We start from the raw sequence: 144,179 nt of genomic DNA on the forward strand, positions 1-144,179 counted from the left end.
CGCAGCCAATGCAAGTTTTACTGAGGACAGGGGAGCCTTGAGTGCCTAGAACAAGAGAGCGAATCAATTCACACTGTGAAACGTGTCTATCCTTTTGAGAAGGATTTAGAAAAAATGCAGGACTTTTCCCACTCTGTGTGTGTGTGTGTGTGTGTGTGTGTGTGTGTGTGTGTGTGGGTGTGTGTGTGTGTGTCTGTGTGTGAAAGAGAGAGAGAGAGAGGGCATGTAAATGTCCATTGACCAGTTTAGAGAGTTAGAACTCATACTTCTTTTTCCCTGCTGCTGCTCCTCTGCATTTTTACTCCACGTCAAAATTAGTCAATAAAATACATTTTTATGTAGTTAAAGTTCCTCCTCAACCTGCTACGACATCACAATGATGTCAACATGTTAATGCATCAGTAATTATAATCTAGAAATATATTTCATAATACAAAGCTCCTCAAAGGGTCACTCTGTATAATGAGAACTTTTGCATAAAGTGGATATAATCAGTATTTTTATACAATAATGAATCACATGACTACATGTGTGTGAAAGGGGTCACTCATAGTGATGGATCTTGTTCCAAGGAACCTTTATACTTCAAAGACAAACAACAGAGAAGAAAGGTTTTGCTTTCTGCATAAGATGAAACCACAAGACTGATTCAAACAAGTTTGCGGATAATAGAGAGCATTTATTTCTATTTTTTCTGGATAATCAGGTGGTTAAGAAAAGTTGAAAGAACCTGAGAGAGACACACTGAACTTGGAGGTCAGAAAGTGGATATAAATTTGCCTAGGTGCGTTTAAATTATGATCAAACACCAACCAGTCATCTTATAATGCATTAAAATCCAACTGCATGCCTAACTAACCAAAACAACACTGAATGTCGGGCAGAAACTCAGCTCCATACGAATGCTAATGTTGTTCCAGGTTTGTTGGACGTGTAAATAGGCAACCGTTTGTTAAAAAATTTGCATTCTATCAACTTAAAAGGTGATAATATGTCAATGTTGTGTTATAGCTTGTTTTCGCTACCCCCAGCAGGACAAAAAAAACAGTTATAGCAGGTTCAAGTATATTTTGCAAATTGTACTTCAAGCACAGTTTTGAATGCAGGATTTTTAGTTGTAATTGAGTATTTTTGAGTGTCTGTATTGCTACTTTAATTTAAGTGAAGGATCTGACTGTCTTTCACCGCTTCTCAATAGTAGTTAGTTGGGGGAAAGCTGCAGTGTTGGTGAGGCAAGATATATGCAGTGAGGTGCAGACGTCTTCCACAATGACTCTCAGTGTACATTCTGTAGCTACTGTTGACAGCACTCTATTCTAATATTAAACAGCCCTCCAAATGTTTTTTTTGTTTTTTTAAATCCCCAGATTAGCTATATTATTCTGTTTCCAGCTACTTTGCATAGAAATGATTCAGGACACAGAAACTTTGAGTCATGTTCAACAAAAGAACTTATGCCATTTTATCTCCTGTCAAAGTTTGTGTGCTGACAATAAATAAATAAAGAAATGTTCGTTTTGTTCATCCTTTTCCTTTCATCCCACTCGGTGTGTCAGAGCAGGCAGGCAGTAGACCTGAGCCAGATAAAAAGGAAAGAGCTGCCATGAGAAAGCGAGAAAGCTTAGCAAAAAAAAAAAAAAAAAAAAAAAAAACTACAACCTTTGATGGGGGATGCACTTTTTAATCTTTCAACAACATAGGGGAAAAGGGGAAGGGCAGCACAGCCACCCTGCCCCCTGAGGTAAGAAGGCAGTAGAGGAGAGTGGTGTGTGTGCGTGTGTTTGTGTGTATGTGTGTGTGTGTGTGTGTGTGTGTGTGTGTCTGTGTGTGTGTGTGTGTGTGTGTGTGTGTGTGTATTACCAGTAAGAGGGGATATGCTGATGCCAAAGTTAGATGAACTCTTCACAGCATGAGCTTTTGTCTGCTAACTTCTATTTCAGCAGAAATATGAATGCAAGATAAAGATGCCTCAGTCTCCAGTGTGACCATTTCCTATCTCGCCAAAGCAATCACATGGTTCACCATGCTGTGAACAAAGACATACAGACTCGGTTCATATGACCAGACCAACCCAGTAACTTCACAGGATCAGTAATTCTGACTACTCAACATAGCAACGGAGCCCAGCCATTTAATTTAGCACAGTACTAGCTTAAATGTTATGACAACTTCATAATATATCCCACAAAACATTAAAACCAGGATAACTGACTAATACAAATTTGTTTAGGTAATTAAGAACATAATTCTAACATATTTACTTGCAGTGGAAGTGAGTGCTATAATTTATAAATGGCTTGAACTACTACAAATGTAAGCTGGAAACTTGTGTGATGCTGACAAACTCAAGTTAATACACTCAACATTGCTGCATGAAATACGTTTTCCTCAACACTGCTTATTAAAAGGTGAAGATTTACCTTTTGAATAAAGAATACCAACATTGTCATCACAACCTGTTTTAGATTTCCATCAACTGAATGACTGAGAGTGAATGTGAAGTTTGATCCGACCTAATCAAATGTAAAGCGTTGTACATTAAGACTAAGAATAAGCTGTGTGTAATAACATTAATCGCCATGTCAAGACCGATAATGCATTTAGAGTGAGAAGTGGCATCTGCAATGAAGTACAGGAAATGACCTTGGTAGTCACAGTCCCTTGTGTGACACTCTGCTCTGGTATTCATGCGAAACATTAAGGCAGCGGGCTCAATTTGGAATTGTTCCTCTTCCCAGCATGACATGTAAACAGTAAAGCAGAAAGGTTTGAATAACAAAGATTTTCTGACTTTGAAAGAGAGCAACAACCAGTCTGCTTTCATAAATGATGTATGATTGTGCATCTCTGGTACATGAAACAAGCAAACTCCATTTTATATTTTTATATTGACTCATATCTGCCTTACTTATTCCATTTTTTCCCCTCTTTGTGCAGAGGTTTGTTATATGTATATTCACAAAAAGCTCTTGTTTGGCGTGTAGCACCGAGTCTAAAGATGTTTAGATGATTGTAATTAATACAGTAAATTTAAGTGCTGATTACTTATAAGATTTAAATTAGACTAAATATGAAATCATTTACAGTCAGTGTATAAACAAACCTGAACAGCTTGTTGTAAATTAGTGGGGACCAATCTGGGGTGACTGTATTATTACTGTGAGGTACCGCAGAGGCAGCCATCAATATGCGATTATAAATGTGGTGCAGAGATGACAAGAAGAGGAAATGAGATGGGATATGGAGTGGGAAGAGAAGACACACAGAGGAGAGAGGGCAAGCACACTATGGTACGAGGGGATTTGAAAAAAATTGTATTGGAGAAAAACTGTGGAAAAGAATAAAAGATGCAAGACGGAAGGAAAAGGATGGGGATCGATACTAAAACATAGTGTAAATATCTTCAGACAAAGAGGAGAAAGAAAAAAGGGTGAAGCATGGAGAATTGATGTAGGGTGAAAAAAAAACATGCACTCTGCCTTACCTCTCAAAGCCACAACAGATAGCAACACATCAGGCCTTTTGTTTGGGGAAGGGTCACAGTAATGTGCGATCACTGTCAAAACTCATACAATCACAACACCAGAGAACCATAAATATTTCAGGGCCACTCGGCTCTTTCCATGTTTCCTCTCCACCTCCACTGTGGCTGCTGACCCGTTGTCAGGGCTCTGGGGGAGAAATAAGCTCTCCAGAATAAACAGGGGAGACCCAGAGAGACAGAATGGCAGCCGCCGGTGTCGAAGCGATGGAAAGTCATAAAACACAGTGTGAGGAAATTGTGCATTCTCTGCAGAAGCAAAGTTGAGACTACCTGTTGGCCGCAGAGAGACACAGCTCAGTTATTTGTTGTTTTTGTTTCATTTTGTATGTTGCATGCAGTGACCTGACATTTCCCATGTTCTGTGACTGTTGCTACAAATCTTTTAGATGATTTGTTTTTAAGGTCTGCAGGAGGTTCCCCACAAATCATTTTTCCAATATCCTTTAAGCCGAAGGCACAACAGTCATAAAACGTCTGTAGCCAGTTAAGTTTTCCTTGCAGGGCAATTTTACAGAAAAGATTAAAGACTGTTACTCTTGCAAAAAGTTTAATGCATAAAGTTTATGACTTTTATTACTTTTATGAGCTTTCATTTTCAGCTTCCACTTTCTTGCAATGTTCCATTCATAAACTCTGCTGTACGTAATTAGTACAGTGACTTTGTGTATTTTTGCTTTTCAGAATAGGCATAAGACCAAATACTCTACCTAGAGAGCAATAACTGTTCCATTAGTGTTCAAGCTGATCAGATTCAGTCGAGAACATTAATAGATATTTACTAATTGACTCGAAAACAATTACATATAGCATGACTCCATATTACTTGGTTTCTGATCATGATATTCTGATCAATTTGTCCCATAAGAAAGAATATCAATAATGAATAATGTGCTTACCAGCATTTGACTCAAGGTCAACCTCCTGTCTCTTTATTATTTCAACATGATGGATGGACTAGTTCTCACATACAACCAGTGTATTATCCTGGCCTTGGTTATGCCTTATTAATATGCTATTGGGCAGAATATAGTAAGGGCAAAGGTTCATATCAAGTTTCAACCTGGAGATGATTTGTAGCTATGTTGTATGTTACTGATACCTCGTGTTGCAAGCCTCCGGAAATTTGTTTCAGGATGTTGGAAATAAGATTCCCATCAATGGCTTTACGTAGATGAAACCAAGCAGAGCTGGTCAGCTGTTAACGGGCAGAGGGCTAATTTCTACAGTTTCGAGGCTGCTGACAATGAAGAGCAGAAGGTGAAAGCGGACGGGAAATGAACGCTGAGCCAAAAGAAATATTTGTGATGTGATCTCTCCGCAGTACACCTGAGACTTGTGGTGTAGTAAACATGAAACAGAGCAAATGGATTTCATTACAGTATAATTGTGCTGCTCCATTCATTGCTTACCAAAGACTATGTCCTTGCAAAAGTGCTCTTTGATGATGATGGATATCTTATTGAAACAATTAATCTACCAGAGCAAACACTTCAAAGACCCAAAAACGCACCTGGGACTTGAACATCTTAAAGCTTTTATAGAGTTCCCTTTGGGATAGTTTGCTCAATTTCAAGTGGCTCTTGATTATTTGTTAGTTTGTTTTCATTGGGGGATATTAATAATGTAAATATCCAAACTGCATTGCATATGTTGTCCAATCTAGGATATTGCATTCACTCCTTTGCACTATTATTCATGGTACCATTTGTTGCAATGTGTTAAAGCAGCTTCTGTCTATCTTTTCCATTATGGCCAAATGATCTGAAAGTAGGAATTCTATTTACTGTGTGAAAAGCCAATAATATCTTAAAAATAAATCTATATAAATAAGATTTGTGGGTTCTGCTCTCACATCCATGAAAATCCGGTCAAATTGCCAATTTATTGCTCTTATCTTGAAAGGTATGTCTTCAGGCAGGGAAAAAGAGAAAGAGAGGGGGAGCAGAGTGATCATTTTACTCTGAGGGATGAGTGATTTTCCTGTTATCTACTAATCTTCAATTACTCAATATCCAGAACAATTTTGGCCTCAATCAACTGATCCAGCGAAGCAGAATTAAGAGTTAAGCAGGAGCAGATGAGAGCCTTCAGGGCACATGTTGCTAACTCACTTGCACGGGAGAGTGGCACTGTGGTGCGTGAATGTGTGTAGTGTTTCCATTAAAAGCGCATAATGCAGAGGTTGAAACTGCTTGGTCATTTATAAAAATATCAGACAAAAAGACTGAAAGGAGCCACACAATTGTAGTCAGTTGTTTTCCATCTCACGCAATTTTCTCTGTGTGTACTCTGTGGCCTCGACCAGGTGTAATAACCTAAACTGATACCAGCGCTGCCTTGGTTTTAAACCAAAACAAAGCTACAATGGGTCTTGTTCAATGTATTTCTGATAGCAACATTAGAGGTAATCAGTTTCCTTTCTCTGGAGCCTGGTGCAGGCGTTTGGGAAAACACAAAGGGACACATAATGAAAACTGTAATGGCTTGAATAATGAAAATCCTTTCTAAATGAAAAGGGAAAAGTTAATAGAGTTCTAGGGATGGTGATACACAGCATCCAGCAAAGGAAGTCACTGTACTGGCTTTACAATGATGAAGTACATCTTAGTATGTGAAATGTTATGTGAAAGACACATCCCAGACTATGTTATATGCAATTATTGTCACAGTCTGTTCTCCTTTACAATCCGTGCCCTATTTTTCCTGGAGACTTTTTAAATATTTTATTCTGTAATATTCAACACAAACTGGGCTCTCTGCTCTGGAGTTGTGGTGCATCTGCATGAAAACATCTTAAGGATGTAAATGTGAATGAGTTTAGCTCTGTGTGGGATTAGGCTCCAGGAAAAAGTCGAAGTTGACTTAATGGGTAAAGACTGCCCTCTCAGGGTTTACTACATCAATTGCAGTTAACACGGTTGCCTGACTTTCAGCACAGCTCAGTCAGCCGGCTGTGTACACAGTATGAGGAGGGGAAATGTACACATCAGCATAAGCCCTGCATATAATTGACCAGGAGTAAGTATTTAATTGTTGTTTTCTATGCACACTGTGTAGTTTTTAGCTGTTGAAAAATTGATCATAACCACATTATTGAATAAACAACATTACAGCAAAAAATATGCATATTTGACTTATTCAACTGTGAACTGTATACATAATACAGTTATGAGTTGTTTTTAACACATTGTAATGAAGCTGTAAGCAGATATGAGTGTTTATTAATACATTTATTAAAAACTATAACTTCTATGAGGCAACTGGTATACGGACAGTTATTGAATAATTGATGACCCAGTATACCATAGCTGTGAACACATTTAATTATATATGATTATAGACATGAAAGACTTAGTGTTTTATAAAACATTTATTAAGTGTTTATACACATGTATAAATCATTCACAGGAATGTAAATTAGTGTTTGACCAAAAAGTTCACTCACTAGATTTTTTCTAGAGCATCTGGTAGCCTTCATCAGTAGATGAAATCTGCTCATTATCATGGAGAGTGAAGACGTATCTAAAACAAACTGGTTATGAATGCCTCAAAGGAAGAGTTATAGTTGTTGAAGAATATCTAAAAATGTCCTTATATCTGCTTATGACTACATTGTAGTTTGTTATAAAGCATTTATTAGGTGTTTATTTACTGTTAATAAATGCTGTATTAAAATAAAGTGTTACCCATATTTTGTGAATCAAAAGGAATCATTCATTATTAACTGTGGAAAGAGCAGTTTTCACAAAAAAAGGACAAATAGCACTGTGACCAAAACCAAAACCACCTCTCTGACAACTAGCAAAGTCCATCCGCTGATGAAGGCCACTAGGTGTGGCTGAAAGCTCTGGAAAATGTCCTGTGAGTGGACCTTGTGTTAAGAAAGTATTTCTATAAGCTTTTTGTTTTTTTGTTTGGTTTTTTTAATCTTACACAATAAATTAACTTGTAGGCCAGGTGTGGACTGATATATTCTGGCTACATGAACATGAATTTGCCAAATAAAGGTGATGGAAAAAGTCATTTAGTAGCAATGTAATAAAAGCAGCAATATCATACTATAAAAATATTCAGTCCTGCATTCAAAATGTTACTTCAGTAAAAGTGCACAAGTATTAGCAACAAAATGGAGGCCTGCAATTCTCAAGCCGTTATAATAATAATAACTTTATTTATAGAGCACTTTTCAAGCAATAAGAACAAAGTGCTTTCCAAAGGAGAGGAAATTCAAAACATAACAATGTTATCGACAATTGCAAGAGGTAAAATAATGAAACACAAACATACATACACACATATATGTATATATCTACACAAATAAAAAAATCTCTCAGTGAAGGAAGAAAAAGATAAAAACTCAATAAAAGAAAAAATCAAACAGGTCATGATCACAGAAATCGAGGCTATCAGCTGTTGGGAAAAGCCATTCGATAAAAATATGTTTTAAGACTGATGTGGGAGGTTGTTCCAGAGCTGAGGAGCCAGTACTGAAAAGGTTCAATCGCCTGACCCGGACTGGCAGACCTGAGGGGCTTGTTTGGACAGTACAGTGTGAGGAGCTCAGTTATATACTCCGGCATCAGATCATTCAGAGCCTTGTATGAGATTAGGAGCACTTTAAAATGGATTCTGAAAGAGACTGGAAGCCAGTGCAGTGAAGCCAAGATAGGCCTGATGAGAGAGAATCACTTTGTTGTGGTCAATAGTCTTGCTGCTGAATTTTGAACAATTTGGAGCTGCTCCATAGTTCGATTGGTCAGGCAGGTAAACAAGGCATTACAGTAATCAAGGGGAGAGGATATCAGATTATGTATAATTCTTTCTGTGTTCCCCAGTTGATAAAAAACACGACTGGACTACTTTCTGTACATATTGACTATCCAGAATAACAAGTAGATTTTTTGTAGCTGACTTTATGTTGGGAGTGAGAGAGCCAAGGAGTGGCTGTATTTGTTTTGTGATATGTTCAGGGCCAATGATGAGAACTTCCGTCTTGTGAAAGTTAAATTTTTAAGACATTTTGGGACATCCAGCTTTTTATATCACATAGACAGCTATGTAATGAGGCTAATTTACTAGTGTCAGAAGGTTTAAATGGCAGGTACAGCTATGTATCATATGCGTAGCTATGGAAGGAGATGCTGTGATGACGGATTATCTGTCCCAGGGGTAACATGTACAGGGTAAACAGAATAGGTCTCAAGATTGATCCTTGTGGTATTCCATGATTAGTCAGAACTGTTCATGAGGTAAGTTCCCCAACAGAAATGAAAATTTTCCTGTTGGCTAAGTATGAGGAAAACCAGTCCAGAGCATTACACTGACTGCTTTATATAGGACTACTGCTGGATAGTTTAATATATAATAATCCATCATATTTTCTGAGCCAATCATATGTCACATCATTCTAAAAAGTAACTAAACTATAAATTGCAATATTTGCCTCTGAAATGTGGCAGTAGAATAATCATATATAAGCTATAATTATAAATCAGCATAAAATAAAAACTACTCAAGCGAAGTACCTCAAAACTTGTACTTAACTACTGTAAGTAGGATAAAGACAGTGCTCACCATACACATTAAATGTATTCATCTTTATATAATCACATTATCATTGAGTTTATCGAACTGAGAATCCAAAATTAGACAGTTCTCTAAAATAGAGACTAATCTACAAGGCAAGATGCAAGATGATCCAAACGTCAGCTGAGTGAGTACAACAATAGAAACATAAGAAGCAAATGTCTCATGTGTCCCAATGTCATTTATTTCTAACCAGATAATGACAGTAGCAGTCCGCACTGACCTCTGAGTGCTGTGATTTAATTGGTTAAAAGTTTATATGACAATCCCTCCCTCACTCCGCCTTTCTGGCCGGACTGAAGACAGTTCAGCTCTGCCGTGTGATTAGACACAGGGCCTTATTGTAGGCTGGACCGGATCATTGACCAGCATTACACTGCAGGTCACGGCAGGACAACGGAGCAACAGGCTGCCAGTGAGGTCAGTGTGAGATTTGACAGCTCTGTTTTGCTTTTAAACCAGTACTCAACCTGACGACGGCGTGTTGCTAAGATACAGCTCACGAAACTAACTTGTTACTTCCTTTTTAACTATTGAGGAAATAACTGTTTACACTCAGTTTGCTTGTTATCGCCGACGAGTGTTGCACCGACCAGAGATTATGATGAATTAGGGAGAACCGATGAAAAGAAAGTGGCTGTTTGCTGAAGTGACGCTGGCAGATCGTTTATTTCCTCATTTGGGGTAAAGTTCATCAGCTTTAAACTAGAAGGAAATGACAGCTGCGTAGTGAACAGTGCGCCCTCTTGAGAAGGACATCATTTTATGTCAAAAAGCAGACAAAAGGGAGAATTTATGGGCTGAGCAATGAATGAATAATGGAAATCCTCCTCCTAGCAGCGTTGTCACAGTTTACAGTTTTACATTTGCATTGTAAGCTGCTGCTGTGGTTAAATCTGTGGTTAGAACCCACCCTTCTGACCAAATGACCCTTTACTGAAGCAACTTGTGGGCCCAAGTGCCAACCAGTGACTGATTTTTGTTTGATATTGAGGTATTTTTGATGCCTAATGAAATGAAAGTATACAATATTTCACAAGAAAAAGCAGAAAAATGGAGAAAAGATTTAGAGACATAATTCTGTGTAACAGATTTTTATTTTCCTTCATATCCCTTTAATCATATTTTGACCTAATAGATTTGTTTGGGGCCCCCGACCCCGAGGCTAGCCTCTGACTAAATGCTCTTCACCTCATGCAAATTCATTTCACTGATGCCAGTCTACACTATTATAGAAAAAACTGATTACGTAAGACCGTTCCACATTTAAGAACCAAGCTCTTCCCTTCTTTGGATAATTTACTTCCTTTACTGTTTTTACCATGTTTCTCTCTTCTATCTGTTTCTTTCTTCCTCCTGTCAGATCAGGGACAGCTGCAGTCTCTTTAACCCACTGACTAATAGTGATTTCTCCTTTGTTTCAACTCCAACAACGTTTCCTATGGCAAGTATCTCAATAGTTTCCTGGTGAGATATACCAGCCTGCCCGGTAATATCAAAGGTCACATCGCCTCCAGAGGGAGCATAGCAGCTTCCATTTTTCTGGACTTAAAGAAAAAGATGTTGCTGCTCAACATTGCGAGGATGTGACAAATAGTCTTATGATGCCATAGACAGAGCACAGACAGTCTTTTTGTAGGTGCTTTGGTGGAATCGCTTCAGTGATACGATTATTTCCGAATGTCTTCCATTGTGTTGCATAATAGCCTTCTGTGTATCTGAAAATTATCTTGAGTTTATCTCACTCTTGATATCACGGAGCATAGTGTCAGACTTTGCTTTGTAATAAAGCTAGTGAAGATCTCATCAACTGCCTCTCAGAAAGAAAAAAAAAAAACATGTTGCTCAACCAGGCTGTTGCAACAAAATGCAATTTGCAATCATTCAGAGCCTGGAGAGACTGTCTGCAGCAGCAGAGGTCATGAAAATATCAGAGAGAGTATTTTTATTCAGACTGACATCCAAAAGAACGTCTGAAATGAATAAACAGTCGTTCCATATGAAGGTCATCAGTGGTTGAAACTGCTTTTCTTCAGCGTAGTTTGTCGGATGTGTGAGGCACGTCTTTCTGTCAGCGTTACCTCCTGTCAGGTGGATGTTTAGCCTAATCTACCTGAGCATTTGCTGCAGGCTGGCACCAGGTTGCTACAGCTGTATGATCACAAGGGTCACATCCCCCTTTGACTCCTCTGCCTTTATACACGGGGTCAAGCATGCGAAGCGCTCGTTAACAGTGTTCACGTAAAGACAGGTGGAGTCGACTGCTGTCTCACTGCGCCATCTGGTAGAGCGCAGACAGATGCCATCCACATGTTGTGAGCACAAGAAGGAGAAGGGAAAGATCTTGCTGCTGAGGGTTCTGTCCAATCAGCTAATGTGCCTCTTCGCTTCCTTCACTGTATCTCTTCTTTATTGTCTCACGTCCTCCCACTTATACCTTTACTCACTCACTTACAAGAGATTACAGTAGCTGTTGTTGTTATGGCGATGTGCAGCTTGGGACTAGGGCTGCATCATTTGGTCTACAACATGAACAGAAAATAATGAAAAATCACAACTGTTCCCATTATAATTTATCAGAATCCAAGTTGACATCCTCATATTGCTTACTTTTTGACCAACAAGTCAAAACCCAAAGATATTCATTTCATGATGCGTAGTTCTTACATCCAGATGTTTTGTGCCATCACCTTTTCTTTTTTTTTGTCTTTTCATGAGACAAAAAAAGCAGCAAATCCCCAGGAACAAGAGAATAATAGACATTTTTTCTTGAAAAATCACTTTTAACCATTTAATACATTGTCAAAATCCTTTTTTTTCTTTGTTTTAGTTGATTGACTAATTGAGTAGTCATTTCAGCTCTACATGAGACATTACACATTTATTTGTTTATGGTCATAAATGTTGCCATACTGTTTATACTGTGGTAGCTTTAATATATAATATCTTGTGGTATTAGACCATTGTAAGCAATATTCCAAAAAATGAGCAGGACTGTTTTATGGTAATATTGGATTTTTTGTATGATCTTTTTTTTTTTAATTCAGTGTTATGACACATTTTTACTTGTGATTCAGTTAACTGTATTAGACAAAAACAGACACTCCCATCTGGTTGTTCTTATCCATAAACCTTAATCAATTACTATATTTATCAATATTGTGATATATAATAACATAAAGTATGTTATGTGTGTGGTAGTGATCGAGGACTTGATCTATGGTGTGTCACCCATCTTGTGCAAAGTTGAGCCTAAGTTGATTTGAAAATGACGTACTGTACAGTTTCTGCTCCTTAGTTCAAGAAGAATAGAAACTGGATCGATAATAGGACCATTGGTTTAATTAATTGTGGCTTTATTTTACCCTGTGCAATTTAGTTTTCATTTAAGGCATTTGTTCATTGTAGTAATGCAATAGGGTAGTTTTCACTTGAAGCAGCATTTCACTTGAGTGATTCTTATGGCCTAGTTTTCATTTAAAGCAATATGTTATATTAGTAGAAGTGCCGTATTGCCCAATATTTCACTGAAGAACTTTCACTTGATATAAATGATACCAGAGGTCCATTTTGCCCACATGCCTTCATGTGAGTTTGTGAATAATCAGTCTTCAGCATTGATGCCCTACAGGGCCCTAGTTCTTACCATTTATTCATGGCTTTTCTCTGACTCAAAGCAATCATTTCAAATTAGACAAACTTTTGCATCCCTGTAATTCTTTTCCATAATTTATCATCTCTGTATTTCTTCATGTTGTGTTCATACTTTTTTTAAAAAATATGAAAGCGAACAGCATCTCAGGGACCAGTTTTTTTTTTAACCTTTTTAGTCCTCCTGTGTGGCCACCAAGAATTACTTTAAAAACTGACTTCAGTCATGATTAAATGTGCTATTAAAATGTCAGGCTGATATTCTTTAATGTGTTCAAGTTGAAATAACGTCACACAGATAATCATGAAACTGTTTTCCTCCTCAGTGGTGATATTATTAGATCTAGAAGTAAAAATAGTTATTATATTTACACACATACTTACTGTATATATGTCTATATCCTGTTCTGCAAAACATTTGTTCCTATTTTCATTAGCAAATTCTAGATTTTACCCAGCATCCGATATTAAGACTTTATTATATCAGGATGCTATTACGCAGCATCGTCAGACTTTTAAAAATGTAAAAATATAGCTGTGGGATATCAACAAGAAAAACAAAACTCCAAATATATCATTAACTGATTTTTGACTTTCAACTGAACACATAGTGTAGAGTCAGTGTTTGCTTGGCTGCACCATTTTCTGTCTTTCTACATGCAGCAGTTACATCCTCATTGCATCATAGTGTTGACAAATTAATTTATTATGGTTGAATTGCCTCTCTGCCCATATTAAGCCATCCGACAGGACTGTGATTCCATTCCCTAATTCATTAGACACTATTTCTCTGTGAGATAAAATATATCAGCCACTTAAAGAATATCAGAGAGGAGCAAGTGTTTCATCATGAATACTAAGCAATGTGAGGTGAATCTCCGTTTCTGACACTATATTCCATGTCAGAGATTGAATCCAGCAGTCACAATGGCAGACAGTGGGAAGACTAATGAGACTGGAGCTGCAGCAGCAGAACCAGCTAATGGAGACCAGCAGGTGAGGAGCACTGTGACCCAAAATGACACCTATTACAAAACTGGAGCATATGATGAACTCATTTGACGCTCAGAATTCCCCCATTTTGATAAGCCACTGTGGGAAATCAATCATTATCCCTAACAGAATACTTAAAACCTGCACTGAAAATAGCTTTATAGAAACTGGATTGTATTTCACAATTTTTAAGCCTTTTCGATGTCAATAATGGTTGTTTTTTGTTTGTTTTTTTTAATTTCCTAGACTGTTGTTTCTCGAGTGAGCAACTTGCCACTGGTCAGTTCAGCTTGTGAGGCTGTTTCCAGCGCCTACAGTACCACCAAAGACAATGTGCCCTTGCTAAAGGGAGTGATTGATGTAGCAGAGACTGGGGTCCGAACCCTGGGAGCAGCTGCCACCACCGGGTCCAAGCCTCTTCTGGACATCATAGAGCCGCAGCGTAGGTTCTGCTCTCCGTGTAAAAAAAATATGATGTAATATATGTGCAATGAAAGCATGTAAATTTACAATGTTAAAATGTACATATATACATAATATTGCAGGCTTGCTGCACATCGCGGGTGTGAAACCGATGTCAGATCCGCTTGTTTCTTCTTCTAACAATATAATATGCATATCTTTATCTAGAGGTCTCTCAACTCTTTTACTTGATACGTTTAGGATTCTTGTCATTATCAAAACATTTTATTCCTCAAAAAAAAAAAAAAAAAAATGCTGTTGTGCACTTTTTTCAGTTGCTACAGTAAATGAATATGCCATGAAAGGACTGGATAAAATGGAAGAGAAGCTGCCTATTCTTCAACAACCAGCAGACAAGGTCAGACCATTCTACTATAATGTAGGCAACAAAACAACAAAAAAACAACATCTCCACTTTTACTTTTTCATTTTGTCCTTGGTGATGCTCCTTTTCTCCTCACCTGTTTAACTGTGTGATTGTATTGATTCATAATATTACCATTTATCACACTGAAAGTCTTCTTACAGAATAGCAGCCCTTGTAATAATGTGTGATAATCATTCCCATGGGCATGAAAAATACTTTTTTTTCTTTATTTGTTACTGATTCACGTATCAAGACACATCAAACATACAGTAATTCAGGTCAATAGTTTATCCAGCTTTCTAAATCGTTGCACACATTATATTAAACTACAGGTAACCATAGCAACAATGCTTACATCTCAGAATATCTAAGCAGTTACTGTAACTGTAAAAATAACTTGGCCATGGGTTGAAATTACCACAAACAAGCAAAATATAAAAGGTGACTTGTCCACAGCCTCTCTTTTTTTCCTCTCTTCACCCTGTACCTTATTTTCTCATACGGGTGCACCCTGCATTATCAGCTGATCCTTCTAGCTATTGTCAGGATAAGAGCTATGTACCAAATACATAATAACAACACCTAGTACTCGCAGAGTGCCTCATTACCTCCTCTTTCTTCCACAGGTGGTGTCGGACACAGTGGGCATGGTGTACCAGTCAGTGACAGGGGCCAAAGACGCTGTGGTGGGGGCTGTGATGGGTGGCGTTGAACTGACCCGGGCAGCAGTCAGCGGAGGCATCAGCACCGTCATGGGCACCAGGATGGGCCAGATGGTCAGCAGTGGGATGGGCATGGCCCTTAGCCGATCTGAGGACTGGGTTGACCAGAACCTACCACTCACTGAGAGGGAGCTGGGTCAGTAGCTATCCTAAATGTGGCAAGCACGATCAGTCCGTAAAAACCAATATGTCTACTGCTGAAGTATAGACAGGTGTGTTTTGACAGTTGGATCAAATGAAGCTGAAACAAATTTCAAAGCCAGTTTGTCAAATTTTTATCACAGATGTTAAGTAAATATGTGAAGTGGCTTATCCCCAACTTTTCGTGTAAAGCTGATAAGATAAGTAAGGAACTAAGGGTTGAATTGAGGTATATGCACATGTGATAATGCAAAGTTTATGAAATACTTATCAACAACAAAGCACTCATAATTTAGATTTAATTGTTGTCTAGAGTTAGTCTTTGGATGAACACACCAGTCGATCAAAGTGAGAGTGATGACAGGCTCCAATCCTGTGTTTCGAGTTTTGATTATACTTTTGTTTACATTTGGACCATATATTATAACTTTAACATATGTCATGCAAACAAGACTGATGGCCTTTTGAGACCTGCTACATCATCTCAATCAGATATTTGGCATTTTTTGTTCTATTCATTTTCATCTCCAACTTAAAGATACATATAAAGAAATTGTATTTAGTTCCACATTGGAAAATGAAAAGTATGTGCAGCGACATCCATTTTCTGTTAAGCGTTAGTAATGCTACAGATTTACTTTAGGAGGAAAATGTTAAAGTTTAATGATTAGACTACGTTTTACTTAAATTTAATTTATTCACATAATTAATATGTGTGAACAGTAGGTCTTGTAGCTGTTGCCATTTACTGTGTAAGTCAGCAGCTTGCAGTCTACACTTGCGTCATTGATTTGTTGATCAAACAGCAATTTTTATGAAACTGTCCACTGTCATTATAAAGGCAAGATGGGGGTGATCGTCACAAAAAAATAGTCCCTTCTGTCTGGTGTTGAGCACATGAATGGCTGATGCTATTCATAGCGAGGGGGGCAGGACATTACAATGAACTTACCTTCTGTTAACTTGGCCGGTAAACCACCTACAGTTTCCAGCACTCACAGCTTTGACACCTGCTACTGTGATGTCATGTTATGACAACCTGCCACACGCCAGTATAGTACAAATACTACAAGAGGTTGTCCTCTTCTCTGATTATGGATATGAAAAAGATGCAGTTGCAACTCTAATTAGCTGCATCAGCAAAGTACCCATGATGGTAGTACTTTGGGGATTTTGGATTTCAATGGTTACAGTGGCAAAGGCTCACAGACGCACCTGGCTTTTAAGACAGACAAAAGGAAATATTGTTACTGTGTATGAACCTTAGCCTTCACAGAAGCTAAATACTTAAACCCATTTTTAACAGATAAACCTGCAATATAAAGCTACTCTTTTGAGAATATATGAAATTAACTCTTTTCTATTTCAGCCGCTGTAGCTGAACCTGCCACAAGTGAGATGGCTACCCCATCAGCCAGCCCCAGCTACTTTGTCCGTCTTGGGAAACTCTCTGCCAAGGTACAGGAGAGAGCCCTACAGCAGTCTCTGCTCCGTGCACGGCATGCCAGGGATACTACCCATGCTGCCGTGTCTCAGATTACCAGTACTCTGGACCTGCTAGAGAGTGCACGTACCAGTCTGGGTTCTGCCAGCAACCAAATAGGAGGAGCCTCAGAACAGCTGCTGCAGCGCTGGACAGAGTGGAAGCAGAAGCAAGCTGGAGCTGGACAGACTGAGTCAGAGCCAGATGGGACCAAAGATGAGACTGAGGTCAGGCCTGTAGCATTTGGGAACTGACTATGGTATCGACTAATGGTTTCTAACCAGATTATTCTTGCATTTCACAGCCTCTAAAGTGCATGTGCTGTACATGTGCAGCATGTATGCTCCAAAGTGACAAGAATACTGCTTGAACAAATGAAATAAAAAGAGCAAAAGCACATTTCTCTGATAGTTACTAGAACAAAACAAGAGCCCTGAAATTCAGCAATAAATCAGAGTGGCATTTTAGAGGCTGACAATTTTTAATGCCATCACAGATTTCGGGACAGGAGTGATATTACATTGTGTCACCAAAATTCAGATGCCTCAGTAATGGAAGGGAATTGGGATGAATTTATATGTTAAAGCTATATTGTCATATTTCATAAAATATGTCAATGTTTATCATTCACTGTCTGTTCACAGCAGCTGGAAGGGCGGGTTCTCTCCATGGTGCACAGTCTAAGTGACCAGCTGCGGTCAGCGTGCTCCAATGTGGTGTCAAGTGCTCAGGGTCTGCCAGGAGCAGTCCAGGAGCAGCTGACCAATGCCAGACGATCAGCCGAAGATCTGCACTCCTCTTTCGGGAACACCAGCACCCTCACACCCCTCCTGCTGGAGCGGAGCCGTTACCACTTGACCCAAGTACTGATTGCTCTACACAGTCTTTACCTCAGTGTATTATTTGCTGCATCAGCTAAGCTAAATATAGTTTCTTGCTTGAATTTGTATTTCCTTTTTATTCTATGTCGTCACTTAACACAATTAGTTCTTCCATTAACTTTTCATTGGTACTTAAATAATACCCCTGGGAAACACAGTAATGCATATTGTACATAAACAAACATCCATTCTGAGGATCTCCTCATTCATATGCATTTATGAAACTAGGACAGTTGAGTTTATGTTGTATTTAGTAATGTACACTTGTAACCTCATTGTTCCCTAACAATAATAAAGCTTAAGCATATTTCTGAGGTAAAGTATTTGTTAACCACAGAAATATTTGATAAAGTATTTGAGTATTTATGATAAAGTTATTGTGTTGAAAGTAATACTGATATGTTGCTATTCCTAGGTTCAGCAGTCTCTGGATGGTGTCATGGAGTACTTGCTAAACAACACACCGCTCAACTGGCTGGTGGGGCCTTTCGCACCTCAGATCACTGAGAGGGCAGAGAAAGATGTGCCGATGGAGCAGGCCGGACCACAGAAATAGACTTGAAGACTTTGTTGTGTTTCTTCATGAGTTAATTTAGTGTGGTGACAGAAGACTAATGTTTACTGTAGATGGACCATTTGAAAAAAAATACTGCATATCAGCTTTAATGAATGAGGCCTGAAATTCATGTGATCATTACTCTTTATGATGCACTTATTAGTGAATGACACTACATTTGTGATGTGAAAGTGAATGCTATTTAATCATAACCAAGCACACTGATCTGTGGCCTGAGAGAATGTATGAATTTGTGCACTTTTATCTTTTCCAGGATAAATAACATTTGTACATCTGCTCAAAGATTATCTATGTCTGTGCCCATACTGGTGTTTGAAAGACTTTTTGATAGAGGATAAAAAATAATTTAAAGCATTCCCAGAACTAAGCCAAATTTCTGTTGTCAAAACACCAAGATCATTTCAGGGGCCCTAAGCTCCCCTCGTGATAATAAAGCAGTCACGAGCGAACATCTTGACATTTGACACTTTAACAGTTCATAATGCATTTCATTTGTTTTTAAATCACCCATTTTAATTTCAGTATTCTGTGTCTGAACCTTGATGAGTTTATGGAAGCAGTTAATGAACTGTCAGTGAGCTTGACATGTTAATAAATATTTTTGGACACAGCACAGCCTCAGTGTCGCATGTGAGCATTGTCTTCAGAGTGTCATGTTTGAGTGTTTTGCTGTTATTGTGAACTTTTGTGAGCGGGGTGGTGGACTTTGCTATGCTGGGCCGTTTGACTGAAGGCTGAATCGATGCTGGGTATGACGTCATGGTCGTTGTTTCGAATGTCGGGAGCTGGCGCTGGGTAGGAGGCCGCGCGCTCTGCTGGGGACACAACTTGTACAAATCTGAAGCCCAAGGTCGTCGACAGCCGCCGGTACCTTGAATTTCAGGTACTGTCGTCACCCTAGACCGCTATGGTAGAGTCCCGCTGCGTGTAACCGATTTTAAACCAGCCGGGACACTGTCAGGGAGCCCACTGCTTTTTCGGGCTGCCTGATTATGCTAGCAGTCCAGCTAACGTTAGCCTGCTAACACGAGCCGTTTATTCGATTTAAAACAGAAGGTTTGTTTACAGTTTGTCGCTAAGGACGCCGTAGTGCTTATTTTATTGATTTCCATCATGATGGGAGGCTACCAAGCGAGATTTGTCCTTTCTTTTTGCATTGGTATGTAGTGTCAGACAGACAAAACGTCCAGCGAAGCTGTTTGCTAATGTTACAGTGTTTGCTTTGAGCTATGCAAGCATAGGACGCCAATTGTTTTCTGCTGCGGACAAACTCAAACTGGGGGCAGTCAGCTGTAAGTTGTTTAGCTTCATTGTAGTTTTAACGTTTGCCAGATCATCGGTTAATTTTAGGGTTCCGTTGAAGTTTTCAGGGTAGTTTTGTGCAGACGTGTCTTAGCTTTTGTTCCTTTTTAGTTAACTTTGTTCTGACCAAAACATCTTGCTGTGCGGCGGAAGAAACCATGACCTAGCTGAGCTAGCGTATGTTTTCGCAGACTGTAATTTGCCTTTTGCAATGGAATTGTGCACGTCTCTTTGTACCTTTTGTTTTCATTGCTGTGCTCAGCTCTCCACCTAGTTTGAGTGGTAATGCTATAGCTTAACGTTACTACTTGTAAAACACTCCTGGTGCATTCAGCTAATGTTGAAATCAAGAGGATCATTACATTATTATGTAGCTATGTCATATTATGCCATGAATGTCAGAGATTGCTTTTACCTTATGCATTAATTTAGCTATATAATTTAAACAGTATTTTCAGTTAAGTGTGACAAAGTCCAGTTCTGCTTTACTAGAACTGGACTTTGTCACTCTGTTGGTGTTGGACTTAATTTTTAATGATGTAGATGTGATCCTTCATTACAGCTACAATTAGCTGGTCATAACCCTTAGTTTACAAATAAACTCACAGTTTGCTCCAACTCTACTCTCATGCTCCAATGCCAGTCTCCAAGCTCTTTTAGCTTAAACATAAATAACCATGTAATCAAACAGGGACTGTTAATCATTTTGACTAACTTCTGCAACCCCATTTTCAGGAATATCCTCTCCCATCCCCCTTACCCCCTCTGTCAGAGTATGGCTCAGGAGACCAATCAGACGCAGGTGCCAATGCTTTGCACTATGGGATGCGGTTTCTATGGTAACCCCCGCACCAACGGCATGTGCTCGGTCTGCTACAAGGAACACCTGCAGAGACAACAGGGAGGGGGGCGATCCAGCCCCCCGGGAGAGAAAGGTAGGAAGATGGGAGAGACATGACCTATAAAAAGCAGGGGGTGCTGGATATCGGTCAGTTAGGTGGAAAGGACATGAACCTGGAGCAGGGGGTCACTCAAACATTGCACAGACATGATGGGCACTTGAATTTGCTAAAAGGGGTTGGAGAACAGAGGTAGCAGTAGCTGCCTGCACTGTGGCATCAGAAAGCAAGAGAGTGACATCTCCATCTGTTGTCTCACATTAACTCAAAATACATGTGATCATTGTAGACAAGTACTGGCAATAAATAGCACAAAATAAGATACTTAGAAACGAATGGAAAGTCATCCATGTTTAGGGCCAAAACCTCAGGTTCTGTTTTGTTCGAGCTGTCAGACTGTTCTGTCCCCACACAGCTGCTACATCACCGGCAGGATCACCCGGATCAGCTGGTGTGACTGTGGAGAACACAACCTCAGAGCCCAGCACAGAGGTGGCAGGAACCCCGCCTGAGGAACAAACAACCAGGTAAGTTGACTGAATGTTTGGAAATTTGCTCATACCTGTATTGTTTCAAAGATTGCTAAACCAGTAAATCAGTGAATCAGATATAATCTTTCTGATAAGTCATTCATCAAGTAAAAATCAACACACAGTCGTCTGTGTTTGTTTTCAAATGTTTTTTTAGAATTGTTAGAATTTGAGCATTGTATAATTGTCATTTGGAGGTTTCTCTGGACTCAATTTGCTGAAATTTCTGGTCTTAAAAACAGCTGTTTGAGCATCTCTTTGCGCTTCTGTTTTGTCCGCACAGATTCACCTTTAAACTTATGGAGATATTGTGACTTATTGTGGGGGTTTGAAACAAAACTGCATTCTCATTTTGTGAAAAAATAAGTTTTTATTGTGGATGGTGTTGTCATCGGCTAGTATGGATCAGTGTTTTTTCATTCACATAGTTGTTTTGCTGATATTTTTAGAGGATTTTAGGTATAAGCATTGTTTTCTAGTGATAAACAAATGCAGCTTCAGTTTCATAGAGCTCTGTTGTTTAAAGTTGACACGGAAAGAAGAACTGAAGAGAAATGTACTTGCTTGAGGGCTTGTTCTTAAAACTGCTGCATAATGATGTTGAATACTTGTTGCAGGCCTAGTTCATTTTTTGTAATAAGGCATTTTGTGAGAGCTGTTGTATGATTTGCTTTAGTTACGCCAATAAATCAATATTTTTGGATTTTAAAATTTAAAAGAAGGGGGATGGATGAGAAAGGAATTTGAAGATGATGGTGTTTTTTAGTTTTATGAGGCTGTTTTTAATAGATTAAAAGCAAATGTTTGTATTATTATGTGTTTTTGCTTCAGACTTTGTTATAGAGATAACTGTCCTTTTGTTGGAAAGAGACCAAACAAGATGACAGTAGACCAGGATAGTATTTAAAGTAGGAATATAAGATAGGTTTTTAGTGGATTTATTATTTGAGCAGTAACTGTACTGTAGTTTAATATAAGACCCATGATTGCATTTATGAGTTTCCTGGGAAATGCACATTACCAACATTACAGTGCACCCAGTTATCAAAGATGTTTCACTAATGGGTTTATTTTTCCCAGAATGTCTACAGATAAGTCCAAACAAGCATTTGTTCCTAGTATGATGAAATTTTGGAATTATCAGAAGGGTTTTTGGCCTGATATGTCTGGTTTGTGTAGTCGTGGATAACTGTGCGCCGTATATATGTATGTGCTGTCTTGTTTCTGTATGCCCTGTCTGTTAGTGGGTGCGTCTGTCTCATTAATATGATTGTGATAGAAACAGATCCAAATAATTAGTAGTCAGCCACCAGACAAAGTGATGGGATGCAATGATTATATAGCAAAGTAAAACAAGGAAAAATGCAATATAGCAAAATGTCTTGAGCTATTTTTGGTGTTCTGTGGTTGAAGAGATGTGTGGGGTTACTACAGCTATGTTGTGTGGATTGTGATTACTCCATTTTCACATAGAAGTCATTCTGGAGGGCATCAAGAGCGTCTACGTTGTGAATGAAGTTAAGAAGGCCATTACTTACATTTGCCATCTAACAAAATATACATAGATCTTTCTTCCATACATTTATTGCCAAATTAATTTGAAAAAAAATAGTTATGAATATTAACTATATTTTTGAATTGGCATACATTTTCTTATATGGTCTAAAATTGTATTTTATGTTCTTGTAATGTCAGTCCCAGCTCTCCCAGCCCTGTAACTCAACAGATGACAGCTATGAGCATCTCCCAGGATTCAGGAGCTGTAGACTCTGATCGAGCAGAGGCTGAGGAGGGAGAAGAGGAGGGTACTTCCAGCAGCACAGGTAATAGAAAACTGTGGTTCTTTGACAAACCAATCAGCCCAAGTGTCACTCCACTTACAGCAAGTCAGGCTCACCGCAGGGGACAGCAGGTTATCAATAAACAGCTAGACTGGGGGTATATCAGGTATCGGCTAGACGTGACTGATCTACTTTGAATACAGTTTCTAAATGTCATTAGTTAGTAAGTTAGTAATGTCATCAGCTGTGTTCTTTAAGTTACCAGAGTCTACTGACTCAGTTTTTAATGCCTCAGCAATCCCTTACCTTATGTTACCTTACATAAGAATGATTCAAATGAGGTCCCCACAGTGTGGTGTACAGATCTTGAATATGGAAAAAAAAGAAAGTGCTGGTATCAGATCAGGAATCTGTATCAAATACCCTGAGTTGAGATATCAGAAATGTGCAAGAAATTTTCTGATCGGTGCTATCCTCCACCGCAGACCCTGAAAAACGCTTCTGGTTCAGCAGTAGAATTATAGCATACCAAATTGGTAAAATGATTAGTTTCCCCTTTATTTATTTCATTTGCACTACATATTCTGTGACTTTTCTAAATCCACCAAGAAATTACAGTATAATGAAATTGTAGTTATGGCAAAGCCTCCATTCAAATGTGTAAGCTGAGGCAGAGTATAATGGTCTAGTGGCCAGAATTGGCTCCCAAAGAGAAAGAAACTGCAGGCAGAATGTACAGTACCATCTCTGTCATACTTGGCCTAAAACCTTTTTCTTTAGAATCTGTCTTAGCTCTAATGTACATCTCCCCCCGTCTTGATCAATGCCTTTTTAACTTTTTGATTTTACAATGCATCTTTTGAACGTTTTACTAGGGGTCGGGGTTATCTATAGTATTTGACCTGTTAGTGTTGAACATACTTTGATCCTTTGTGCTACTATTGAATCATCCATTTCAGCATGTAAAGAATGAACTGTTTTGCACTCATTGTGCTTTGTTTCAACAGAGCCAGTGGGGGAGGCAGCACAGGCTTCTGATGGTGACCAAACCCCTGACAAAAACAAGAAAAAGAATCGTTGCTTTTCTTGCCGGAAGAAAGTGGGCCTTACTGGTAAGGAAGAATTCCATAATGCATATACACATACACACAGAGCAGTGAGCTCCTGAACTACTGACATGGTTCAAAGGTTTATGAATCATGCACCGGCATTGTTGGGATTCTCCACCTCTCACCCAACAATCATAACCTGACAGCGTCTGAAATTCAGAACAATTTGTTTACAGCACCAAAGATCTTGTCATTGCATCATTTTTCATGTCATTGATATATCTTGTGGAATCAAAAAGCACAGCACAAAAATCATTTTTGAATTCACACCACTGTCAGAAGTCCGGTGTAAATTGAAAGTAAGAATCAGCCTATCAAAATGAAAATTGTCTTTAAGTCAACTGACAGAGATTTGATCAGAGTCCCTTAACTGTTACACAACAGTGAACTGTCTTGGTTTCATTATGAATATGGAGATAATATTCATTGGTTTCTGAAATAGAAGCGATATCTTACTGCTGACTCTGATATCACTGATCAGAGCTCGCTGCTCAGTCGCTTAGAGCATCGGGCCAAGCTCACTTACAATGCTCTCAATCTTTCCTTACATCTCAGTTGTGGTGTTCCTGTAGGATTGACTGACAGCTCCTTGTTGTTTTACATTCACCACATTCCTCCTCTGACACCATTTCAAACACAATGAATAACAGTTGCACACAAATCATTTTAATACCGTTTTGGAAGTATCAATCACATGTAATCTAAGCTTTGGCTCCCCTAAAAACCATCTCTTGAATTCACTCTAAGTGAATGTACACAGGTTGCAGTAAATGCCTCAACTTTAGCTGCTTACAACTGGCGCAAAAAAACTACCAAAACTAAGAGACTCCTAGTTTAGTATATTCCTCCCATTCAAGCTTCCATGCACTTACTGTTACATTTTGAAATAAGTCATTGCTAGTTTCAAGGGCTCAGAAAGATCAAGTACCTGTAACCTACATATGCAAAATCCAACCCCCAGTCTGTGGTTTGTGTCATGATTTTTCCACTTTGGTACAGAGAGCTACATACTGCAGGTTGGTGGTGCATTTCACAGTCAAAGGCATTTCACAGTGTACAGTTGGTCTACACCTTTTTCCAAAGTGGATTGCCTTAAAAACAGGCTCCAGGGGCCATTTAAAGTTCAACTGTAATATTTGTATATTAAACCTGACCCAGACCCTCTGTATGCAGTGGGCACACAATGGGCTTGTATGCAGCTTGATAGAGGCAGCACCCTCAAGGGTCTGTCGAACTCTCCGTTTCTGCCCTTTCTTACTCTTAAAGGGATGTTTTATTGCACACTGTTAGCACAATTTTAGATATGCCCAGTTTAATTACTAAACCCAGACTGTGATGCTCAGAGCTGCAATAGATTTGAACCTTTCGACCCATAGAGGTCAGTGCTGCAATACATGTCTTCCATATAAGAATTAGTGTGCAATTGCTCTTTTAATATGTGATAATGTTTGCAATACAGACTTTAGACTGATTGTGTTTACTTCTCTTTATTGAAGGTTTTGACTGTCGCTGTGGCAACCTGTTCTGTGCCATTCACCGTTACTCTGACAAACACGACTGTCCCTATGATTACCGGAGTGCAGCTGCAGCCCGCATACGTAAGGAGAACCCCATCGTGGTGGCTGAGAAAATTCAGAAGTTATGAGGACTGAGTGCAAAAAAAAAAAAAAGTCTCTCTGACTTTGTGAATTTGAACAATGGCGACTTGGCTGAAAAACACCTGATATCATGGCTTCATTTGTTCATGGTAGTCTAAGACGGGCAGGGTGGGGTGGTGCGGTCACAGCCACTGTCCAGACGCTTCCCTTACTAGCATCTCCCTCTCTCTCCACTAGTGACTGTTTGCGGCTGAACCTAAGTGTTTCTGTTTGTGTGTGTGTTTGTATGAAAGTGTGTGTGTGTGTGTGCACATTTGCTTGAGAGTTGGGGAGAGAGCGGTAGGGGCTTGGTGGACATGTTGCTCTGGGGAGGGAAGGCATTTGATTTTACCCCTTTTTTGTTTCTCAACTCGGGGGATCGTGTGGGTTTATTTTTGTACAATCCCTGTAAGGTAGTTGAAATGAGACAGGGGTAAGCTGTTAAGGAATGTGTCACAGCCTGGATAACGACACTGAGGTCAATTAAGAAGGTCTAGCAAGTTTTGAAAAAAGAAAAAAAAAACTAGCTGGGAGATTTCATCCATCAGCAAGACCTTTTAAGGGCTTTGGAATATAAATTTTTCTCCCAGAGTAAAAATGATGTCAACTTCTTGTCAAATTGGCAGATTTTTTTTTTTTTTTTTTTTTTTTATCCTTCTCATCTCCTCGTACCCTTATTCTATGGGTCACCACACGTTGGACTCCCAAGTCTCAGCATTTTCCAGAAATGTTTCTCTTTGATATATTGACTTATCATACTGATATTGGGTGCATGAACATTGGAGGGGTGGGTTGGGGGGGTGGGTTAGGGGAAGGGTAACTGAGAACCTTGACTTACCTGAGTGATTGAATTCTGTGTTTTGTTTTTTGTTTTTTGTTTTTTTGTTTTTTTTTTTCTTTCTGTTTTAATGAGCGTATGACATCAGAAGATCTATATTAATATATTGTAGTTAGCTTGAATTGTGTGATTGCATTCTATTTATTTTTTATCGTTTGGTTGGTCTGTGCTGGAGGATTGGCAGCATGTGTCAGCAAATCAGTACGATTTGCATTTAACCTTTTCACTTATATTTAAGTAATTCCATCTTGATTATATAACCATTGAAGAAAAAAATACACAAGCTCTGACACGATGGAGTAGAGTCCAGTTAAGCTGTTAGTTACAATTGTGCAGTAAAACGTTATTTTGGATTTGGAAACAAAGCACAACAAAGTGTGTCAAACTGCAGAGCACAAAATAACGTGCCACACCTACTCAGTTTTGTTCAGCATCTGGGTCATTTGCAGTTTATACTTGATCAGTATAGCAGGCTAACTGAAAAAAAAAAGGCCTGCATGATTGACCGATGAGATGTTAGTAAGACAGTTTGTTCCTCTTGAATGCCCTTTTTCGTTCTGTGGAGTCACAGAGTGGAGCTCCATGTTTCTCTAACCACCAGCAGACCACTGACACATGCTGAATGAAAACTGACTCGGGTTGCAGTTAGTCTACACATCGACACACCTTCTTTCTGCTCAGCTAAAGTAAAGATTGCCGCGATGCTACAGAGCTGCGCGCTGTGCTTTTACGATGTGCTCGGATTCAGACGAGTCTTTTACCAAGAAGACCGCTTCTAGCTAGCTTCTTCTAGGAAGATCAACTTAAAATGCATGTGTGCAGTCAGAACATATGAGTTACTGTTTGGTAACTGACTGCACAGTTAGAAATGAAGCTGGAATGTTTAAAAAGCCACACAGCAGTAGCACAATGCATGGCTGGTTCAAGTTAACAGGACTCTACTGTTTTGTTTTGTTTTTCCAAATGTAAATACCATATGGCTCCTATTCATATAGTATAATCTTAATGTAGATTTTTGCCAGGTAATAAAGGTGGGGGACTATGGTGAAGAATAGTACAATGTGTATAAAAGTGCTTTTCATAATTATCCAAACAAAAAAAAAAGAAGAATGTGCCGCAAATGGCACTGATTTTATTCCCCCATCTTGGTTCCCCCTTTTGTTTACAAGATATTTGCCACATCATCTGCCCATGTAATGTCCAAAGTATTTTCAAACACTGGCTCCACCATGAGTATCTCCTGTAGGCCACATGGCTTCTATTTTACAATAGTCAGATTGTTAACAAGCCCCTGTAAGCTGTATTAACCTCGCTGAATTACACAGTATTCCAATCCTTGCTTTTTATCCTGTTACTGATTCTATTCATAGCATAGTGATATTACAGAGAGTTTAAAAGGCCCCTTGTGAGATGTAAGGGGTGGGGGGGGGTCATCTTTTCATTATCAAAAGCTTTCCTTGTAAATGTTGCTTGATCTTGATCATTAAATATTTATGAAAAAAGCTGTAGAAAAGTTGCAAGGAATTGGCAGAGAATGCATTTTCTAAATAAGCCAGCGCAGAATGTGTTGGACATTAATGACTCTTTTCCTTGTATACATCGAATATCATAACAGGACCTGGTCGAATTTAGCTCTGGCTACTATGATTGGAAAATTTGCCTTTATCAGAACTCCCATTAAAGTCTTAGTGTTTATAATGGACATGTGGCTTTGTGACTTAATATGCCGACACTGAGACTGTTTACCTGAGATAAGTTGGTCATCTAAAGCCCTTGACTGTGGTCTGATTTCTTCCTCCATCTCATCACTTGTGGAAAATTGAAATTCAGAAGGAGTTTATGGGGGTTCTTGAGTGATGATTATATACAAGGAAAATAATTGTCATATTAAGGGGAACCTGTGGTTGAAGCAGTTTGATGTTTCTTATGTAATCTGAATATTGAAGCTTGCCTGCTGGGTTGATAACCATAACAAAATATTGTCTCCCACAAAACGATGGTCATCTTTCCTTTACAGATTGATCGTTCTTTCAGAGTCATTCCCTTTCTTGGAATGATTGTTCAGCCGATGTAAATCGTGTGGATTTCATGGTTTACACTTTCTGTTTTCTATTGACTGCTCATATCACACCCTCTTTTTTTGAATAAATGTGAGCAGTTTGAATGTAAACCACCATAATTCATACAATAAGCTGTAATGTCATTTATCAAATTATACTTAGCCCTGATATTGACTATGACTTTGGGCAGAGGATGGAGGCCCATTTTTCCTAACATGCGATTTGAGACAGTTGGATCACTAAAACTGTTTTTGTTTTTGATGAAGGACTCGGCACCAGCAATTAGGGCAACAATACTTAAATAATCTAGATATTATCAGTACATATTGTTTTCTTCCTTCTGTTCTGTTGCTTTGATAGAGTTTTGATGTCTTCAATCCTGTCTTTAGCACAATGTTTTATAATCAATGTCTTCATCATGCAAGGGTTTTGATTGATGATAATAATGATAAACCTGCCAGTTATGATGAATCTGGTTAGAATTCTGTTTCACTGCAGAACCGAAGACAAATGAAGATGAGTTGATTCATTTTTGTCTTTCAAGATGAGCTTGAGGGACATCACATGAAATCTGCAATGTTCACAGAGCTGTAGTTCCTGTCCCTTGGCACTCCAGTCCCCCAGAAACACCACCAGATATCTTTTTATTTTGTTTTTCTTTAAAGATTTAGGATTGTATGATGTGTAAGAGTAAGTACAAAACAATAAAATCGCAAAGTTTATTTTAAATTATACTTGTCTTTTGTATTTTTTTTATGCATTTTAATGTGCTAGATGCTCATGGAAATGCAGTCTTCTGGTAAATAAACAGTGATTTTGTTCTTTGTGTATGTAGTGGTTTAGTCACAAGCACTCATAGAGTAGGTTCTGTGCTGCTCCAGTGCATCTACATACAGTGGCCCCTCTGCTTTGTACTTGTATATTGTTTCAGACTCAGCAAAACACTGTAGGCACAAATGGTACCACACAATAGTGCCTAATGTTCAGCTTCAATGTATGCCGTATGAGGAATAGTCATAAGGGCCAATCAACTGCACTGATTTTAAAACTCTGAAACACTCAGTTTATCTAATGAGACCAAATTATCAATCAGGAAATTAGGTTTTTGGGGGGTTTTTTTTAAAGATTTTCAAGAAATTTATGAAAACAAATTTGACCAAATCATGCCAATGTCAAATTCTCACATTTCACCATACAAAACTTAAAATAATTGAATGTGACGTCCAAGTAAAAATGGAAACCTTTCTCTGGAAAAATGAAAAGTGATGGATCCATTGACCCTTTAACTGTAGACATTTTGACTTATAGGAAGCACATAGGTGTAACTTGTAACATTAATCATGGTTTTAATCAAAGTGTCCCAGTAAGCCATACCAATGAAGCAGATAGCAGGGTCCCTGAACTAAATGGAGTGTTGCCATCATTATGGTTATTAATGCTTGATGCTGACACACACACCTGAGCTTTTCCTGCTATAACATTAAAATATCTGCTGTGAAAACACACCAAGTCAGAATTATTGTACAGGTACATAATCTTGCTGGTGCTGTCAGACAAAACATAAGTACTGAATATCAGTGGTATGGACATTTGTGCATATGTATTTATATTTTACACTTCTGTAGACCAAAGTAGATTGTCATTCTTTTGTCTCCTTCAAAGGTATAATAATGAAAATGCCTGCACATTCATGGTCCACCTACACAGGTGTTTTCACTTTATTTGCCTGATTAGACCTCCTCCCAGGATCATGTGGGTGTACACTTGATTGACATCTCTCCATTTGGTTTTGTTGTCCCTGAAAAGATCAGATAGCTTGGACCTTTTTAAGTAGGGCTGTGCAATATGACCCGAATCTCATATCCTGATATAGGTCATTTTATATCTTGATAACGATACATATGATGATATAGCACATTTTCTGTAAATTCAATGAATAAATAGTTTCTGGTCTGGTCTACACTCATTACGTTACTATAAGTACAATAAAAGCTTTGCAAGTAAAAAGCTAAGAAGAGTAATTTATCAATGTAATCTGCACAAAAGATGGACAGACTCCAAATGATGAAAAATATTGCTGTGAAGAATGTGATTTTTTGCAACACAACAAAATAAACAATAGAGCATAATGTGAAACGGTAGATGTTTTTCTATTGTCACATGATATATATCTTCATATCGCACAGCCCTATTTTTAGGTATCTGGAGTTTGTTGACCCAGAAAACTGTATCTCCACCCAACATGAAGGGTCAGTTTACCCAAATTACAAAGAACATACAGTATTTTGTTAGTGACATGCATAAGGCCATTTTGGTTTTAGTTACCCAGATTTAGAGATACACCCCCAGAATAACTGAAAACATCTTTGTGGTTTTACAGGGGCGGAAACAAGGTGGCCTATTTCACGTGACCACGGGTAAATTACATTACAAAAACAAGTTGATAGGCTGACATTAGCATTTTCTGGGGAATAGAGTAGTAAAGGTGGTTCCTGAGCCAGCAAAGCTTTCTACTGAGCACTCACAGGAAAACTGTGTGCTCTGCAGTGTGTGTGTGTGTGTGTGTTGGGAAGGGCTATGTTTTCCCGGAAGGTATTTTATTTCAGTTGCCTACACAGATACATGATGATGATACATGTTGTTCCTAATAGGCTGACACCAACTTCAATGAATCACCCCATCAATCAATCAAACTTTATTTGAATAGCAACTTTCATACAGGTTAATGCAATTCAAAGTGCTTCACAGACCACTGACAGAACAAGTGTAGACGGTAGACAGTAAAATAATTTGAGAATAATTCACAAGAGAAATAAAAATTATAAACATGTAATAAAATAAAATTAATTTAAAAGTTGTAATAATAAGTGAAATTTGGATTAAAAACTAGATAACTGATTTTTTTTAAAAACAAAGACAATAAAAATCAATATAATAAAATAAAAGATAAAATCCAATTTTACAACACAAATAAAATCAAATAAGTAAATAATGTCTATAAATCATTCTTAATCAAAAGCCAGGCTAAAGAGCTTTTTATTGAAACAAGTTTACAGCACATTGTGTGTAGAATTTGAGCCTACAATCACAACACGCCAGGGGGACTAAGGGTTGTAATAATAATTAAAATAAAAAAATAAAAAAAACTTAAATAAAGTTCATGTACAGTGGTCATACGTTTTAAAAGCTTTTTTGTTTGGCCATTCAGATAGTGAACAAACCTATTGTTTGATATGGACAATCAGCTCTTAAAAGTGTTTTTTTGCTTAAGAATTTGGATTTGTGAATATAATATTTTGTCAACTTTGTAATAGAGAGAGAGATTCCTGTCAAAAATTCAAACATGGCAAACGCTAGGTTAGATCAGCTGGAGCGACGAACTCTCGCGATATTAAGGTTAAGGTTAGGGTTAGTTTAGGTTAGGAAATTAAGGTTATAGTTAAAATCTCGCGTAGTTTCGCAAATCGTCCGGTTGATTCAGTTTATCGCCAACCTTAAAACATGTCATCGTTTACGTGTCTTTTACAACATGATTTTCACCCACACTGATAACAAGTTTCCCTTAATTGTCCAAATGGAAACTCCCTGCGTCACATCCTGTCAGCTGTCGCTTCCGGATGCGGTGAAACAGCGGAGAAGTAGGAAAACACCGCACTTACATGGATTCATTTAAATGACGAGACGCTGCCCGTAAAGTCAAGAGGAGACGCCAACGACGTTCTTGGATTCATGGAGACAAATACACACGCTGGAGTCTGTGTTTTAACGGGGCTTTTTTGCGTCGTATATCCGCGAATGTGCGTTGTTTTTACTGAGTAGCCGTGTTTATGTCTTCTTGCTAGCTTAAGCCAGCGCAGAGCTAGCTGGTACGCGCAGACAAGTAGCTCCTATCTCCGGTGAAATGCAACTTGTCACCGGCGTTATTCTTTATATATCGCTCATTCTTACAGGAGGGAACAATATAGTAGGTGTTTAATTGCAGCTGAGAAGGGGTTCAGAGTTTGCTTTGGTTATTTAGAGGTGAAGATTGCTTTGGAAACGCTTCTTCTTCACTGTCAACACAAGTAAAAAAAAACTGAAGAAACTAATTCCGTTTTATTAAAATATCCAAGGCACGTTTGGGGGGGAAAGCATATCGTTTTAAATTACTCGTTTATCTCTCAACAAGTGGACAAAATGGATGTGATCTGGACTTCAGGCACCACACAGAAAACCAAGCACATACTTTGTAAATAACACTACTTTTTCCTCCTTCCTCTGCTGACAGGGCAATTTACAGTCTCCTGTGTGTGAATGTGGCTTTCATTTTGAAGTGGAGGAAGTCCTCTTTGTTTTATTTTTGTTTCAGCACAACTTATTTTTAGCTTACACTAAGCCCTTCAGATCAACAGGTAGGTCTACTTTTGTTATATGCTGTATGTTTGGAGGGATGTTATGTAGGGCTCCATCCAGTTAATATTCTTATAGTGACTAATCTGTTCAATATTTGCACTATAACATTTTGAGAGAATGAGTAATATTTACTGGTGTTTTCCCAGAGCTTAAGGTGAAGTCCTAAAAATCGTTTATTGAGGTTTACCAACAGCCAAAACATAATCAGTTTATAAATTACATGATGAAGAACAAACTAATCTGACTGGAGCTGCACCTATTAGTCAATTCATCAAATAGTTGTCAACTATTAAATTGATCACCAACTATTGGAGTTATTGGAGTTTTCTCTGATTCCAGCTTCTCAATTGTGAATATTTTCTGGTTTCTTTGGTCCTCTATGACAGTGAACTGAATATCTTTGGGTTGTGGACTGTTAGTCAGGACAAAGCAAGACATCGGGCTCTGGGAAACATGGATCACCATTTTCTATAATTTTATAGACCAAACAACTAATCGATAAATCGAGAAAATAATCGACAAATCACGATTTTCATATTGAAAATAATCGTTAGTTGCTGCCTTAAATCTGACAATTTCTTTTAATTAATTAATTGATTGATCATTTGATACATGAAACATCACAAAATAGTGGTAAATGCTCATCATGATTGCCCAGAGAGCAAGGGGGCGGCTTCAGATCTCTCTTTTTGTTGTCCAAAATCCAAAGGTATTTCATTTCACTGTACTGTAAGACAAAAAGCAGGAGATACTCACATTTGAAAATCAGAACCATCAAATATTTTCCATTTTTACTTGGAAAAATGACTTGAAAATGCCTGATTATCAAAATATTTACCAGTTGATTTTCTGCAGATCAATTAAGCGATTAAGCGACTAATCAACTTTCAACTCTGGTAACCAGCAAATATTACCTAATTAATAAATAATCAAGATGTAGCCATATATTGATCATTTAAAATCCTTGCATGCGCTAAACTTGCTGTCGTAGAAACATTTTCATCATCATTGTTGCTGCACTCCGACTGCGCGCATTGTACATTGCATTGTAATAAGTATCTCATTGTGTTACACTGGGATGATGTGGATACATCAGCACACTGATCCTCTTGTCCTCCTCTTACACAGTGAAGGATGAATGGCCTCTCTCTCAGTGAGCTCTGCTGCCTGTTCTGCTGCCCACCCTGCCCCAGCCGCATTGCAGCCAAGCTCGCCTTCCTGCCCCCCGAGCCCACATACACCTTCCTCCCAGACCCGGAGGCAGGCCCCAATGTGCCAGGGGGAACAGGAACTTCCAACCTGCGGACACGCAGCGGCGCATCAGTCGCCGGAGGCGCAGGGGCCGGGGCTGTGGAGGGAAGATGGAAGCTCCACCTGACAGAGCGAGCAGAGTTTCAGTACTCCCAGAGAGAGCTGGACACAACCGAGGTGTTCCTCACTCGATCCAACCGAGGGAACAGAGTCGGCTGCATGTATATTCGCTGTGTTCCGAATGCCAGGTGGGTTTACCTTTTTTTTGAGTAGTTTCACACCACAGCTTGCTTGACTTTTCTTTGTCATTTTATGACGGTGTGTCACACTTCCCTAGAAGCGTTTCCACACCCTCTTGTCCGTCTTGTCCACTCACATCCAGGTCTACTTCCTTGACTTGTCTCCCTGTTGACTCAGCTGACTCAAAGATTTTCTCTTCCTGCTTTTTCAGTGGATCACTGCTATCCATTTTTTCTTTTACTCTTTAAAAGTCATTCTGTTTCCTCCTTTCTTTTAGTCTAGTCATACAGGTTTGTCGTAACTGGAACGTTGAGTTTCTCCTGTATTTGGTAATTCTTGTTTATGACAGCTGTCGTAATAAGAGTGTCATGGTCAGTGGCAAGATATCAGTTTTATGTGAGTCAGAGACAAAACATTTTTAGCTATCTGGGTGTCACTGAGTTTATTGGCAGTGATTGTTTTATAAGAAGGGATCATTAGGCCTAAAACGTATTTTATGTGCTGAGATGTAAAAGTATTTAACTTCAGTTCGATGCCCATCCTGCTGCACTGTGCCGCTGCTGATTAATTCACCAAATCGATTAAAAAGAAATGGACAGGCTTGTGTTACAGTCTGTGTGCCTTGTATTCATGTCGATCTAGTATTACACAAAAATGAATCCAAACTGGACCTGATATGGCAGAGTCATTGTTGTGCCACCTTCTGAGTGATAAGGCCAAGAGCAAAGCCGCAGGTTATACGGCTTCATAAACAAAACCACTGAGGGAGGATCTCAAAACTGTCAGTGTGTAGAAGAAGTATCAGATTACTCCAGGTAGCACAATATGCATTCATGAATAAAAGCTAAGTGCAGGTATACACAGAGTTTATAGTGGATACTCTGCTTCTCAGGTTGTACAAAATGTCTAGAAGTAAGAGTCATTTGACATGGGGCCATCTCAGTAAACTAATCTGCCATTATGCAGCATTTGTAGACGTCAAGTTTAAGTAACCTCGCTGTGTTTGTCAGCAGGTTGTTCGTGGTTTCATTTAGTGTAGAGTTACACTTGTAGATGGATAAAAAATGGGTTGATTTTAATTATGTTTGGTTTGGTTTGTTTCTTTGTTTGGGTGTTATTGTTAATCCTTCCTGTGATGCATTCAATTGGCTTTACTTAAATAGACTTTCCAGGCATGTGCTTTCCAGGCACGTGCTTTTGAATAAAGCCTCGACTAAAGATGTTGCTCGTTTACACAAATGGAAACATGCAGCTTTTTTATTTTGGCTACAATATAAAAATGTTGGTCTTAGCAATGAATAAGGATACCATGAAAAACAGGTGTCTCCTGTAACTGTGAGAATCAAGACTGAAAAAATAAAAAGGATAAACATCTTTATGAAACACGTCTCCATCTCTGTTGGTTCATGTTCTAACCTCACTTTTGTCTTCACATCCTCTCAGGTTTACAGTGCTTTTCTCCCACGGTAATGCAGTCGACCTGGGCCAGATGAGCAGTTTCTACATCGGCCTCGGCACTCGCATCAACTGCAACATCTTTTCCTACGACTACTCAGGATACGGTGTCAGCACTGGCAAGCCCACTGAGAAGAATCTCTATGCAGACATAGATGCTGCTTGGCACGCCCTGCGCACCCGGTATGTTAGGAATTAATTGACCCATATGTGTCCTTCAAGGGTTGATTTTTCGCCCTGTGCGTCGCTGTGTTACGACAGGATTTGTTTAGCTGAGCGTCAAATCAAACTCGGGGTTATAACGTCATCGTGTTATGGCTACAACTTGTGGGAGTACTAAGAAAAAGCAAGAAGAAGTGAAAAATGAGGATGAAGATGCAAAGAAGGGGTGAATCAAGGTGGCAGAGCTGTGATGTAGAGCAGAGCAGAGTTGAGACAGATGCTGTGGGAATAAAAAAAAAGTGAGATGGATGGATGGGCAGAGGGAAGGCTGGGAGGGGTTACATGTCTCAAGGACATTGTGGTGTGATAAAGTGTCTCATTAGTGAAAGCGGAGCTGCCTTAATGCGACTGTTGCTCTGGGAAGACATGACACTGCAGAGCATTGACTAAAGGTTGCTTGGTGTGAATTTACTTTGCGTTAGCAGTCACTCTTCCCTCTGTAATTTCACCATATTTATTAAAAATCTTTTCATATTTAATGGAAGTTTTCAACATCCTTCCTCTTAAGATGAAAGCACCACAAATAAATTATTTTTCTCCTAGAAGGTTAAATGAAATTTATTCTTCCAAACTGAACAGACTGAAGAAATTCTACAGTGGTCAGTTTATTAAATACATATTTGATTGTAATTTTGATAACTATTTAATCTTTTTTGTCATTGATTAAGTAAAATTATCAAACATTTATAAATTACTGCTTCAAAATTCTGGTTATTTTGTTGACTTGGGTGCAAAAAAAAATCATCAAAGGATGAATCAGTAATGAAAGTAAATATATTGTTATAGTTGCAGCCCAAAACATGCTGAAGTTTTATTTTTGTTTGTTTGTTTATGTGTTGTACTTTGCATGCTACGGTTGTCCTGAATCATATAATGTTATCTCTGTGTTTCTGGTTTTAACCAGGTATGGCATCAGCCCAGAGAACATCATCCTGTATGGACAGAGCATTGGTACAGTTCCCACTGTAGACCTGGCATCACGGTATGAGTGCGCTGCTGTGGTCCTTCACTCACCTTTAACATCAGGCATGAGAGTGGCCTTTCCTGACACGAAGAAAACCTACTGCTTCGACGCTTTCCCCAAGTAAGCCTCTGACTGGTGGATTGTCTTTCAACATTTCATTCACTATTTGTTCTTTTCAAACCCGTCTCTCTGTCTTTATCAGCCTGCCCTCTGCTGTGAAATGTTTGACATTTCCCTAGATTTTATTGTACAGATGCAAATTAAGATCATATTAACAGAATTTGTGTTTTTAATGTGTTGTATAATTAATATATTTCACAAATATATCATTGGCTGTTAGAATCCAGTTATTATAGGATAAATCTTACAAATAGAGATACTTATAAGAATGAAATCTGTACACTCCCTGTTTCATAAAACCCTTAAATAAGGTATCTCATTATGTTATGTTGTCATGTTAACATAATACACACATACATTGCACAGACAATTTGGCTTCCAGTTGGCATTTCCACATAATTACAGATGTGTCAGCAGAAAAGCATACTTGCCACTGTCAGTTGTTAAAATTGATTCTTATCCAAGATAAACATCTGTGCCAAAAGAACAGCTCTAGTGTCTTTCCTTAGAGTCTGTAGGTATTATTTTTATTTTCATAGAGGTGAGAGGGCCAACTTCTGTAATATTTCAGAGAGGAACTCAGACGTCTGTGTTATCTTGCAGGAGTGATCTCGCTGCACAGAGATCATTCTCATCTGCAACCTTTTCAGAAATGATATTCTTCCGTATAGCTGCAGTTCCAATTCGTGTCATTTTCCACAGAGACTTTCTGTGCGTCATTCACACATAATAATGTCAGATGTAATAACCATCAACCCCTCACACCAATATTTACCAAAACCTCTTATATAAGTCTGTCTAATATTGGTGAATAGATCCAGAGCGTAACCAGCACAGACAGTAGAGTGTTGTGTGATCAACAGATTCTGTCATGTATTAATTTAATTTAATGTGGACTTTAGTAGATCTCAATCTACCTCTAAGAAAGACAGTTAACCACCATCATCTAAGCAAAATCCATGGATATTTACCTTTGCCAGAATTACATATTAGAATTATGTGTTATTAGTCTACTGCAACACATTTGAATATAGATCCTGTGACATGAAGTAGTGTTATTACATAATACAGGTGGTTGGTTGTACGTTTTGTCACAGATTATTTTAATGTCTTGAATTCAATTACAACCTCTGAGATTTGCTTCCACACATTTTTGTGCGATTGTAATGTGGGTGTTGACTGTAATGTGTCGTTACTGTGTTTTTTTATTTTTAATCTTTGGATACAAATCAGTTCTCTTGGCTGGACATTAACGACTTAGAATAAAACTATCAGTAGCGAGGCTCTATCCCTTCTGCTCTTGTTTCCAGGTTAGTTTTACTGCTTGAGTCTGATAAGGTTTAATAGCAGCCAATGCCGGTCTTAATGTAGAAACTAGTCCCAGATGGTACATGTAGGTGAAGAGCAGAGGTGGAAGGAAACCAAGGAATGTCTCACCGTGTCTGTAGTGAGCCGAGAAAACCTCCAGTGTTCGTAGGTTGTTGTAGCTCAGAGTGGGCAGCTGGCATCCCTCCTTTCTCTATATCTATCTGTCTTTCTCTGCTGGTTTCCACATGAAGTGTGTCTGTATTCCATGGAATGACTTTGTTGTACTTTTAAGAGAAGACCTTTTGTGTGCTTCACTTTTGTAGCTGAGATAAGTTAGCAAAAGTATATCTCGTTTGGCAATGAATACAATCGTTTCTATCAGGATAATCTATAGACAAATCTCGAGACTCGACTTTGTTATCTGTACTCTCCACAAACATCAAAACTATGCTGCAGAGATTGGTGAGGCAGCTCTGATGTAACCTTCATCTGCACATATTATCATTTATCTGTAACTGACTAATCAGTAGTGGGCTGCTGTTCATGCTGTGTTTGCTAAATGAAAATAACACTGAAATATTCAGCTCCTTTCAAAGCAATAAACATGTTTTATAGCCTATAATGATTATGTTAGCAGTCTAGACAAAAATGCAGTTTCCGTGATCCATTAAGCTTTTATTTAATCTATAACAAAATATTTTAGACTGTTTTTTTCAGAACATTTTTTATGACCTGATCCACAGAGCAAGTGCTTTATGACTATTGAACTGTCCAGTCTGCTTTCAGAACTGTTTTATAGGGGCGGGGAACTAAATATGGATACATAAATTATCAATATCTCTAAAATGTGACCTCCTTATTTTCCTTAATTCTCCCTTTTCCTCTTTTTTTAGCATTGAGAAAGTGTCCAAAATCACATCTCCGGTGCTCATCATCCACGGGACGGAGGACGAGGTCATCGACTTCTCGCACGGCCTGGCTCTGTTCGAGCGCTGCCCCAAAGCCGTGGAGCCCCTCTGGGTGGAAGGAGCGGGACACAACGACATCGAATTGTACAGCCAGTATCTGGAACGCCTGCGCCGCTTCATAGGACAGGAGTTGGCAGCACAGCACGCCTGACCTTCACATTTTTACAGCTAGCATCGGCATCAGCATCATTATTACCGAGCCTCGACTCTCTGTGTCCAGAACAGAAACGTCTCCGAGATTAATCTTTACCCTTCCCCAACCTACCTTTTGCTCTAAGGTCTTCGGGGGGGGAACAGTTTGCCTTGAATGGACCCTGAGGAAAAGGGGCTGTGTGTTCATGAACATCAGATGTGCGTTAGTGTGAAAGACTTTTGTCACACACTGCATTCAGACTGTTGTTTAGACAGCAAATATATTCCTATACTGTGCAATAATAAGGACATTGTCCACAGGAAAAGGTCTTGTGTTGAAATTGAATGAAAAGGAGATTGAACAGAACAACAAACTGATAATTTAGTCATGTAGGTTGATTTACAGTGTGGTCCAGACAGCAAGTTTTTTCCAGCCTACTCGTGTGTTTCAGTTCATTCCTGCTGTTCAATCCATGATTAATGGATAATGATGAGTGCACATGAAGCTCATGAATTATTAGAGGACTCTCTTATATATGTTGGGGAATATTTTGGTTTTCTAATAACCTTTGAAAAAAAAAAAAAAAAAAAAAAAAAAAATGGCAACCATGTTCTCCACATTGAGTCACCAGTTTTTCTTAGACACACTTGTACAATCTAATGCAACCCAGTACTAAAGTGTTTTATGAAGCTTATAAAGTTCAATAAATCAATTATATGATGATTTTCTAGTAAGTGGTAGTTGTGTATCGGACTGCATTATATTCAGAATGATTTCTAATATGTATGTAAAAGGAATGGATAAAACTGGTGAAAAATGAAAATGACACACACATAGAGATGACTTTAAATTTTCTGTTGTTAATTTTGTTCTTTACTGTACTGAACATTTTGCTCAGGTAACCCTGTAAGACATTAGGGTCAGTGTGTTCCACACTTGTGTCTTTTTTTGTTTTGTATGCATTTAACTAAATCTCCTCAGATCCTTTGAGATTTCTCCTTTTTAAGATTGAAACATCCAGTGTGAGAGCTTTTTTTAATCTTTGATTTTTAACCAGGTCATGAATCAAACTATGACCCCAAAACTGAGGTACGGACCGAACCTTGTGTTTGGTGAGCCGTTACACATCTAGGTTTTTACTTTAGTTTGAACTGAGTGTCCATACCGTCTTCAGTCTGTGCCGCAGTGATAGAGCGGGACTAGCTGCGTTTAAAAAAAAAAAAAAAAAAAAAAAAGGAGCAACGTTTTAAGAGCCTGAAAAAAGAAAATACGTCCTGCTCCGTCACTTAGTGGAATGTCTGAGAGTGTTTTCGCCCCGTCTCTTTTGTTTTAGTCTTGTTCGTCGTGTTTATGTCTCGCACCAGTGGGTCACAGCTGTCAGGGAAGCTCCTATTTCCCTCAGTGTCTGGAACAACAACACTAAAATTAAACAGGCTTTGGTTTTCTACCTCCAGCCTGTTTTTATTTCTCTCTGTCTGTCTTTGAATCTGTCTGACAGCCGTCTTACTCATTTGCGGTCCATGTTGACAGGCAAGTTTGTCAATTCAGGGCATGATTGAAAACCTGACTATATAATCGCATATTTTATGATTGTTGGCAAAAAAAGAATTCTGATTGATCTGCTTCACATTCTGACTGTCCCACCCTCCTACAGACAAGCACAGGAACAGATGTTTTTATACCACACAGCACTATGGTTCCTTATCTGTTTGACAGTTTTAACAGCATTAGGAAAGAGCACAGTAACACAGTGTTGTTGTTATTTATCGTCCAACATGATGACAATGCTATTCCACTACGATTCTGTGCTATTGGTAACAAATGACACCAAATAGGCTGTGTGTCTGTTCCCTCGCTGGTTTACCGTCTTTACAACAACTGCCATTTATCCGTACATGCATACAAGTCTCATGTTATAGTTAAGTATTTTTACTCCTTTTTGAAAATAACTTCTTGATAACACTTGGTAACACTATTGATTTTGCTACACAGTGAGTGTGGTGCAGTACTTCTTACAGCTGCTGGTGTGATTTTTTTTTTTTTTTTTTGGTAAAAATGTCTCAAACGTTGTATTGCTGTTGTGGATTACTGATATTTTTGCGCTGATTGTTTGGGGGAAATATCACTTATCAATATCAATCGTCCCCTTTTGCTGCATTTGCCATCTTGTTTCTGTCACAGTATTGTGATCGTATGCTAAAAGAAGTGGTACAAGATTATATCAGCTGGCTGCCCTGTTCAAGTGACTCATAAGATAAATAGTAATCAATCCCTTCATTTTTACGACCTCTTTCAGCCTCGCAGCACTCCAACACGACAAAATCCCGACATTCTCTTATTAATAGTCTGTTTTGGCAACCAGACATAAAGTGCAGTCTAAAGTGTTCTTCTTAAAGGTGCAACGTTCAAGAAGTTTGAAGAAGTCCCCAAAAACCGTTTCCATGGCTAAAACTGTCAAGGATTTATGTGTTTTTAACTAAATGAGTTCATTATTTGAACCTTTTGAGTGTTGCGCCATTAAACTTCTAAGTTGAAGCTGAGATTAAGACTGTTCTGTTTGTTTGCTTTGGAAGAGAAGTCAGGATTTTCAGGCTTTCTTGTGTATGTATAAACCAAAGTTAAACTATTTTTTAGCGCTTTACCCAGTGTACCCAATGTTTATGTCGGTATCTTGATAACCAAAGGCAAATATGTTCAAATGCAAGTTCTTTTATTTATGTATGTGGTTGGTCTGATGTTTTTCCACTATACATTTGGATACAAATGACATGTAAATTTGTCAGATTGCTAAATACTTATGATTCATCATATCATCTGCTTTCAAATATATGCAGGAACACAGTCTGAACAGCATAAATTAACCGAGTTTTGTGTGTGCGTGTGCGTGTGCGTGTGTGTGTGTGTGTGTTTTAAGCTGTTTATAATTTATCATCTGTGGAGGAGTACAACTAAGCAATACCGCAAAGCAGAGTGTGTTTTGATATGTTTAGAAAAAAAGTGTGTGGGATGATAAAAGAACAATAACAGAAGCTTCAAGCAGACACTTGATAAGTTTTTTAAAAAATGAAATTCTTATTCAAATGTTTGGATCTTTGGTCAGAATTGGTATAACGCAACTATGTCTCATTCTTGTCATCGCACATTGTTATTCCTTGTTCATTATACTAATTTTTAGTTTTTAAAGATATTGTCTTTTTTTTTTCCAAGAATGAAAAGAGATAAGAAGTTAATAAAACATAATCAGAAATTTATCATTAATATGACTCTTTCCCTCTTTTCTTAGAGAGATTTCTTTCAACCAGGTGTCATTTTGCAGTGAAATGAGCTCTAATGAGCAAGAGAAAAGCCTTTCAGCAGGAATCAGCGTTACGTGTGTCTCATTCACTCCACGATTTTCCACTCACCGCAGCTCTGGCACTCAATGAATAAAGATCTGCCTGTGGTGAAAGGCCTCAGAGGGCTGCACGAGACAGATCCAAGAAAAGGCTCGAGTGAATAATTAGCTGATGAGTAAACGAGTCTTTAATTGCCCGGTGTGTTTTCTTTCTCCTCTGTAGAGCTGTGTGTTGGGACAGGCTTGTTTTCATCTGTGCCAAAAAAAGGTTCAAATGATGTGTTTTAATTAAACCAGTACAAGGATTCATGTCTGTCCCAGCCTCCCCTCACTGTCTAGTCTGCCACCATGTTGGATTGTGGGAAAAAGGGGGACAGATGGATCGTAAGCTGCGCCTCTCTGCAGACACACACACACACACACACACACACACACACACACAAACGCAGACGTGCTTGTGCCAGCTCTTTTTCAAGGGACGACATAAACAATCTGGTGTCCCACTCAAATGCTCTTACGGATTAAAAGCAGCTGCGGCGGCACATCCCCCCCTGCGTAAAGCAAAGTTAGTGCAGCCTGACCTGCTGCATCAACCACAGCCACCACCCCTCCAACACACAAATGCACCGACTTTCACACAGCCCTGAGCATAAAAAGCTCTTTTATGTTAACCAAAGGGTTGTGGATGTGCTTGTTCTCAACAACAGGAGACTTAAAACAAGACTAGAGAACTGGCTCTGAATGTGAGAACTGAGAAATGTGCTGAATATTTGACTAATTTTTTCATGTTGAGAAAGAGCTATTATCTTCATCATCCATGGGAATGAGTGTGAAGTGTAAGAGACTATGAGTGTTATTCAGCAGGGCAAATGTCACAAAGAGCATGCATCAGATGCCAACACGGCATTGCTTGAGGGAAGAGTATGAAGGGCCTGTACAAGTGGACGAGGGGAACAAAAGGCTACCAGGAGCAAAGTGCAAACAAACAACAAAGTGCTGCAGATTTGCATTATCACTGGATGGATGTTGTCACTCTGTGTTAACTGGTGGCCTGAATTTTTCAGGTTTCCATTACCCAATGACCTGACTGTGACACATGGCTGCAGATGACCTGTAAAGACTGTGATGCTTGCTTGGAAAATAATGTATATCATCTACTATGAGAAAATAATGCAAATATGAACGCAAAGTAGGGAAAAAATCATGATTCTGCAAGTCAAAGGTCTCAACTCATGGCACTACATGTCCTAATCTTTTAAGTTTTCAGTATTTTACATGTCATTATGTGTTCTTAGCCAAATTTATTGTCATTCGAATGTTTAACAGCTGAGTCATTTATTAATAAAAGAAATAAATTTGGATGAATCATTTGCCAAACTTTATGTCAACTAACGATAGCCTTATCTGTTTTAGGACATGCACTAAAATGGGGCAATATTTTGTTTGTTCCAAAGCATTAAACTTCGAAACTTCTTTCTGTCTCTATAAAATTTAAACAGTGCTGAAATAACACTCAGTTTCAACATTCTTCCATATGGATGAGGATACTGGAATGTAAACCATCAGGTCTATACTGCATGTCTTGGCTGACATTTGTTTAGGTTTAGCAGTCACTTAACATATCTGAAATTGTGTGTGTATGGCCTCTAGGAGAGAACAAAAGTTGGCTCTTAAAACGGCCCCCAAGCTCATCTGATACAGACCTGATAACAACTAGTAATCATAGTTATCAGTTAGGTATATGTGTACATCTGCAGCCCAGGGAGCTCAAACTATCAACTAGAGTGGGAGGGGTTGATATCACTGAGTAGAAAACAAGCCAACATGGCTTTATTGAATGCACATATATCACTGTACATGCTGTATATTAATTGGAGGAGGGTCCAACATGTCAAGTGTGCTGATCTCCGGCCTTGAAAATGTCTCTGCAGCATTCAAAAGGAATTGAAACAAGTTATAATCTTTCCTTCTTCTGTGTTGTTCTTATTCATTTGAGGCTGCTGAGTTTATGTCTTGCTGAGTTTCTCATTAGCATTCTTGCAGTCATCTTTATGCATTATGTATATCGCATTTCTCACTGATGTTTATCTGCCTGGTTCCGTGTGCTCCATGGTGAGTTTTAATGTGCCTCCCACCTTAATGTTATTTCATTTTTTTCCGCTTGGATTCGCATGAGGAACACGCTGAGTTTTTTTCCACTTCTAGCAATATATGGCAGACCCATATGTAACTGATTTTAGTTTTTTTGTGTTTGGGGGAGTTTTGTCTGTGCCTGATGTAAGAGACAAGTAACCTGTACTTGACCTGCATGGCTGTGACAAGAGGCTTTATTCGCACAGAAGAAGAGACCTTTCTTTGCCCTTTACGTAAGAAGCACTTCATGCAGAGAGACCACCTGTTGAAGCATGCTCACTCTCACCCTGTCTTCCAGCTGTCCATAGTCAACCACAAAGCAGATAAAGCTCATTCAATGTTTATTTCCATCTTGACAGTCTGTCAGTGCAAGTGCAGACTACGGTATTTTTGAGGGCATCACAGTCTAGCTGGCAGATGTTCGCAAGATATCAAAAAATCTGCTTTTTGTCTGCTATAAGGGCCCACCTGTAACACCCCAACAATAGATATATTAAGTGGATAAAACAAAATGTGCATGAATACTTCAAACAAATAATGTAGCTCTCCATGTAGGAATTAGCAAGAAAGAGACACTTACAAGTGAGTGTTCATAGCTTGCGGCATAAAAGAGCCTTGTGATGTCTGCAGCCTGAGGAGAGCAGCTCAAACACAAAGGACGACACTGGTCATTGAAAATACTCTCTACTGGTCTCTTCTGGTTTGTTTTGTCTCTCTTAGTGTAATTGCTTTGAAAGATGTTTACTTGAGAAATGAGAGCACTACAAGGCCCTCTGATATATTTTTTTTTCACCTGTATTTATTCGTTATTGTGCCTGTTGGTTGTATGAGTTCTTCAAACAATGAAGCAAATTCTACTGGGAAATATACAAATATATAAAACACATACTTAAACGCTTGTTTTCTTTCATTTTATTTACTTACAGTAGTACATTTTAACATACTCTGGATATTCTGGATAAGAAGAATTTCTCATGTCTGCAGAGTTGATTGAGGGTGAAAATCTTTTTTCTTTAAGTTTTGTCTCTTTGGGGGTTTGAACTTAAATCCTTTGACTAACAAAAATGCATGTTTGTCTTTGAATTCCTGGAAAAGAGAGTGACCAGCACAGCAAACCCACTTTCAGGAAAGGAAGGTCATGAGTGCTGCATTCAAGTCAGCAGAATTGTCTTCCACTCAGCAAAATAACTTGGGCTCTTTCCAGAACAGCCTCTGGTCCTTTTATTGACAATGTCAATCCTGACAGGACCGAGCATGTTGTCCATCACAGAGCAAGGGTAAAAAGACAAGACGCACAGAACACTATCTATCCAATGCAGCGAGAAGAACATGATGAAGAGGGTTGTGCAGTCAGGTAGATGCACTTTAAAATCATAAAGCATCCAACAGGCATAAAACAGAACTGTGCTCAGAAACTGGAAACTGCAATGATCAGATGTTAGAAACTATATTTCCCAGGTTTCCAAAGATTGGAGGGAATCAAAAACACACAGGACAACCATGATAATAATGATAATAATTTATTTATTCATTCAGGTAGAGGAAGAGTCTTTGGCAGTGAAGAACATAGGAGCTGAGGGTGATTTAATGACATAACATCTTTAAAGTGAAGTGCTGCATGGAGACAGATGATTGGGCCAATTGGGCCATTATCACAAGTCCACCAGTGAACCAGTATTCCCAAGGGGAAGGTAACATTTTCTTGGTGGGGCAAACAGTGATTTTCATTTAATCCAGGGAACATTAACTGGTTGCAATAACATTTGATCATGGCACAATAGTAGAACTCTAACATTAGAGTGTCTGCAGGAGTGGAAGAAAACAGTCAGTAAGTGTTTATCTGTATGTGTCACTGTTACATAACAGGTGATAAGTGAAGAGGATGTCCATGAGACAAACAGATGAGAGTTTAGTGTGTGAAGAGGTGTTTGGCTTTTTGTGTGTTTAATGAAGTGAAGTGTCCCTAAAGTTTTCCAAATGTATCACAGTAAAATCTGGCACTGGCTTTTTTTTTTCCTGGCACTCTGAATTCATTCGACATTTACCTTTAAAATCTTCTATCACTCTCCAATCTGGCATTGTGTTACAAAAACATATAAAAAAAAGCAACAATTACAAACAAAAATAGTATTTCATTTAGTGAAGAGGGAGCAAACCACCAACAGAGTGGCTCACTCATTCTTCTGTATTCACATCCCACTGGCATCTCCTACAAACTGACAAGTGCAACTCTGTAGTTCATATAATGAAGGGCAAAGAGGTACAAGTATGCAGTTTGAGACACTTCGCATGGTGCTTTCTATTTCAGAAAGTCCTCCGTTCCTCTGTTCTTGTACATCTCTTATCTTTTTTTTTCTCCAAAAAAGTCTGAGGATGTGATAAAACATCTTTCTGGATCAGAAAGCAGCACAAAGTGCATCTCTACACCCTAAAGATAGGGCAGGTAAGGCCATTTCAATATTTGCCAAGGACTTGTTAAAACCAAGTAATGGAACCAATCAGAATGCATGTAACACTGCATTCGTCACACAGCTCACAATATGAGAGGGGCAGAACACACACACTGTGCACACTGTGCACGAGCCGGACATGGCAGGTAAACATGACCGACTAGGGACATTAATGACATCACAGCTCCTGTCAATCGATCAATATCATTCAGAATACTGTCAGGGATCCATTCATTCATCAGTAAAGGCAACAGGACTGGACTCTCAGTCCACGTCTCCTTCAATTCCATCATCCATCTGTACTTTTGAACTTCTGCATTCATTACTCTTCTATTACCAGAAAAGTAGATATTCAGCTACACAGACATCACATGACAAGAAAATGAGTTCATTTCAATATCAGAATACTGTTGGAGGTCAGGAGTTTGGCTGCTCCCATAACGTGTGCAAAAAACCTGTGGTTGTAAAGAGTGGAGGCCACTTGGGGTCGCTGTTTCACTCTATCACAGCCATCACTAGTCAAAAGTTAAGTCCCACTGGCACAGCAGTCACGCTACACATCCTTGTTCCATATCAGGGTTGGGAAAGGGGCTGAAAAAGACAGGAGGGGGTGGTACAGTTCAGGAAGAGACTCAACTGGCAAGATAAGAGTGAAAAACTCATTGGGGTCCATCTGTTCCATCTTGAGTCTCCATCCATCTCTCCACCTAAAACCTAACAGTCAAGATCCAATCCAGCACCCTGTATTGTCCTGGGTTAGTGGTGTAAGGGCAAACTGCTGGGTCACTGCAGTCCGGGGTCACAGAGTGACCTTGCTGAGTCTAAGCGAGAGGCTTGAGCGCTGTTGGGTGCGAGGGAGTGTGGAGCTACACCGGCTACGCAGCTGGACTGGCCGACCCGCGGTGCCTCGCACCCGCAGGAGGAAGTCAAAGTTAGCTGAGGTGTTCATGGCGTAAAAGACATTGGCGTTGTCTGGAATCACCAGCTCTGAAAGAAATAAGGAAGGAAGAGAAATAATAGAAAGGGTGAGTAAGATTTAAGCTCTTGCTGTTATAGCTGTTACGCTTCTCGTCAATACATGGGTCATTGTGATTCATTAAGTTTGGGAAGAGATTATCAACAATTACGAAAAGATACACAACAATTAAAATGCTGAATTGCAAATACAGATGGTGTTTCATCATAGTTTTAGTCATATATGCTGCGACTTCTGCTTTCTGTATTTACTGTAAATCTGACTGTATGACTAGGAACTATATTGAATAACATATGATGCACAATTGCAAGTTTTTGGAGAGCCCTGCACGTAGCCAGGGACCTCTGTGAAACTGTCCGAATAATGAGAAAACACTCATAGAAACTGATCAAGCACCCCAGAGGATCCTACATGAAAAAATCTAGTAAGTCTCCATCAGAAAGTACAGCCATATTTTACCTCTTTCTTCAGAGATGACCTGTACCAGCTCATATCCCTCCTCTGGCTCCACCTCCAGGTTATGCTTCGCCATGGCTCTAGAAATTACAGCCGGAGTCTTGTCTTGATTGGTCAACTATTTAGGGAATAGAGAGAAAATGAAGTCATGGAGTCATACATAAATTATAAAAATGTGTGTCCGTAGCCTCTCAGTCACGCAGGTATGCATAAACATATAATTATTTACCAGTATACTCTTGTAGAGGTTCCCGTTTCCCTGCTCCAGACTGACTCTTATGATGCATGCGTCCTGGGCCTGGGTGTTATAAGCTGGAGTTTGGCTCGGGGAGCTAGGGGACATTGGAGTGAGGGAGATGGAGCGTCTGTGGGTGCAGGGGGGGCCGGGGAGGGAGGGAGATGCAGGGGTCATGGAAACACTGGCTGTCGATGAGCTGGTGTCCATCGAGTGGAGTGAAGTACAAGAGGAGGACTCTGATAGCTGAAGAAACATGAAAAAAATGTAAGCGGATCACTTACTTCCACAAATACACTCAACGATATTCTGATCATTAATCTTCAGACATGGTTAAGAAAAACCTCAGGTGACAAGACTCAAAATATATAAAGGAAAAGAAACATTTTTTTCATCTTTTGACTCAAATTACAGTATTTTGACTTACAGACAGAATGAAAATTATTAGGAGGGAGGAGTCCAGAAAAGTTATGGGGTTTTTTTTCCATTTTGCTGAGGGAAGTTCAGTATTCATTTTTGGTAGTAGTAGAGGGCCTTCTCAGCCAGAGTCTGGTTTTATTTTATTCTTGCCTGACAAGATTTATTGTAAGAAAAAAAAAAAAAAGAAAAGAAAGAAAGAAAGAAAAAAAGGTTTTTTTAAAGATCAAATATTTCCACTAAAAAGATGGCTTTTGTATGTGCCATAGAAGTATATTTTACCATATTAGGTGTCTTTGTATTAGGGTTCTATTTTTCTCATCAAAATCATCTCACAGCTAACAGGATCAATATGTTATGATGTTATTATAATTTAACATGATCTCTTCAGAGAGAATGCATCATTTTTCACTTTCACTAGCCGACAGTTGCTTCCACCTTCTCTATTTCAATGTGTCACAAACATGTTTAACATGTCACATAAAGTGACAGACACTTAGTTCAAAAATAATGAATGGCTCAGTAAACAGCAACCAAAATTTTTGTATTTTTGAATGTTTGCAATAATTTGGGCAAATGCTAATTCTTCCTCTGTTATATGATTAGTTAGCTATGTAAAAAGAAATTCCATTATATCTTAAATTTTTTGCGTACTTTAAGTTGTTAGCAGCAAAGCACATTATACCAATTCAATAGTGTTCTATTATTTTGAGATATTTGAGGAAGGATGTTGCTATTTTTCTCTTCCCCCATCCCAATAATTTTCATACAGTCCCTAAGTATGCCCAAAGGGAAAACCTTTTCCACACTGTTGTAACCCACCTTGTTTTGCTGGGTGTCGGAGGTGTGAGTGGGGGTGAGTCCCTCACTGTCTGAGGGGCTACTAGAGTCACTAGAGGACACGCTGACAGAGTCCATGCTCTCCCCTGAGCTGCCAGTAGGAGGCGAGCGCGGCGTCTCTCTGACGGGTGAACTGGCTGCATTACTGTCTGTTCCAAGAAACAGCCTGGAAAGTAGAGGAAGTCAGTTATTAGATTATAAAAGTAAATAGGTCACAGCAATAGACTGCTTGAATATGCCAATGTGATATGTCCAATGTGACACATCCAAGCCAAGGAAAACTATTTCAAGCCCACTCAAAAGGCATTTCAAACTAGACCTTATTCCATTAGGTTCTATTCAAATCCATTTTCTGGATGTACTCACAGGCTGAGCCTCTTCACCATGCTTTTTCGTGGTTTGGGTGAAGTTGGACTGCTGTCACCGAGACCTTCAATTTCACATGACAAGGCGTAGCTGCAAGAGAGAACATTAATAACAAACCTTAAACATCATAAAACATTACCAAAAAACATGTGCCCAGTGGTTTTGGAAACCATGAATTTTGAGCAAGAAACAAGGAAAGAGAAAGTCAGAGAGGGCAAGAGAGGGAGGGAGAAAAGAGAGCACACAGAGCAAAAATAACAAGTACAATAGATCAGTAGGGAGCAAAGAGATGACATGAGAACAGCAGGGAGAAGTGAGGAGAAAGGAGAAAAAGAAGGCGCTATTGTGCGTGTGTATGTGTAAACAATAGAAGCAATAGACCATGACCTCATGCACTAATTTGCTTGTTATCTAATGGATAATGGTGCAATCAAGAAAGAAGGTATTCTGAGTAAAGCAGCTGTACCTTTCTTCCTCACTGAGTTGAAACTGGCTCTTAAACCAGCGGAGGAATGCCGGATCCGCAGTCAGACAGTAGCTGTTACAGGCCGACTGGAGCAGCTTGATCTGGGCTATCACCTCAAACTCCTGCAGAGAAAAAGTTAAAATTAGATTTGCTTCTCTTGCATATCAACTTCAAACATGTGTCATGTGTGAGCCTAGCTCATCATGTGATGATTGTCATGGTGGAACCGTGTCAAAAAGAGGCGCCGCTTGCAGCTACACTCACCCTGCGTCTCTTCTCAAAGTTGATCAGACCACCCTGCGGAGGACACAAAGAGCACGCTGTCAGACCCTGGACATCACATACCAGTGGCGGCTTAGACAAACAGCATTAGGTGGACCACTCCAAAAATGGACCGACAAAATTCCTCACACACTCATGGAAACTTACGCCCCAGCTTCTGACAGCGGGTTACACAGACAGACTCTCAGATCTGCGGAGCTGTGCAAACTCGCAGACACATGCTCTCAAATATCGAAACGCACACACAGGTGCAAACAGGCACATACATACAAACACACACACACATTCAGCAGGTGTTAAGGATTTTTTTTTTTTACCTCTACTAGGTCAGGAAGGGCGGTGTCCAGCATGGTCAGGTCAGTTAGAAAGGTCCCCAAGTACGGAATCGTTCCTTGCATTGCTCCCTGTAGAGAAACAGTTATTTGATTGCTTTAACATTTACTTTTAAGTACTGCAAGTTCACTAAGATGCCACAAAAAGTTCAAAGAGATTTTTTCACACTGTGGTCCCCACAGATGGCAATGCGGGGTTGTTAAACAAAACACAGGCTTAATAAAAGTACATCACATAATGCATTGAGTAAACAAAACTGAGCATGTGGCTTCATCATACTGGAGAGGCAGGGACTCGCTTTACAGTACATTGCTTTAGAGGAATGTGTTGTTAAAAAATATAAAGCTCTGTTTTAGCTCTCTTTGAAAAAAAATCTGTTTGTGGCTGAAGCTTTTAGTCTGCCAGTCTTTGTCTCACCATTTCCTTCTGCAGCTGTAGTCTCTTGTGGGTGCGTTTCTGGTGCTCCTTGGCACAGCTCTCCAGACTGGCAAACTTTGAAGTACCTTCCTGTAAGGCAGACGAAAAAATAGCTTTGGTCCTCGAGATTCTAACCAGTGATGAAGGAATGTTTCCCGGATTTCTAGCTCAAGTCTCAGTTCACTTGAAGTAACATTTACACGCTTTATAACAGAATTTGTTTCAGAGGGCGATCGCTAAACGTAAATGTACAGGAAACATCCTTTCATTTACTGAGGATTTACATGTTCATGATTCCACAGGGATGAGCAAAAGCACAGGGTTACAATCTTCAAGTATGAAACACATGATGAAGATAGAACTCACCCTCATGAGTAGCTCTCTGCTGGTCAGGTAGTTGTTGTGGTCTGAGAATATGTCCGACAGTTCTTCAAATGTCTGCATGCTGTCTCTGTCAAGCAAAGATTCATGTTAGCTAAAGGATATACTGCGCATGAGATGTCAAGCAGCTGCAATACACTGGCAAAATCAAAGAGATCCTGTAGAATTCTGCGAAAAGGGCAGATTGTTTTATGAAGACCTGCCGAGATTATCTGCATAGTTCAGAGATTTGAGGCTTACTTGTGCACAGCGGCCCATGCTCTTTTCAGTCTGTACAGAGGGTTGGACTGCAGTGCAGACACAATGGCTCGCAGAGACGAGAAGTTTTTGCGTATTCGACACTCCTGTTAAGACGTAATTAAGGTCAGTCATAACTTGGTTAAACATTTGTGAAGGTTTTATATATTTATGTGTATATGTGTGTGTGTCTCTGCTCACCTGAGCAATGTCTATCCAGCGCTGGATGACCCGCGCTCTGACATGCGGTCTGATCTGTCTGTGTTTCAGCACTGTGCTGACCACGCAGGCCGCCACGGCGTTGAACTGAGTGATGGTGGCACGAATGGTGGGGGCGCTGTGTTTGTTGTGCTTCTTGTCCCTCTGAGACCAGATAGAGCCCAGGCAATGGTGGGGTACAACTTTTTTAAACAGCAGCTAGAGCAGAATGACAGAGTAACGTTAGTATGACGACACTGACGATGTGACCTACGTGACGCTTCTCTCCTGCACAACACACACCGCCTGTTTCCATCTAATTTCCCTCCACTTACTGCATCCATGTAGGTCAATTGCTCAGCCACCAGGTCGGCGTCAAACGATAGGAAGTCCTCCTGGACTTCGATTTCCACCTCCTCTTCCTCCCCCAGGCAGAAAGAGCTGTTGCCGTGGAAACCAGCTGAAAGAAAGCGAACAGGTCATTTGACTCAGGGGAAATGTGATACTTGAGATGAACAAATAAAAATATGATATGACAAATAAAATATGTAAAAACAAAAGTTTGATACTCACCATCAGTGTCATCCATTCCAGCCTGAGTCTGCAGCTGCTCCAACAGACCCTCCGCCCGTCTTAGAGCCTCTGAGCCTGGCAGGGCCCTGCGCAGGTAGTCCATCAGCCTGTGAAGACAGGGGTAGTCAGGAGGCTCCTGAAAGTCTTCAGGACACTGGTCCAGCCAGGCACGCAGGATAGAGGCTAAGGCACTGTGGAGACAATTTTGAGAGTGTTGGGAGAGCTGGCACTGATGGAAGGACAGGTGTGGTGACTTAGCACATATAAAACTGTATCTCACTTTCTGATGGCTCCACTGGTTTCAGAGCCTTGGCATCTGTTGGTGTCATTTTCTTCCACGCTTCCATACCTGCAGCAGAGAAAATGAAGAAACCATTTTTAAAAAATCACTTTAAATCAATACATTATTGTGGCTTTACAGATCCATTTCGCAATGCAGCACTTCAGTCTAACCCTACCTGTCTAGCAGGAGCTGCAGTACAGTCTGTGTGCTGGTGAAGGCTCTGTAGGTGGACAGGAAAATGGAGGTGTAGGTGAGATCATTGTCGCCAAATGCCGTCAATAACGTCTCCACCAGACGCTCCAGTGTTCCAGCACGAATACTTCGGATTTTGCAGGTCTCCAGCTGGCTCACTGTGTGACCAGGAGGCAGACGGTCCCCCTCCGCCTAATCGCACACACACACACACAAACACATATTTTCACACTGTTATATTTTCACAGACTAGTGTGAATTGAACTGAGCAGTACTATAATGTATTGCAGGGATTTGACTTGTGCTTCCTGAGCCTTTCTTGGCTTTCTTTGGTTTTGGATGCATGTGATTATATATTTATACTCATAGCATGTCAGGTTGCTTTGTTCTTTATCTTTCATAGTCAATAAGAAAACATAGAATCATATAAGGAATAGATTAGGAGTAAGTTTCAAACTATAATGAAATTAAGCGAGTGAAGCAACTCAACGGAAGACCAAAAAAAAAAGTTGGAAGACAATCACGACCTATATTTAATTCTGATTTATCCAGATGTGTCCGACTATTGTGTCTACAGGGTGAGAATGAGCAGTTACAAAACGGGCGGGGAGAGAGTCGTACAAGAGGTGGCACAGACGGGGAGAGAGAGAGAGAGAGAGAGAGAGAGAGACCTTGGTGAAGTTAGCACGCTACAACAGGAAACGCTCCAATCTGCTTTTAATCACAGCATGGCCCCTCCTCCACCATCCCTCCAGACAGAGAGGAGGACAGCAGCAGCAGAGCCAAGTTCTCCCACCACTCCCGTCTGATAACAGCTCAACGCGCACAAGAAATACGATTATTTATCACTTTGAGGTGACCCCGCTGTCCAGTCACACACACAAACACAAGCTTAGATTCTACAGTTCACAATTAATTAGAAATGCATTGACTTTGCAAGTAAATACACTACAATCCTGTAAACAACACATCAGTGTACAACTGCACTGACTGTAATTGCTCTTGTTCACTGACAATTGACTGTTATAGTAAATATACTGTCTCAAAAGGGAGCTCTCACTACTCAATAGACAGCACTGTGTCAAGTACACACACTGTTTTAATTAGCTCTAATACAGTTGGCAGCGGATACAGTCGTCAATATATCAATACAGTCTTAAAGCCTCAGAGCTGTTATCTATTTCTTCTTTCATGTGTAAATCCCCATCCCCCATGTCAAGCACAAAGAGAGCTACAAACAGCGATACAAAAAAACAAGCAAAACAAGATTCGGATCTTTCTTGGGAAAACCCTTCCTTGATTTCTAACCATATATTTGTTTTTAATTGTGAAGTTCGTGCATTCCTGCAATTGATTCTGAGAAAAACTCATAATACAAACTTAAACATAATGCCCACCTAATTGGCTGTTCAGTGCAGAGTAATAATACACTGTGTAACATCTTATTATGCTGATATAAACAGCGATACCTTGTGTGCACTGACAAAAATGCACAACTCAAGGAAAAGCCTTTAATACCCCCCTTTTTTTTGTCATAGCAGCGTTTTATAAAACACTGCTGCACAGGGGGACTGAGGAGTTTTTTGTTGGCAGCCAAGAAAGTCAGGAAATCACATGCTTTGGCTAAACAGTGCAGGTCTGGTGAAACTGTTGATTTTCAGCAGGCAGTTAAAAAGGTGTTGTCTATACTGGAGGATTTATAGCTCAAATGTTAAAACAACAGCCTTCTCCCGAGTGAGCACAATGCTGAGAGATGCCCCACAATTGCATAACACAGCCTGCTTCAAACAATAGAACAATTCGATATTTTTTTTTTGTTTTAAGCGCACAACTAACTGGATTTCTCTTATAAACCATCTACACATGATACATTCCAAGACTTTTCCACTTGGAATAAAAAAAAATCTGCAGTTCACATTTTGCACTGCAACAGGTTAAGAGAGTGGAAAAAGTATCAGGTTTTCATATGTGTAATTTGCTTCGCTGTGGTTTTGGAGCTCGACTCGTCTCCTCTTTGAAAAAGCTTCGTCAGCTGTGATTCTGTCACAGCGTGAGAGATCAGACGGGCCTACTCACCCCCAGCCATCTTGCTCCCTTGTTGGCCGCTTGCTGAATCTGAACCCTCTTCAGTGTCACATTGTAGATGGCTCCTTCCTCAACTTCCTCCCCCCAGTCCTGCACCGAGCTCTGCATGGAGGGAATAAGAGGGAAAACAGTTAGAAACCCAGAGAGGAGAGGAAGAGGAGTGGAGATTAAACAGTTTCCTGTAAATAACTAAAAGGCTGCAGTGCTAACTTCAACAAAAAAAAAAAGTGTTATTTTGATGGTTTTAGCAGAATGGGAATTCACTTTTCTGAAACCTCTTCAAAAAAAGCAGAAGGAAGAATCTGAAAAAAAACACAGAACCACAACCACGGCACTCAAACAAGGACTGAAGTGCAGTAAAACATCAAGAATGACCAACTCCCCAACCCCCAACACTGCAGCCTGCCAGGCCTCCCTCCCTCTCTCCCCGTCTTTACTCCCTCTTTTATTCCCTATCCATCTCTTTCACTGTGTCCCTGTCTCTCTGGAGCTGAAGTCAGAGCTGGGCAGCTTTCCTGGAGCTCAGAAAAGCTGGAGATAAGAGCCAGAATGGATGAAGTCTCTCAAACGAACCCCTACGCAACAAAACAGGAGATTTGCATCACTTTTTTTTTTTCTTTCTTTCTGTTGATATGTCTTTGTCTGTTTGTACGGCTAATACAAGCCAAGAGAGCTTGATTACAAATTGGTGCCTCCAGAGCACAACAACCACTTAAATAAAGCCATAAGACAAAGTGGATTCATGTTCATCCTGATGTAGGAGTCCATATGCACTATGTCTGTCTCTGGTTGTAAATCACTGACAAACAGCAGAGCATATAAACAAACAGAGGGAGCGGAGTGAAATCAAAATATAAAACTCCTGCTCAGAGTGTGCGCAAACAGAGACTGGGATCTGCTGAGAGATCAACATACGGAGACAGAGACAAAAACAGAGGCAGGGAGACAGTGAAGGAGCGAGACTGGCCAAATATAAACACCACGCATGCAGTATTATGGCCAAGTCCTCACACACAGGCAGCGGCAGCCAAGATCACTCTCACTTGTCCCCACTTTCATTTATACAGCTCAATGGCAAAGTCCAAACTCTCCCCAAACAGACGGGATGCCAGGAAAAAAAAAAGGGGGTCAAGGGTCAAAGTCGCCATTAACAGGCTCAATGGTCAGTCCTGGAGGCCGGTGGCACTCAGCCATGACTGGGCCTGCATCAGAGTCGTGTTTGGGTTTGAACAGAAGCAAGTGATGCAGAAATGAAAAGAAGGTTCCAAACAAAAAAAAAAGACAAAGAGAGAGAAAGGGAGAGGAGGAGTTTAAAAAATAAAAGGACAGATGAAAACAGCGAGCATGTCTGTGATGTTCATGTTACACTCTGCCATCCTTTCTGCTCCCTGCCCTGTTCAGCATCTTGTCTTCATGGTCAGCAACACGTCTTTCTGCCTCTCTCTCACTTTAGCCGCTGGCTGCCGGCTGGCTGGCGCAGAGACAGATAAATACATCAGTGAATGAGTCATGCAGTCCACACACTCCCAAAACAATAGAGGGAGGTCTCTGCGCTGGCCGGCCCGGGCTGCTGAGTTCACAGTCTGCACACACAGCCTGCTTTTTTGTCAGCCAGAGAGCTGGAGATGTTTTTCAGAGCGGGGTTTAAAAAAGCTCTGCTCGCTTTGTGCACCAAGTTTGGGGCTTATTGTGAGGCAAAGTTCCATGAGCTTGCATGAAAATGGAAAACCTATACAGTCGGTTAGAGTATTTCTATTCACCAGAGAGGAGAGGATGTAGTAAGTCTTATACAGATTCGTTGTGAACTTAACAGAGATATCAGCGGATAGGAATGAGTTTACAGAGAACACAGTATATCAAATGACTCTGGGTGAGGTGTAAACAGGAGATGAGTTGTTTACTCTCTGCACTAACTTGGATGCTTCCGCAGAAGATGCTTAAAATGTGCAGAGTAAGGAGAGCAGGGAGGCAAATAGTACACTATCTCTGCTCAAATAGTGCTAATCTGCCTATCAGCCTATCAGCTGTGTGTGAAACAATACTCCCAAGATAACAACAACAGCGGTTGTGTTAAATCTTTGGCGCTGATCTGTTGCTTTTTTGTGCTTTCCTCGCCTGGACGCAGCTGGGACCCGCGGAGAGACAGCGATGGCCCCGGGGCCTCGCCGATTGTTCCCTCTCTGTTTCACTGCGGGCCCCCAGACAAAAGTTTTCATATCCATCATCAGGGAGGGGAAAGCTGACGGGATCGAGTTCATATTCTGGCGGAGCCGACAAGGGATTTTTATTTTATCCCTCCACCCCCCCTCCGCCCCCCTTCTTCCCCACGTTTCCAAACTTTGCGTGACATCTTTACGCACCAGCAATGTAGGTTAAACTGGATTTAAAGTCCTGCGCCACAACAGACGGGTGTGAAAACAATTAAAACTCAATGTTCAACTGTGTCCCCCCTCCTCCTCCTCCTCCTCTTCTTCTTTTCCCCTTTATCCGCTACTTTCCCAAGCACCCACCCCCCCCCCCCCCCCCCCCCCCCCCCCTCTCTCTCTCTCTCTCTCTCTCAAAGCTGACTTCAAAACCACAAACTCAACAACACAGCAGAGGATGGAAAACGATGAGAGTTTTTTTGTTTGTTTTGGTTTTTACCATTTTAGTTTTCCAGGCGAATTTCATGGTGAGCGTTTCTTTCATGATCCGTGGATAGCATCAGAGCTCGGGAATAATCCGCCAATGAGAGAGAAGAAGATGTGTCCTTTCTTTTAAAAATCCCAGATCCACGCTGAAAGAAAAAAAAAATTCTTCCCCTTCACCACACACGCACACACGGTCGTTCCTCTCCAAAGTCCAAATCCTCCTTCTCTGTCTGTCAGTAAGCGCTCCCCTCTTCTACTGAATGACCAAACTCCTCCTACTTGCACTCACAACAGTCCGTTTCAAACTCCTCCTCTCTTTTTGTCCGAATTTCATCAGTGACAACAATGTGTGCGCTCAGACGCAGTTGTGATTCCTGTTTGCGCAACACACCACTACACATGAATCATAAATCCGTCTCTAATGACAATCATGGAACATGTAAGAGTTTTAAAATAGGTTTTTGGGTGTTGTTAGTCTTTTGTTTTTTTGGAGAATTCTAGGAAAAAATGATTGATTTGATTGATACAACATAAAATTAACACAAATCTTTCATTCTTTCATTTCAGTTGTAAAAGAAAAAAAGTATATCAGATTTTTTCTTACAGTTATTGCTTTTATGCTTTTGTGGTTTTTATATTTGTTTGTAATTTTTGTGTCACCTATTATAATGAGAAAAATACAGAAATCTATGGGGTGTTTCTAACAAATAGCATTCATGTTTTTGTTTTCTGTTTTATGTGTAAGCTGTCTGATAACTTTATTTACAACACCTGTCCTTGAAAACATAAAATTGTCTGACCATTAGAGAAGTTTCTGGTGCCATGAAGAAAAGAAAAAAAGCCTCCATAGCACCAAGCAGGTAGTTATTTCCTTTATGATGTATGAACATTTTCAGTTTAAGCTTGCATGCTTTAGTCAACTATTTTATCTTATTTTAGTTAAGTTAAAGAGTTACGTTTAGTTTAGCGTAGTTTTGTTGCTTTTTTTTTTGGCTTTTTTTAGTCTTTCAGGATCACAACCCCTCAAAAAACATCAAAACATAAAAAATCCTACATCCTGACATCCATATCCTCCTTATTCACACCCAAAAAAGAAAACAACAAACAAACAATACACAAAGCGAAGGGAAAAATATTAACAAAAGAAAAAGAGTTTAGTTCAGAGACATCTTTGAGTTATTACTAAACCCTGTAGTTTTATGACTGTATTTTACACACCTGGTTATTTATTTCTATACACTAGCGACCATTAACATGTAGATTAACGTACATTAATGCACAGATTTCATATGTGTGGATGATATGATGCACCGCCGGCCCTGGATGTCCTGTGTGTGAAGCAGCTGCGGCCTCCTCATGCTCCCTGCGTGGGACAATTCAAGGAAGGCCGTAGATGCCGTCACCAGCACTGTGCATTGTCAGTGACAGGAGAGGAGAATGGGCAACACTGTTCCACTGTGAATGTGCCTGCACACGTACTCAAACAGCCTACTTGTGTGAATAAACGGGAAGATATGAATCAAGCATTGACTTTGTGAGGGGTCTTTGTTGTATTGTAAACATATATCAAATGTGAGCAAGCACTGAGTCTTTCATTTACAAGTCCATTTAGTCGGCTGATGAAATGATCCAGAGTCATAAGGACTGTCGTGAGACAGAGGGGACCTTATGATGTGTATTGTCATCTGGCTCAGTGGGTGAGATGCTGGATCTGCTGCAGCCCCCTTTTCATGTATGTGTGTGTGATATGCCTACCCACTCCTCTGGCTCCTATAACCCCAACGTCACACTCAGCGTCACTGGCTGTCACACACCACGCTGCCAAGTAGGGTGCACACACACACACACACACAAGGTCTTCGCTGTTGGCATCATTGCTCCCTCTGAGCTTTGCTTGGAGAGCAAGAGGCCACTAAGAGGCCAGGGAAGCCCGGTGTATGTCTTCGTCATTGTATCTCTGTGTGTGATCGTGTTTTCTCAGTTTTTCTGTTCAGGCTGTATATCTGGCCGGGCTCCAGTTCCCAGACCGAGCTGCCCCAGTGTCCACTTGGGTCTCTGGAGCTCTGGGAAGCCCAGAGGGGCAGTGGGAAGGTTATGACCCCACACAACCTTAGCTCTGCTCTGGGGGATTTGAGTGTTTGTCTCACAGTGGGAGTGATGTCATATCTCAACGCAAACAAGACGTCTGACAAATGTGACAGCAGCTGCTCGGTCTGATGGATGAGCAGACGAGTACACAAATCTTTCAACTTGAGATCAAAATGAGAAATGTATTCTCTCTCTCTGGGATCCAGGTCCATTAAGGTAGTATTTGTAAGCTGGTATTAGCATCAAAAAGGGACTCGGAAAATACTCTTGGGCCTTTTTTGTAGTTTAAGGTTCTACAGAGGCATAGGAGGACAGGCTTCAGTGAATGTCAGAGCTTAGTCCAAATCCAAGTCGAGTCCCAAGTCCCTTAGGCCAAATCCAATAATTTCATCAGTCGAACATTTTGGGAAATACACTGTCATGTCTGCATGCTAAATATGAAGCTACAGCTAGCAGGCGGTTAGCTTAGCTTATAAAGAAAGACTGGAAACATGGGGGAACAGCTAGCCTGGCTCTGTCCAAAGGTAACAAAATCCGCCTACAAGCACCTCTAAAGCTCGCTAATTAACAACTTATATCTGGTTTCTTTCATCCATACAAAAATGGAAGTGTAAAAATGACAGGTTTACAGGGGGTTTGGTGCTGGACTTGACCAGGTGCAATGACTTCCTGGAGTCACCATGAGGTTGCCAGTGGAGACCCCGAACCATATTTAACAAAATGTTCAATTATTCCTTTAAGTTGAAGTCAAATTGCAAGTCTCATCAAGTCTATGAATGTTGAATCTTACATAAAATGACACAGGATCTATGTTAATATTGTTTCTTACACAGCTGAGACCAAGTTATTTTAATGCAAAAGTATTATAGTTAAATATTTCAGGTGCACTGTCTAATTCAGTGCTTATTGATCTGAGATTTCAACACTTCAAAACCTGACACTTAAATGTGTTTATCGCACAGCGGTGACACTCAAATTGAACCTCACCAGTTGTGGAAGACGTATTCAGACCCTTCACCTAAGTACAAATAGTAATACCACACTGTAAAAAATACTCCATTACAAGTAAAAGACCTGCAAATGTAAAATGTTGTAAAAGTAAAACTTTTATCATCGAAAGTATAAGCACTCGCCCTGTCAGAGTGTCACATTATAATATATTAATTATATTGGATTATTATTATTGATTCATTAACATATAATCAGCACTTCAATGTTGTAACTGTTCAAAGTGAAAGTAATTTTAACTACTGTATTACATTTTCAATTAGTAACTACAGCTGTCAAATGGATTTAGTGGAGCAAAAAGTGCAATATTTGAATAATATAGAAGTATACAGTTAGTATACAGCTGTATAGTACAGTAGGATAGAATGGAAATACCCAAGCAATAAAGTACAGTAGGATAAAATGGAAATACCCAAACAGAGTGAAAGTGTACTTTTCCCCACTAAGTATCACATCCTTATATTTCCGACTTACGTCTGATCTTTAATTAAACCCAACATCTATCTTTAGAAATCTGTACATCACATTGCCACTAGTTTGAATGTAAAAGTTAAACAGAATGTGATAAAGGTGAACATTGTTATGTTTGAAAGGCTGATAGAAATAACACATGATATTCCTGCAATCTAATAGAGCCTCACACCAAGTTTTACTTTCTACTTCGAAGACTAATGACATTATGGAATTTAGGAAAGCCCTTGATGGGGCAAAACAGTTTTTTTTATATAATAGGTTCCTGCCATTATTTAGCTCCCCAAGTATGCTCTTCTCTCTGTTCCACACAGTCAGTACAGGCAGCTACAGTACAGACAGAAAGGGGACAAAAACAGGAGGAGTGCAGCTCGTACTGTTATTGCACCACTGTGGGGAAAAACGCACATTCCAGGAAATCTCCCACTTCCTGCCTCCAGCCTCCTGACTCCAGCGAGGCTGCTGTCCTCATACCTGACTGGCTGGGGAGCCTCTCTGGCCTGGAGCATGGTCGTAAAAGCAGACCAATAAGAAGGAGAGAAGAGGAGAGGAGAAGAGAGGAGAGGAAAGGAGAGGAGAAGTGAGGAGAGGAGAGGAGAGGTGTAAAAAAAAACAGGGGATTCTTGATGCAAGCAGATGGAGCAGGGTAGACCAAAATCTACCAGAGATCACAATACACACACATTTTTGCTTGCTCACAAACACACAGAGGTCAATAATTGGCTCTTGGGCACCATGCGTAATGTCAGTGTTAACATCCAAGATAAGAAGGTCATGTATCAGAGAAAGTGGAGGACACTGTAGAGATTAACTTGAAAGGACATTATCTCTACTCTGTGTGTGACGTAGAGAGGAAGATGGAGAGGGGAAGAGTTCACAGTACAGTCATAAACTGAGAGGATCCATACTGGCAGAGAGACAAGCGTGATGCAACAGGAGCATCTCACACCGGCTTCCAGAGAAAGAGTGATTTCTTATTTCAGGCTGGAAAGAGATGTCCTGCTTTAGTTTTTTTGTGCTGGAGAGACTCATCATTTCATCCAGTGAGAGGAGTATCAGCGGTGACTGGAGCCAAACTCTCCAGTGGAAAAAGTCATTGCGTAAAATTTAGAAGCTTTCCTGCTACCATATGAGGACTGAATGTGAGAGTAAAAAACATGCAGTCAGGTCATGCTCTGTTCTTGTTTGTGCCTTTTTCCAGCTTTTGAGAGCAGAGCTTGTATCGTATGTGTGCACATGGGTTAAATGTACTTATCACGCTTACTTTCACTGTATGTTTGCGTGTGGTTGGTTGGTTGGTTTTCCACAGCATACTGCCCAGTAGAGGGCAGAGTTCATAAACCACCTTGTTTATCCATAGTCACCAGAGGCTTCAGCAACACCAGGTTGGATTTATGGTGCGGGGTCAGGGTGAGCTTCTATAACTCAATAAAACAGAAAAGCTGTGCAGTCAAAGTTTTAAAAAAGGTAATTTAAGAGCAGTAAAGCACTGGCAATACACTCTGTACATGCACATATCTGTTGATTCATTTGTGAAAACACAGATGGATGAGGACACGCCAGGTCACGTCTCATAACACACACACACACAGCTGCATTTTCTTTTTCTCTCTTTGTCTGTTTCTGTCTCTTCTTTGGTCAAGTGAACCCTTTGTTCAAGCAATCACATTAAAGCTCCGTCTCTGCCTCTCTCCTTCCCTCTCCCTCTTCTCTTATGTCATGTCTCTGCTCCCCTCAGATCTATTGTCCTTGCTGTTGTTGAGCTCTCTCTCTCTCTCTTTCTCTCTCTCTCTCTCTCTCTCTCCTCTCTCTGGATGGGTGACATCATTTTAGTTTCCAGTAAAGTCCAGAGCTTCAGACAGAGACCCCTCCCCCTTCACACGCGACATTAAGATCACAGCTGACCCTTCACAACCAGCACACACTTCAAGGAAAGTTTCTCTGAGTTTCATTTGCACTTAATCATGTTTATGTGCAAAGATGTTTTAGCTAAATGAAATTGTACAATAGACTTGTTTTTTTCAGTTGGACTGTTGTACTAAAGCTGAGATAATCCACTCTGGAGCTATGATGACTCAGATGGTATGCTGGTTGTTAAGGTGCTTTCAGGTGTCCCTGCATTTAGAAGAGTTACGATAAATTAGACCCGTGCAGCACACACACACACACACACACACAACCCCCCTTCCAGGGCCCCAACTCTGACCCACCCCCCCCAGATCTAAGCCTTGCTAAGCCTTGAATGAATCAGTCTGGACTGGCTCGGTTGTCTGTCTGACCCCCTGCTAATGAGAGAAGGACCATCTGTTGCCCAACAGATACATGCTACCCTAAGTTGTCACATATGCAACAAAAACAACACACAGTATGCATGAAACTGGTAACACTCTGCTGAGAACTGCTGCCACACCAAAACCTGAAATCACACCAGAAAACCAGAAAACTACACAGCAAGACTGCAAATACATTACATCAGAAAGTTACTCTAACCATCAGACTATTTGTTTTGTTTGTTCTGACTATACTGTAAGAAAGAAATATCACCATGAAGGTTTAATTAAAGGTTCCCTTCATCTAATTTCTGGCACTGAATTTAATTCTATATTATAATATTATGCTGCCGTCTGCAGCTCTGTACGTGTTAAATTGAAGTGTGAAGCATGTGTATTGTAGGAAATGAAACTGCGCTAAGTGACGAACACAGACTGGGGCTGCTACAAAAAAAAGAGGCAGTAGCTGTACTGTAGCACATAAACAAGCATTAACAGAACTGCTGTTGCCATAACAACAAAACATAGGAAGATATTTACTCTGACAGAGCAATATGGACACATCACATACTGTGTAAAGTTAAAATAAGATACAAATATTTGTACTCTTTTCTGAACAAAAGTTAGTGTATTTATCATAGTGTTTGATCTTAGCAGAGTTATTAAAGTTAATTATCTGCTATCTTAATTATGTGCTGACTACTTATATTAATAAGCAGTTTTACACACTAATTCCACACACACACACACACACACACACACACACACAATAATGCACACATCACAATGCCAGCTTGATCCTAGTCATGCGTCCTGGCTAATACTGCATGCACTGCCTGAGCGGGAAAAGGAGTAGAGAATTGTGTGTGTGTGTGTGTGTATGTGTGTGTGTGCGCGTGCGTGTGTGCATGTGTGTTTGTTTGATGGGGGGCATCTTGCCCCAGACACATGCAGACACAAAGTCACCAAGCTGCCAAACCATGAAAACCAAACCAAATCAAAGACTGCTGCTGCACATATTGCCTCCTGCCTCCTGCCAGTGCTCAACCCACACCTAAACAAACACACACACACACACACACACACACACACAGACCACAGCATAATACACACCCATCTCCATATGGTATGATGAGTTTCTGCCCCAGTTGAGCGAGCTGCTCCTGTGGTGTTTGTTGCTCTGAGATGGACGTGCGGGGGACATGGACAATGCCTGAAGAATTGATTTTTCACACTAGTCCTATTATGTGACCTAATTAGGCCCAAAGTCACAATATGAACCTCGACAGAGCTGCAGGCAACAAGACAACTTGACCTGCCTGGGGGTCACCCAAGTGTGTAAACAGCATCTTACGTGGTCGACTGAATAAAAAGATGACGGAGACCTGGATTTTGGAGAAGAAAGAGGTCTGGTAGTTTGTGAATTGTGCAATTAGAGAAAAGTGAATGTACAGATATGAGTGAACTGAAGAACATTACACTCTCTCCACTTGTGTCTTATATTGTCAGTGCTTACTGGGATAATCAAGATATATTGTTGTAAAATGTATTGACATTTTGTAAAAATTATGGAGATACTTGTAAAAGTGAAAGGTATGGAACATCATACCAGTCATAGAACTAGTCTTAGCTGGATGAATGAAACCCTTAACTGTTGAAATCGTGTTGACGAGTCATCAAAACACATGACGAACACGAATCCAAACTTCAGGAATGGAAACACTGAGACGTCACTGAGCATCAGCCGAAAACGTGCACTTCTCTGTTCAACAAAGAAGAAAGAGGAAGGAAGAGTGCTAACTCAGCTTTCTTATTTTTTTTCAATGGAAAACACGCCATCATCGAAATTCTCCATCCCCCTCTTCCTTTGTCCCCGTTTTCCCTGCAAACAGTCACTTCTGCATTTATAGCAAACAACCTGCTGAGGTTATTGAACTATCCTGCTGGTTACTGTGAGCCAACGGGTGTGAGGGCACTGTTAATATTCCCTCTACTGGAGCTTTTTATTGATCGTCCTGCAGCTTGATTACATTGCCCTATCACTGACAGAGAGAGAACAGTAGAAAAGAACCCTGCAGACTTCTAAAATGCAGTTAGAGCAGTAAAATGTACTGTGATAACCCACTGAGACGTATGCAGTCGTCAACACTCCCGCTTCTGTGCAGTTGAGTTTAAACCCGGTCATGTCCTGTGTCACTCAGTCTTTTGACATATCCTCTGATGTCTGGATTATGATGTTTAAAAGATGTCATCAGTTTCGGTTGCTATATCTTCCCCTTAATCTCTATGTTCCCTCTGCTTATATGACCATGTGTGCTCATGTGGGAGCCTTGTTGTCCTCTGCTGATAATGGCTGACACCTCAGCACTCCTCCCTCGCCTCTGATCTGAACTGTGGACCTGACAGCCGTCTATAATCGTTCAGCTAGATGATTACATCAGTCAGTCCAATCACTGACTTTATGATTGGCATGGTTTCATAACCTCCTTAAGTTGGGGACAAAGTGAGCTGACAAGTGAGGAATGAAACACCTGAGAGCCGTTAAGGCAAAGTCTCCGCCCTCCAAGCCAACCCAAGCCAATCAAAGCCAGTATGACGGACATGTGGAAAGGTTATGCAATTATTGCTTTTTATTACAGGTAAGTTTAATGATTATAGCCACTGATGATTTTCTTTTTTTTATTCTTACATAATTTTATTGAAACCGTTTAACCCTCTGTGCCCTTATTGCCCCCTCGCCCAGCTGTGCAAACTCAATACTGTAAAAACAGTCACAAGGACTGCTGAGCTCCTGACACACAGAGTTGATGCGTGTAAGCTGAGCCTCGCTTTGGCTGTGACACTCGGAGTGTGTGAGTGTGTGCAAGTTAACCTCCAGTCTCCTTACCCATGGAAACAATTGGTGGAAACAGTCCTCTGAGCTGGGAGGACACGTCAACCAGGATGTCAGATAGGCGACAAGGAGGATGATCTCCAAACATTCAAAACACTGACACACACACGCTGACAGATTGCAACTGGCATTGGATTAAAGTGAAATTCATCACTTATTGAAAACATTTCTCAACAGTAATAACAGAGTAATGAGGTACTAAATTGAAACCGGTTGGGATTTTGTTGTTTTTGCTGTCACAGAACATTCAGTGTCTTGTTTAAAGGGCAGGTTCAGAATTTGTCAAGTCTGTCTTAAAACAACAGTCAGGTGCCCAAATGAACATTGAAACAAGTTTTCCTTGCTGTAATCATTCTTCCTGTTCATACTGGCTATTAGAAGATCTCCTCCAAATGCACTTTCAAAGTAAGTGATAGTGGACAAAATCCACAGTCCTCGTTTGAGCAAAAATGTATTTAAAAGTTCATCTGAAGACAATAAAAGCTTTCAGCTGTCTGAGTTGGTCAAATTAAGTAAACAGTCCTCCACAGTTACAGTCTTTTTAGTTAAAAAATTCACTCTTTTTGTCTCGATGTCAACAAAAAGAAGGAATTCGGCACTAAAAAAACAGTAACTTTGAAAGATATTCACATGATTTGACTCATTTGGGCAACTGAAGCCTCATACTAGCTTCAAATAAACCTTCAATACATTTTTGTATGGAAGGAGGACTGTGGATTTTGTCCCCCATCACCTACATTGAAGGTGCATTATAAAGGAATCTCTTAATGGTCAGTATGAACAGGAAGAATGATTACAGCAAGAGAAACCTGTTTCAATGTTCATTTGGGCATCTGACAGTTGTTTTAGGACAGACTTGAAACACTGTGAACCCATCCTTTAAGGACACTTCAGCTGGCTGGTATTTCTACTCACAAAATCTCAATGTGCCATTTAAATACCAAAAAATATTTTCACTTTGGCCTCATTACCACAAGTGCGCACATGCAAACAATTAGCCACAACTAAGCTGGAATAAGCCGTCGCTGCAGGTTGTTTTCTGGTAATCACACACGCAGGAATCTGCGGCCTCAGACAAGAATTGAAAAGAAAAGTAAATAAACAAAAACGTGTGTGCGCTGACATGAAGAGTAACATGAGCAACACTTCTGTCACTCCAGTTTTAGCTCTGGTTGGGTTCTGAAGTAAGGTGAGTAATGCCTTTACTGTGAAGGCTCTGACCAATCAGCAAATTGGTGCTCTCTCAAACACACACACACACACACACACACACACACACACACACACACACACACACAGACACAGACAAGTAAGTGACCAATAAGCGGTAGTAACAGTGAATGTGAATTACTGTCTTTCACAAGAGGTCAGCTGTCCTCCCGTCTGTGCCACCAAAGGTTACTGTCTAGTTTGACTCATTGCACTATGTGTTTCTGACTCGTTGCATAAAATTTCATTGAGCAGAGGTCAAGCAGAGGAACTAAAAAATGAAACGATGGCTGGAAAAATGACAATCAGCCAAATCACTGATTCTCAGTTGAGCAAATTGATAATAGGAGGATGTTTTTGACTTATTTGATCTTAAAATGATCGTCACTTACTGTACATTGCAAGATGTTTATGTAGGAAGTGTCAAAACCTCTTAGCTGTGACCACCAGCTTGGCCAGAGTCCAGAGCAGCCACAGATTTGCTTTGCACTTCAGCTGTAGTCACTTTTCTCTCTCACGCACACACATAAGCATCTCCTTCCGTATTTTTCTTTTCTTATTATCTACTCTTCCCTGCGTTCTCACAATCACCACAGACATCCAACAAACAGACCTTGGAGGAGTCACAAACACCAGGCCTAGCCCACCTATCTCTCTGCTCTTCACTGCTTCTCTCTCAGTGTTTATACTTCCTTTTTTCCCTCAGTGAATTGGTTTCTTAGAATCTCAGCTGTATTCATTTTACAGTTTCCAATTCACTTTCCATTGCCGTTCTTGAATCTATCAAGACTGACCAAACCTTTGACACCAAACAACAATGCAGCACCTCACACACTTTAAATAACATAAGGTACAGGAAGGTCACTCATTCGAGGGCCAACATCTGCCACATTGTTTAACAGGACTGGAAGTACTTGTGCTTCCCAGAAATAAAAACAGATTTCAACTAACAGACACAATCACTCTGCCATGTACTCGGTGTACTGACCCAGTGGTGCGGTGTGCTCTCTGGGTAGCGGGGCTGATACCTCTGCAGGGCAACACCCCCTTCCCCTTCCAGCAGCAGGGTGCAGTCCAGGTCGAGAAAGCTCTGTTGGGGCCCCGAAGGCCAAGGCAGAATGGTAGCCAGAGGGCATTGGGAGATCATGTTGACTGCCGGGATCAGCGGCAGGGATGGCAGGGATGGCAGGGCATACTCCAGTTTGGACGGCAGTTTGGCTAGAGGGTTCTTCAGGAGGATCTGTAGAAAGTTGTAGCTGTGGTAGTCCAGTGAGAATCAAGATGAAGAGGATTTATGTGTTGGTTTTGAATGAGTCCACAGGAGTTCCTCTTGATTTCCCAGAATGAGGCTGATGTTGTCACCTCCTCCTGGACTTGTCTTCAGCTCAGAGGTGTGACAGATGATAACTCTCCTCTTCTAACTGTTTTCTCCCTTCCTGTTTCTGTCTTTTCTCCTCTTTGCCACAAACAGTTTCTATTTTTCCCTCTTCTCTTTTTTTTTCCCCTTCCTGGCGCGCGTGGAGCTTGGCTTGCTAACAGCTCTCAACCACATGAGTGATTAAAGTCTATTGTCTCTCTTTATTTCTTTCTCCTTCTCTCCCTCACCCCCCACATTCATCCCAGTCAGAGGGGGAGGAGTTATAAAGCTGTGGCCCGGCCCCTTAAAAAACTACCCACTGACTAAAGAGAGTTTGACTGTGGAAGAGTAGAAAAGGAAAGACAGACAGGAAAGCTGAGATAGAGAGGAGGATGTTATGGCAGAGGTTCTAAGAATTACTAACAATAGCGAATAGTTTCCATGATAAATGGACTTTAGGCCTCATTTATGTCCCACCCATGCACCCATTAAATGTTCAAACAGAGATTTCAAATCTCATTGTTAAGAGTCATTGCCTTTGCTGGGTTATGCCATAATTTGTCTCTACAGTCATTTTAAATTCCCCACTTAAAGTTCTTTTCAGATTTGTTGCTAGAAGTTTATTGAGGCAGTCCTGTGTGTGTAAAACGTGATTTTTTTTTTCTCCCCATTAAACTTAAGTTCATGTGTTCAGACGAGCAGAAAGTTACTGATTCAGCTCTGTTAAGCAACACAGCTTGGTGACATTTGTGACAGGAGGGCAAAGGTCTAACCATAATAAATATGTAACAATTTTGCAGGTATAAAAAGATATGTGCGTGTGTGTGTGTGTGTGTGTGTGTGTGTGTGTGTGTGTGTGTGTGTGTGTGTGTGTGTGTGCGCGTGTGATTGAGTTCAGGGTAGGAATAAGAACCAGTCATGTGTAAAACACTGCTGTTGCTGTGAAGAGGATTATCTGGGACCAGGCACTGCTCCGAAACACACACACACACACACACACGCACGCACACAAACACGCACACACACACACACACAGACACACACACACACACTGTAGGTGTAGATTCAGCAGTTAATATTGTACAAAGTGTGAGGAAAGTTGCTTCCTACAGTTAGAAGCTACAGTGTAAAGTCGGCCTTTGCGTTCTGTTTTCTCAGGTAAATAAACAACCATTAGAAAAACACAGATGTCAGAGCAGCATCCGGTGAAGTTGCTCCACACCAGAGGGACATGGATCAACGCTCACACACACACACACACACACACACACACACATCACAGAGTCCTCTTTCAATCACGTACAGCTCGTAACTAAAAGAGAAAACACTGCTGTGGCATCAAGTAGCCTCCCCTGAGACTTGAACTACATTGCTGCCATGACTCAGAACTTCAGCCTGACTCAGCGTGACAAAATTCCTTTGGATGCTGAACAGATAAAAATGCAATGAGACTCCACCTAAAACATGTTTATATTTAGCAATGACTCATGCTACATGGATAAAACACATCGAACATTAAAATACCTCCCTAATCAGAAAAGATAAATAACTCAAGTGTCATTTGACCATGGCTCTCAGTCACTCTGTCTGACTGCCGGGAATGAATGGAAGTGTGATAGGCAGGAAGAGTGAGTAAACACGCTCTCTTGTCTTCATGCAGTCTGGATGGACTTCCAGTGACCCAGCCTCCGCTCTCTGCCTCCCCCTCCTTCCTCCTCCATTTCCTCTCTCTGTTGTTGAGTGCTGTGCTCCTTTTCTAAAAGACCCTTAGCCTACTCACTTCACTTCTCTTCACTTCAGCTCAGTTCAGTGATCTTTTACTGGACTGACTTTAAAACTAATTGAAAGTGTCACTACTTTCTTTCCTTTTCTTTTTTTTTTTCCTCTTCTATTAACTTCACTTACACATACACACATATTTTACCCTTCATTCCTGCACTTTTCTTGCTTTTCCTCTGCCTCCTGTCTGAGTGTGCTGACACAGTCACAGTGTGGCCGGCACCAGTTTACACAGCTGGTAAGGCAAAGCTCTCTAAACCCTGACAATGCACACACACACACACACACACACACACACACACACACTCATATATATACCGCATATACATACACACTACACTCTCAAGATCCCCTCCGCCTGGGTCTATACAAACAAAATCTCTGTCTTTTGCTCTGATTTTCTCTCTCTCATACAATCCCAAACAGTGGTGCACAAAAGGAGACATCTCTATTGAACAGCAAATACTGTATAACCGGGTAGAAATCCTACAGCTGGTAGTATACAAGAGAGGAAAATCACACAGTAGTGGAGGATTCAGATATTTTAAGTAGAAATAGCAATATCACAATGATACAGAATAATCATCAGCAAAATGTACTCAAAGTATCAAAGTACTCATTATGCAGAAAATGCTGATCACTGAGGTGTTATTGTGTGAAGTAGTTTAGTCTGTTTTGTATGTACAATCTTAATAACTGATAACTATAGGTGTCAGATAAAGATAGTGGAATAAGAAGTGCAGTATTTCTTCTGAAATGTTGTGAACTAGAAGTAGAAACTAGTAGAAAATGAAAATAGTCATGTGAAGTACAAACACTTTAAAGTCCAATTTGAGTACAGTGTTGGAATAAATGTATTTGGCTACTTTCCGGCACTAAAACCACAACTGTTGACAGGTGACACATTATGATGTTTTATTTTAAGCACTTTCTACCATAAATTGAGTTTTTTTCTCGTAGATTATTACACAGACATCCACACACGCAGTAACTGAACTTCAGTTTACACAACTCCACACTGCCCTCTGCTGGTCAACATGGGAACACAATAAACACACAAATGGGCTAATTAATGTCTTTTCTTCATTCTTTCTTCTAATTGCTTAATTCTTGTTGGAAATTTTTTTTACGGGATTATCATGTAGCAAACAGTTAATAAATGATATCATTTTAAGTTTTACTTTCCTGTCTTTGCATTGTCTTTGAATATTGTTGAAATAGTGCAGCCTGGGCACTTTCTATAGTGACAGTACTACACTCCATCGCCTAGTACACACACACATTAACTCACTGAGCAATAGAGGTCTGAGAAGCTCTTGTTGACACTGAACAGTTACTCATTATCAGTCTGAAGAGGAGAACAGAAGGAGGCACTTTCTCTGTATCACTGATAGGGAGAAAAGGAAAAACAAAAGAGGAGAAGGGGGTGGAGGAGGCACTGTGGATGTTTCAAGAACAATGTTTTCTTTTTCCATTTCCCCCCTTTTTTTTTTGCTTCCTTATTTTTTTCAAACACGTGTGTGCATGTGTGGATTGTGTACGTACATAAATGTGCGTATGTGTGAGGCCGTTATCCAGCAAAAGGACATGGCCTTACAACAGCACTGTTAGTCACCAGTGTCTTTCCTGCTCAGCACAGCATCACTGACTCATTTCAACCCCTTACGCAACAATATCACTTTGTTATATAAAGAATCATCAAGTAATGCAATCCTTGCCAGTAACACCAGCTAATCACCCGCTGTGATTTGATGACAAAGATTCCTGCATTTGGTGTCTGTATGTGTGATAAATTGGAGGGATTGCAAGATGTTTAACAGGATGGTAGAAAAAACGTTCATGGTGCTAAAAAAAACTTTACCTCTTCAGGCTTCTAAAATATATTCCGATAAAACAGGTAGAGAATCACTCTTTATTTAATCTTGTCATAACTCATAGATATATGCAGTGACACACGTTGCTTTATTTTAAGGGCTCTCAAGCCAAAAAGGTTGCAAACTATGGTTCTGCCAGCTGAGACGTGAAAGCAGCAGGCCCATGCAACCCCGTCTTGCTAACACATTTCAGCTATATTGCTACTGCAAAATGTATTCTGTATTTCGATAGCTGTTATCAAAAATTACAACCCCGCATGTGACATTTAAGCAGGTTTATAAATTTTAAAACTGGCATCCAGTAGCACGTGAGTGTGTATCTGTGTGTGAATCTGTAGAGGCACCTGTCAATATTTGGTGAATCCATCTGCCTCTTTTTCATATAGCTGATCCTCTATTGTAATATAATTTGATGAAACTGTATTATTAGAAAAGTTAGAAGGAAGTTTTGAAAGTTTATAATATGGGTTTTTTATATAAAAATGGCATTTGAACATTTACACCAGGATGAATTTTTGAACATTTACTGTAATTGTAAATGTCGGCAATGCTTCATACTTCATAATGTTTGTAGTTTAATATATGCACGTTCATAAAAGTTAACACGCCTCAACAAACTTATCATTGTTCAATAATTGCTTTTGGGTTTTTCTACATCAGAGATTTCTACATTGATGATGAATGTAATCATGTTTAAATTATGATTAAATATTTGGATCACTTTTGTACAGTTATCAAATGTTAAAACAATGATTACATGACAGGCATAGTGATAGTTTCACCCAATTTACTACAACTCATCAATAATTTACATCACTGTAATATTAATGTTAAGTAAAGCATACACACACTTGCAACTTACTAGAGATTCAGAATGACATCATGTGTTAATTTGTGTCCGAGGTGTGTTACTGCTGCCTGAAAATGCTTTTGCAGTTTGATTTGAAGTCTGCAAAGCAGGCAAGATGTGGCGTGTGATACGTTGCATAACTTAAGCATCATCCACAAGTTAATTTTCATACAGTATGGAAATGAGTTTTCTGGAAGGCAGGAAACAACAACATAAAACATGACAGCATGCTTTATAAATGGCATCAGCTGGCGTGATAAAAGCCAGTCCATTTTGAAAAGAGATGAGAAGGAGCAATCAGAGAGCAAAAGGATAGACTTGGACTGATGAATATTTCAGACACTGGCCCAGTAAACTAAGGTTGTGTGTGTGCGCTCAGTTGCTTCTATCTTTCTGTCTTAATGTACATTCACAGGGCACAAGCACACACACTGATACACATTCACATTCACATATACACAATGTCATACACTGATGCAAGAACCCATGAAGAACCCACTTGTACACACAAGTACACACGTATAATATAAATGCAGGTCAAGTATTTACACAGACAGTCAGTGTTCCTCCCCAACTCCCAAGGTTAACTTATTATTAATACAGTGTAAAGTACTGTATGTCAATATTTAATTTCAAACAGTCCTGCTTCAAACCTACAATACACAAGTGCAGCACTAAATACCCAATCTCACATGCTACAGTTAAGAGATTCTTTTTTTGGCACATGAAAGTCTGATAATAATTATTCTGTATTTAATTCAACAATATTCCTCTTACCTGAGTACAAGATCCCTCCATAAAATAGCAGTACTGCACTCTACCACAGCAGAAAATAGGAAGTAGCGGAGGAGGAGGAGCAGGGGGAGTGATGTGTGACTGCCAAGTCCACACTGTAGTTGTGATTTCTCCACTTCATTTAACACCATTTCCCTCTGTCTCATTTCTGTCTGTCTTGAGGAGAATTACATAGAAGTATAAACACTGCCCTTAATGGGCTACAAGCTGCAGCATTTCTAACTCCCTTGTTAACTATTTGCCTTCAACTATTTGCAGCCTTTCTCATTTACTCTCAGTCTGTTTCACACTATGCACTAATGCTAATTGCTAATGTTAATGCTAATCTTTTAAAATGTGGTATTTTACTTGATTTTATATATTTTATGTAATTTATGTTTCAACTTTGTTTTATTTTATTTTACTATTATTATTCAGTATGTATTCCATTTTATGTGTCAGTGGGTTTTATTCTCCCACTCTATCTTATGTTATGCATCCTATGTATTCTAGTTTCACTTTATTTTATTTTATATTATTTTTATTATTATCAGTTGGGTTTTATTTTCCATCTTGTGTTACATGGGTGCTGAGGTCAGTGGTTGGTAGGTTTGAGAAAGAAGACTACTGTGGTGTGTGTTTTTTTTAACCATCACAGGGCCACTAAGGGTGTTTTTTTGGTTTTGTTTTGTTTTTTCCGGGGCAGCTTCGGGTTGCGGCCGACACAGATAAGACTCACAGTGAGGTTAAACCCGTGGGAGGATGTTTTGGAGTGAGTTGAAAGAGGCTTATTTCAGTTAATCAAGACCGGTGGTGAGTCTGTGTCTGTTGGGAAAAGGGTGGTTTTGTTATGCTTATGGCTTCAGAGACCTAGTTGCCAATTTATAGATTGTGTACACATGGCGAAATACTTTCTGAGTTTTCGTTTAAGTCTCAAATTACAACCACTGAAGTACAAATTAAATGTATTCTATTTTCACTTTATTTTAACTTGTATTTCTTAATATTATCATGTGGTTTTTATTTTCCATCTTATGTACATTTGCATGTTTTATGTTAATTTTATGTCTTTTTTTTATGTGAAGCACTTTGTGCATGTAATTTCTTTTGTTGTAAAGCACTTTTATCTGCATTTGAATGAAAGGTGCTATACAAATAAAGTTATTATTATTATTATATTATTAACAGTGTATGGACTGAGATTGAGTTATGTACTGTATTTGCAGTGTGGTAGAGAAAGAAAAGCATTCAGAGAATTATATCTAATACACTTTTTATTCTCATTTACATTGAAGCAATGCACTCTTAAACACCTGATTCTTTTCACCTCTTCATCTACCAGAGAGAGAGAGAGAGAGAGAGGGAGAGAGGGAGAGAGGGAGGGAGAGAGAGAGAGAGCCTGTACAGCCTCCACCAGCTAATTGCCCCAAGAGAAATGCAAACATTTGATCATTTTCTATAGTCTTCATTTGATCATGGGCAGCAGTTAATCCTAATAAATGCTATAATATATTATGTGATATTTATATGATATGATTATTTAGCAGGATTCGTAAAGCTGATTGTGTACAATCTGGTCATAGTTTCCAGTGGTTCCAAATCAAATGTTCTTAAGGCTAGATAGAATAGGTGTCCCACAAGGGCCTATTCTTGATCCTTTTTTATTCATCATCACCTCACTTTTAAGACCCATGTGCAACACCTGTCAAGCAAACTGAAGGTCAACCTTGGATTTTTGTATAGAAACAAATCATGCTTCTCTTCTACTCATCAGAAGACCATTTTACAATCTACAACTATGTCTGTATTTGATTATGGTGATATTGTATATATGCATGCTTCTCCCTTCACATTTGAAACTTCTTGACTCTGTGTATCACAGTTCGCTGCACTTCATCACAGGTGATAAATTCCTCACTCACCATTGCATCTTATATTAAAAGGTGGTATGGTTCACCTTAACCAACAGAAGAGAGCATCATTTTATGTTGTTATTTATGTGTGTAAGGCCCTACTTCAAAAACTGCCTCATTACCTCTGGTCACATATAAATACAATGCTTACAATGTCAGGTCAAAGGACATTTTAACATTAGCTGTACCTCATGCTCCCACTTAGTTTGGAAGAACTGTTTTCAAATACTATTGTCCGCACATATGGAACGAGCTCCAAAAAACTTTAAAATTAAACTCTCTGTGGATATTTGACGTTATTTAAATGTGAAAATAATGTCAAACATGTGTATGAATTCTGTGTCCACACTTAAACAGTATATGTTTATTCTTGTACTCAGATCTCTCTTGAAAAAGGAATCCTAATCTCAATGAGACAATCTCCTTAAATAAAGGATGAAATCAAAACTAGAATCTGCATTTCCTGAGGAAAATGCGTGTGAGAGCTGGAAGCCGTTAGCTGCTGCTGCTGCTCCAGCAAGTTTTAGTGCCACCTACAGTTGAAATTGTATTAAATCCTACAGACTTGTTCAGCATCCCCATGTGTACAATTTTGCTGAATTTGGTTACCATGGAAAATTACATTAAAGAGATATGGCAGTTAATAAGTAGTATGGTGGTGTTTTACTAAAGGCCACAAGGTGGGGCTATTGGTGCCAGGCTTCAATATGTTGTGCACATTCTCATGGAGAACTTGTGTACCGAGTTTCATTTTATTAAAGACAACAGAATTGCAGAAATATCATGTTTTAATGTAACTTTTGTGTCCCCTGGAAGCTGAATAGTATTGAAAATCTACCAAGTCTAATGATGCCCGCAGGTCGAATTGCACCCATGACCTAATTTTTGTAAGACAGCCATGCTATAAACTGAGCCAACATGTCACACAGCAAACAGTAAGCGAGATAAGATTTTCATATTTAGACTTTTATTTGCATAGAAAATATGTGTTGTAGTTCTGCCAGTCTCAATCAGCAGATTGGCAGCACCTGCGTACATCTGCATTTATTTCACCTTCAACTCTACTGAAGAGTGCTGACCTTAGACGGGTTTAAACTCACAACCGTTGGATCTAAAAGGGGTACAGAAGTGGCAAGTTCTTAAACCACAGCACCATTCAGATATACTGCTACCTGGTGACAAATATGACTGTTTTCTAACATGCATATCATATATATATAACATATATATCTAAATGTTAAATAATGATACTGAAAAGTGCTGGAGTCGCATTGAAAAATGGTACATGATGAACATCTAAAGCAACTTTGTTCATAAGAGCAGTGTTGTGAGGGGCTCGAGCCCAGAACCTTGTTATCAGAACCAGAACCTTGTAACAGGGAAAGCCGATCATTACCAGGGTTTAACCACAGGACCAGCAGAGATCCCTGAAACATGGAGCACATATTCACATTTTGTTGAGGAAAATTTGATTTGCTTAAAACAAAGCTTATAGGTCAGAAATTTGTACATAATTAATGGCAGGAGGACTTGCAGAGTGTGAGGATGTATAACGAGTACAGAGTGTTTGAAGGAAGAGAGAATCTGTAAGTTTAAGAAATGGTAGTGAGTGGAGAGCCTGCAGATTGAACTGCAGTCAATAAGAGTGTGACAGGGACTCCCTATCAATGAACATTTAGAAATGTATTTACATTGTGAGAGAGAGGAGGCTTATAGCAACATTTTAAGGTATGATATGTGCTTGAGGAGTTAAAACTGTGGGGGTTAAACGTGTGTAGAATTTTTTTTTCTGGTTTAAAAAACCGCAGTGAAAGCCCTCAATTTGGCCTTAAATCATTCCGAAAGTACAAAAAGTATCACAACACAATCTGATAACTTTGAAAATTCAAAGTTTTGTGAACGTCTTAAAGTTGGAATGGGGTCTGTAAGATAAGGGATATCCGAGCAGTTGAGTCTCAAAGTGACAAAGGTTCCAACTCAGTTTGACAATTCCTCCTATAGACTGCCATTATAAATTTTAATACTTTAAAATATTATATAAAATCCATGAAACATGGTACAATAAAGAAAAGTAATAGATGTACATTTTGATGTTGAAACAAAGTTTGGCAGACAAACAGTACAAAAGTAGATAGACGCCAGAAAACGGCGGAATAAAGAAAAATAAAGAGCTACGGTAACAGTGTGCAGCTCTCACACAATTTGTGAAAGTTGCCATTTCACATATGACCAACCGATGGCAGCATAATCCCTCTCCTGGCATGGCAGCCCCAAAAAGACATTACCTGAGAAAACAAACCTGCAAATGGAGCATCTTATAAAGATACTAATGTCTCTACATAACAGTAAAACTAAGTAGGATCTGGCCAGTGTTGCTTGAAGTGTTATTAGTAATAAACAACATTTTATCTAATCAAATAAGAAGAATACCTGATAGCAGAGGAACCAGATCACCGGAATATTCATATTTAACAAGATTTCCTGTATTCCTCTGAATTCTTCAGCTTTCCTCATGTGTCTCTCTTGCTTTCATCCATTACCTCACCACATCACCTCTAACCTCCACCATCATCTGTTTTCCTCCTCTCTGTCCATCCTTCGCCATGTCAGATCCCTCAGCAGACAGGAACTATAAAACAGTGAGCAGAATTTCACTCAGCTAGCAAACAGTGGGAGCCAACACACCCGCTGAGCGTCTTCTACACAATCACCTCTCAAACCTCACATTTATTAGGAGTTTGCAGCTCCTTTCATGTTTTATCAGTATTTTGTGTAACGTTACAGGAGGTTTTAGAGAGGAAAAGCTGCTGTAAGTCTGTCCTCGGTTGTGGGAGATATCAGAGGGTCGTGGGAACGGTTGCAGCAAATTTATGCATGCTACTCAACCGATTAAACAATAATATACATTACTTAATGAAAGCTCCATTCCAGTCCCACAGAGAAGAAGAGTGCAGTGCTTTTTTTCAGTTATTTTGCTGTCCTGGAATTTCATCTGGCCTGGAATTTCATTAGCATCTCTCTCCAAAACTTTCCTGTCGCCGCAATGCTAAAAATCAAATAAAAGCAACTAAATAAAACCTTTTAGTCAACATTAAGAGTAAGTAGATGAATCTGCATCAGGTTGGGCTGCAGAGTGAGTGAAAATACAGAAATGAAGAAGCTGTTTTATTGGTTCAGCCCAATAACACAACTGAATGAAGCTTAGCCAGTATGAGAGGATCGGTATGAATGTATTTTGAGGACATTAACAATCAAGTGATCACATTTTTTTTCAAATATGTAACAAATTCTGAAAGCATGGGTCTGAAATAGATGAAATGTCCTACAGGCTACATGTAACGTGTGAGCTAATGCTAACTAGCAGGACCAGCCCGCTGTGCATGTGAGATACTGGCAATGACAGAAACACTTAGATGAGTAACATCCGTTACTGCCCTGCTGCTTGCTCTGTGTGTGTGTGTGTGTGTGTGTGTGTGTGTGTGTGTGTGTGTGTGTGTGTGTCTGACATCATCTAAAGCAGTGACACCCTTGGGTACAATATCTCAGCCTCCCTCCTTCCACTTAGGAAAGAATCCACACGTTCAGTTCTTTTAACACGTGGTCATGTGCACACCCGCACACACATACAGGGACACTGATACACAGTCTCACACATGCGCACACACAGTTCAGAGTTGTTTTCAGACAGCTTTATGATTCTTTTATTCCTTGGCTGTCCATTAGAGACATCTGTTCTTTTTAAATAACAATAATCTTTTTAACAATATAAAAATTGATTTGTTACGATGTTTTTTTTTCTTTCGCATCCTGCAAATAATGTTAGCTTCGTTCCATGTGTTGCTTAAGTTTCCTTGGGCCGTAACCATCTCCACGTACCCAGAGGAGGCACATGGGAAATAAATAAAGCTTTTGTTAAAGGCCCTTGGGCCCCCGTCCCGGATTCTTATCTTCCTCGTCCTCCTCCTCTCCTCTGTGTCCCCTCATCAGGCAGCAGACTAGATTGACATCAGAATTCTGCTTTTATCCATTTGGACACCAGTGTGTGTGTGTGTGTGTGTGTGTGTGTGTGTGTGTGTATGCATGTACAGTATCTTTGCTTGCATTTCAAATGTCTTTTCAAGTGTGTGTACACATGACATTCACTGTGTGTACACAGTATAGTAAACATGAGTCTTTCTCTCTGAGTCTTAGGTCTCTGTATCAGAGTTCATCCCGTGAGGCCCGAGCGGCCGGAGGCGGCGAGTCTCCAGTGACACTGTTCTGTGCCACGGGGCGGATGCGACCCTGCTGAGCTGTCTTGCGGGCGTGCTGCCGGTCCCAGTCGGTGGCCACGGCCTCATCATCCCAGATGGTGGAGGTCTCTGTGTCGCTGATGTAGCCCGGCTCCCCAGTGTAGTGGGTGGGATAGATGAGCAGTGGCTCCACGGAGAAGGCCTTCAGGTCTCGCGGTTCAAAGTGAGACATGTAATCGACACTGAGCAGGACAGGGGAGGGAAGGGGAGAGAAAAAGAGAAATAATCATCATAATAGTCATTTAATCTCTTGATTGGTTTCTAATTAATCATTTCATCCAACAAAGCAACATCTTGTGTTACCCAAAATGGTCCAAAACCCAAAGATATTCAGTTTACAATGACAGAGGGAAAAGATTTTGAATCATTTTCTGTCTTTGTTGATTGACTAATTTTCTCAGAGCTAATAATGATGAAGGGAGATGTAATTCTGATCACAACAGTCAACTAGTAATTTTGTTTTTTATTTCAGTGCCTATAAATCTTGAAATCTAGAAATATGTGTTGTGTAACTGCTTTATACCAAATGTCACAAATTAATAGGAAGTAAGATGTGCAATCACTGCAGATTAAAATATGAGTATGTAGCATTTTGCTGTAACTCTGAGTTATCATATCCTATTTACAGGAAGGTCAATATTCGATATACTTAAATTTCACCACAGACAGCAAATTTAGATGACATCAAATAGGGGAAACTGGAAACTCTTCTCAACTGCAGCCACACTTCTAAAACATCTTTAAACAGATTCTGTAGATCCACTCAAGAAAGATGAACTCCTTTAAACAGTGTTGAGTAGGTTTATGCTTCATATTTTAGATGCTCGTGACAGTTTTATTAGTAAAAAACTGAAACATAACTATTAACTATAGCTGTCAGATAAATGTAGTGGAGTAAAAAACACAATATTTCCCTCTGAGATGTAGAAAGTAGCACAAAATAGAAATACCGCACTTGTAAAGAGTTACTAAATACTACTAAGACCAGGCATAAAAACATCAGAAAGTTAAAGTTAATTACTACATCTTCATGTAGTAATGTAAACCACCATTATATTGTTGAACACTATAAACCGCACAAGACTACTACAGTGCTATCAGCCTGTCATCATGGTCCTGCAGAAGGGCCAGAGGGAGGAATGAGGGATATTTGGGTGTGACACGTCAGCCTGGCGGAGTCACACTCGTGCAGACAGGGGTCACTGTAGAGGTCAATTCCCTGCCGTTCTATTGCCTGTTTAAAGCCTGTCAGCACTCTATGGGGACAGTGAAACCCTACGCCTTTATTAGTGTTCAATGGAGCTGACCTCCTCTAAAACACAAACACACTCAAACATCTGTCTTCATTCAATAAGGCCATTTAACTTCTATTTCTCTTGCTTCTGTGTTTTTATCTGCTTTTGAGAATTGACAGATTTTACTTGACAGATTTTTAAGCATCTTCTTAAACAGTAAAATGTTCCCCCAAACAAATAAAGCCCTGACATAATATCCACAATGTAAACAGAGCGCATAATCCCCTGCTGTTGATTTATATAATGCACAATAACACATTTTACATATTTTTCCTGCCACCGCTCCACATCTCTGTCCATATTTCCTATTTCTCTCACTTTTGAACAAACTCACCTTCTCTCACTGTTGAATACACACATAGTGTATTTATCCAGTAACCTATACACTCCACACTAGACACACATCTCCATGTATTTATACAGTAACACGCACACACACTCACAGTGTCCATCCCCACCCCACCCCCACGCTCAGGCCTCTATCAATGGGAATCCTGTCCCCTTCTCCAACCAGCAGGAAGAGCCTTGCTGGCCCACATTCCTCAAAGAGAGAGAAGGAAGGGGGAGGAGGAGGGGGAGGAGGAGGAGACGGTGACACAGAGAGGGAGCGGGTGTTCAGAAAGTAAAAGGTTTGTTGAGGAGATGTAAAAGGAATAAAAAAAATGGTATGACGTGCAAGAAGAAAGAGGGGACAGCCAGGAAAGGTGCAGGACGGGGTTAAAGAAGAAAAAGGTAGAAAATGGAAAGAAGGAGGGGGTGGAGGCAGAGGTAGAGGCAGAGGTGGAGGAGAGCAGGGCTCAGCAGGAATCCCCAAAGAAAAAAAAAACAGAAAAGGAGGCATTGTGTGTGCTGTATGTGCCTACTGAACCCCGAGAACAATCCATGCCCTGTGTGTGAGGGAGCAGAGAAGAAGAAGAAGAAGAAGAAGAGAGGGGTGCTGCAAAGAAAAAGAAAGGAAAAGGGGCAAACTTAGCAAAAAAAAAAAAGAGAGAAAGTGGGAAGTAGAGAGGGGAAAATGGATAGAAGAGGAGATATATAGGGAACATAACTAAGACTTGAGGTTGTGGTCATCCACCACAGCACAAACTAGGAAACTACACAGTCTAAATAGTCACAAAAGGCACATGAACATAAATGTTTGTGTCTATGTATAATTACTGAAGGTCTCTCTATGTTTCTACTCTGGTTTATGGCCCTCGAGTCTGCTTTTGGGCATGCACAGGATCCATGCATGCTTAAATTTCTCTAACCGTGTAATTTAAATTTAGCTTTTACTTCTTTGCATCTTTGTGTTTTTTCCGAATGTGGATTACCTGGTGCATTCTTATGTAAGAGTGTTGTGCACCTGCAATGATCTATTTGTGGTCCTCAGTAAATATTAGTGTGTCTGTTCATAAACCAGGTTGTCTAAAAGGGTCTTTGTGTCTGTGTTTGTGACCAGTACACAGTAATACTTCTCTCTGTAGCTGTGGTTTTCTGCATAACACGCCTTAAATTAAATTACACGTGCATCTTATCCATTTAGCACTGTTACTTTAAATTTTAAAAAATTATATAATTAGGCTAAAGACTGACTTGGGGTGTTTGTTGAACATGATGGGCAGGAACTCGTCAACAGGCATCATCCTTGTTAAGGGTTCAGCAGCCATTAACTTTCTGGCTCCCTGCTGTGACAGCGCGTAGCCGAGTGTCCAGTAGGAGTAGTCGGCTTCAACCAGGTTGTTTACACCATCTACCGACTGCTCCGGCTGCTGTACCTGCATACGTTTACGCCCCACATATCTGAAGAGAAGAGAAGATAGTGTGTTACTTTATATAATGAGGCTTCACCATCCAATGTAAAAATTCATCCAGAAACAGAATTTTCTTTTTTACTCAGGGAAAAGATGTGGAGTTGGTGTTCTTACATGAGGTCCCAGTCCAGCTGGGCTTTGTCTATGTCATCCATGATGGCCTGGAACCGCCGCTTAAACCGGGGCTCAAACCTCACATCGTCCTCTAAAACAAGAACCTTCTGAAGGCCACGTTCCAACACCTAGTGATCAGAAAACACTAACATTAAAATGAGGGAAAAATGCATGTGGTTTTGTTAGTTGCTAACATCTCTCTTTTATAGCACTCCTGGTGATTGTGCATGATTACTGTCCTATTTGATCTTATCTTGTATACATTGTGCATTACAAAATGATGACAAGAAATGCAAACTAGGGTCAAACAGACAGACAGAAAGATAGATAAACGATTTCAAAACATGATTGCTTCTTTTGTTTTCTATTTTCAGGCAACTCTGGAGCTGCAGGTGATTTGGTATCCTGTTGAAGGACACCAAAGCAGTTTGGATCTGTGCTGCTACAGGATCCTCAACCTTCAACCTGTTCAGTACATGAATCTTCCTCCCCATATTAGTACAATAAACTTTGCTGCCCTCACCCGTGTCCATACAGAGTGATGACTGAGGAAGCAGCCGATCTCCCCTCTGGTCAGCACTCGACCAGAGTAAGGGTCCTTATAGCCTGGCATCATCTCTATACCCAGAGCCTGCAGCTGGGATGTGTTCAGAGCCCTGTGAGAGAGGGAGAAGCTGAGCTGAGCCATTGTCGGTGAGAAAACCTTCACAGTAAAACAGAGCAAAGTCAAAACCCGGCAAGTTGCAACAAGTAATACATATTGCCAGACAAACCAAGCCTGGAAGAGGGATTAGGGCATTCTCAACAGTGGATTAAAGTAAGCACTGAGGAGGGAAAGTAAGTCAAGCATATTCCTACAAACCCTCTATTTGGACAGGATGTTTGGATATAGATGTCAGAAACAGTAGCGACAGACGGAAGACAGAAGAAGAGTATTATCACAGTTGACACTAAGGATCAGAGCATCAGCTGTTTTAGGTAGAAAAAAATCTCACTTTCGTTGTTGTGCCAAATAAACTAAACTTTAAAAGACTTGATCACAGAGAGGATTATATCAGGCCTCAGGTCAGTTCATTGAGTGCACGCTGGGCTGCGTGTTTGTGACCTACTTGCCGTCCACTGCATCCATCAGCTTGGCATGTAGACCCAGTGAGGCCATTGTTTTCAGCATCCTGGTTCTTCTTTCCAGCCGACGCTTCAGGTTTATCAGGAGGATCTAAACATCAAAACATGTTTAGTTAAAAGGAAATATTTTACTTTGCTCTGAAACATGATTTAATTAGTGTATTATTAATGTTTTTTTCTGGTACATATTGTGCTGTCAGTGTCACTGTTTCTCTTTGTGGCATAAGAAATGCATAATGCAAAAAAAACAGGAGTTAGGGTCAATGACTTATGAGATTAGGGCAAAGACATAGTAAGAAGAAGAACTTGGATATACAAGAAAATAAAGGGAAACTAGTACAAAAACAGGAAGTGGGAGTTGCTGATTAACACTAAATATACAGAGGGACAGAACAGAACTTGTTGAGCTCCTGTTCCTCCAGGCAGAGCCAGCGCACTCATAACTCACTTCATCAAAGCCGATTGTGTCATCCTGTGATGGCGGAGAGTACAGGTGCTCCGAGGGCTCAATATCGTGGTCAACTGTGGACAGAGAGAGGAAGGAGGGAAAAGGTTAAAAGAGCAAAACCAGGATTAAAAAAATTACTGAATTTCCTCTGGATTGTGGTGGTTTGTTTAATCGGATTTATTTAAAATGTGAGCTGAGAGAAGAAGTGAAGGAGGCTGAGGGGAAAGCAAAGGCAGAGAAGGTGGGGGTTGGATAAACAGAGAGAGGGGAGAGACAGTACGGAGGTGGAAGATTAAATCAAAGAGAGCTGACAGGATGCAATCACGGACGGTCGTGGAGGTCAAGGAGGAGAAGAAAGAGAACCAGAGAGGTGAAGCAGGGAGTGACAGATCGTAAAGTCGCAACAGCTGGAGACTGCGTGTGTAAGCGTGTACTCACTCAAAGCCTCTGTGATGGTGTGTATGAAACTCTCACTTTCATCTTCAACATTTTGCTGAGCCTTCAGTGGGACAGGAAGGAAACCGTAGTGCTCTCTGTTACACACATACATCTGCACACCTGGATCACACAGACACAGACACACATGGGGTTCAACCTCCTGAACAAGCACAGGTGTCACACTGAAGACTTTGTGCTGCACAAAAGCAATTAAAAAACTTCCACAACAAATATCCTGCTTGTTCCTGAAAGTTATAGTTATTCTTGATCCCGTTAATGAACAACGGTTAGAACAATGTGGGTAATAGGAGGGGATCTTTTTTCCATCTCATATTTTTCTTGAAATAAATAGTAAACAATTTGTTGCTTTGTGAGAATAACAACTAAGCTCTGCGAGGGCATCTGCTGATAACCAGTAGAGGAGATTCATGGTATCAAGATGAACAACTACATTAGACTTTTGTCTGTTTGTACAAAGAAAATCTGTGTCACATGTAAAATGTATTAAATTGGGTGTTAGTTTATCACTTCATTATGCAATATTAACAATTAAAGATCCATTCCAAAAATGTTTAAGACCAATAAGAAAATACTCTGCTTTAATGTTACCATCTGTCTGACATGGTGATACCCACTGATAAGTGAGTGGGTTAGAAATTGTTAAAATTACCTCTACTCCTTCACCCTCATTGAAAAACCCACAATCTATGAATATGCAAATATTTTTTTTATTTCAAAAGTTTAAGTGCTGGACACAAGATGTCTCCTACTTAACTGTCCATTCTCAATGTACGTGTACTAGAGGTTTAAAGTTTCCACATCACGCTTGTGTAAGTTGCATACTGGGCGACTGGCTCCAAACTACTTGTGATGTCATGAATTCTGCTCGTAGGTACACGCCTTAAACTGAGATTTCAGGTGAGCGCAGAGAAACTTTCCACCTTCAGTAGATGAATGTGTCAAACTCTGCACATATATCATTCTGCACAGTGAAGCTCAAACATCAAATACATTTTTGAGAGCAGGAGGACTTAAACTTTTGTTTGTTTTTGCTAGTGACATTTATTGGATAATGGTGAATGCTAAATTGTAGTGCAACAGCAGCAGAAGTAGGGAGCAGTCCTAAAGTCAGCGACCTTTGAACACAGCAATAAATATCTAATGTTTTACTATAAACTACTGGCCATACCAGACCAAGCAAAGTTGTAGCAGCAAACTCCTGAGTGTGCTGTGTTGAGCAGGGGTGCGTTTTATCGCTCAAAGGACCAGTGTGTAAGATTTAGGGGGATCTATTGACAGAAATGGAATATAACATTCATAACTATGTTTTAATTAGTGTATAATCACCTGAAAATAAGAATCATTGTGTTTTTGTTACCTCAGAATGAGCCCTTTATATCTATACAGGGGGTGGGTCCTCTTCCACGGAGCCCGCCATGTTGAACCACCACGTTTCTACAGTAGCTCAGAACAGACAAACCAAACACTGGCTCTAGAGAGGGCCTTTCACATTTTTTTGCAAGTTTCGCGGCCACAGTAGGTTTTCCTACACACACAGAGGGGGAGGGGTATTCGGTTGGTTGTAAATCTGCAACCTCAACGCTAGATGCCACTGAATCCTACACACTAGTCCTTTAAGAATTCAATTTGTGAATGCAAAAGTTAAATATTCTCTGCTGAATGCTGTTTAATTACATGGATTATTTTAAGCATTTGAACTCATTTGTGAGATGGATGGAACTGTGCCCCTGTGTTTCTGCGTCCGCCTTTGTGCATTTGCATACCTGTTAGTGTTTGTGTAAGAGCTTTTATGTAATTACTTTTTACTGTGCTGGCAGGCGAATGCCACACACTCTTATTGTCTATGAAATGGAAAGGTTAATGGTTCTGTTTGTTCCCTGTGGATCATTACTCATGTCAAACACTGATATTGTTGCACATTTACAAGCATCCACACAAACAGTCAAGACACACACATGGATCTATTTATCTCTGCTTTCACTCATCTGCTTTATCTGACAAAGTCCTCATTGTAATACACACATGTTGACTTTACTATGAGTGATCAAAAATCAGCTCTTGATGGACTCGTACATGATTAATGAAGTCACTGACAGTCCTCAGTCCAGAGAGGCATTTGCAGCCCCACTACAAATCTGATAGTTTGTTATGTGTTGAGGGTTTCAAACGGACCTGCTTGCCGTGCCGAGAAAGCAAACACCATGATGTCATCAAATGCCCAGCTGTAGTCCGGGTGAGGGGGGTAGAAGGTCAACTCCCTACTGGCTTCACGACGAAGGTCTAATAGGAAGGTGCTGTGCACCATGGGAACAGGGAAGCAGCCAAGTCGCTTCCACTCTCTGATAGGCTGGTAGTCCGGGGTTCGCTTATAGTAACCCTGAAAAAGAGGAGGGAGTGAGGACACATCAGGATGACTTTATAAACCTAGTTGAATGGATGGACAGTTGGATGAATTCATGTCCAAATTGTACCTGTGGGGTGATGCCACACCAGAAGTTGGAGTAAAGAGACCGAGACTCCAACATGGGAGCCACCAGGGTCAAATTCTCACTCATCATCAGGTTCAGCACACGGGGGTTGGTCAACAGGTTATCACTGTCTACAAACTAAAGATGGACAGGGGTCTGAGTGTGCAACTCACAGTGAAATATCAATTCTAAAACTAAATAAATAAGAGAGACAAAGACTTTTTTAAAAAATCTAATCAAGACCAATAACATTTACTTGGATTAAATACATATTTTTCCAGTGTGCATCAGGTACACGTGAGGTAAACAGTAAAATCCAATTCAAAACATCCATATGTTATGACCTAAAACTTAATGAAGCACAGCATTAGCGCAGGCAAAGTATAGAGGGCCACAGATGTCATATAGTTGATTATAAAGCATGTGTCTAATTTAATAACCCTTTGCTGTAAATGTTCAATTCTTTGAGTGTCTCTGACTGAATTGTGGCTTCTATATACTAAAATAAAATAGTATCTTACCAGTATGTAGTCAGCCCATCGTTCCCTGGCAGCCTTCAGTGCCGCCTGCCTCAGCTTCATCACATGGTTGAACCTGGAGGGAGGCCAGTGCTTCGGACCCCACTCATCTGTATATGATCTGATACAGAGGTAAAAGTCTCCTAACTGATCTTCACAAATATATTAGAAAACACAAATTCACAAATGAATTACTTTGACTAGATATTAATAAATGATTTTAAACTGGGACTCACCTCGGCTCCTCCATGGGTCTCCACTCCACATAATGGTAGACACGCTGGGCTACCTTCAGCCATTCTCTCAACATGGCCGTGGTGTTGTCCACATTGTGATCTGTCGCTGCCCTGGAACACAAGCACAGACAACATAAGATGACATTAAAATAAAGAAGACTATTGACCATGTAACAGCCACAGTCTTAATGCCTTAAACTACCACAAAGCTTGTTGAAGTATGTCTTAAGATGTAAACAGCTGTCCTTACACAGAAAGCCTCTTGGCATGTCAGACTCAGGACTATTTGCAGAGGAAGTGAAGCAGAATGAAACATAATGCAGAGAGCTGCAAATCGTTGTTAGCTTGAGGTGACATGAAAGAGGTTGTGACATGACATTCAGACATATGTTCAGGCTTCCAGATTTGTCTAATTACTATCTGGTGTGAAAGCAGACACTCAGTGTTGCAAAGCTTCCTTGCTGCCTAATTAACTGCAATGCTGGAGCGCAGACAATGTCTGAAGAGTCAGAGAGGAGAGAGGCATTAATCTGAGGCACTACAATATGCAGACAGGTACACCTAGCACTAACACTCCTTTAGAGACTCGTTGCCACTTTTCTAACAATTTCTCAGAGTGTTGAACGAGGATTTGCAACCAAAACAACAAAGCAAATTAACTCAGCTTGCAGGTACCTTTTTGCATAAGCTGAATGAGAATGTGTGTGTGTGTATAAATTTGTGCAAGAGAAATTAAAAGCGCACATACACTGCTAACGTCTGAGTATGAGAACAAGAGAACAATAAATATCACCTGTCTCTCACTCTCTTTAAACTGCCCTTCAAAAAGAAAGGTCAACAGCATGAGGCAGAGGCTGGGACTTGAATATGTGGATACACACACAGACACACACACACACGCGCACACACACGCTAAGTGAGATGGAGTTTTCCACTGCTTGCTGTAATATTCCTCGCTGTACTCACTCCAAAATTGCACCCAATTTTAGACTGACTGGACAGAGATAGAAACACACACACACACACACACACACACACACACACACACACACACACACACACACACACACACACACACACACTGTCTGCTCATTTTTTCAGTGAGTGAAACTCTCCATTTAACCATGTTTAGCACAGACAGCAATACAGAAACACCTGTTTTTACACAGACATGCACAGAGATGCTTTTATGTTCACATAAACACAAATTACACACATGAAAAAATCACACATACATGCACAGCCTTGCATGACACACATGGATTAGTCAGAAAGAGGCAGAGCTCTCTCATGTTTGGAATTTCAATCATCTTCAGTCAGTTCAGATATAACCAGCATCTAAAGAGATGCCGAAAGCCTGAAGCAGATGCAGTGGTCAATAATCTTAGTGTGTGTGTGTGTGTGTGTGTGAGTGTGCGTGTATGTGTGTATGCATGCCTACACTCGCTGATGTGTGACAAAACATAAGAAGGTTCAAATTGTGTCCTGGGAATGTAGGTTTTACAGCAGTGTGGTTATTTATGTGTTGCAGAAGAGCTAGTTTTAAAAATGTTAAATGTATCTGCACGTGTGTGTGTGGAAGGTCATAAGAATGTGTGTAGAAAGCAAAAACACGTGTGTACAAGCAAACATGTGCATGCGTGTATTAGTCCACTCTTGATGACTAGTATTTATTTTAACATCGACTAACAAAACACTGAAACACCTGACTCCCTAGTAATGAGCAGATGTGCACAAACATTTACATGCTTCTTCAACCGCTAAACTGCACATCGCTGGAGGAAATAAATTTGTTCCTACACGCCATCCCCTAATGACAGACTCAGCTCCAGGCAGGGATTTAAAAATGAGGGAACTTCTGGGATGTAAAGTAAAGAACAATACATGGTACGGTATGTGGGAACATACAGTATAGGAGTGTTGTATATATTTATGTCATTTAAAGACAGTGAGGAAGAGCGCGGGAATGAAAAAGGAAGGGAAGTGAAAAGCGGATTTGCGTTTACGTCACTTCATTTTACTGCTAAACGTAACCCGCAAAAATGTAGAACAAAATGTTCTCATCGATTAAGAATTAAGATTTCCCTGACAGACTTCGTTAAAACCCTACCAACCGTATAAAGGCTCAAGCCAACTTTGTTTACACATATCACATTAAAAAGTTAATGATGCTTTTCCTTTGGCACACAAACAGAAGGAATATAATTCTAATTGGAGTCCTTTTTATTTTATTTTACAGGCTTTTGGCAGAACATGTGTTTCCTGTGTCCAGGTAATTAATCACTAAAAGTTGACGGTTGTCTACAAAAGAATAGAGGATTTGTGTCCGAATGCCTTGGGGATGGTTGCAAAGGAAATGTGGAAACAGTTATTTTATTATGGTAAATACATGAACAGATTTTTCCAATAAAGCATTGGATTTGTAGCTAAACTGTGTTGAGAAGCAGTTTCTGATTAGAATATAAATAGACATATACCATAAGTGCATATCACTTATGATAAAAGAACAAAATGCATCTACTAAGGATAATATGTGTCTTCTGTAAAACTAAGGTTGCTTGCTGGCCCTCGTTTTTCACAAGCACATCCTACAAGCCCGCCCCTCCCACCGCCCAGCCCCTCTGAGCACTCAGGACTCTGAGTACACTGTGTGATTTTCCATTACCGACATTACATCTGAGCGTGCCTTATGATTTTTGGATATGTGAGACCTAGTGATGTATGCATCAAAGCAGCATATGCACACAGTGTGTGTATATGTGAAACACAAGGGGAGAAATAAGGAAACAGCTTTGACTATGGGTTTTCTACATGCTTGATCAGGCAAAGCACAGAAGAAGAAGAACAAAACAGCCTGGAGTAAAGTCATCCTTGTCTTTAGATGAATCATTTCTATGAGGCATCTTCCCCTTCATCTCATTTTATTTTAGACACATTCTTCAGGAATCATCTATGCGCTTACTCTCTTCAATTTCCTCTACCTTGAGGCAGGATCAGCTACTGCAGCTGAACTGTACTGTGCTGTGACCTCTGTGCCAAGTCGAAGAGCTTTAGCAGTTCCTTTCAGATACTTAAACTGCACAATTTGTGCATCTGGGTATGGAGACTAAATCGAAAAGGGGGTGCACTGCAAACAAAACTATACAAATGTCTGTATAACAATATCAAAATGCAAGTTCTAGGTGCAGCTTTGTTCTTGATAGAAAGTTATAATAATGCGGGTTCTTGGGCTCATATCATCCATTCCCTCCATGCATCTATCTTTCTCGCTCCCGCCACATGCTCTGCTAAGTTTACAGTAAGCTGTAGCCTCATTATTCTGCTGCCTGCAGGGTTTGGCTGGCTCTCCCTGTTTTGTCTTTATGATCAGCATCTGGACAACACATGCTTCCCGGGGCCTCACCTACACATCCCACCACTCCCTCTCGCTATCGCTTCATAGATGTCCATTTATTCTTTGCTCATTACCTAATCTCAGCGCACTGGGACATTTGTCCTTTCACCTACTTACATGCAACAGTCCCTCTTGTCATCCTTCGTTCCTGTAGCCATTACACACCTGTCCATAATCAGTGCTTAAGCAAGTAGTATCAAGTCTTATCAGCATTTAATCAGATCAGTTGCCTATTGCAAGAATAAACATGGTTAACAAATTGACAGATGATGATGCCAGTTCTTTGAGTTTGTATGATATCCTACAAAAAGCATAAATTAGATATTGCATCCTATGAAACACTCGCAATCCTATAAGATTACTTATTGTATTTATAACGAGCACCAAAATAACTGTCATCAACACAAGTGTTGGGTCAGATTTCAGAGCATCAGAAATGCAGTAAAATTTGGTAACACGTTGGTCACATCTGCCTCTCCTTTCACACAACGTGATTATCAGCCCATTCCATTACTCTCCCTATTACCTGATGGGGTTATCCACAGCTGGAGCGTGTCGGATAACAGCAAGTGTGTCATAAAGGGGATCAACTGAAGCCTGACATCTGGCCTTAAACACAGAGGCTTGTCTCTAAGACTGGCCCATTCAGGTAAACACAGGTCTGAAGGGCCCCAGCAGGCCAGTGTCAGCTGACTGTTGATTCAATAAACTATCTAATACCACTGCCAATAATGACTGGGTCCTGCATGTAATTAAGAGGCAAGAATCCCTCTTTCAGACCTGAGCATAGATGCCTTTAAAACATAATAACTAGGCTAGTGTGTGTGTATGTGTGTGTGTATTGACTTTGCAGGAGAGACTCTCCTGTGAAGGCTGACGTGGCTGAAGGCCTCTTGATGGCCGAGCAGGGCAAAGAAGAAAGAGGAGGGGGTTGATGGGTAGAGAGATGGAGTGGGAAAAGGAACGAGAAGAGTAGAAGGGAGGGAGGGAGGGAGGAGGGGTTGGAGAGACGGGACCTCCTGACTGAAATTCCTCATGACTTTCAGGGTAAACAAAAGTAGGCAAGCAGGCTTGCATTAAAGTGTAATATTCAGTATTTACATGCAAGGTTAGGGAAAGATATTAATCTTTGTTAAATATTAAATGAAGCCAATGTTGACCATCGGAAGGAAAAAAGACAAGAAGCCTGACCTACAGTGGAAAGTCATAAACATTCACGACCATCTACCATATGATTATGCTGTAACATATCACTACCCGTCACACTACTTCCTGTAATGCAACTGAACATTGGCATTGGACATAAATTATACAGTGCAGAATTGTCTAATATGAACATACAGTAATTCCACTATGTATTGCTGTAAAGGCATCTGTGCAGAAGGATATCATAAAGTCAACCCCCTTTCTAGTGGGTGCAGTACAATAACTGGATACCAGACTCCAAGCTAGGACCCATTCTTTCCCATGAAAGCTGCTCACTTTGCACATACTTGTACACCAAAAAGGTTTTCACTATTTATTCTCCCACGCTGTATCCATCTCTCTCAACATATGAATGCCCATCGCCGTATCCCATGGCAACAGAAAAGGCTGCCCTGGCTCTTAGCTTTTAAGCCATTTAGTCTGTGAGTATGTCATTATATGCTGATGATCTACTTTTGTACGTTTCCAATCCAATATCTTCTTTCCCTGCAGTTCTGGACCAGTTTGGTAAATTTTCTGGACACAAACTCAGTCTTTATCAGAGCAAGCTGCTCCTAGTTAAGTTCCATACCCTCTTTCATTTTAGATGGACAGATTAGAATAGTTTTCTGGCACTAAAACCCTAAATATTTGTAATATTTAAAATAAATAGTAATGTTTTTTGACCTTCATGTCAATAACAGGTATTACATTTAATCAATATTACATATATAGTATACAATATAGTTTTCTACAGTCCTCTTGTGTAGACAAGTAACTATTTATAGTTCAGTCATGTAATTATAGCAATTCGTTATTTGAAACACATTCTGGTTATGAAAGAATATGAAAGAAGATGAAAGTAAAACAGACAGAGAGAAACAGAGTAAGGGTCAAGAAAACTCAAGAAACAGGTGGAAGAAGTGATGGAGGAACACAGAGATGTTGGGTAAGAGGGAGGAAATGAAAGAGAGAGAGAGAAGTGATGGGAGTGAAAGAGAAACACAGTGGTTAAGCAGTAAAATTGATGACATGCAGACAGACGGATGGCGCTAAAATTATATTTCCTCCATGAGAACATTAGCACCAGTCTTTCTGCTGAATACTTCAGTGTTCATGAAAACATTACATACACATGAACAGCGGACCTGTTTCTTCTTCTCTCTCATTCTCTGTACGTCCACTTCACCTAATCTTGTTCATTGTCCAGGCCTCTCCCCTCTCCAGATGAGAGAGCTCATACCAAAATGCCATTGTGTTTCAGCATTTGCCAACTCTTTTGTTGCTGCGCTGCCAAGCTCTGACAATACTGCTGGAAGTATGCTGGAACACATGGGGCATCTAAGCAAGAATTTACAATCCGAAGCCAAGTCCAGGAACCGCTATTTCCACTTCAGGGGAGAGAGAGAGATAGAGACTTTAAAAAAAGCTCAGGGATTGGAAAGTCAATTCTCTTTGGTTACAGAGAAGTTTCCCATGAATAGTTTCTTGCTACAGGGCAGAGAAGATGGAGTTTGACTCTTGGCAGGTACAACATCGTCAGCTGCATCCCTTAAGCTTTACAGAGAGTTTGCTGGATGGGGCCCAGTGTCGGGCTGGCAAGGATTAGGCTCTGAAGTCACTGTGTTTGGCAAATGGACATTGGGCCACAATAATTTCTAGTAGTAAGACTGCATCATCAGGTGTGCAATTACTTTATTTTCACAGATACCCTGCAGATATTTGAGCAGTATAATAAAAAACATGACTCAATACATCCCAAGTTTATCTGAACGCTCATTGAATGTGTCGCTAACCACAAGCCATCTGCCCAGCATTACTGTCCTATTCGCATCAGAACAGTATGTACACTGGAGAAACTGAGACATTTATTTGGTCTGTATATCATTGTGGTTATTTATTGTATAAAACAGATAAAACTTGGTCACAGTTACATTTCATGTGCTAATGATTGGTGAAATTTTACTGTCCAGAGCAACACTAGCAACGTACCTCAAATATGCATGTTTGATATTACATCACTACAGGAAAGCAATGGCTGACATTTCTCACAGCAGGATGGCAACAGAACACTGCCAGATGTGTTCTGACTATTTAATTTGAACTCATCTGAGACTCAACTTAAACGAGTTGTTTGTGAATTGATGGTTGGCTTTGATGTCAAATTTTCCGTGAAATGTCCCAAAATGGTGAGGATATGGGTAGCTACTGTATCTCAGTTCTTATCAGGAAATTTCATCCTACATTTCCGGAGTTTATGTCATATTTCAGAGCAGATGTTTAAATACCTTTACGGTTTTACATGGATTGGATGTGACTGCAGAATATGATTCCTCAGGTGATACTGATTGGGAGGTCAGAAATGATTGTGGCTTGTTACTGTACACATGGAAGTTCTGGCTCCCTGTGGGCCTTATGTGGTAATTGGAAAAGTGAACGGAAAACAGCGACTGAGCCAGGGGAGCAAAGCTGAAACACACATCCATTATGTTTGTAATTGCATTCAAATAAACACACATCCCCATCAAACACACACGGCGCATGTGAGAAGAGACACACATGCCTGTGCATACATGCCCAAACTTAAACCAGAGTATCGCAGATAATCAAACACTCATTTTATTACAGAGTGCCAGGACTGTGATCTAATACATATTGATATTCACCAAAAGCATATGTAGTTAATCAATCACAAGCACCAGATAACACACAATAACCTATCCCAACTAGATAATTTATTCCTTTCACTTGAATAAACTGCTCTCCAAAAGGCCAAACTGCCTGCATGACAGAACCCGAAACAGTTTGTGCTTCTGTAGTGTGTTCCTACAGAGGAATGGGGCCTGAGGTAACACACCTGGCAAGGGGAAACCCACGGGGCAACTATCCAACATCCCAAAACTGATAACCTTTTCAGCCTGTTTGATTCTTTCCATTTATTCTAATATCTGTCAGCCAGATGGAATGAAAAAAATAAAAGATCTGCTCAATAAATAAAAGCCAACAATGAAAAAAAAAGAATGACTTCACAAAACTGTCAGTGGTGTCCATAGACTCTCTGAGGGGCAGGGTCAAGAAAGAAAAAGGGGCACCTCTACCACACAGGGGGTGATGGTTACATTTGGATTTAGTGGGCATTCAGTGTAAGGGAGTAAAATTTAAAATACAGCAATTACTTAAAAGTTACTAAATTCCAGTAACACTTAACTGTTTTGACAAGTTGGGCGTTGGCTTGTTTGCTGTATCTGTTTGGTTTCATTGGACAGACTGTGGCGGAGCATGTTGGCACAGGGGCTAGAAGTGTGGGGTAGCAGTTAGCCTCTACTAAAGAGGAGAAATGTCCCTTTAATAACTTCAAAGTTGTCTCATTCATATGTTGTCTTCTTGCCTGGTTGAAGACAGCCTGGCTAATCCTACATCAAAGACGTAGGAGTACTTTAAGAGTTAGTGGTTGTGTAACCCCTGCTGTGGGCCAAAAATAATGAAACAATTAATTACTTTTGCTGTAATAATTAGTAAAGTAAAATAATTACATTTTCAATAAGTAAAAAGTAAACTTTTCCAACACTTACCACAAATTGAGCCAGGTTACAATTTTTGCCAGACCTGCCAAACCTACATTTATTTCTTTGCTAGAATTTACACTGTGCCACTACAGTGATCTCACTGACGTGAATGAGGATGCTGCATTTTTTGAGTTAAATTAAGTGCTATTGCCAGTCTGGGTATGACCATTCATTTTAGCCCCAAGGTCACACCCAGAGGAGCATCCAGGCCAAGTGAATAAATAGGAAACATTTAGTCTCCCTTACGGCACAGACGTGTTCTGGTCTAAAACGTTTTTTAAAAAGAACATTTAGCACTCAGAGCAAGAAGGGTGGGCCACTGCAAAACACAACAATGTAGTCAGCATAAATCAGACAGTCAAAAAGATTTTTTCCCAGAATTCAAGACAATTTTTATGGTCCACTAATTGCTGCATAATTCAGCACACTTGTCAAAATAACATATAATTAGTTGTCATATTATTTATGTCATATCACAAGGGACAAATCATTTCCATCAAATGCTTGTGTGATGTTGGATATGGTATTGAGTAACTAATAATCTCACATCAAACTCCTTATGACATGATATAATAGATACAGAAAACAATTACATAAAATCTCTCACATTGTCTGGCTGGAGCTGCAGAATATATGGCACATCTGTCACTGAGGCCTGAAGCATGTATTTGGGCCGATATGTGAGAGTTTTAACAATGCACTCTCACAATCTGTGGATCAGTCTATCTTCATACTTGGGGATTTTAATTCTTGCAATATTTCCAGTCACCTGCCAACTCTACACAGCACTCTCAGACTGTAGATCAGTGTTTTGGCAACATGCCCAACAGATTCAAAGCGGTGACCTGCCCACCTTTGGTTAAGTCAGACCACAATGTCATTCACCTGCTGCCGAAATACAAGGCAGAGATCAAACAGGAGAAGTCTGCTGTCAGAGGAGTAGCACTGTGGTCAGACGCCTGCAAGGAGAGACTGAGAGACTGCATTGAAGATACGAACTGGGACATTTTCTTTGATAACTGTGCAAATGCAAATGAACTGACAGAGACAATAACCTCCTTATGTCTCAGCGAGAAAAGGGCTGCCTTTGTTCAGGGAGACATGGCATTAATTAAAGAAAAAAGGCCTAACTGAGGGGGATTATTAAACAATCCAGACGACAGCATAGACACAAAATAGATAAACAATTTATTACTGGTGATGCAAACAAGGCATGAAGCAATCTCAATACAATGATGAGCAGAGAGGCTGGGAAACAACACTGCCTACGCACAGATACTGTCTCCTATCACACTTACCGAAAGGGAGTCTTGCTAAGTTAAGGCCACACAAAGCTTCAGGCCCAGATGGTCTGAGAGAAAGAGCCATTGCAGGGTGCACTTATCAACTAAAACGTGTTTTTACAAGATTATTCCAGGGTCTGTTTGATGAACATGTTGTGCCACTCTCATGGAAGAGATCCATCCATTATTCCAGTGCCTAAAAAGAGTCACCCCTCCTCACCTGATGACTTCACACCCATTTCTCTTACCAGTATCTTATGCATGTGCATGGAAAGGGTTATACTGGGTCGCATAACATCTGCCTATGGTCAGCTAGACAACCTCCAGTTTGCTTACAAAGCACAGAGAGGTACTGAGGATGCTACATTAACTCTACTGCACATGGTTACTAAACACATCCAGCATCTTGAGGCTTATGCCAAAATTTTATTTATTTATTGATTGATTTTAGTTCAGCTTTTAATACGATCAGGACTGACATTTTATTAAATCAACTATTTAAACTTTAATGGACACCTTGCACTGTGGATCAAAGACTTTTCATCTGACCACCTCCAAAGAGTCTCTGTACAAGGCTCCCTGTCTGATGAAATCATTTTGAATACCAGGGTGCCCCAAGGTTGCGTTTTATCTCCTGCGCTTTCTTTTATGTATATAAATGAAATGCAGATCAATGACAGCAACGTTTGTCTTTTTAAGTCTGTAATGTTCAAGGGTAGTGATGAACTAGAGAGTTCCTGCATTAATCACATCAACAATCTATTAACATGGTGTCAAGAGAGTGCTTTGCTCTTCAACACTAACACGATCAAGGAACTCATTGTCAACAGTAGGGGTGGGCAACCAATGTATCTGCCAATTACAATTGAGGGCCAAGCTGTAGAGACGGTAGGTAGTTTTAAATATTTAGGAATATTTTAGACACCAACTTAAATTTCAATGAACACTCAGACTACATTTTTTAAGAAAGCAATGCAAAAATTGTTTCTTTTAAAGAAATTAAATGGCTTTGGCATGAGCAAAGAAGTCTAATTGGAAAGTATAATTTCCTACAACATCATATGCTGGTACAGAAATTTAGGGGCTAGGAGCAGGAGCAAGCTCACAAAAATAGTTAACACAGTGAGCAAGATCATACAGAACCCCCAGAGTGGAGCTGTACACCACACAAACCATGAGGAAAACAACATTAATAGTTCAGGACCCTTCACATCCTTTGTTTATTGAATTTGAAAAACTCCTTTCAGGAAGATGATATAGGGTACCCACAGCAACAAGAAACATCTTTAAGAGATCTTTTATTCCATCTTTTGTCACCTTACTAAACAATTATTAGATATTAGTGACTGCTGCTGTTTTTATGATGTCTATTTAAAATATGTATTTATTGTTATTATTTTAGCGCTTTCATCCCAACTGTTTATTATCACAGGCCCTCTTATTTATTGTTTTTATCTCATGTATTCTAATCCATGGCAGAAGTAGTTTTAAGTGTATGTATGTCTGAGAAGCCAAAGACGAATTTCCACGTGAGTGCACAATAGAAATGTCTATTCTATTCATCTGTGGAGCATTCTTAACATATGGAGTTATGTCATGCCTGGGGCTAGTGTGCATCACGAGGGATGTATTTACAATAGTTGTACCATCGTATATTGAGAAAATGCATAATAATAATAATAATAATAATAATAATAATAATAATAATAATAACAATGGGTATAATTAGTCGTTAAAAGTGGAAAATTCATACCATAAATCCATCCCCATTCCTACATTGTTTCTGAGTATAGAGAGTACAATGCCATTCAGAAATATGGGATAAGTGGTTATATGATAAATGAGTAAATAAACAACATGACATATGAAAAGCAACAAATCGAGTCCTCCAAGGAAAGACGATGATGTCAACGCTCTGACATCCTCTTCATGGTTCAGTCTGTCTCTGACAAGTCCACAAATCATCACGACCCCCCAGCTCAGCACCTGGGAAAGCATTTCACCACACGAACACAGCCGGCAGGCAATAAGCAGCAGGCAGCTGGCAACAACCAGCGTGAGGAGCAAAATAATAGCTGGCTTGCCTGAACTTCATGTTCTGTCAATATTGTGCCTCAGATGTCAAGACAAACAGACAGTTATGAAATCCTCTCTCATTCCTTGTGAAGCTGTTTACTAACAAGAGTAACTCCTACAGGCACACTTCAAAACACTTCAAAAAAGCTGACGAATTCTGAACTTCACCTCTCACGACATGTAGAGTCCAGTTAGCCTTCTGTCACTAACGTCACTCTACATTGTTATGTATCTCATGTCTTTGTAGCTCTTTATGTGAAAACGGTCATAGAGCCATAGAGATGCATTGACACTCTGCAACACTGGAGAAAACTCATGCAGACATTGGTAAGAACATGCAACAAAGAAAAACCTGAGACGGACAGGTCACGTTCAAACCCAAGATCCTCCTCCTGTGAGGTGACAGTGCTAACTTGGTTTGAAGGTGCACTCTGATACATAAGTAGCAAGGAGGCTTTTGCATGTGAGAGACGTAAATCTCACCTGTCATCTGAGGACTGAAAGCATATTTCTGCATATTTCTTGATCTGTAAGTCTGAATTAAGGATTTTTTGCTTGCTGCTGCTTTCCTGACTCATAGAAACTACCGGGATCTGTTATAAGGCTCAATCACACTGAGTAAGACTGTAAAAAAGGGTTTCTCAAACTTTCACTGACTAGATTATTCCCAAAAAACGATGCACCTGAGCTTTCTGCAGCACCTTGCAGATCATAGTTCTGGTGTAGTTCTGTTAGAGCAGATGCTCAGGGAGAAGAGGAGAGTAGATGTGGTCAAGCTACTGAGGGAATGTGGATTAATAAACCTGCTCAATGCCCCCTGGGTAATTTCCCAACTGTCCTAACTACCTTCTCTCCGCTGACCGTCCCCCTCTTTCTACAATCCCCTACATTCTTTCATTCTTTAACAGTAGTGTGAGAGTCTTTCTCACTGCTCTGCCACTTCTCTGTCAGATCACTGGCCGTTTACTGAAAGGAAAACTTCTAAAGGCTGGCAGATTTTTCTGATCATCCTGACTATCAGTGAGTCAGAGGGGAGGACACCTCAGCCGGATGGTCAGTGCAGATTACCCTGTGAACCGGCTCAAACTGGAAACTTTCGTCTGCCAAACATCCTCAGATCAGCCCAAAACCTGTCTAGATTTTTGGGAGCACATTTGATTTTGTCGCATGGCTGAGTCATTAAGGGGTTTAAGTCGCATCATGTCTGCTGTCATCATGTTGTTTTAACAACATCGGTAACCATGTGGATTTTCTGCTTATTCCATGTTTTGGAGAATGCTGTAAATCTTATTGTATGTCTTGGATTAAATGGTAATATTAAACTGTCAAGATCATTCCAGATGGCTACGCAATTACAAATGAAGTCAAGAAATCTACAGTAAAATGTGTTCTAATTTGTAAGCACATTATTATTTTTAAGGATAAATCAGGCAGCATATGATCTCTTCCATCATAATGTGAACTGCTTTTGCTCGAGACCAGAGAGGGAACTTTGCTAACTTTTCTAACTGCTAAAAGTCCTGTATCTTTTCATCCCCGTAAGATTTCTTTATGCTTCCACTGTTATCATTCACACTCTTCCACTTTATCTGCCTGTCTCATTAACACAGATGCAGTACAAACACACATTAAAAAAGCACCATCTCTACTCCTCCTTGCTCTGTCTCCATCGGATTGTATGTTTGAAATGAGAGGAGGAGGGGGGATGAAGAGAGGAAAACTATCCTCTGTGCTGCTCTGTTCTGTTCAAGCTCCGGAGAGGAACAAATGTGTGGAACATCATGTCCCCACACAAAAACCGGAGCTTCACAGCCAGACCCCGTAGGCATTATTCTGCTTCTTTGTGATAGTTTCCCTGATAGTTTACATCGGTATGTCTATAATCCATCTACAAAAGCTCTGGATAGTAGTAAAGTGGGAAAACGTGGCAAGTTAAGATGTATATCATGTTGGCTCAAATCCAGATGCAGCTGGAGACCCTTGACTCATTTCTCTCTTTCCCCAAACTTCTTACCACTCTCGACTGTCAAATAAAGACAAAAATGTTAGTGGGAACGTTTTATCTAGAAGTCAAAGGCAGCAGGATTTACGGTTTTATTCTTAAAGAGGTTTCGTAACTCATCCGAGAGGCTTCTTCTAATGTTCCACTTTATTTCCTCAGTTTAGACACAATATTTGGATTTTAAGCTGCAATTGTCCTGATTGTCTTAGTACTAACTAGAACTAATAAGTGCTCTGTGACACATTGTAAAAACACTTTAATGTGGATTTATGCTTTTAGTGACAGTTGCATTACAATTTAGCATTTAATAGGTGGTTTTGTTTACACGTTGGCCAATAATAATGAGGACTTTGACAAACAGAGATGGCACGGAGCTATGTGGGTTATATAAAGAGAAAAACATATCAATCTGTAAACCAGTTTAACCATATAAAATCAATTATGCTTTTTTCATGTGTAGAAAGATCTGCACACTAACATAAAAAATGCTTTCAAATGCCACTCTTTGATACTAATTTATAATTGTCAAAGAAACAAAGCTGCACCCCACATACTACAGCGTCACTGCACACACAAATTCAAGTCTCCATGTGCTAAACAGGCTCATATCATATGTGTCTGCAAATAATCTGTATTTAAAACATATAGTGTAACAAAGTCTTATATAAATATCAGAAAACTTTACAACAGTTAATGTGAGTGTGGGTAAAAAAAGGCCACAATGGTGGAAATATTTAAGTCTGTGGCTGCTGAAATAAAAGCTAATTGTGTGAATAAAACAGTCCCATTAGAGGTTAGTGACGTTACTGCAAGACCTAGTGTATGTCTGTGTGTGTGTGTGTGTGTGTGTGTGTGTGTGTGTGTGTGTGTGTGTGTGTGTGTGTGTGTGTGTGTGTATCTGTGTGGCCTTATTCTCTCATGATTAATGTCTGTTTCAGAGACATTTGCCTGTTACAACAAACATACTTGTGTGACATATGGGACTGATCTGCCCAAAACACACACTGGTGATTTTTTTTTCACTGCACTGACTGCAGGGTGGAGAGATGCCACTCATAACTGATGGGGGCCCTTCCTCTGTTAGTTAAGCCACTCACAAAGCCATGTTAACTCAGTCACTCTGCCACTTAGCTCCAGAGAGAATAAGGGCCTCTCTCTGTGTAGAGTTTCTGTCGTGTGTGAGTGTGTTTTGGTGAGGGTCTCTGAATTAGAAACAGACAGTACCCCTGCAAACAAAAGCAAGACATTCACCAGGGGCGGGGTGGGAAACAAAACAAAAGATTGCCAGTCTGGGTACAGCAGGGTCTCTGGGAGACTGACGCTGAGGGAGAAAGCATTGCAACATCCAACCACCAGAGCAGATCACCTTAGATTCTTCACGTGCCTTATCTCAACTTTTTACCCTACATTTTCTATCTGATCTATGTGCCCACATAACTCGCAGACCATACAAGGGAGCGCGCACACACACAGATTTTACGCATAACTTCCCAGAACTTATTACACGCCCCAGTCCTGCTGTCAGACCAACTCAATGTCTCCTTTCATCCCCTTCACCTGCAGGCTCCCTCTTTGATAACTTTACATTATCTCAGTCAGCTCATATGAGACCAAAACACACTACAAGACCCTACCTGGTGTGAGGCCCCTTTCGTACCTGGCAGCCCTGCTGTTTTAAAGACCCGTTTCCGCAGGTTTTGTGCTGAATCAGACGTAGGGAAGCGTGATTAAGGGTTAAACCTAACCCTAACATGAGCACAAGTCTTTCATCTTCTCGCACAGTGTGCAATTTGGATGCCAGCAGACACGCGAGGTGAGTGCATCATAAAAAGCAGCAACAGGTCTCCGAGCCGACACTGACAACCTCATATTAATTAACGCGGACACACGCTGCTTTTCATTATAACACGCTCCACTGCGAACCACCGTCCACATCATACACTGTATCCACTCTGAGAGACATGTGTCCGCTCTGGAAGTGCAGTCTGATCATCTGTATGAAATATAATAACTCTTAATTGCAGAATTATTTACACAACTTTGTCTCAAATTCATATTATTGTAGTAGCCATGTCAGCCAAACACTAAACTCAATCTCGCTCATATTTAATCTGCATCCCTGCTTGTGTGTCTCTTACCAGATAGCTATGCGCTCCTTCGGGTACTCCAGCCTCTCGATGCAGCCCAGGTAGTGCGGCAAGCTGTGCGCTGCGTTACGAGCCACAATGGCGATCATAACCTTTGGCTTCAGCAGCGAGGACTCGGTTTTGACGGGCTCCTGCACCAACGTCAACGGCTCCGACACGCCGCCGGGCACCAGAGCGGCCACCAGCGCGCACAGCACAGCGACTCCCACGGCCAACACCGCCGGCATCTTCGCTTCCAGATCCCGCCGTGCCTCTCCAGACTTGGACCCGAAGTCCTGAGACTGCCTGAGCGAGGGAGAGAGAGAGAGAGAGAGAGAGAGTGAGGGAGTGAGTGAGGCACGGTGGGAGGGGGAGTGAGGAAGGAAGGTAGAAAAGGGGTGGGAGAGGTGGGTGGAGGGCTTCCTACCTCTTTTACCCCTCCTACACCCCTTTAATGACTGCTGCTGCTGCTGCTGCTAGTGAAGAGCCCTGCAGCAACATCTTTCTTTCCCTTCACTCTCTAATGATACAAACACCTCAACTGCCAGTGAATCAATTCTTTGTTTGTGTTTACTTATTCACCATTTTCTGTCAACAAAATTGTTGGGTGAGGCACAGCATGTTCTCGGCCATGATGACTATTAGTTGGCCCATTTAGCTCCATGTCTGCCTCTGTTTCCTGCAAGTTTCTTATTTCTCCCTCCACGCTTTTGCCCTTGACAGACAGGCTCTTGGATGCTGCAGAGTTGGAGACCAAGCTGTGACATCAGCCTTCAGACAGTCTGCTGTAATCTTTTTTTTTTTTTTCTTTTTCTTCTGGTGTTTTTCTTTAATTGATGGGTTGAAACGTGTGGTAATGTGTTACAGAGGAAAATCAAAGCAATTCAAAAAAAAAAAATATGTGAGAGAACATAAGTGAATTACAGTTCTGTTTCCTTTTTTATGAGGCAGCAAAGGGAAAATGCCAAGTCTACAACCGTGCATGGATCTACTGTATGTGATCTCGGATCTTGGGAACTAAACAAAATCCATCAGATGTATAAAACACTTGACAACTCATTGCACCAAAACAAAAGATCTAACTAGTGCATGACAGAAAAAAAAAAACGTCAAACCAATATGACACCACAACACAAACACTTAACCAACACGGCACCCTGGCACACAACCTTTCCAAATGTTCCACACAACCTCCAAGCTTCACTGGAGAAATACTGTACTCGCTGCAGAACAATCCACAAATATATACCTCCCGTTCCAAGTTGGCACCCATGCTCTATATGCCATTATAATATTATACTGTACGTTCTTATATGATTACAGTAACCCTCCCGTAACCCTCTTTTTAATTATAGTGCAGTGACAGCACAGACAGACGGGCAAAGCCAGCGTACTTGTGTCCCTGTCTCGACTCTGTTTATTTAAGCTAGGATCTCTGCCACCTGGTAATGTTTTCCCCTCCTCGTTGAGGTAATGAGAGTACTCTGCCATGTCCTGTTGTTGAATGCTCTGACAGTTTTTCACAATTGTTTACACACGTTTTCTGTATCTGTGGCTCATCTTCTCAAAACATAACAATCACAAACACAAAAGTCTACAAATTTCTAGTAAAAGCAATCGCTACATTCAAAACTGTTTTATCTGCTTTTTTTGCGTCAAAATGACACACATGAATAGAAATGAATAGATCTTTCCAGCAGCCAACAACACACTGATGTGCTCAACACAAAACACTACTATGAATATCTGGTCAGTAGGTTAATACCTTTTGCATTTTCAGTGTAACTGTAAAAGATTGTTACAGTAATATATATATATATATATATATATATATACACATACATACATACATACATACATATATATATACACACACATACATACATACACACGCACACAAATGCAATACAGTAACAAAAAACGTTTTTATTTTTTCCACAATGCAGTATTTTGGAACACAAAATAAATGAATGTCGCTTATTTCTTGAAAATTCTTAACACAAAAAGACGAAAAACAAATGCAAAATGTAAGAAAAAAGATATTATGCTGCATCCTGCCTCCTATTTTTTGGTCTGGCCACAGCACCTCATCTAAATCACAAGCGATGTTCTCCCTGGCTAAACAGCGGGGAAAGAAAGCATCCTCCATTTCCTGGAGAAGAGGCCTGCATGTGAGGGAATGGCGGTCCATCCATCGCCGTGCTGAAAAAAAAACCTCTTCAGTTGGGTTCAGGAATGGGGAATATGGTGGGAGGTATAGAGTAAATCATGGGGTGGTTGATGAACTAGTTGTGTACGAGAGCAGCCCAGTGGAAACTCATGTCCCAGATGACAACATACCTCTGGTCCACCCCTCTGCTCAGCTGGAATGAGGATGACATATAGTGTGTCTAGAAATGTGTTGTAGGAACTAAGGTTGGCATGGTGATGGAGGATGCCTTGCTGGCTAACAGCTGTGCACATGCTGATATTCCCTCCATGCTGTCCAGGCACATTCACAATGGCCAATAATGTTCTATCCCCATCCCTTTCTTTTGGCTAGTTCAAAAATATAAATGTGCTGAATGCAGCTCCAAGACTCTCTGAAACAGACAAGACAATATGAGAAATAGACCTAATGCTGTCAATATGGTGAAGCACAATACACTGGATTACAGTACTATAATGTTTCTATACAGTGCTGATATGATAGTAAATTCACAGTATAGTACTTACTTGCACATATTCTTAGCGCTGTTCTTTTATCCTCTGAGTTTCGCTCAAATGGCATCAAAGGGATTTGGTTGCACTGTCCATACATGGTCCAATATAGACAAACCCACCCGGTGAATGTTAGTGAGTATTGTGTTGTCTAAAATAATGTGACTCTGGATTTCTCTATTTTATTTGTCTATGTGTATTGTTTGCCACCACCCTGTTCACAATAGTGGTCTCTGGTTTTGGTGTGAACAGCCAGTGTCTTCCACAATTGTCTGGTCGTCTCTCAGTTCTGCAGAAGATCCCAAAATATGACGACTGGTTACAGTAAGCTAAAATAATTTCTTTTTTTCCGATATGAAATGACATTACTGTAACATTGGCCAACAATCACTGAGTAACATAGGCCTACTGATATGTTGGACTGCAGTATACTACAGTATATACTGTACATAAAGAGCAGTAGCATATAGTAAATAGTAGGTAACCTACCCTGAATGTACAGATGATGCAACTGTGTAGCAGCTCAGGTTGGACTGATCTCTCTGCTCAGCCTCAATGTATGTTTGAACACATGGTCAACCAAAGTGGTCCTGATCTCACCTGAGACAACTGTCCTTCCTCATCCTCGTCTTTGTCCTCGTCCTCCTCGAGCTCTAGCTTTTGCTTCACCATTGACCTTCATTTTCCTCCAAAAACAGGAGAGCTCATCTGTGGCCTTTTGACAGTGCTAAAGCTCTGATTTCTAAGTGAACAATTAAGTGTTTACAGCTGTGAGGAGTGGGCGTTGACACTTGGTAAATAAAGCATTTTGATTGACGTTGCTTTCCAAAGGAACACAAGAGATTTGAATTTAATTTGAATGTTGTGCCTAATGTAGAGAACTGTGCGTAGTGTTTTGCAAAACTTAGAGTTGAAAAGTGTGAGTATGAAGCAGGAATTGTGCTTGCAATTTTGCAGACTTGGTTTAGGGATTTGGTGGATGAGTTTCAGATTTCAGTGACTGCGTTTAGTGTTTAAACAATTGTAAAAAACTGTATATCACTAGGGATGAGAGAGAAACGGCAATCGCTTCAATCTGTCTGAGGAATCCCTTAGCTCCCTCTAGTGCTTTCTCAAAGACAGTTCAGATAAGATGGGTTAAAAAAAAAAAAAAAAAAAACTACCATGAAGAAAGTCACCACAAAATCACAGCCTTCCCATACAAACTTGCCCAAACTCATACCCCCAGATAAATGCTGAAAATTCACTAAAACTTTGCTCAGGGAAGGTTTGCTGACCTTTCCAGCCTGCAGCCTTGCTTTTATTCCTGCACACGGCTGTCTAAAACAAAGGTCAGAGAGATCACCAGCAGTCCACAGCTGACAGCAATAGTCTGTCCGTGCTGTGACTCGCTCGTAAAAAGTCATTTCTGGGGCCAAACTTTAGTCATACTGGACAGTGAATTTTTAGCTTTCAGGTTAATTTGAAAGGAAAATGCATATAAATAAGTGACTAAAACAAAAGACAACTTTACCATTGCTGTTTGTTACTTTACACTGTACTTTCTATTCAGTTCTCAATGAAAAAAAAAAAACAGCCTCACCCTGTTGGCCTAGTTTCAGGCTTCAGCATTGGGCTAGATACATTTTCATTATTCAAATGTCTCGCGCCGGCATAGCAAAACATTTGCTTTGTAATTTTGGTTGCTTTACTTGACATGCAGCCATTTGTCTTTTTGTAACTGGACTGTAGATGGCAGATAAAGCAGAGCTGTATCCTTTTTTTTGTAGTTATGTTTGGGATAAATGTATGTTTCATGGACTGCAAAGCTTCTGATTTGTAAAACTGTGGTTGCAAAGAAAGTGTGGTTTAAGTAACTACACATTCTTTGCTCTAGCTTTAAATAGCAGGGTAAATCCTTCATAACTAGGGTCAATAAATAGAAAATATGTCATTAAGAAAATCCAGGATAGATACAGAACGTACCACATGGTGTATTATTTTTGTAAAGGCGAGGTATTAAAAATGTGGAGAAAGAAAGGATTGTACTTGGAAACTTCACGAACAAAAATACACTGCTCCAAAATGAGCCTCCAAAATGAGATATTATAGGTGCAGCACATAAAAGTGTAGTTTTACACTGCTGTCTGGTGAGTCTCTCTCTTTATGACTCAGTGGAAGCGAGTGATTTCAGTATAGGGAAGGCCTGCACTCTCGTAATTCCAATGAGTTGATTTATGTCAGTGTGTGTGGGGGGTTGGTGGTGGTGGTTTAGGACTTCATGCCTCCTTGTCTGGCTGTCAGGGTGATGTACGGCTCTAATAGATAGTGCTTGATCATGCAGGGAGCTCTGTGAGGGAGCCTGTGCACACGGCGTGTGTGCCAGCGTCACGGGAGAGCCCGAACCAGCAGATGGTGCTCTTGTTGTATCCTTAAACATATCTCTCTCTCTCTCTCTTACACACACATACAGACAAACACACTTATGTCTTGGAGAAACTCAGGTCCAGACAGCGTGAGACGGAGCCACTCATCCTGGTCAGAGGGCTGAGATTGTTGAGATTGTCCCACGTCACTCAACGGCTGCTGCCACTGCTGCCCAGCCCCAGTCTCCTCAGTGCCACTGGGCTCATATAACCAGCCTTGCTCCAAGAATTGACTGCTTGCTCAGCTAATGTGAATTTGGCAGACTGCGGTAAAATACAATATGAGTGCAGAACAATAAAGCAACCAGGCTCACTGGATACTTAATCCTTCATACTTTGCTGGTCACTTCAGTGACGCAGGGAATCCACAAACAATTTCCACCATGGCTCAACTGTCAAATCGTGCTCTTAACATGATGTAGATACATCACTGTTGTGTAACTGTTCATGGATAAAATATGTGTTTACATTGAACAATTAGCTTCCTGGGGTTTAACTAGGTCACTTCTTGTGGGTGTGCAGCATGAATGCAAATGCATCTAATTCTACCTTCCTAAAGCTTTGGCCTCCCCCTCATGTGAGTTGCTTCTTTGCCAAGTTAATCCAGAGTATGGATCTGCATGGAGAGGCTTTACATACAAATGGATGGGGAGGAGAGGGGAGAGAAGCTGTTGGGCTGATGGAAGAGACACAGGAATAGTAGGAGATAGATGGAAAAAAATTTATATTTCTCCACGCAGAGAGAGAGAGAATGAGATGGTGAAGAGGTTGCTGCTGCCACATTTCTCTGTTTAGAGCTACTAGAGGTAGATTACTCCAAAGTGGGTATTAGGCAGCCAGGAACTGCTGGAGAGAGTTAAGACACCGAGCAAAGCCCTGCTGGGCATCCAGCCTCTCGGAGTTGACTCATATTCTACGTGGGCAAGGTTTGCATGTACACACACACACACACGCACAAACACGCACTATGCTCCCACTTTTGTAAAATCATGCGTGTAGATTCTTTCTTACTGCACAGTCACACAAAAACATATGCTCCATTTTTAATAGATATTTTAATGCACAAAACTCGCATGTGTGATGCTGTCCCTCTGTCTCATAGCCTCTAGCTCCCTCTCACACACACACACACAAACACACACACACACATGCTCGGTAGCTAGAATTACCGTTTGTCCCAAAGTGAGGCCTTGATCCCTTCTGCAAGCTGCAATGTTCAATGCTTAAAGGCCAAAGCTGTGATCCAAATATAAACAAAAGAGTTCAAAAGGATTCACCACACAGGGACCTGCTATGACTCCTCAACCGACTGGCAGGTCTTTCAATGCATGGATTAACACCAGACAACAACTAATAAAGGTGTGTTTGCAGCAGCAATACTCTCATTTATGGTCAACTGACAAACTACTGATTCTTCATCATTAAGTAAAACTCTTCAGTTATGTATATGAATTTAGCACAAATTTATAAGGATTGGCACTTTAAGCACAATGTAGCCAGGAACATATTGTTCCCTAATAAGGACTCTCACACTTTGGGCTTTATTTCACTCACACACACACATACACACACAAAGCAGGGAGGAGTGGACTCTTTATTGGTACTTACGTCATGGTGGAAAGAACATTTTCTTGCCCATATTCCTGTCTGAGGTTAACGGGCAACATCCGTCTCTTCCTCGCTCTCTCCCTCCCACATTCTCACTTTCCCCAACTCCCTCGTCTTGATTTCTCGCTCTTCCCTCGCCTTCCCCTCTCTCTCTCTCTCTCTCTCTGTCTGCCTCCAACACACATTTATTTCTCTGTGTAGGAGAGCCTTGCTGCGAGCACGGGCCCACGGGGACCCTTTCACGCTGCTGCTGTGCACAGTGGCTGCTGATTGTAACCTTATGTGCCCCTGCAAGTGAGTCATGCGAGGTAAAGAAGGAGTTTGTGTGTGTGTGAGAGAAGGAGAGAGAGAGAGAAAGAGGGGGGAAAGTTGGGTACAGCTATTAAAGAAACTGCCAGGCTACTGAATGTGCCTTTCATAATGTGGTAATCAGCTTAAGTATTGACACTCGCTCAAAGCATTATGGCGTCCAGTCCCACAGGGTGCACATTAGGCCAGGCCTAGGAGCAGATATTGATTCAGCACTCTGGGGTTTTACATACTAACACATCATAAAGTCATCTGTGGAAAAAAGTTGCTCAGTTGTTATCAGTCACCCATCGGGCAAATGATGTGTACCCTTATTTTATCAATGATGGATAGCATTCATTATTACTGCACTATTATGGGTTTGTCTTCATCATTTTTAAAGCATTCCAGGGCAGGTTTGTATCTGTGTTTAGTGATCATGTTACGATCTCAAATGTATGTAGATAAGTTATTTTGTTATCTATGCTTTCATGTTTGATGGTGATTTAATTTTATTTGCAGGTTGAACCTGAAAGTAAAAAAAACAAAATAACAAAATCTCATAACTGAACCCATATTGTTCAATTATGTGCTTTATTTTGAGTGAAATGCACCTTTGACACAAGTGCCAGCTAGACTGCTGTGCTGACGTTGTGCCAGCAGGTGGCATGACACAGTCTTGCTATTCTTGAGTGTATCAGCTCTGACTACATGGCCTCAGGCAGCATGACCACAGGAAAATAGACTGACTTCACACTCCTCAGTCCGCTGCCAGCATGACAGCGCTCGATTACTCAGCCGACAAAGAAACACACACACGCACGTGTGCGCTACACACACACACACACACACAAACACATGTTAAGATGCCACGCACGTTAAGAGCTTCTGCGTTTTTATTTTTAATAGAAAAAAAGTATTCCAAATAATACAACAGGAAGTATCCAGTAAAGATGTCAAACAAAAAAAAAAAATGTGATCAGGTCTGTGTCTCCACAGCAACCACGCATCCTCCCCTTGAGCTGTGCCCAGTTTTGCTGCTTCAGTGCCTGAGTGTGTATGGATGTGTGTTTATGTGTATGAACACTGAAACAAAACAGAAATACAGCTGGACACAATACCTCTGATTGATGCAAATGAAAAGTCTGCTGGTGAAATGAAAAGGGGGATACGATGATGAGTGTTTGTTTGTGTGGTTTATATGTACAAGCGGAGGTGTGTTGGAATTAGAGTGTGTTACCAAATGTACAATAAATTCCTCCATATATATGTGTGTGTGTGTGCGTCCGCTAGGATCTGCTGTGACGGTATGGTATATGACGGAGGACGGATTGGGTCGAGACACAGATGCTCTGAATTACGCAGCTTCAGTCTGCCTGCTGTGGTGATGAGGATGATGATAATGACACTGATGATGATGATGATGATGATGATACACTACGAAGGAAGCCAAGATTAAAACAAACTGAAGAAGGAACATCGGAAAAAGGGAAAAAAAAAATAAAAATAAGTGAACGAGTGGCTGCGGAACAGAATAAAAACTAAAAAACAAGGTCCTTGACTTCAGAAGGCAGGAGGAGTTTAGAGTTTCTAAATCACCAGCTCGCTCCCTACTCTCTCTTATTAAAATATCACAAAATTTCCCCTCTTTCTTCTCCACCTTCCCTCACCCACCCTCTGCCCATTCTCTCAGTCCCTTGTGGCCCAGGCCGGCCTGGCTGTAGGTAGGCAGGCCGAAAAAGTTCAGTGCGGATCCTGTTGGCGTTACGTAACACCTCTGCCTTCACCATCCTTTCCTCCTTCCTTTCTTGTCCACTCGTTTGTCTTTCAGTCCTCCGCACACACCCACCAGGAAAACGTGTGTCCTCACTGGGCCTCCATATTGGGGAGCTTTTTCCAATTTACGGGAGTTAGTTATTCAGGGGTTGGACAACAGAGGGACAGACGGACAGATATGGAGGGATGAGGAGCTGCCGTCCTGCTCGAGGAAATTACTCTGTCTGACCAGACTGTGGCAAGTCCTTCCCTCCGTTCATAACGATGTGTGCCCATCTGTCGTCACGTTCTCCTCCATCTCTCCCTCCTTTCATCTGTCTGTCCCTTCAACGCTCCGCCACCTCCATCTGTCCGCTCGGAGGGCCTGAAGGGCTGAGGCGCTAACAGAGGAGGGCTATAGTCTCTGAAGAAAGTGTTTTTTTTTTTTTATCCCATTCTCTCTCCCTCGCTTTCTCTCATTTATACCTTTCACTCACTTTTTTAAAATACTATCTTTGCCATAAGTTCAAAAAAATCACACACATGTTCATACCAACACATACAGTGTCCCGTCACATCAACGCCCCATTGGTAAAACATTGATTCAACTCTGTCTGTCTCTCATTCACACATAAGCACATACATATGCACACACGCACACACACACACACACACTTTATGAGGCTCTCTGCGGGGATGAATTCTGGGGGCCTCTGTGCTATGTCCCATCTTCCTCCTCCTCCTCCGAACAGTAGTCTCGTCCCTGCAAAGAAGACACAGATAAGAGAGATTTGTGATAACCTGCAAAAGTGCATCCTCTCTTTATTTGTTCCAGTTAAGTATAGACACTAATAACCTGCTTAAAATGACGCTCTCTGAACTATCTGCATGCAGCAAACCCCCCCCCCCCACACGCCTGTTACTCCAGTCACATTTAAACAAAACCTCCTCTATTTGCAGGTGCTCACATAGAAAATACTGGATGATGCAGTAAAGTGTCGGCAGGTGGGCTGTTATGTTGTTTTGTCTTCCATCAAGATGAGTATCTGACTTAACTGCTCCACTTCCTCTCCAGAGCTCATCTAACAGCTCGTCTAACTCCGTCTCTCTTCAAATACGGCTTTAAAACACAGGCTGCCTCAGTAGTACAATGAAAATGAGTGGTGGAAAAGTGCACTTAGACAAGAACGATGCCCGTATACTATTATGAGGTACTAAACTGCTGTATGTATGCTATACATAGCAACCACAATGTTTTCCTCTTATTAATTATACATTTTAATTTCTCACTGCATTTTTCCCGACGGCTTTAGTTACTGGTTATTTTGCAAATTAGAGCTGAATCGATGAATCAATCAGTCAATCCTTCATAATTGTGATAGTAAACTGAATATATTCAGATTTTGGACTGTTAGTTGCCCAAACCAAGCGATTTGGAAGATGCTACATTGGGCTTTAGGAAATGTGGTTTTTCACTATTTCACTACTGATATTATATAGACCAAACAATTAATGGATTATTCAGGAAAGAAAGTGTCAGAAATAATTGTTAGTTCGAGCCCAACTGCAAATTAACATTTAAAAAATACAAGAGATCAATCAAAAGAGATGAGATTTATCTGCTCCACAGTTTGTTAAACAGTTAAAATTAGTTCCAACTCAATCAACTGCAACATTAAACTGCTGCTTACACAGTCATCTGGCATCATTCATTTTGGCCACTTGTTGAAACAAGCTGTAAACACAACACATTATCATATAAACAAACATGTTAACAGAGTTGCTTATGTACACCTCTGGCAGACACGGAACATTTATATCATCAACAACATTCAGTCTCCTTTAAGCTCCAGTTTTGTTCTCCACCAAGAAAAATATTTGTCTTCTCAGCTGCTGTTTGATACTGCGATGCTTAAAAGCTCCGTATAGCTGAGAACTGCAGAATGTGTTGATCATTTTCTGTGCATTCGTCAACATGAGTGACCAGTTTCACATTATATTAAATAAATACATCCATTTTTAATATATAAATATTGATTAGAGGCCATTTAAGTATATTTTACTGATAATATGTATATTTATTTAAGTACAATTTTGAATGCAAGACCTTTCTTTGTAACTGACGACTATGTGTACTTCAATAACCACTTCTCCCATCACTGCTGAACCACAGAGTTAACAAGTTAAACAGATCAGAAAGCAGCTCCCGAAGCTGAACCCAACCATTACTCATTGTTATTTCACTCTGCAGCTTAATATATAGTCAGAAACAACCAGTGGAGTGTCAGACAAAGAGTAGTAAGTACTCATCATCAGTGCAGCTATTACATGTTCCTCCCCCTCACACATGTGGAGCCGAGTGTTGAGCTTGGAAGCAGAATGACAGTGCAGACTAATGGATGCTGCTGCTGTTGTTGTTGTTGTTGCCATTATACAGCCTGTCTCTTTAAATGTTAAGACCCAGCTGTTTCTTTAAACGCTCTGAGACCCATTTCCCTGACCAGCCCCCAAAACCCTGAAGACCATGCAAACACACAATGACACCCCCACCCCCCCCTCTCACCTTCTCAATCTTCTCATCCAGCATCCTGAAAAATTCCTGCTGGCTCTCTGACGTGTGAATACTAGAAAAAAAAAAAAAGGGAGCGAGAGAGGGAGAAAGAGAGAGAGAGAGAGAGAACAGAAAAAATGGAAAAGCGAGAAGGAGGGGGTGAGAGGAAGTTGGATGTTGGAGACGAGGAGGAGAAGGGAGGCAACAAATACATCATGAGAATTTTCCATTACACCCCCCCCACACACAGCACAAATGCACACATAAGCACGCACACAATCCTCACTGCAGTCTGAGAACTCTCTGGGTTCGGAGGCTGTGAAGGAATCTAAATAATTATTTTATAAAAAGTATTAACCCAGTCTCTCATCCAAAAACTAAATAGTCTGCAGCAACCGGCAACCAGTATGGATATGTAAACAAACACACACACACACAGAGTATGAGGTTGGCCAGACACAAAACATCACTGACTTTACTCATCATAATATTAACATACTGATTTTAAGTTGTATCTTAATGGTTATTATGAAGTAACTTGTTTATTAAAGGGTTAGTTCAGCCAAATTACTTAACAGTATTGTGAAAGTGTGCAGCTGACCACGATATATATACAGATCATATTTTTTCTTTATCTATCAACATTTACAGTACAAAGACTGCCGCTAAAGCACTTACTTGGACTTAATGTTTGCCCCAGCGACCTCTTTCTGCTGTTTGCCCCTGTACTGCACATTACTTTTCTCCTGAAAGACACACAAACATGCAGGCATCGTTAGCTCTCGTTATCAGCCAATAAAACAGGTAAAAAACAAACATCTCATATCAGCAAACAGCCTCAGCACCGAAACCTGCATTATCAAATTGCCTTCCTCACCCATCTGGCACCACATGACATCCACGCAGACAGACATGGGGCGCAGATTTAACTGTATCTAGGTCTAATAAAACTGATGATGCTTGATGGCCTCACACAGTTGTTGTTTTTTTTTTTTTGAGTGATTGTGAATATGCATACTGTACGACTACTAAAATACTGCAACCTGCACCTTTTACACCCAACCATCAACACTCACTGTGTGTGTGTGTGTGTGTGTGGGTGAGAATTCCTCTCTGAGAGGAAATATCTACAGTAATGACAAGTGTGAAGAGACAAATACTGGTCTGACCACATGTAGAGACTGTAGGTTGCTTGGTTGTGTAAAAATGTGGTTCGGGTCCTCAAATAACCTACATTTTCAAACAGTAAGTAAGTGTGACAACATTTGAAAAAAAGGAAGTGCGTGCGTTTGTTTTACTCAGGAGATATCAGGAGAACGCTCATGTGGCGATGAAAAGTCACCTCACGCCTCGACCGTTTCGTTATCATCTTATTTACAACTGATGTACCAACAAATCTGCTGACACCTTTCTGCGTGAAGCTTTCATCTGAGCATAAGTCATCTGAGCAACATTTTATCTGACGTCTTCATAAAAATCTCTGCTACTGCTGCTGCTGCTGCTGCTACACAGTGAGTTTCTGAGGATAAGAGGTGCTTCCCCCTCTGGGTTACTGTGATATGGTGGCTGGGTTTTGAGCTACAGTAATATAAATCAGTAGCTGTGGGACATTGCTTCTGTTTTTTAATCAGGATTTATAGTTACACTAGTTATTGTTTCACTGCTTGCCAGGACGCCAGGCAGGCTGACCTGATTTACTGAACAAGCAAACAGGCTCAGGCATTTAGTGTGTTGATAAGGATGCGAATCGGTATATTTTTGAGTGTAAATGTGCCTGAATCTTTTAATTATTTACATTTTTTTTGCAAGAGGGATCGGACAGTCGAGGTTATTTGACTTCACCGATGTGTCGAACAGTAAGGAGGTTTTTGCAGGACAGAGTCAAACTGAGCGAGCCATCGGCCTCCACATTCCACACACGCCAGCATGTTGTTTCTACCTGCGTGTGAGGCACCACTGTGTGTGCGTTTCTGCACATGCGTTAGAGACAACGAGTGTGTATGTGCAGAATGGGAAGGCTGACAGAGCTGCCTTTGGACACACACACACACACACACACACACACACACACACACACACATACACATACACACGAGCCTGTTCGCTTGAGCTGATGAACTGTCAAGAAAAGGTCTGTGTGCAGATGATGAGCTGTCAGTGGATGGGTTAGTGTGTGTGTTTGTTTATGTGTGTGTGTGTGTGTGTGTGTGTGTCTCACCAGGTTCTCCTGGTTGCGCGCATTCACCCGGTTTTCATCCCCTCTCATGTACTTCACCTCCTCCACTCCCTTCATCTTGTATTCATCTGAGGAGAGAGAGAGAGAGAGAGCGAGGTTTAGAGAGACAGCGACATGATTAAAAGGAGGGAGGGAGAGGCAGGAGGGAAAAGAAACAACACGCATTTATCAGGCGTCTCTCAGAGAAGAAACACTGACCAGATTCCCTTCATTCATCTTGGTCAATATAATCTGAAAGGTCAGGATAATTGAAGCATGTCATTTCACTGCATCATATTTAACATACCAATGACTGTTCCATTGATTCACATTGCAAAGGCTCCAAGGTAATCTGATAACTAAGACCTGACTCAGTGTTTTATGAAGTGGACATGACAGCTGAGGTCTAAGTGGGAGGACACAAAGTCATCTCCGGTACGTTTTAGCTGCAACAACTGGAAAACAGAGAGACAGCGAGAGCGAGAGGAGAATATACACATGTCGCGTGTACGTGGAGTGAGAGAGGAGACACGATGGGACAAAGGAAAAGAGGGAACAGATAAGAGGGAGCAAGCCGGAGGGGATTAAAGATCAGTTGAACAGCTTCTAGTCTACATGGACAGCTTAGACAGTTAAGACAGTTAAGACAAGCTCAATGGCAGCGAGAGTGGTGACACTTCAACAAGACTGCATGGCACCACCGCCACCGCCACCACACCCCGCGCTGAGCGACCTCAGTCACTGCTAAAGATAGAAATAAAAGGTTCTGCAATAGACTTAAGTTATCGAATTGCTGAAATCATGAATTTTTCATTAGTCCAAGTTTAATTATTATGCAATTATAAATACAGTAAATATGTCTGATTCTCATATAATTCAACTAAGAATAGCTACAATGACCGATGTCATATTAGAAATGGTTCAACTAATCAATCCACAGAAGTGCAGAGTCTCTAACTGGTCTTACTCAAAATAATTAGAACAAACAAATCAGAAGCGAGCCGGTACAAGACATTAAATATCATGCATTACTTTCGAGATATATCACAATTAATTTAATTGTGACTTTTTATTGCATATACTGTAGATTTTAGGGCTGCAACTAACCATTATTTTCATTATCGATTGATCTGTCGATTATTTTCTTGATTCATCGATTAGTTGTTTGGTGTATAAAATGTCCTCAAATGGTGAAAAATGCAGATCAGTGTTTCCCAAAGTGATGTCCTCGAATGTCTTCAGTCAAATATCCAAAAGATATTCAGTTTATTATCGTAGAAGACTAAATAAACCAGAAATTATTCACGTTTGAGACGCTGGAATCAGAGTGTTTGGATGTTTTTTCTTTAAAAAAAAAATGATGAGATCCATTGTCAAAACAGTTGGTGATTAATTTTCTGTTGATGGCTCTAATAGATTTGAGATCACATCATCCCATTCACATAGAAACACTTGTATTATAATTCAACTGAGCTGCAATGATTAACTGATCATCTGAAAATTAAATCGGCAACTATTTTGATTTCAAAAAACAAAATATTTTCTGATTTGATATTTTGAGATAATCGTTTGGGTCAATTTTCAAGCAATGTGTCCTCTGAGACATTGTGAATGCAAATTTTTCACTATTTTTACTAAATAATAAGGAGAATAACCAGTTTGATCGATAATGAAAATAATCATTAGTTGCAGGTCTATAATTTAATGTTAATAAATCATTACAACATTCATTTTATGATACAGTATAAACACAACATGCTCTACCGACGTCTCCTCAACACTGCGTTTGCCCTCCGGGTTGAAATGTGCGGGATGTTAGCTGTGTTGCATTTAGCTTTGCGACTAATGATTCTTTTTGTGATTTCATTGTTACAGTCCATTATTTCTACAAATAACCAATTAATCATTTAGTGAATAAAACAGTAGAAAACGCTGTTCGCAATTTTCCAGATTCCAAGGTGACGTTTTGAAATTGCTTGTTTTGACCGACCAAAAGTCCAAAACTAAAAGATACTCAACTTATAATCATATAAAATCATAAAAAAGCAGCACATATTCATAACTTATAAGTTTTCCATCTCCTAATCAATGAATCTATTAACACTGTGTTAGAAATCACAACATCATTTACTATTCCTTACATAATACACAAACATTAGTTCACTCTATAGTGAGCAAAAATGTACATTTCTGATAAATCGTCACCATTTTGCACCATCATTATTGCATCATCATCATTTCACATCTATCAAATGTGAATATATAGTGCAAATATAGTTCAAACACTCAAATAAAAACGGGGGAAAGTAAATATAGTGCATCAGAATATATAGATATGATATATATAGAAGATAAGGAGTCATTTTAGACACAACCTCATTCTTTCAACACTAATTCCAAAGCCGGAAGAAGAACCCGTCCAGGAACTTCTACCAAGGTATCACAATAAAACTAGCGGTGATGTAAAATGATATGATGTCTAAAAGCTCAACATGCAGCAGCTTTTATGTAAGACTGAACCCCACCTAACCTTGAACAGAACAATACAATCACACCCGCATTTCTGCTGACTACCTGGTTGTCGGACATTTGACTGATAAAGCACCCGTGAAGCGATACACACACACACACACACACACACACACACACACACACACACACACACACACACACACACACACACACACACACACATACGCCCACCTCGGCCTTATCTGCTGCACACTTTGTATTTTGCCCTCGCTCTTATCAGCAGCCTGTCTGTCTGTACCCAGCTGAAGGGTTCACTCCTCCCTCTGGGGCTCACAATCCACCTAGCACCTGGATCACCTGTGTGTGTGTGGTGTGTGTGTGTGTGTGTGTTTGTGATCACCTGCGTTTTCTACATCTCACACGTGCGTCACCGTAGAGCCAAACATGGGCTTCACTTGTCAGACGAACGCTGCCGATTTGAAATGACTTGGACGAGAGAGAGAGAGAGAGAGAGAGAGAGAGAGAGAGAGAGAGAGAGAGAGAGAGAGAGAGAGAGAGAGAGAGAGAGAGCTGGCAGAGATTAAGAGAGAGAGAGAGAGAGAGAGAGAGAGAGAGAGAGAGAGAGAGAGAGAGAGCTGGCAGAGATTAAGAGAAACAGAAGGAGAGACGAGAGAAACAAATGCTGACTACTTTTCTGCTGTTTGTCTCAGGAATGTAAACGAGTCGGAGCAAAGCAGCTCCTGTCTGAACATGCCGACCCACACACACACACACACACACACACACACACACACACACACGGTTTTATAACACTACACAGGCTCATCGAGGTAAGATCTGCTCTATAAACATGCAGCACACACAGTGCCGGAGCAGGAAGCAAAATTAAGAGCCATTTCCGCTGCCCCTGCATATTACATGGGCAATCCACATAAATTTCAAGCTATGTGATCTGTACCATGAGGTGGGTGCAGATGAATAGGAGGGGGTAACATTAGCTGCTGCTGCTGCTGCTGCTGCTGTGGGCTGCGTAAAAGAAATCTGAATGGACATTTTAAAGCAGCAACTGGGAAAAATGTCATTGTATAATTTGAGTGAGCTTCAGTCTGACTGAGCTTAATGTGACGGGTATAGATAGATCAAAGTGACCCAGCTTACACCAATCAAGACTCATCACATCATGGACTTTGCTTCAATTTAGATAGGATCCAAAACTGGTCATGGTGTGTGCATGTGTGTGTACGTGTGTGTGTGTCATTGTCATGAGAAATGACAAGGGTGTTTCGTCACGCCGACGCCGGGCTCGCTTTGAGAGAGAGAGGGAGGGCGACTGTCTGAGAGAGAGAGAAAGATGAAAGGGAAGAACTATTTTGAGAAGCCGTGATTTTTGTGATGTGGACATCTTTCTCATCTCTGATTAGAGGCCGCAGCGCTGCGCTGACCTTAAAGTAATGACAGTGACTACAAGTCTGTGTGTGTGTGTGTGTGTGTGCACACGTTTCTATTTCAGATAACGCTGTGTCTTTGAATCAGCACGTTTATCAGTTTATGCAACTGCAGTGTACATATGAGTGTGAGTCATTTAAATAGCCTTTTTGTGTGTGTGTGTGTGTGTGTGTGTGTGTGTGTCCCGTGGCTATGTCACTCTGTCCTTCCTGCTGTTTGTCCTCCCTCTCGGCCAGTCTGGCTCCAGGCCATCACCAGCCTAGCCATGACATTTACACCTGAACACAAAGTCTCCCTCCAACACACACACACACACACACACCCAATGACTAACCACAACTAATAACAACCAGTTAAGAAAGAAACGTATAAATAAATCTCCTGCCTGTTGCTGACTGAGCTGTAATGATGAAAACCGACTGACCTGAAAAGACATTTTGAATTGTTTTCATTTTTTTCAGTCTGTTGCTGTGATGCAAATTTCGAGCCATCACTGGAATGTAACTATTAAAATTGCTGCTGACCTCTGCGAGTTTCTCATCACCCGCTGAAAAGCAACCACCACAATCAACTGAAAGAAAAACCAGACTCACCGACGATCAGACCTTTTCTGTTACTGTAGGCCCGCTATATTTAAAATGATACATGACATATAAAAAAACATCAGCCTCCAATTACGAGCAGCAAGAGTCATCTCATTAGCTTGACGTGGCAGAAATCAGTGAATTATCTTGTGATGTGTGACAGATCCTGGAAAAGTTTCTTAGAAATATCTAAGACAGAGACAAACCCTTCTCTACTATGAAGACTGACCTCTGCTCTGTGATGGCGACAAGGCCGTGGATTGATGATGTTAGCATGGATCGGCTGCACTACCTATTGATTTTTATGTGTTGACCTCAGATGCATTCGATAAGCCCCGGTTGTCACACGGACGTGGTGGTGATCTTTTCGATGAACTTCACCGCACTGACACATTTCAGAGAGGTCTCTCGCTCCTCAGTGCCGCGTAAATCACGAACCAAACTCGCAAAACAAAAATAATGAGGACAGTCGGATTAAGTGTTTCACCTGTGTATGTAAAGAGGGAAAACATCTCCTATTAGGCCAGTACACAGACACAGATACATGAGGCATGACTTAGAGCATCACGCACCAGTTCAAGTCAAGTATGCATATGTAGGTCTATGTGCATGCATGCTGTGTTGTTATTTACATTTAAATGATGCATGCATATTTATATATTTCTTTTCAAAATCACATTAAACAAGCTGTTTCTGAATCTATTTAAATTCACTGAGCATGAAAGCTATTTTCCAGGGACACCATGTTTCCGCAGTCACACCTGGAAGCTGCCCAGCGCGACCACAGTCTGATCTTTTTGAACCACCGAGAGCCTTCTACCACCTCAGCAGTGGTAATAAGGGAGGGGCAAATGTTGCCGTTTCACTTCCTGCGTCCGCATTTATCCCTCCAGTCGCAGAGAACTGAACCGCCAGCCTTCAGGTCACCAGTCTGCGCCTCTATTTTTGTGCGCTGTCCTGTCCGCATACTGTAAACAGAAGCCGTATTTGTTGTGAGTCTGGTGTGTCATTTATGTTTCCAGTTCCTCGAGGAACGAGAGAGAATTCCCTGAAAACTGGGGACACGTTGAAGCTGATTCAACTGTGTATGTGATACTATTTCCCAAAAAACTGGGCGCCCGTTCAGCTGTGTGATGAAGACAGTATGATTGAAGTGACGGCGTTTCTTTGAATCACTAATAAACCAAAGAAAAACTTAAACAACATTCCTGTTATTGTCTCTACATCTGTGTCATGTTTCCACACACACACACACACACACACTACCACAACTTGTCAGAGGGTAACATCAGATCAAGTCTGTTGGTAGGACAGATCCTTAAAAACCGCTCAGCTGCTCCGCCGCCTCAAAACAACACAACAGCTAACACAAACAGTGAAATCTGCACGCCGCTCGTGTTGTGTAGACATGTTAGGGTGCCGTGTCTGCTTGCATATACTCATGTGCTACCACGTAACGCTATCTCTACCCCGATCTCCTCCGACTGTGATTATTGCAGACATCAATAGCATGATGTTGTGGAGAGTGTTGCTATTTTCCCTCGTCGTCCTTCAGTGTTTGTGTAATGGAGCTCAGCCTTTTCCGGTTATTGTGTGCGAGAGCGAGGAGGGTGGTGGTGGTGGTGGTGGGGGTGGGGGGGTTTAGGGTTAGTGGCCGGAGTCTGGCAGAGCGGGCAGCCAGAATATCTGGGACAAACACACACACACACACACACACACACACACACACACTCACTCAGGCACGCATACAAATGCACACAAGGACAGACTGACTGGCAGACAATCTGTTGGAGGCGGATCAAGAAGGGCTCACTGTCTGACTGAATACATTGATACACAAATACATACATAAGCACGCATGCTGACACACACATACACACACATACACAGTCTACTGGGGGTATATTTATGTATGTGCGTGAGCTGAGAGGCCGTAACCGACCGAATCTTTTCTGCCTCGATCATGAGAAGTACACCGGATGCAGTGAGCCAGTTTGACTGGGGTTAGAAAGGGCGCTGACTTAAGTGGGAAAGAATGAACGCACAGTATGTGGTGCAATACAGTAGAGAGGAGCTAGAAGTGCAGAGGAAACAAAGATAAGAGTAGATGAAGATAAGAAAAATCAGGACTGGGATAACTCTAATCCATGCTATCCAGGTCAGCGGTCACTTCTGTCTTCCACCTCTGCACATACACACACACATACACACACTGGCTGACACGCTCAAACAGTAGTCTAGGTCCACACTGGATTCCCCTTTAACCAACTGCCAGAGAGAGAGAGTGAGAGAGAGAGAGAGAGGGATAGCATGGGAGGAAGAGGGAGGAAGGAGGTGAAAGGACACAAGGTTCTGACCTAATGTTGTGCCAGAGATGAGAGGAAAAGAGCTGGAGAGAAGAAACACTGGGAGATGAAGGCAGGAAGAGAGGGAGGAGGGGACGGGAGGGGTGTGGAGAGTGGAGGGGGGGGCAGGGACCCAAAATAGAGAGACAGAGAGAAAGAGTAAGGGAGTACGAGGCCTTGAGCGGGGGAAGGAAAGAGGCGATCTAAACGAGTCAGAGAAGTTGAGTAGAGAGAGAGAGAGAGAGAAAAAAAGAGAAGAGCAGCAGTGTCAACACACAGCGTCATTCTCTCTTCCTCTCTCTCTCTCTCTCTCTCTCTCTCTCTCTCTCTCTCTCTCAAGGAACTCGCTCCACTCCTCCCGTCACTCTCTCGTCTCCTTCCTCGTTCTGTTGCTCCTTAAAAGACGAGGAGGGGAAACAAGACGTGAGAGCAGAGCGATCAGAGGGAGGGGAGAGACGGGGGCCGAAGGGGGAACGTGTCGGAGAGAGAATAGAAGGGACGAGAAAGAGCAGCGAGTCAAGAGCGAGGTCAGAGAGAGAGAGAGAGGCTTGAACAGGAGGGAGGGAGAGAAAAGGGTCAGAGAGAGAGAGAGAGAGAGAGAGAGAGAGAGAGAGGACCTCCTGTGGATCGTCATCTGCCACCGCCATCCGCCCCGCGTGCAGTTATACCAGAGTGTTGCTCCTAATTCTTAATCGCTGTTAATCCCTCAACCACCCATCAGCGCTCTCATCATTTCTCTGGCTCTCACTCTCATTTCAGTCCCTCATTGCACAACCGTCCGCCAGCTATAATTGAAGCCGGGGCCGCGGCTAACGATCACATTCATTACGATTCATTGATTATCAGTTCATTGATTAATTATTTAGTCTATAAGATTACATCACATTCATTTGACAGATGGTTTTGTCCAAAGCAACTTACTTTTTTTTTTTTCTCCACTTCATAGGGAGTAACTGGGGATTGTCAAGGACGCTTTGACATATAAACAGGAGGAGCCGGGAAACAAACAACCAACCCTACGTTTAATGGAGGAGCTGCTGTACTACCTGAGCTACAGCCGCATAAAATGTCAGACAACTGTGAAAAATCAACAATTTCCTACCAAAGATCTAATGTAAAAACAAACAAAACAAAAGATGTAAAACAGAGAAAGCAGCAAATTCATCATGGGATCATAGGAGCTGCAACCAGAGAGTGTTGATAAAGGACTTAAACAATTAATAAGACATCAAAAGTGTTGATGTTGAAGTGTCTGTCAGTTGACTAATCCAGCAGTTTTTAAGCTTATTGTCTTGTGACCTTTTAAAGTAAAGCAACATCTACAGAGGTAGGATAGATTTTTTTTTAATATTGTGCCTTTTAAAAGAAAGCAACAGTGTAGAAACAGAGAGAAACAGCACAACAGATTATAACTGGAGTAGCTTTTAGAGTTTCCAGTGTTTCACAATGACAAAAGCAAGTAATTATATCTCGTTACTCATCTCGTGACCCCTTAGAGGGTCCCGACCCCCAGGTTGGGAACCACTGGACTCAATTAACAGGGCGTCTGCAGCGTTCATCAAGTTAAATGTGAGACTTTTTACGACCTAACATACCAGCCATTATGAAAGTATGATGGAAAGCGGTAGGGACAATTTGGCCTTGAATTATTTATTATTATATTATTATCACATTTTTTTTCAGTGCGTCCCAGCAGTGTGTAACAATAATTCCTGATGGTAGAATTAATTAAATTAACATGACCTGGATAAGCGGCGGAAAAGGGATAGATGGATTAATCAGTGAAAATGGATTCATTCGTTTAAGTTTTAGCTAAAATCTTGACTCGTCCGCTGCGAGTGGATGAGCTTCCCAGCTGCTCTAGCTAGCAGGAGTGACGGTGTTTCTGCTGCAGGACCGACAGTGCTGACTGAAACGCCACAAAAAAAAAGGATAAAACAGCTTCCTACAGCACAATCCACTGTCACGCCAGTCTCACTTGTAGTTTATAGGTATTTATTAGTTTAATCTAAGACATTTTAATACTGTCTCAACTGTTTTCTTGTCTCCCTCCTCTACTTTCTCTCTCTAGTCTCACCTTTTCTTTCCATTCCTCTCAGCTTCTCTCTCTCTCCACTTCCCAAAGACTAAAATATAAAGAACTTAAAGGACAAACAACACCTGAGCGAGCACAGATTTAACACTGCGGCCTCCTTAACTGGATACTTCCTCTCTCTCTTCCGTGTACTGTCAACACGGATGACTCCAATAAAATTGCAGTGTTGACAGTTATTGTCTGAAATGGAGAACTTAACACTCTGCCAGAGGACTATGAGCTATAATGAAGAGAATATATTGTGAGGGCAGACAGGGCAATGGGTCTACGCTGAGCAATTAACTGAGTGAAATGGAGCTGTGAAGCTTTTATTGACATCCGTGTGTGTGTGTGTGTGTGTGCAAACTGACCGGTGAAGAGGTCTCCATTGCTGTAGGCCTTGCCGCGTCCCTCCTCATCGTTGGGCACGGCCGACACCTGCTTGGCCGAGGTGCAGCCCATGGCCTCACACTCTGAAGCCTCTCCTCATCGCACTCTCACCTGAGCAAGAAAAGAGAGAAGACTTTTTATATATATATATACACACAACAAACATAACAAAATGAACACTGCTGTTGTGGTTTTACAGCATACTGTGCAGATATCACTTCTCAGAAGCACTGCGCTGTTTGTTTAGTTATGGTAAGTGTCAAACAGACCGGTTCCATCGACGTGAAAATGCTTTGCACGGTGTTTTCTCACAGCAGCTTTTGAGATTCGCTTCTCCTTCAAAGAGGACACTGAGGACTGCTGATCTGTTCAACGTATCTGTTCAAAATGTACAAACACAACAGAGCGGGATCTTAAATGTTATACAGCCCTTTCCTAGAAATATAAATATAGCAACATTTTGGCCCTGCTGTGTATGGCGGGAAACATAAAACTCATTACTTCTTTCCACTTCACAGACTGTATCTCACACCAGGTGTCCAGAGCCATAAATGTAACAAAAAGAGTAACAAAGAGCGCATTTATATGAAAATTTTTTACAGGTGATTACACCCTCAAGTGTTTCTTTTAAACATAATCACTATCATTACGTGTGGAGAGCAGGAGCTGCAGGGTGGCCCCGGTGGATGAATAGATAAGATGACCTAGTTTGAAACACGGCTGTCATTTATGATTCATTTTCATTATATTGTATCAGACATTTGATTAATATATTTCATTATATTAAGCTATTGATTATGTTTCTAGCTTATAAATGAATTGTTTTTTAATGTCAAAACATAAGGACACAAAATCGCAAAACAAAATATTGATTACTGAAAGAAAGACATGAATAAAATTGTTGATCCTCTCAGTCGACGAATCGTTTCAACGTTACTTTAAACCTCGTCTACATCTGCTCTGTTGAAGTATCCTTAAACCGATTGGCTATCTCTTCACGTTAGAACCGAGCAAAATAAACTCAACACTTGGTTATTATTCAGAAAAAGAGGGAAGTGAGACCCTCCCACTCGGCAGGGCAGCTGACGCCAAGCTGTGAGCATTAACTGTCAGTCAATCACATGCACTGTCAAGGGGGGGAGGCCTCGCACACTGTCAGACACATTACACTATAGATAGTCTCCATGTCACTCACACACGCCATATGCTGTCATTGACAGAGCCCGTCTGACTGCTGCCAGTTATGAAAATGGACACACACACACACGCACACACACACACACACACACACACACACACACAGAGGCAGGCAATGATTACCCATCACGGAAATGTAATCTTCAGTGCCGGTAACATAAATGAGAGTAGGAGGAGGTGTCAGATGAAGAAGAGTGGAGAGGCTTTTTTGGAGAGCGTAGAAGAGCTGTAGAAGACAGAAAAGACAAAGAAAGGGAGGGAAGTAGGTGGGCTGAGATGATGTGAGGTGGGGGGGAGGGAGGGGGGGGAGCAGGGGTGAAGGAGAGGATGGAAAATAGGTGGGATAGAAAGAGGCCAGAGAGAGAGACGAGCAGAGAACTTCAAAAGAGCCCCAACCGCCCTTCCTCCCTCCGTCAGTGATCCTCGGAGCGTTTGAAGTTGACAGGAGGACAGTGTTTACCCCTGTGTTTAGGCTGCGGCCGACCAGCCTCCATCTAGCTGGACGCAACACAAAGCGGCAGGTGGACAGGGTGCAGGGAGTTTATAGTGTGTGTCTGTGTGTCTGGGTACAGTAAGATTGACTGTATGGATGGTTGTGACTGTACTCTATGTTGTTGGCTTATTGCTGTAGTTTTGGCCATCACTCCTAATTGGTAATAATAAGATGGCACTCACCAGGTTACTGCTGAGGTTTGGGAACGTACTCGCATACGAAAGGAAAAGGAACATGAGCAGTCAGGTCGTCATACGGGTTTGAAACAAACCCGGAGGTTTGCAATGAGGGATTATAACAAACAACTTTCAGTTTCATTTCTTTCTAAAGTGGTTTAGATAATCTTGCTACACTGTTGGCTTGTTTACGACTTTAACTGACTGTCTTACAGCTTGTTCCCGGACCCACCTTTCCTTGTCGGACTTTGTTTTAGGGCTATCACCACTCCAAGATCTCCTGTCGCTGTCGGTTTTTATCCAAAATTGAAACTACTATTCGAACAAGTGCAAAGATGTAATACTTGATTAAGGCTGCAACTATGGATTATTGTCATCAGCAGATTATTTTTTCAATTCATTATTTTGGTTATAAAATGTGAGAACATAGTGAAAAATGCCTTATATGATCAACAGTCCAAAATCCACAGATGTACAGTTTACATGTCTGACAAAGAAGTTTCCAATTCTCACATTTGAGAAGCTGTATAATAGACGTATAATAAATAACCAGAGCGATTATTCGATTTATGACTTTAATAAACTGTTCTTTCTCACTGATTTATTGCCCTATCAATAAACTAGGCAGCTGTTGTTCTCTTTGCTAACGAAAATTGGAGGAAAAATAACGAGCCGTGCTGAAAGGATAATCATGACACGTCGCTATCTGAGAAGTAATGTGTGGAAGCCGTCTGGATTCAACACCATAGACGGAGAAATTGTGAATGAACGTGAGGCTCTTCGCTGCCCTTTAAACACGCCGCTGCCTTACAGTAACGTTACCATGACGACGGATCTGAAGTCACCTGTTAGCTTATCACTCGACTGCATAATTCCCATTTGCTCGTTGTTTGAAAAAGCGGCAGCGCTGTGATGAGTACAATGTTAATACCGACGGAACCGGTGACCAGAACTATAGAAGACTCAGGTTTGGATGAATTATCCTTTAATGCTGCTTTGGAAGTGTGTGAATGTGTGTGTGTGTGTGTGTGTTCAGTACAGGATAAAGGAATTTGTATATAAATCTCTTTCTCAGCTCTCCTGGTAAAATGACGGTAATCTCTGGAGCCTGAGCAGAGCTTACACATGAATTTCTCAAAGGGCCTCCAGGTGAGAGGTGGCTTTACCTAGAGGGGGGGGAGGGAGGAAGAGATCAAACACACACACACACACATCTCACACTTCACACACACACACATGCACAGAGACATACACAACTGGGAGATCTCAAAGCGGCCTCAGACACGTCGTCGCAAAGAGACACTGGCGGCAAAGTTTCAAAAATAATCTCATCCGGCATAATCCGCCTCCTGACAGCGTCGTTTAAATGAGGATTCAGCAGCCAACAGGATGAGGTGTGTACCTGGAAACACTGCCGCAGGGACGCGTGTTACCTGCCAGAGAACACGGCTGAGCGGGGAAAGTAAAACCAGAGAGAGCTACTGTACAGAGGAAAAGAAAAAGCAAAGACAGCAAGAAAGAGAGAGAGAGAGAGAGAGAGAACAAATAAAAAGGGAAGGAACAGTTGAGTCTCTCTTAACTCTGGGTTATTAGTGCAGAGCTGAAGTGAATATTAGATTAGCAAAGCGCAGAAACTCCCCCCCCCCCCCCCCCCCCCGTCTGAAACCACCAAAGTAACCGTATTGAGAAATGTGAGCAGCCTTGATGGATTTCAAATTTCAAAGGGTCTCCAGTGTCTGGGCAGCATCTGTGTGAAGGGCTTTGATTTGTGTGTACTGAAACATCAAATTGTGAGAAGGAGCGGGCTAAAAATAGTCCTAGCGGTCCCAAAGCTATTGTTGTGTGCAGGGATAATACTAGGCTGTATGAATCTGTAAGCCAAGCTGCTATTACATGGGTTACACATATGAGCCACAGCTAGTAGGGCCAACCATTACGCAGCCAAATACATTTATAAATAAATAACAGTGAGGTCTGTAATAAAGCAGTAGACACGGGGTTCGTTTGGTGACTATGATTAGTTCATTAATTATTAATTAAAGAATTAGTTGTGTCGAACAAACACAAAAACCCATCGCTGGTAGTCTTTTTTTTTTTGGAGCGGTGCTCGACTGTGGAGTCGACTGACGAGAGACTGACTGTTGCGTTTGGCAACAGGGCATTTGAGAGCAGGAAATAAGAAAAAAAAACAAACTTCTGCTGCACAAAATCATGCTTATTTTTTTTTTATTTTTGTCAAATCTTGGCCTTGGTTTCTTGTCCAATCCTCCCTGTGTAGATACTGCTTCCCGTTAAAGGGTTTACAAGCAAAAAAAACCCCCCAAAAACTAAAGGATCAGGATATCTCAGTGTCTGCCGCTCTTTTGCATCCTCTTACAAGCTTTTGCATGTGTTTCACCGTACAAATGAGATCAGTGCGTACACTTTGGCATCTGCAGCTGGAATCAAAAAAAAAAAAAAACACACCAGGCCTGAGCTCTATCCGACGAGCTGCTCTGTGCCACATGCGAGACCACAGCGGGGCGTTGCTCAGTGTTGATTTAACCCACAGGACAGCTGGACTGTGCTCCTCTGACTTCGCCTACTGCTGCTGTAAGAGTGTGTCAATGGGACAAATTTATACCGGCAAGTCAGCTAAGATCCTCACACCATCCGTCTCCTTCTGCTTCACACATACACACACACACTCACACACACACACACAAGCTGAGCCAACTTGATCTGATAAACATCCAATGTCTGAAGGGGATAAGGGTGCTTAATACTAACTGGCACACAAACACTCCAGGATGCATGCGATTCACTCCAGATGCTTATCATTCATTGTGGGAATACTTGCCAAAGCAAAGTAGTAGTCTAATTTAGAGATAAAAATAATGTTATGATGTCAGCTCGCAGCTCTTGCGTCATTTCTAGCTGAACTTGAGCCAGATTTGGCAAAGAGCCTCACGTCGATGTTTCACCCTCCGAGCGATCTTAAATATGTCAACACAATAATATATTTATATACACGCTAAGGCTAAAAGGTATCCTTAACACATGGCAAATAACAAAGCCCTTAATATGTATACGATTTGGCAAACACACAGGCTTACCCCGTGTCTGCATACCTGGAGGTGGGACGTGACCTACTCTCGGTTGTGTGAATAAGCCTCCTTTACAAGTCAGTTTGTCAAAGGAGGAACTCGAAAAAAGGGGACCGTGGAGGGAGATGTGAGCGTACATGCTTGCATAAACACACACCGCGCACACAGGCCGAGCAGTGTGTGCAGTCGGCGCTGCTAAGGTTTCTCAAACACCGGGGCTGTGCCAGAGGCAGAGCAGGCGACCACAGAAGCCTGAAAAACTGGCTGAGCAAAAGCGAAAGAGAGGAGAAGAATACTAGAAGGACGTTTCACAAGGCGAGGAACAGGTTATTTTTTTCTGTATGGGTTTGATTCCCTGTCTGGGTTTCTAAGTTCCCATCGTAAAGCTACTGTAAACGGGAGTGCCTGACTGTGATTCAGCTTCCTGGAAAGAAAAGAGATTTGAAAGCCAGGGAGGGGAAGTGATGACTTCAGCTGCGGTCAAAAGCTGCAGGGAGACTCAGAGCTGCAGGGCAGGTCTTTTCAGTGAACCCACCTGTGACAGCGCAGAGATTCACACTTCGTCGTGATGCGCTGCTTAGTGCTGAGCAATGCTCTGCTGGTCTAATGCTGTTCTGTATTAAATTGAAGTGAAGTAGAGCTGGTCAGCAAATTGCCAAATGATAGTGGTACAGTGGCAGAGTTTAACCAAATCTACAGAATCTTCTATAAGCTAAATAGGATTGATTATAGAGTTTACCCAAAGAAACTCATCTCATGATCAATTTAGTTAATGGATGAGGATCTAAACAATAGTCACACACAATAAATATATATGGCCTTTGCTGTTTGAAATAGCGCCTATGCTCTTTTCACCTTGAGATCAATATTTGGTTTCATAAAACTAGTTTTTATGATGTTAGTCCACTTTTAAAGTGAGGTGGCCCGCCTCTGCTATAAAATATTACAGCAAACCTAGAGTAGAAATATGATTATACGTATCACAGCAGGAGCAAGATAGATATTTCACTAAATCACACTATATACAGTATTGTGCAGGCACTCTAGTTTGTAGTTTAGGGTCTGACTCATAATGTAATACCGTCAGGAAGGCGTCTAATCGGTCCCAAATTTATTCTGCAGCATAACAACGACCCCCCAAACATCTCCAGTGACAAGAACAAGGAGTCCACTAACAGACGTACAGCTCCCACAGAGCCCTGATCTCAACATCATGGAGTCAGTCTGGGATCACATGAAGAGACATAAACAACTGAGACGCCTAAATCCACACAAGAACTATGTCAACTTCTCCGAGATGCAGGAACAAACTACCTACTGACTGCCAAGTGCAGCACAAGTGTACCGAGAAGAACTGTTTAAAGGCGAGGTGTAGTCACATCAAATATTGATTCAATATCGGTTTCTTCCATTTACTCCACTTTGTATGAAGTTAACTGATAAATGAAGACTATACATGGCATTATTTTTAAAAGCATCTTCACATTAGTGCTTGAAACATATGCGCAGGACTGTATATCAGTATTTTCCTATGAAATTCCATTGACCATCCATAGAAGCTTTTATCCACATGGCTCAGCGCTAATATGAAGTGTCCAAACCATTCAATTCAAATAATAATTGTTTTATGTTTGTGATTGTATTCATTGGTTTTATGCTTATATTTTATACATTATCTAAGATTCTTACCTTGGAATGAGTGAAACGTTAGAGCAAGCAAATATATCAAGATATCATACATTTTCTAGAAAACGAATTGGGAAACAATTCAATTTAATGCCACTTTATTGATCCCTGTAAGTGACAGTTTATGGATCAAACCACCAGACATTTTGACTTGTCATGGTAGGAAAAGCACAGGTGTTACTAATCACATTAAATGATTGCTCAGCTCTCTCTCTCGAGTGTCCCGGTAACCATGACAGTGTGACAGTGAGGCAGCGCGCACAGCATCAGGACCCTGAAACTGAAGCAGCTAAATGGAATTCAGCCAAAGGCCTACCAGTGACCCGGAGATATTAAAGTGATAGCAACCACAGCATAAACTGAACGGCGAGATCGATGACAGCTGACAAATATATATTGTCTCGCAGCATATATTTTCATATTGCTCAACCGTAACACAGCAGCGAATACTTCCCCGCTGATGGCTAACCTGACAAATGTAACGCTACGTTTGCTCTTACAGTAAATGCGTAAACGGCATACCTGAAGCAACTTCACGACACAGCGGTGGAGAATCGCTGCTGTGTGCTGCAGTGTGTCGAGCGTGTCTTTGCCTCTCTCTCTCTTTCTGTGACAGAGCAGAGTTTCAGCACCACTCCTGGGCCAACGCGCCATAATATTTACTCTAGCCAGGCAGCAAATGCTGCACCTCTCCTCTTGTCCCAGTTTAAGCACTCCATCAGTCTGACAAGCTTGGGAGGCCGTGCCAACGCACACAGGCGGGGGGGGGGGGGGGGGGGGACAGTAAAGGTTTCTCTCCTGAGTGGTTGTGGTGTTGCTTAAAGTCTATGTCTCCATTGTCTGTGTCACCGCCTGCTGTTATGTGAGAGGGGGGGCTCGTTCCTCTTTCCTCACTGTTGTAAAGGAGGGAACAGGGGGAGAGGAGGTAGACACAGGAGCTCCACTGTTCTGTTGGCCTTGTGACTGACAAATGAGAGACATATTACACATAGCTATGACGTGCTGGTCAAGACAGTCAAATTGTTACATACATATACTTTGGCAGAAGGCCTCTGTTTTTACTCCAGGACCATAAAAACCAGTTGAGTCGAAATATATACCATTTCCTTTCACTTCTGTAGTCTGATTCACATCTGGCCTGATGTTCTTATAGAGCTACATGTATATTGGGCAACAACTTAATGCAGGTATACCCAAACCAAACCACAAAGGATTGATCTACCCAATACAGACTGGGATAAAGGATAAAATATCTCCTCTGAGGCCCATTAAAGGCTGGAGTTTGTACACCTCAGCTCTCAAGAGCGAGACAGATTCAAAGAGCAAAAGCAAGCGGTCGTGCTCATTTTATTCCCTTGCAATACTCCTCTGTTCAGCCAGTTTCCAGTTGTGAGGTAAAAGCAGGTCAGAGTCTGAGGTGATTGGTGGGTGAGGAGAAGGATCAAAAGGGTGGAAAAGTGAGTAAGAAATGCTTTAGCAATATCGTGACTTCCTCCTGCACAGACATGAAAGACTCAAACGCCTCAGAGGGAGAATACAGTCACAGCATCAGGTGGGTCATTGATTCTAGCTTTCGGGTAATAGTGGTAAAATTTGTACACGTTTGACTCTTCTACCCACCAATTTGCAAAGTGCCTTGACTAACCTTTGATGTAAGACCCTGTTCTATTCTTAAGATGTGTTTAACAGGAGGGGTTTTTGGTTTTAGCAGCCACTGTGGTTTGAAGAAAATGATTCATTTTTTTTTTTTGTCATGGCTGCAATTCTTCCAAAGTTAAATGATCTGCTTGTAATTGCTAATGATGAACCTACAAATGTGTGTGTGCAGCATCCTTGTTGTTTTTCCCCTCATTGCATTGATATATTCAAGTTTAGTACGCGCGCTCACTCGCTCATCACATTCACATTCACGAACAGACAGTCGCACATGGCTGACAGATCGTTGCTTCTCCAACACAGCAGCCACACAAGGTCAAACATGTTTATGTTTTCTCTTCCAAATCCATCTGAATTGCTAACATACCAGCCCACAAACCGGCAAAATAAAAGAATACCAGCATTAATATTCATTTGAAATTACCAGAGCTGAAAAAAAAAAAAAAAACATATCTATGTGTAATTGGCGAGCACGCCGCAGGATAATTGGCAAAGCCATTTCGGATGTGTGTGTGCGTCTGCATGTGTGAATGAGACACATTGAAATGTTTGCTTGTTGTTCACCAACAACAGGCTGCAGATGAGCCTGTGTTTCATGTCTCAACATGGCTGGTGCGATCACCACAATGTTATTCTTTCAGATGCAAACCAGCGCTTTTCCTCGTCTATTATCCCGCACTGTGGTACTCAGGCTACGGCGAGGATGCCTTTCATTCGATGGGCCCTTCAACAGTTTTTAATCAAATGTCTAAGAGACTAATGATGGCCAACATGAGGTTATTATGCTTCACAGTTAGCTGATAGTAGCTCTGCTGGGAAATGGTTGAAACCTCTATCAGAATACTAATAAGGATATTTTCCACTACTGATATATTTGTGATTTCTTATAATATGGCAAATGTATGGGTTTTTCCCATGAAATGGTTTTGTGGAGGTGGTAAGCCACAGAAGTCTTGACACATCTCATTTCATAATAAGTTTAGTTAGTATTCGACAGCCTAAGAAATAGTCGCATTCATTCAAAGTGTGGCATTTATGGTGTGACGGCACCTCTGATTTTTTTTTATTAAGATTCGTGTTTTATTTCATAAAGGTTTTATTATGTTGGTGTTGGAGGTGGTCGAGGTGAAGTAATGCACCTGTCTGCATTACAAGAGACCAAACTCAACACAAAGTGAGTTTTTAAATGATAGTTTGGCCAAATTTCATTAATTTGGTACATTAGAAATTTGAAGTAGGGCTGCAGTCCTGACGATTATTTTCATTATCGATTAATCTGTCCATTATCTTGTCGTTTGAATAATTAATCCTTTGGACTATAAAATGTCAGAAAATAGTGAAAAATGCTCATCACAATATCCAAGGGTGACCATGGTGACGGTTTCAAATTGCTTGTTTTCTACAACCAACAGTCTACAACATGAAAATGTTTAGTTTTCTAGAATGAACAGCAAAGAAAAGTAGCAAATCTCTGAAATCAATGAATGTTTGCAGTTTCTGATTGAAAAAATGACTTAAAAATGATTAATTGATTATCACAATGGTTGCTGATTAATTTTCTGTTGATCGACTAATCAATTAGTTGTTTTGGCTCTAATTTGAAAAACAATGACTAAGGCTGAAAAAAGTAGTTGATTACTTTATTAGCTATTTTTATGAACAGTTCATCATTTCAGTCATTTTAAAGAAAAAAAAGTGCAAGTTGTGCACATTTACAGGTTCTAGCTTCTCAAAATCTAAGGATTTGATGCTTTTATTTTCTAAAAAAAACTATTTGAATATCCGCCTCAGGTTGTGGGTCTCTTCATTATTTTCTGACTTCTTTCTAACTGACAAATTAATCAGCATTGTTTCATCACAATATGACTCCTCTGAAAGTTGATGAATAATAATACTAAATTGGATGATCCACATTCATCGCTGTAATTTCTGTTCTGTCTGTTCATATCAGTGTTGACGCATCAAGCAGCATAAAGACTAGTTATGTTTAATTTCTCTTGCAATGTCGTATCATAAAAAGCAACTAGTGTTACACATAAAACATCTAAATATCATGTAAGGCAATAAGCTTCTGTATGGCTTGTGCACAATATCAGAAGAATTAAAGGACATGAGAGTCAGTAATGTAGTGGAAAGTAACTACATCACTGACCAAACACTGTACCTGATCCAAGACAATTAGTATATTTGAGGTTATTTTCCATTCCCCTAGCTTCATATTAAATGTATGGGGCTTTTACTGAAGGCTGAACACTCTGTTTGTTTTCTAACATCAATCTATCTGTGGAGTTATAATTATCAAGGGACGGTGATCCTATCATCCTATCAGAGACCATCTTATCTGCGGTGGAGAGATCTCGGAAACAGATTCATTCTGTCTGATGGGAAAAAACTATGGAAAGATTCACCCAGCACTTCAGAGTGAACATAGGAGTGAGAATAAGAGATAAGGGGGTGGTGGTGGTGGTGGTGGTGGTGGTGGTGGTGGTGGGTGGGGGGGGGGGGGACTGACAAGCTCAACCAGTACTGGACTCTCCTTTTCCCATCCAAACTGGACTCTGAACACAAAGTGCACTGTAAACACAGTCAGGGACACAGTGAGATGTTGCTTTATCATGTGTCAGACACAAGCAAACAAAGCATGCATGTGGAGTAAAGGCTGCACAGCCAACCCCTGCTGACTCAAAAGGGCAGCAGTAAAGAGGCAGACTAATGGCAGAAACATCCCACAATCCACTGATCTGCACGTCAGCTGCAATGCAGACACACACATACACAAACACAAACACACGTGCGCGAACCAGACGACAAAGCAGAGGATAATGACACAAATGCAGTTTTTTCAGGGTTTCGTGCTGCAACGTTTGCTGCTGTAAGCTTTGATTATTCAGTCAGGTAGAGAAACCGATCGGCCAGCGAGCCGGTCAGTCAAACTGACAGACACACAGGACGCAGAGGGAGATCGTGTTGTGCTGGCCTAGTGCTTTGTGCACTGCAATATAGACTACCTCATCACACCTGACAGCAGGAGCACTGCCACGGAGAGAACACAAACTGGAAGTAAAGAGACAGCCACGGGAACTCCTTCCCACACCCACACGTACACACACAGACACTGACAGACAGAGAAGACACCCTGGTAACCATGGAAACGCTCCACCTACTCTCACGGTGACATCACAGGTGTTGCATCATGACCTGAACAGAGCCCCAAACAATCACCTGAACTTCTGGTAATCAGCTCAAGGTGAAGAGGCCACGGGTGGACAGGCTGGACGGGGTTGGGAGGGGGGGGGGGGGGGGGGGGGGGGGGGGCGCGGGTGATGATGATGGTGATGATGATTGAGGGGGATTTGAGAAAGAAAGAGAAAGAGGAGGACTAAGAATAGAATTCCGCCTCAGAGAAAGAGACGGAGAGGAAAAGAAAGGAGTGAGGAGGAGTGAGACTCAGTCTCTTCTGATAACCACCGGAACCAAAAGCCATATGTGAGCAATGGCTCATAAGCACGTACACACACACACACACACGTACAAGTACACACACACACACAACGCTCTGTGATAAGCAAGGGAGGGAGGGGCAGGAGAGAGAAAAGCAGATGGAGGCACATAGATGAAGACGGACAGATAAATCAAGACTAAAGTAGGGAGGGGGACATGCAACATCCACTCACAGGATTGCTAACCTATATACTGTAGTCCTGATGTAAGCTGCGGGTGACAGGGTGCTAGGCGCCGCAACCTCCGGCCACACCAACCTACTTTCACACCGGGGCAGCCATCAAATGGATATAATGGTGATGTAATGGTTAATCACACACGGAAATCTACAGTGGCTAGTGGACTTATGGCACACTTAAACGCAGCAGCCAGGAAGGCATTTGGAAACTTACTGAGCCCCTTTAGGGGATGTGATGTTTCTAATAATGTCTGAGGAAGTGGGGAAGGATACATTTGAAATAGACTCCGGCTAACTTTTCCCAAATGAGCTGCAAATGAGCCTATATATCAAATCTAATTCCGGCCGCTGTGACTTTTCCCAATATTATCTAGAAGCTCCTGCCTTCCCTCTGAGGCAGACACATTGCTACAGTAATGCAGTAATGAGCTGTCTTCAGTGGTGTCTAACCAAACAGATGGGAATGTTTTTCTCCTATCATATCAGACTAACATGTGAGCTGTGAGGCAAGCACATCAGCAGGAGCAGCAGGAGCTCCCCCCCCCCCTGACCCGGGCCACAGAGCTCTGTGTCCTGGTGCTGTGCTGTCCTGTCCTGTCCTGTCCTGGGGCTGCAGCTCGGCTCAACAGCTGTGTCCAGCTGCGCTACAGGGAGACACTGGGCGCTTTGTTCCCCACAGGGGGAGGCAGAGTTGTGGGCAGAGGGAGTTGCAAACGGTCTCCCCGTGTGTGTGCGTGTGTGTGTGTGTACACATAGTTTCATTTCCACAAAAGGTTAACGGCATGTAGCCTCAGCCAGCCCCAGGTCTCATCTTCCCTCTGTTGTTGAGTGTTTCTCCAAAAAACCAAACGGCCTTCCAGCAGCAGCAGCAGCAGCAGCAGGCAGAGAGGGAGCAGCGGGACAGGGTGGCACAGCCAACCAGGATGTGTGGAAAATTTGAAAATGCGCTGAGCCAACGCTGTCCAAGCCCCGAGCGAACACACTCACACACTCAAAAAAAGAAAAAACCAGAAACGTATACCATCTCCTTCGAGTCCTCTTGTGTTTTATCAGCCAGTAAAAGCTGAGATAAACCCGAGTTTAATCGCGTTGCAGGGGAGAAACCTCTCTTCCCCCCCTCTCCAAGACATCAAAACATCGACAGACTGATGCGAAGCCCAGTGTGCAGGAAGGAGAGCGCCGGGTAATCACGGTACACTCAGGAAGCAACAACAAAAGAGAGGAGTAAAAGAGAGACAGAAAGCACGAGCAGGGACGTGGTTTTCTCTCTGAAGGGTAAACGACACCTCTGGGAGACGATTAACGAGCGATACACGCTGGTACTTACTCAGATGAACCGGTTCCGCTCGGTCCACTGGAGGTTAGCCGGTCGGTCTTCCCGGCTGCGTCGGGCGGGATCTGCGCTATGGAGACAGGAGAGCTCAGAGCCTGGAGGACTGAACGTAAACTGTGGCTTGCGTCATTTCACCAGGATGCCACTATTGCGCGCAGCAATGCAGCCATCTTGCTGAGGAGTGCCCCAGCAACTCACCCAATCACTGCCGGACCCGAGCTGCTTCCTTATTGTGGTTCCAGAAATGAAAGTGATCCCCCTCGTGAGCTGCTAGTACTGTATTTACCACTTTAACATGCAGTGGAAGATTTTAAAGGTCATGCGTTTACAATCATGTTTTCGTATTTTCCCTTCATGGAAATATGTGTTTGGAGATCAACTTTAATGTAGTAGTGGGAAGTAAATAACTACAAGTATTGTGCAAGTATTCATGGTACACTATACACTATATTTCAGAGACAAATATTGCACTTTTTTCACTCTGCTATATTCATCAATAGTGAGAAGTGAGTAAAATTTTACATAGAAAACATAAAATATGATGTATTATTAAAGATTAAGCTACCAAACAACACATTAAGTGGTTATAATTACTCCATCTAAAGCTGTTTTAATGAATCAATAATAATGATCCAATATTATTGGTATATACAGTAGTATAAAACTATGATAGTAGTGTCCAACAAGTACTTTTTACATAATACTTTAAGTATATTTTGCTGCTTATACTTGTGTTTTTCACCCTTTACTGAAGTAAAATGTTGAATGCATGACTTTTACTTGTAACAGAGTATTTTTAGTTATATTTGCTGCTTTTTCTTGAATAAGTACATTTTTTGGCTTATATTTGTGTACTTTTACTGAAGTGACATTTTGAATGCAAGACTTTTACTTGTACCAGAGAATTGTCTGAGTTATATTTGCCGCTTTTTCTTCAAAACTATGAGATCCTCCTCCACCACATCTTACAGTAATTCTACAGTATATGGTGCATAATAAGAATTTTCCACAGACGTATGTCACGTTCACTGAGCTATGTGGGTGTCCGCCAACTGATTCAAAAATAAAACCTGCAAGCTTCCACTCAAATATTCCACTTTCCTCTGCAAGTCAGCTTGTTGGGTTGTTTTTTTTGTTGTTTTTTTTTTTTTTTTACCATTTTCTCAGGACAGGAAATGAGCAAAATATTCATAAAGCCCCTTTTACATCATTAAAAAGTGGTGCGACACTTAAGGTTTACAGTACGAATAAGAAACTTGTGTTGGATTCAACTGTGCCTGCATCCTACTAACATAATTATTCTTCCATTTTACATAATTTCTCTGAAATCTTAGCATCAAAACCAAATCAAACAGCATAAATCCAAAGAATCAAGTCAGTCTTTCCAGTTTCCCCTCTCAATTTTTTATTTATTTCATCTTGTTAACTTATTGGCTTATTTCTGCTCCTTCCAGTCAGTCAGCAACTACAGCATGACAGACAGATCATATAGCACCCTCCTGTGGCGATCCACGGGTGTGTAATCAACCCCAACGCACTGCCGAGGGTGTGTCTGCTCCACCCAATGTGGTCCGGAGGTTGTTGGTTGTGGGTTGAACCAGAACCTGAGCAAACAGCGCTATATATTTTTTTTTTTCCCCCATCAATACATCTTGACAAATACATATTTACATTGACAGATGACTTCATATATCCTCCAGATAGATTTGGTGTTGAGTTTGTCTACCATAAAGCCATAAAAGATCCTGCAGCTTATTCAATCTCACTGACCCTTAACTCAATTAAGTCCTTAACTTGCAGTTAACCATCAATGTATACATATGATTAGGCCCCGAACCCCTGAAACCAGTTAATGTTGCATCACAAATAAGTCATCACATTTAAATAAAACAAATTGGTCGATGGATTAATTAGTCTGAAAGTAGTCGTTGGACCAGCATTCATTTGAGCTAAAGGAGTCAGAAATGCATAGAGAGAACGACAGTGTGAGAAATAATTTGGGTTGGAAAGCGAGACGCTGACACATACAGTCTGGTCCATGTCATTCATTAGGGTTTGTTATGACAGATAAACAGAAACTGTATGAGAAAGTGAGGTAAGAACCCTGGTCTCTCATCCATCATCTACCAGGCTAAAGGACTCCCTTATGGTCCAGAGAGATACAGTATGTGGGCTGCCTTGGCACTTGATGCCATCCGTAGAGGGCAAGAGAAGAAGCAGTCATGAAAAGTTTGATTTTTAACCATGTCTGATGTTTAAAAAAAAAAAAAAAAA

The 144,179-nt window shown here is 40.8% G+C and overlaps 6 protein-coding genes and 1 long non-coding RNA gene across 18 annotated transcripts; 3 read left to right on the forward strand and 4 right to left on the reverse strand.

Annotated features, from left to right (window-relative positions):
• Window positions 1-9,391: 9,391 nt before the first annotated feature.
• Window positions 9,392-19,017, forward strand: plin3 (perilipin 3). Of its 2 annotated transcripts, none has more exons than XM_067597203.1 (8): window positions 9,392-9,550; window positions 13,688-13,777; window positions 14,021-14,216; window positions 14,512-14,594; window positions 15,230-15,461; window positions 16,836-17,176; window positions 17,594-17,812; window positions 18,246-19,017. In XM_067597203.1, the coding sequence occupies exons 2-8, from the start codon at window positions 13,709-13,711 to the stop codon at window positions 18,384-18,386; spliced, it is 1,281 nt and encodes a 426-aa protein (XP_067453304.1). In that variant the 5' UTR covers window positions 9,392-9,550; window positions 13,688-13,708; the 3' UTR covers window positions 18,387-19,017. The 2 variants fall into 2 exon arrangements, with proteins under 2 accessions (XP_067453304.1, XP_067453305.1); XM_067597204.1 differs by having other exon boundaries at window positions 17,597-17,812.
• A 132-nt stretch (window positions 19,018-19,149) lies between these two features.
• Window positions 19,150-29,292, forward strand: zgc:77486 (uncharacterized protein LOC405808 homolog). Of its 4 annotated transcripts, none has more exons than XM_067597208.1 (6): window positions 19,150-19,290; window positions 20,482-20,644; window positions 21,024-21,135; window positions 22,834-22,961; window positions 23,927-24,031; window positions 25,525-29,292. In XM_067597208.1, the coding sequence occupies exons 2-6, from the start codon at window positions 20,485-20,487 to the stop codon at window positions 25,671-25,673; spliced, it is 654 nt and encodes a 217-aa protein (XP_067453309.1). In that variant the 5' UTR covers window positions 19,150-19,290; window positions 20,482-20,484; the 3' UTR covers window positions 25,674-29,292. The 4 variants fall into 4 exon arrangements, with proteins under 4 accessions (XP_067453309.1, XP_067453306.1, XP_067453308.1 ...); XM_067597205.1 differs by having other exon boundaries at window positions 19,152-19,290; window positions 20,445-20,644; XM_067597207.1 differs by lacking the exon at window positions 19,150-19,290 and adding an exon at window positions 19,378-19,566 and having other exon boundaries at window positions 20,445-20,644.
• A 2,755-nt stretch (window positions 29,293-32,047) lies between these two features.
• On the forward strand, window positions 32,048-42,874 carry abhd17ab (abhydrolase domain containing 17A, depalmitoylase b). Of its 3 annotated transcripts, none has more exons than XM_067597210.1 (6): window positions 32,048-32,791; window positions 32,912-32,954; window positions 34,084-34,454; window positions 35,890-36,084; window positions 37,028-37,207; window positions 39,409-42,874. In XM_067597210.1, the coding sequence occupies exons 3-6, from the start codon at window positions 34,090-34,092 to the stop codon at window positions 39,632-39,634; spliced, it is 966 nt and encodes a 321-aa protein (XP_067453311.1). In that variant the 5' UTR covers window positions 32,048-32,791; window positions 32,912-32,954; window positions 34,084-34,089; the 3' UTR covers window positions 39,635-42,874. The 3 variants fall into 3 exon arrangements, with proteins under 3 accessions (XP_067453311.1, XP_067453310.1, XP_067453312.1); XM_067597209.1 differs by having other exon boundaries at window positions 32,048-32,360; window positions 32,831-32,954; XM_067597211.1 differs by having other exon boundaries at window positions 32,048-32,360.
• A 3,713-nt stretch (window positions 42,875-46,587) lies between these two features.
• On the reverse strand, window positions 46,588-70,389 carry rgl1 (ral guanine nucleotide dissociation stimulator-like 1). Of its 2 annotated transcripts, none has more exons than XM_067597212.1 (18): window positions 69,828-70,389; window positions 56,262-56,372; window positions 54,169-54,377; window positions 53,991-54,059; window positions 53,711-53,901; window positions 53,473-53,597; window positions 53,141-53,356; window positions 52,943-53,046; window positions 52,688-52,772; window positions 52,322-52,411; window positions 51,889-51,975; window positions 51,554-51,586; window positions 51,290-51,411; window positions 50,824-50,913; window positions 50,440-50,623; window positions 49,195-49,446; window positions 48,969-49,083; window positions 46,588-48,520 (listed from the first exon to the last, which is right to left on the reverse strand). In XM_067597212.1, exons 1-18 carry the CDS (start codon window positions 69,984-69,986, stop codon window positions 48,333-48,335), a joined length of 2,430 nt encoding a protein of 809 aa, XP_067453313.1. In that variant the 5' UTR covers window positions 69,987-70,389; the 3' UTR covers window positions 46,588-48,332. The 2 variants fall into 2 exon arrangements, with proteins under 2 accessions (XP_067453313.1, XP_067453315.1); XM_067597214.1 differs by lacking the exon at window positions 69,828-70,389 and adding an exon at window positions 58,914-59,162.
• Window positions 70,390-78,331: 7,942 nt separating this feature from the next.
• colgalt2b (collagen beta(1-O)galactosyltransferase 2b) lies at window positions 78,332-106,163 on the reverse strand. The gene is made up of 12 exons (XM_067597215.1): window positions 105,779-106,163; window positions 90,135-90,245; window positions 89,902-90,019; window positions 89,384-89,518; window positions 89,085-89,289; window positions 86,892-87,011; window positions 86,454-86,527; window positions 85,990-86,096; window positions 85,404-85,536; window positions 84,881-85,008; window positions 84,549-84,755; window positions 78,332-81,860 (listed from the first exon to the last, which is right to left on the reverse strand). The coding sequence occupies exons 1-12, from the start codon at window positions 106,012-106,014 to the stop codon at window positions 81,587-81,589; spliced, it is 1,848 nt and encodes a 615-aa protein (XP_067453316.1). The 5' UTR covers window positions 106,015-106,163; the 3' UTR covers window positions 78,332-81,586.
• A 1,536-nt stretch (window positions 106,164-107,699) lies between these two features.
• LOC137188450 (uncharacterized) lies at window positions 107,700-109,229 on the reverse strand. Of its 2 annotated transcripts, none has more exons than XR_010929410.1 (3): window positions 109,067-109,229; window positions 108,482-108,755; window positions 107,700-108,348 (listed from the first exon to the last, which is right to left on the reverse strand). It is a non-coding gene; the product is annotated as an uncharacterized lncRNA (long non-coding RNA). The 2 variants fall into 2 exon arrangements; XR_010929409.1 differs by having other exon boundaries at window positions 108,956-109,228.
• A 4,416-nt stretch (window positions 109,230-113,645) lies between these two features.
• zgc:92140 (uncharacterized protein LOC447854 homolog) lies at window positions 113,646-142,101 on the reverse strand. Of its 4 annotated transcripts, none has more exons than XM_067597222.1 (7): window positions 141,900-142,101; window positions 128,581-128,710; window positions 119,292-119,377; window positions 117,752-117,819; window positions 117,086-117,146; window positions 116,214-116,257; window positions 113,646-115,285 (listed from the first exon to the last, which is right to left on the reverse strand). In XM_067597222.1, exons 2-6 carry the CDS (start codon window positions 128,669-128,671, stop codon window positions 116,228-116,230), a joined length of 336 nt encoding a protein of 111 aa, XP_067453323.1. In that variant the 5' UTR covers window positions 128,672-128,710; window positions 141,900-142,101; the 3' UTR covers window positions 113,646-115,285; window positions 116,214-116,227. The 4 variants fall into 4 exon arrangements, with proteins under 4 accessions (XP_067453323.1, XP_067453322.1, XP_067453321.1 ...); XM_067597221.1 differs by lacking the exon at window positions 116,214-116,257 and adding an exon at window positions 128,912-128,977 and having other exon boundaries at window positions 141,900-142,100; XM_067597220.1 differs by lacking the exon at window positions 116,214-116,257 and adding an exon at window positions 128,869-128,977 and having other exon boundaries at window positions 141,900-142,100.
• Between the last annotated feature and the right edge of the window lie 2,078 nt (window positions 142,102-144,179).

The sequence above is a fragment of the Thunnus thynnus genome, chromosome 8 (assembly GCF_963924715.1).
Source record: "Thunnus thynnus chromosome 8, fThuThy2.1, whole genome shotgun sequence".
Lineage (NCBI taxonomy): Eukaryota > Metazoa > Chordata > Actinopteri > Scombriformes > Scombridae > Thunnus > Thunnus thynnus.

Bases quoted from the DNA above. Each gene is read 5' to 3' on its own strand.
- plin3 (XM_067597203.1), top strand. From the start codon at position 13,709: ATGGCAGACAGTGGGAAGACTAATGAGACTGGAGCTGCAGCAGCAGAA. The intron at 13,778-14,020 runs GTGAGGAGCACT...TTAATTTCCTAG, and splicing joins CAGCTAATGGAGACCAGCAG to ACTGTTGTTTCTCGAGTGAG. The intron at 14,595-15,229 runs GTCAGACCATTC...TTTCTTCCACAG, and splicing joins TTCAACAACCAGCAGACAAG to GTGGTGTCGGACACAGTGGG.
- zgc:77486 (XM_067597208.1), top strand. From the start codon at position 20,485: ATGGCTCAGGAGACCAATCAGACGCAGGTGCCAATGCTTTGCACTATG. The intron at 20,645-21,023 runs GTAGGAAGATGG...GTCCCCACACAG, and splicing joins CAGCCCCCCGGGAGAGAAAG to CTGCTACATCACCGGCAGGA. The intron at 21,136-22,833 runs GTAAGTTGACTG...TTGTAATGTCAG, and splicing joins CCTGAGGAACAAACAACCAG to TCCCAGCTCTCCCAGCCCTG.
- abhd17ab (XM_067597210.1), top strand. From the start codon at position 34,090: ATGAATGGCCTCTCTCTCAGTGAGCTCTGCTGCCTGTTCTGCTGCCCA. The intron at 34,455-35,889 runs GTGGGTTTACCT...ACATCCTCTCAG, and splicing joins CGCTGTGTTCCGAATGCCAG to GTTTACAGTGCTTTTCTCCC. The intron at 36,085-37,027 runs GTATGTTAGGAA...GGTTTTAACCAG, and splicing joins TGGCACGCCCTGCGCACCCG to GTATGGCATCAGCCCAGAGA.
- rgl1 (XM_067597212.1), bottom strand. From the start codon at position 69,986: ATGATCTCCCAATGCCCTCTGGCTACCATTCTGCCTTGGCCTTCGGGG. The intron at 54,060-54,168 runs GTAGGGTTAGAC...TCTCTGCTGCAG, and splicing joins CTGCAGCTCCTGCTAGACAG to GTATGGAAGCGTGGAAGAAA. The intron at 50,914-51,289 runs GTACAGCTGCTT...TCTCTCTTGCAG, and splicing joins CAACTCAGTGAGGAAGAAAG to CTACGCCTTGTCATGTGAAA.
- colgalt2b (XM_067597215.1), bottom strand. From the start codon at position 106,014: ATGCCGGCGGTGTTGGCCGTGGGAGTCGCTGTGCTGTGCGCGCTGGTG. The intron at 87,012-89,084 runs GTCCGTTTGAAA...TGTGTGATCCAG, and splicing joins TTTCTCGGCACGGCAAGCAG to GTGTGCAGATGTATGTGTGT. The intron at 85,009-85,403 runs GTGAGGGCAGCA...TCTGATCACTAG, and splicing joins ATCACTCTGTATGGACACGG to GTGTTGGAACGTGGCCTTCA.
- zgc:92140 (XM_067597221.1), bottom strand. From the start codon at position 128,671: ATGGGCTGCACCTCGGCCAAGCAGGTGTCGGCCGTGCCCAACGATGAG. The intron at 119,378-128,580 runs GTCAGTTTGCAC...CTCTCTCCTCAG, and splicing joins CAATGGAGACCTCTTCACCG to ATGAATACAAGATGAAGGGA. The intron at 117,147-117,751 runs GTAAGTGCTTTA...TTTTTTTTCTAG, and splicing joins GGGGCAAACATTAAGTCCAA to TATTCACACGTCAGAGAGCC.